This window comes from Leptosomus discolor, chromosome 5, assembly GCF_034619465.1.
Source record: "Leptosomus discolor isolate bLepDis1 chromosome 5, bLepDis1.hap2, whole genome shotgun sequence".
In the NCBI taxonomy this organism is placed as follows: domain Eukaryota; kingdom Metazoa; phylum Chordata; class Aves; order Leptosomiformes; family Leptosomidae; genus Leptosomus; species Leptosomus discolor.
The window spans coordinates 36328583-36472761 of record NC_141395.1 but is presented as its reverse complement, the minus strand read 5'-3'; the positions used below and the strand labels follow the sequence as shown (position 1 = coordinate 36472761).

Below are 144179 nucleotides of genomic sequence, written 5' to 3'. Positions count from 1 at the left end.
GTTAAAAATTGACTGATTACGTCTAAAGAACCAAATATATTAGGGAATACACAAACAGAAATCTTCCAAACAGATTAAGACTTTCCTCCCAAAAATCTTGGATAGCAATTTCAGGTTACTCTGAACCTCTCTCCGTCTTTGACTTCTGAACTTTTACTTTAATCTACTTTTTAATCCAGTTCATGTATAATCCTGCAATCTTATTTTTTCCCCTTTTTGTAATTTGGTGAACAAATACAAGAGCAATCACAGCACTGGACACCTGAATGTTTCCATAAAGTAACCTTCTTCTGCGGAAGTCTTTTAGTCAAAATCTTTTTTTTGATAAAGTTGCTTTAATAATAAGTTTTCACCAGAAAGTCAAAGCACCCTCTGCCCAGAATTCTTCTCCTTAAAAAGACATGGATGGATGATCCCTATGCCTCATAAAGATCCAATGCATTTTACCTCAGGATACCAAACAGCTCTTTTATCTAACAGAGGATGTATCCATGAATGAGAGAACTTTTCTCTAGTAACAATGTCCTGCCCTCAACCGAATCCTTACACATTTGAATTAACAAACTTTAAGCTGTTTAGCTCGTGACACTAAGGATACTGTCAAACCATGAAGTTACTCTGTTACAGCATCCATGCTTAGCTTTCTCTCTACATTCTTGTGAGTTTTAATTTCCGAGCAAGATCGCTAGAAATGGGCAGCAATCTCCAAATCATCCATGAAAACATTATGTCACACAATATGCTGTTTGCTTGAGCTATCTCCCTAAGAAAAGTCAATGCTTAAACAGGCATATACAGGATAACGGGAATAGTTCTGTTCCTAAGAGCTGCCTCCTTTCTATTCCTCCTTATTTCAGACATACCTATCAAAGAGGTCAGCATTCAAGAGCTTTTCTTTCAGTCAGTTCTTTAACCCTCTTTTTCTCATCTCATTATGTTCAGGTAACTATAAATTTAGAGTTATTGGTTGTTCGTTAAACAAAGATGTAAGTTAATCACTTTTATTATCTGCCAGGCTATTAGGTAAACCAAACAGGTTATTCTGTCTAATAAAATCCAGATGTGCTTGACCAGTACATGACAGACACATTTACTTCAGGAAAAAAACAAACCCCCAAAAAAACCCAAAACTTATTTTCCCTGGTCTTCTGGGCATGGTGGACATCACATAGAGCTACTAGAGAAAAGCTCTAAAAATCGAAGCAGCACTAAAAAATAATGGTTGGCCCAGAAACGTTCCTCACTCAGCAAAAGTGTCAGAACAACTAAAAGGAGGTCCAAAATTGTTTAGAAGCTAGACATGTATCCTCCAAAACATTGCACATTGCACTAGGCAAACGGATGGAGTCTACAAAATTATAGCAGCTGCCAACATTAGAGTTAGGTTTGAAAAAACACTTTTCATGATAACGCTCCACACAAAAGTTTGAGACCTGAAATTTTCCAAGCTGGATCTCTCTCTGATCAGAAGTTGAAAATAATTTCCTTCTCCGTTTCAAATGGGAAACTCAAAGAAATAAATTTGCACCATAAAAAAAATGTTTGGAATATTTTAAGAGAAAAATGGACACTTTCACAGGCACATCAAAAGTACATGCATTGACAAGCATTCCCTGTAGTGTTATGGTAATCTTTCTCCACTCCTACCATGGCAATGACTGTAGCGGGCATTTCTTGGCAACTTTCTATAGAAAATAATCCCCTGTAGTCATCAAAATTATCTGCAATCTAATATTTAACAGCCATATTACAATACCTAACTTCACAACAGAGCATTAGACAGGTTCCCACACTGAACTGTCAGACTGAACTGGTAGAGGTCCAGGCAACCCAGCATCAGGAAGCCTCTTAACATCTTGCTAGCTCAGCTCCAGAACCAAGTTTATAAGGTTGCCCTTAGCATCTTTGTGGGACTGTAACACTTGAATGCTGTCCCGTTCCTTCCATTCCCGAGCTGGCTTGCATGAAATGAGTCCTAGCACTTGCACTACTCTTTCCAGAGCTTTTGGCTTCAGTATTAGTTTGCTTCGCACCAGCTTGAATGTCACTGAACCTACCTTAAACCTATGTACATAATATTTAATTATATAAACTTAGTGCCATATTAGCATGTTTGGTGTTTTTAACTTAATTTTGTCTTATTTAAAATTATAAAGTGGATAAAGAATAGGGCCTATACTTGTTTACTTCATATTAGGTAAAATTTCTGCATTCTGTGAATGCTCCCTCATTAGTTTTTCTCTGCTTGCTAGACCTAATTTATTCACTTTAAAAACATAACAAGACTAAATATAAGCCCATAGCTGTGCTGAATGCAATTAAACTGACAGTCAATTAATTAAAAGCAAAATTTACAGTCAACATTCTAAAAGATTAAAACCACACTTTTTTGACACCAAAACTCAGTAAAAAAAACTTAAAGAAAAAAAAATAATTGTCCCCAACAGTACAAGAAATTTCTCATTATGGTATATATGCATTGCACTTTTTTATGCATGTTTGACTTCAGAAACCTCATGTTTTTAATATGACCAGCTACTTTGACCTTAGCAGAAAGAAGTGAAAAAGTAAAAAACTGTTATTACAGTCAGGTACAGAGTACAGTGATACCTGTCAAAGAGAAGTAAATCAGCAGCTACTAAACCCATGACAATACCTGTATCTTACTGCACTGCATTTCAGAAAATGCACTTTATTGGGAAGCAGAGGAAGAGATGAGTGAAATATTGGTAAGACCCAGCACTATTATTTCCAATGCATATCAAACCCAAAATCCTTTATATGTTCCTGCAAAACGGAAACATTAATTAGATTGGCACTTGTCTGATTATTTTTTCCTTCATTGAAAAAAATCTTCATTCTGTTTTTTCATGAAACAAATGACATGTAAGATACAAAATACCCTGTATTCTTTCTACCATCATTTCAACAAACTCACTACAGTTTTCAGTTCAAATATTTTACTTAAGTAAAGAGAAAAATCAGTGAATGTTTAATTTCTGTACAATCATGCACACATAGATTCCATCTCCTTGCTGGAGTTACAGGCCTTAGCATCCCAGCATGATTCCAGTTGATGTGGTTACTATCTATGGATCCCAGTACAAGATCAGCAGAGGAAGTTCTGAAAATGATACTCAAATGGGCAGCGGAAAGGTTTGAGAGAATCCGAGTGGATTAAGAGCTAGGAACCAATTAAAATCTAGCTTCATACAGTGCTACACCACCTTTTGTGTACAGTTCAAATAGCAAACCCAGTTATTTAATAAAATGCAGTCTATCTTCTGGAGCCAGTCTATTAGCGTATTTCACAGGAGAGCGATTAACCACTGCAGGTTTCAGTGAGACCTACCTAGGAAAAGGCTTCAGATTTTGGTTCAATTACACTGTACTTATTCACTGAGTCCAGCAAATAGCATGGCTAAACAGCCAGGTAGTGCAGGATTTCCACACTACACAGAGTCCAAGCACCTAATTCTGTCTATAACATTTGGAGCTGAATGACAATTTCTCTCAGCTCATTAAAAGGACACCAACATTCTCTTGTTTTGCATAGAAGTTGTAGAATCAATATCTACAAATCAAATGTCATATGTATACAAGTATCTGGAAAACACTTTTACGTGCAAGGTATTTTAGCATTTCCAGCATACTTGAAGAAGCTAGTAAGGACATACATTCTTCTTCCCAATTTTCCAATTCTGGAGAACTAGAAAACATCAACAGATAGGAAGAAATTATGTACAGGAGGCATCCTGGACTGTACACCTACCCCCTAATCTGGATAATGACTTTAAAAAGTCATCCATCAAGACTACAAACTGAGTCTTCATATTATTGAGAGTTTTGCCTACTCTAATCCCTCCCAATGCGCACACAACAGCTAGGGGATACAGGAGGTTCAAATAGATGACAGGCTGCCATTTGTTACTCAATTTATTCAGTGAGACTATAGGAGTACCTGTTGCAATTTCACCTTATGTAATTATGTAAGCCTCCTAATTTCTATATCATAAGACAAAATACAAAGTAGGAAGTGAAGTGAACATCGACCATGCCGGTTGATCAGCTGCAGTAGATACACTGTACTGGCCAGGAAAATAAAGTTAGCAATGACCAAGGAGTTACAATATATTCAAAACTTCCAAGGACATCTGAGATAAGTAAATTGTAATTACTGTTACCCGATGATGTAATTTCACCATGACCTCTGGGAAACACCCCTCCTGCAGTATCATGCCATAGAGCTTTTAATGCCTGCAGAAGGCCAAGGCATTACTTCCTGCCTAAAATATGGTACAATCAGAAGCACTCTGCCTTCCAGCGCTCTGCAGAAGCACTGGTTCACTGCTGACTCCTAAGAAGTGCCACCTACTGAGTCACTGACATCTTTGCCAGCAGTATTCTCGGTGTCCCTCACTGACCTTGTATGCAAGTCAGAGCAAGCCTGACCTGCCCTAATTTACAAAGTAGCATAAGGCTGCAATGCCAAATGGTGTCCAGATAATCAGCAAGGAATTACAGCACATTACATTTCTATTCCCTTTAAACCTTAGCGGTAGCACGCATGAAATTAATCACCAATTATGCAAACATTTCTCCCTGAATTTCAAGAGATACTAGAAATTAGTCACTGTAGCTTCTAAACAAAACAGTAAACAACTTTTTATCTACATACAAAATCTCTAATACAGAATTATTTATGTTTAAAAAAGCAAAGCAAAGTGCGGTTCTACAAGGCTTTTATCTCCTCAACATGACAATTTTCTGGGAAAATACATTGCACTTTATGTCATCAGTTAAACAAGAAAATGAGAAAGAAAAATACCTAAAAGCCAAAGCTTTTATATACTCGCATATATATACACATATATAACTTCTCATTGTGTTTAACCATGATCTGCTATTTATTCAATGAATGCTGCTCAGTGTCCATACAAAACTAATTTGCAGGTCATCTTTTGTTATTTTAAACACTCTAAAATGGTGGTTATTCTGGGTAACCAACAAACGTAAACTGCAGGAATTCTACTATGAAATCTAAGCAGTATTAGAATATAGGCACTCTAAATTTTGAATGAGCTTTACTCTGCTTTGCATTTAAGAATGCAGCAGGTAAAAAGTATTTATGGTGATAGTAGCTACACGACATGGTTGACAAAACCTAATGTGAAACAACTGTTGCAGAACTTTATCATGCTTGTCCAGGAAACTTTCAAGATACCTCACTATATAGAGAGAGAATAATACTTTTAATTAAGCACACAAAGCAAGTAATCAATACATTGAATTTCTGGATCATTTACTTGCATATATGGAAAAGCTTCATAACCTTACCCTAAGAAAACAGAACAGATTTATTAATGCAAATGTGGAAGAAATGTATGACCTATGTGCAAATGTATTCCTCATAGCTACAGTCATTCATGTGTTCCACTGCCAGTTTTAGTTTAACTGCTGGTCCAACGTCCTAACTGACCAGTTTGCTGTAAAGGCGTTTTCTTTCTTGTGGTGTTTTGCAAGCTTGTCAGTTAAGCACCTCACATGTGAAATCCCCTCCAGGATTTTGATTGCCTAGAATTATTGCTCACAAATGAGGCCTGCTATTCTGTGACAATCCCATTCTATGACACATCCAATCCCTATTCTATGATACCTCCAATAAAATTACATTTCAGAAGCATTTAAAAATTCATCGATGTAAACATCTACTATATACTGTTGAGTCTATGCCAAAGTCAAAAGTACTTCTTAATCATTATTTAAGTATGAAGATGCACAACATATTTTCATCCCTAAGATTTTGAAAGTAAATAGTCACATATCAATAAGTGGCATCTGCCAAAATTTACTTGCTGTACCTTGGAGACAATTGGAGAAAAATCCCTTATTTGCCTGAATACTTCCACCATCTTATCACTAGAGCTACAAGACATAAAGTAGCAAAGCAGAAACCATTGATATACACAAGATACCATCAAATTTATAAATAGCTCTTGTTAAATGCTTCTTCTCTGCCCCAGCTGCTTTAAAATTACAGTTCAGTTTCCACCAAAATAGTAGTATTCCACTCAAGTATCAATTCTCAAACATAAAATGCATAATTGGTCTATTCAAGTAAAAAGTCATCCAAAGCATTATTACTAGTATAAATTTTTAAGTTATTATGTAGCATTTAAAGAACTAGCTTGCAATCATTATCTATACAAGCTTACACATTATTTGAGTAATACCATACAGGCCAGATTCAACATTCACTGAAGTCAACGACAAAATTACTAAGATAAATCTTGAGCTATGATTATAAAACATTATTTAAGACTCCTTAAATAATGAAGAAACATTCATGACATTTTGGTGTTTTAAATTTCCTGGAAGAGTTTGAGGAAAGGTTGATTATATAGAACTTTGTTATCCAGCTAACACCGTTTATACTTGGCCTTTGTATATTATAAGGCAAGTCTTAAGTAGTGAACGCAGATAATGTCTGTTTGATAGCTCAGCTTTATAAGAGATATTATTCAAGAATGTTCTTGCTATTTTTATTCTATTTGGAGTCTTATACTCAAGACAGGTCTACATCCCATAGTTGTGTTGAGAATCCCTTCACACGTGACTTTTGCACATAAGTAACCTAGACACACACTACAAAATTTATTCCAAATATAATTAGAAAGAAAAATATACGGCCCTGAACTACACTATATGCTTTCTGCTACTTACAGAAATTACTTGTAGAAGATTTGGAGAGAAACGGAATACTTAAGGAAGAAACACTACTCCAATTTTGAAGTTGTACATTGAAAATGTACGTCAATTGTAATGTTGAAGCTTATTTACACATATGCACACTCACATATTTTAATAGAAATAGAGCTACTCACTCTGCCCTTTGAAGGCATATGCATCTTGATTATGTAACTACTGGCGCTTTTCACATACTCAATTAGATGAAGAGGCTTTTTCCTCAGCAGGATATTACAGTCTCACAATCATTCATGTACAATACAGAGTCATTTTTCAAAACTAAATAAAAACATTCACCCCTTAAAAATGCAAATTTTTAATATCTTACTGTCAAATGTTCCATCAGTAAATGAAATACATTAATGTTGTAAACAGTAATCGAGCAAGAACCCACTTAAGTCTAAAAGCAATCCACACTAAAATGCAAAAAGATTAATAGACTTACTGATTATTACTTCTCTAAGACCATTTTATGATCATGATGTTTATGATGTTATGACAATCTACATAATATTAACTGTAATTTTCAATTAGTATTTCTCTTTCAAATCCATAATTTCATGTTGGAGTACAGCATCATTCTTCGAACCAACCAATTTTTTCCTAGCCAAAGTCACGGGAAATTTTTCATTAGATACACTTACTAAATACTAGGCATGAGAGGTATACTGGAGGGGATTTAAGAAGCTAATCTTAGGCCTTAGCAATTAGCCCAAGACAAAGCACACGATCTACTGATCTTAAATAGGTAAATTCAGAGAACCTAACAAAAAGTACCTCCTGTTCATGGGACTGAATGCTGGGAACTGTTTTTCTCCAAAATTTAAATGAGAAATGGAACTGAGCATGGTACAAAACCATGAAACACAAAATAAGTTTACTCTATACAATTGAAGTCAAGGACAGGAAGGTGACCATTCACTAGAAGAACTCATATCTTCTTGGCATCTTTACACTTAACAAGCAAAGGACTAAAGCCCACCCTCACAAGCAACACATAAGACTGTGCAGGTTTCCTAGCAGACCATGGAAAGAGTTGACTAATTTCAAGAAGCAGACTAAAAATTTTTAAGTAGACTTTATGATCTAAGTATGTGTTGCAGTTGGTGATCTCTCACCTCAGACTCTGGGTATTCAGCTCATACACATGCTGCTCCACTGTCTCGCATTTTGTGAGAAGTTTCCACACTCTTACTTTCTGTATTTAAACAACTGTGGCTCCTTATTCAAATGTCATTTTGATTTTAATCTCTTAAGATTAAGTTATGTGCACTTTTACTGACAGAATCATCTGAAAGGATGTATTTCAATTTCTACATATTCAAAAGACTTAGATATGTTCTTAAATAATTTGGGAGACCACGTTTTTTCAATCATCATCTACATGTGAAATTTCCCAGTTTTCATATTTAGTTTGATACAGAATCATTATATCTTCTTATATATTTTTCTAACCATGTTACAATTTCAATTAAGTGGATAAAAATGAAGAAATCAATTTGCAACATGATTAATCCAAGTCTCTTTTAATCATAGAGAGAAGAGTACTATAAAATATGGAGTACCTTCTTGATTAATGATTATGAGTGACAAACAGAATCTAAATAAATTATTTTTTCAAATGCAGTTCAATACTTCTCACTTCTTAAAAGAATTCTTGTTTTCTGGTCTTTAAATTATTTTAATGAACTGACATAATGATTAACTTTTAAGTCATACCTTGTAAAAGTAGGGTCTATTCAAGCAAAATAGAGTTGGCATGCACAGAAAAATAATAAAATATGCTACCACACCATCATTGGCAGAGGAGAATTCGTGCCACCTAGCGCTCCATCCTTCTATCAGTCAACAGGGTCATAGGCAAAAGTAAATTACCATTGTCTGTACACAATATGAGTAGGTCTGAGAAAGCAAGTCAGGTGCACAGGTGTCAGCATCTAGTGCTGTTGCAGTCAAGTCCTGTCTCATGCTCCCTTGCCATTTCAGAGGCACACAGGTGTCCTAAGTTTATGCTAATTCCATGCGGATGTCTTTAATATTCTAAGGCCTCTCAAATGGCTGTAGATAGCCAAGACACCTCATTTTTTCCTCAATTTTTAAACTGTTGCATATTATATTTACCATTTAGTTCCTAGCACATTTTCAACCTGACTGCCTAGTTATGTAAATCCTGAGAATCTTTAGCTTTCTTATTGCTGCTGTTTATAAAGGTTACACTATTTCTGTTGACAGAAGAGGTTTTCAACCTATTTTGCACAAAGATTCACTCAATTTGACAAATGAAGTAAGAATGCAGTTCGAAGTGTGCACTATTGCTAAGTGCTTGGTGACCAAGCTCTATACCGTCAGGACATCTGGGTCTGTCAAAAACAGCTGGAGGCTATATTATTAGCAATACATAATTTTTTCCAACTAACAATGGCCATCTCTAAGAGGACCAGACCTGAACTATTTGCACATCGTTTATTATCTGTAATATGAGCTTTAGAACACGCTCATGAAAAAATGCCTTAGAAAAAGTGATAGTTTTTTAATATTATCTAAGGGATATTTGAATTCAAGACAGTGCTTATTGAAAGTCTGCTCAGGTGTCCTTTGTGGGGGGATCAATGGAAGTTCCTTTGCTGGATCAGCTTTTCACAGCTCATTCTATTCCCACGGAAAGGAACACAAGTTCTGCCACTGACTCTCCTGTGAATATGATGAAGTACCGCATATAAGGGAAAACTGCTATTCTCTCTGTCACATAACCAGTGTCATTTCACCATAAAGGCTGCACAAATAAGAGGTATATAAAAGAGAACACAAAGTGGGATCAGATGTGCTGTGAAATCCACACCTGGACAAGTCCTAGACCATTACAATCTTTCTAACAGAGCTGTTTCTTCTCTGTCACATCACAGAAAGTAGTCAATGTTGCTGATTGATTGCAAACCCCTACAACTTCCCCTGTATTTGGCATCAGTGGTGTTGTAAAAACATTGCAGAGCAAATTGCGATGGGGTGAGCAGTCACTACAGCCCAACTAATGCATAGCCTACCAAAAACTTTAACTGTACAGCATTTGGTATTTGGCCCATGGTTCATAAAATACAGCCATGACTGTTGTCACTGAAGTATTTTAATGTATTTATTTCAAGACTTAAAGAATACAATTGAGTTACTTAAAAGTTTTCCTTTCTAAAGTCACAGAACACAGTTAAATCATTAGCGAAGATACTGCTATATCATCATCATACCTATTCTATTACTCTTTAGTCTTCAAGTCACCCATAACTTAAAAAGTTCTAAACAACAGTAATTAAGAGACAGAGAAGATAGGTGATAGGACCTTTCCGTTTTGATCCAATGAGAACTGTAAGGTTTACTCTAAAGGCTATGAATTATTCTGACTGCCTCCAAATAGACTTCAGAATGATTCATATTGTATATGATATTTCTTAATTAAAGTCAAAGGTAGGGAATATGCTTAAGCTTACAAAAATTTACAATCTCGCATTCGTTTTTGTTAACGTGATTAGTTTACCAAGAATCAACAATAGAAGTCCAAACAGAAATGAAACATACATTTTAATTAACTAAAATCTCATTACTCTCTTAATTGCAATGGGCACAAACTAGCAAAGCCCTCCAATTTCCACTAACTTCACTAAATACCACACCTTAACTCAAATTTACACAGGATAAGATCTTTAAAGAATTCTACAGTATTGACAGTCTAAGACGCAGTTTTTCTTTTGACAATACCCCAAGAAAACTGTGCTCTTTTTTTCCACATCATCTCATGCTACACAAATCACAATGCAACTCCTTCATTCCCACTGGGCATGTGAAATGTTATTATTAGTTACTAAAATTAATCGTTGGACACTATCATGCTCTTTGAAAAAGTTAAAAATACTATATTTGTTGCCCTTTAACTGCAATATTCTGAAGTTCAAAAAATATACAGGAATCAAAGAGCAGCATTAGAGGAAAGGAGAGTAAACAAAAATGTACTATTATTAATGACTGAAAAATTGCTTGATTATGTCAGAAGAATGGTCACTATGAATGGTGTTTACTTTACACTTACAAAATAGATGTGTTAATAGAACTTAGACAAAAAGTGCCTTAGATCAAACCATGCAACATCATATCCTTTGCACAGTTATGCTTGGTGGTTTTTTCTTTTTTTATTCCTATCATTGATTATCCTTCTCCACAATCCTCATTCCACCTCTGACCATCATTCATTGCACATGGTGTTATATTCCATATAAAGTCACCGTAAGGGTGATCAAATTCCAAGTCCTCAATGAAACCAAAGTCTATAATACAAAAGCTTTCTTTAATTACTGTTATAATTTGTCTGCTGTCATTACTCCTACGTCATGGAATCAACTTTGTTTTATTTCAGCTTCTAGTTACTGATTTTTTTTCCTACTGTCTTCCATTGTTCTCCTAAGATTTGTTTTAAAGGTATTTTAGCAAGGCAAGGCATCAAGACTGAGGTTTAACTAAGTCATTATCTGAAAACTAGCTAAAAAAAGAGCAAGACACCCTTTATTCTGTAACCAGCAGCATAGAAGAGAAGTGTATGTGCTTTCCTCACTCCTATCTTTACAGTACCTCTGGTCTTGCCATCAAAATCAATTTGTTCCTTTTGCTCTTTCCCTTGCCATTTTCACCAAAAAGAACAAAAATAAACAAACATCATCAAGGTCAACTTTGCAGTGAGAACTGTAGTGGCAGAAGATGGCTATCTAAGCCTTAAAAATGCTCAAAATCTTAATCCTATACTGATCCTTCCTGAGGACAGGTCCATTCTTTCACATGCAAAATGGCAACCTGAACTGCACTATAAAAATCTTTAATCTCTCTCAAGTGTGCAGCACCCAATCTTTTGCTCTGCATCTATTTTTTCAAGCAAACGTCAAGACTTTATTTTCTAGAAAATAAATGCAAAATAGGAAATAAAGACAGTTGTAGGGAGCAATAAAAGGGCAGAGTCCCCATTCCCCACCGAAGACATTCTCATGATTATGCCTCAACACATTTTTAGTTCATCCTTCCTTGAAAAAATTGTGGAGGCTTCACCAGCATGTGCCATGAACATTATGTGGTAGGTTTTTTTAAAGAACATGCTATATTTTACCATTTATAATTTACCATTTAATTTATAATTTACCATTATTTATAAAATTATTATTATATTATTATCATTATTTATTTATTTATAATTTACCATTTATAATTTACCATTACTGATTTTAAAGGCATGTTCTCTTCCAGCTTCCCCTTTAAATCTATTTTGCACTTTCAGTTTGATTTTGACAAACAAGATGGGTCAAAAGGAAAAAAAAAAAATCAACCCAAAACTTCCAAAATTCAATGTGACCTGTATAGATCACATCCTGTTTTACCAGCTGCTTCATCAACATCTGTGCACCTAAGAGTATGGAAGTCTAAGACACTCTGAAGGACACATCTACTCCTACTTTTCATTCCACCATAGCAAAAATTCATTAAAATGTTAGAGGAAAAAAAGACCAAGGGAAAAAACAGTCTATAAAACTTTGAGTGGTAGTATGATACAGCACATTAATATCTTTAATGTAAAAAATTTAATTTGGGCTAATAAAAGCCTTCTTATATTCCCTCTGTAACACCTCCCCATGACTTGACCATCTGTACATTGATGTTGGAGTAAAAATACATTAATGTGTTGTGCGAAGGGACTTAGAGATTTGTAGTTGCTGACTACATCAGCACCCCGTTGAGTACTCCCCTTGGACATCCTTTAACTGTGCACAAGCAGCCAAAGCTTACTATTTCTTCCTTCAACTGCTTCAGAGTCATGCTGACTTAACTAACCAAACATTAAGTGTATTTTCATAAAACAACTGTTTGATCTAAAAGAAAACGTGAAAAGTAAGCAGTTTGAGGGAAAGATAATTTAGAATGATCTTTCCTCAGTAAAGATGCTACTACATGTCCACTCATGAGCTCAAAATATGCAAACTTGTTAAGCATTTTTCTTTCACCTCTCCAGTTTTTTCTTTGAATAATCTATATGTACTCTTAAGAAAATAAATTGAAGGTTGTGTGTAAGATGTACTAGAAAACAGCACGCTTTTTACACGAAATTTAAAACTCCATATTTTGTCTAAATTTAAATTCCATTTTTAAATATAACATTTCACATCCAGGCTTCCAGCCTTGGAAGTGTGGAACAAGATATCAAACATACTTTGCATTAGCATATGTCAACGGAAATTTGGAAAATAGCATTCCACCTAAGACTTCTATTTATCTACCTTTGTTACAAGTGAGCCTCTAAAAAAATAGATTGCTATGGTCATCAGTGACATAGCCAGAAAGGGAAGCTTATTCCCACAAGCTGAACCCTATGCTGAAGTCTATGCTGCACTCAATTTCACCTCTTGATGGATCGGAAAATTTTTTTTGGTAGGAAAATTGTATGACATTGTCTCCTCAGAACACAAAGAAATTTCAATGGAAAATAGAGATCAAATATGAAAAACAATTTACGAATATTTTAAGTTGTTCTAAACCAGAAACTGTAAGAATTCCTCTTGTTCTAGATTCACAGCAAAATATTTTTACTAGGAAAATGTTTTCTATACAGAATATAGTAAGGACTAGAGACAAGCATGGGCAATTCTTGATATCCATTTGGTTTTGAAGGAGAAAGAAGTGGCCCTTTTACATCTTTGCACAGTAGTCCTGTTTTTACTGGGCCCAAGTTACCCAATGTTGCATAAAATTTCTGACTGGGGCTGAAATTAGAACTGCAAAATTCTGAAAACTAGGGAGGCAATGTGTCCTTAAGAGTAGAAAGAGACTTCAAAAGCTCGTACACTTTGCACCAAATAAAAGGTTTCAAGTACAAGGATCTAACAACATAAGAGTTAATCTATGCTGAAACAAAAAAAATAAAGTGCATCCACAACCCAGGGGTTGGAAATTATTCATTAAAGTAAGAAGTCTCCAGCTCTTGACACTGCTTTGGCTTTCTTCTCTTTTGATCTTAATGTGAAACAATTTATAACATCAAAACGGTGTTATATTTCAGAACTTTTTTTTTTAATTGTAATGCCAGCATTCATAATAATTATAATTTGCTTTTCAAACAATCTTTGAGAAGAAAAGCATATTAAAATTATCATAATAAATCCACTGGAGGATTATTGTTGCACTGGAAAATCAAATAATTTAGGACGCATTGAGGACTTATTGCCATATGAAACACTGAAGTGTTAATTATATTAATCTGAAATTGGGTGTTCTTCCTTTGATTAGATGCTATGCATTAATCTGACAGTCTTAATACTTCCTGGTTAGACAGATAAATTAAATCAATTTCAAGTTACATTACTCAGTATGCTGCTAGTTAATTTAGAAATAAAATTATTTCCTTATAATTTTCAGATGATAAACTATAGATACATAAGCACAATACAACTGCTTCTTTATTTTGCAGTGTGCATTGTACTATGAAACGGATTAAGAAATGTGTGCAACTTCCCCCCAACATGAGAAAATCATGGGAGATATTCCTCTCAGCTGATCTTCCCCCTTCTAAGAAATATTTCATTTCAAAGTAATCAAGGCATTTAATATTTGAATGAGCTTACTGATTTAAGTAACAGTAGTATTCATATGCTTACAGCCAGGCAGATGGAGAACATATACGCCTCACTGACTGAGCATGCAGGACTTGGAAGTCTACCATTATTTTGAAAAAAAAAACAACTTTGAAACATACACCCAAGTGTGCTTTTCAGTACCGATGCAGAAAGATATGTACATTGTTGCTCCATGTTGTCTCAATTAGCAGAGGACGTAATATAAAACATTAGAAGAAAACTCATCAAATCTCTTGCTCACATAGCTAACTTAAGACAGCAGCATTCTGTGTCGTTTAGACCTTGATGACGCTCAAAACTGAATTGTTTACCAGCAGCTTCATCTCACACTTTGTAGCACTCAAGACTGAAACACATCAAGAACAATCACAACTGTTTTCAAAGATGAAGAGTCCTTGTTAATTCTTCATTTATTCTTTCTAAAAAACCTAGCAAACTAAGCTTTATATTGTAAACGATTAAGCAAAAGGAGAGCACAAATTTTCTTAAGAGCTGTATGCAAATAAAACCACTTAATCCATTCCAAATTACTTCATGCATACCAAACCTTGCAAAGCAGGTATGAAAACATTCACACCTAGGCACAAAGTATTTGTATTGAGAAACGCAATCTTTCATTCACACATCGGTATAAGTTAAGACAAATCTTTCAACAGCTTCCTCAGTATTTTTCAGTTTTCAAATATACATTTAAATAACTATCCTTCAAGAATCCACATATACATACACCAGACACATCAATAATAAATGAAAAACTGACTCTCTGAAGGAGACAATTTGATTAATAGGATGCAAAATAATGCAAACAAAACTAAAAGCAATAACTAAAAATAGGCATTCTTTTTTCATCAAAAGCTGGCTACAATCCATCTAAGAAACCAGCATGATCTAGACAGGTTCTATTGGCCTACGTAAGATACAGTGGAAGCCATGACCACTTGCACATGGTATGGGGAGCAGAACTGAGCAAGCATGGGAGGTATCTGTAGCATCTCTTAAGTCATACATAGAACACATGCTGCTCAGAGTGTTTTTGAAGGCAAATACACATTGTCACTGCAAAACCACATTATTTACATTTCCAACAGATGTTTCTACACATGATGTCACGCCATGCAATTTGTAGCAAAACAAAGAAAAGCTAGAATCAGGTGACTTCAGAGAATGCTTGCTGATTTACAAGGTTAATTTACCATATCAGCACCTATGCAGGTTAATGATCTCTGATGCACTTTCCTTTCACTAATGGAACAGAATAACATGCTGACAGAACTGATTGAGAACAGTTATTTCTTTTCCCCTCTATCATAATGATATTTAATGCAACTTTTCTAAGACCCAACTGTGAAATGCAGTATTATGTGAGGCATTATTTCTCTAAATAAACTATATATGACAGGGAGAAGAAAAAAAAAATATAGTTCATAAAGGTTTTTGCCATCAGCCTTTGAAATTCCTATTCAAGAGAGAACTAGTACCATGGAAGGAAAGGAAGCAGGCAGTTACATACTCAAAATTAAATCTGTAAGTAAACAAAGGAGGATCCAAAATTTCATAAATCTTATGACATTCAACTCCCTAACTCAAAAAGCATCAAATTTTCTAAGTCCCTGTGACTGAGGTAAGAAACACCCCAAATACAAAATTGCAATCCTGCCACATTGGTACTGCAGACCCCGTCTGCTACAAAGGCCACACCACAGGGTATTAGATAGAACATGATAACAGCTAATGTTTGCATGCATCCAGGAGTCAACAGGAGATGCCTTCGATCGCTCCCGAGATAATGGACAACACACATTGCTTTGAACAGAATGGCCCGCACGGTATTCTTAACTGTACAAGCAGGCAGCAGCAGAGAACCTGCCTTCCAGTCCTGTGCCACTTTCATTAAGTGATGTCACAGACGAAGGCATTTTTTATGAGACGCCATTCACAACAGTACTTCATATGTAAAATTCCATTGAAATGATTGCATGAAGAATTTGAATAGACTGTAATTACAGTAGAAATTTCCAATTAGAGCAGAAAATCAGACATTTGACAGCACTAAGTGACAAAGTGTTTAAATTATCGTGTATAATATTTACAAGTATTTTTGTAATAGACAAGTTTCACTTGCCCTGCTTCATAGCGCAAAAAAGAAACAATTTGGTAGAGCAACATCTCATAGTATGCCTGCTCAACTCTGCAGCATAATACTAACTACAGAACTTTCTTTTAAAGCTCACTTCATTTTTATTATTATCAGCCTGATATCAGTCATTAACTGCAGCTCATAGAAATCAAAATAAGCTGCCTAAATTAACATTAATATTGCTTTAATGTTCATTTAAAGCAAACAACTCTGAACAACTTCACATACTCCAAATCAATGTTTAAGTGATATCAGCAGATATCACTCTCTGCGATTATGCAGACATAAAACTTGCCTGGATCTCGTTTAGCAGTAATATACTTCTGTAAATTACATACCTCTGGGTATAGATAGGAACTTTTGTATCTAACTGTATTGCCAAGAACTTGTGAGAATTACCATGACTGAAGACCTTCTGCAGCCAAAGTCCGACAGCTTTAGTCCATGAAAAAAGCCAGAGACACAGGGGCAGACTCAACCTAACATGTCTGACTTTCACAGGCTTAACAACTCAACTTAGTCCTGCACCAACAAGAGCTCCTCAACTTCTGGTTCAGATCTGAACTCAAGCCAGCCACCTGGAAGCACCATGGGCAGGGAGAGGTTGCACACAGAAAACAACTTTCAGTATCTACCAGCCTTTCCTAAATTGCCATAAGAAGGTCCAGACACCAAAACAAATTTCTGGGGCTCTGCATAGTTTGGACGCCATTTGCAGCTTTACGCTTCCAGGCAAGTGTAACAGGAGCAGACATCACCTGAAAACAAATTTTGGCTTATATTTTTTAGAAACCACAGTTTTCCCTGTCCTTCCTCAGAAGTTCTTCTATACTCCCTAAATGTCATCAAAAGTGTGAGACACCTGATCTACAGTTTGCTTACCCAGGAGGGCATAATAGATTTTTCCAGATTAACACATTCAAATAGTCTTTGCTGAATACAGTAGGATTTCTGACTACAATTACTCTTTGCTCAAATGAAAAAAGAGAAAATGTTGCAGGTTTAGATATTATTGCAAATTCTGTCTTTTAGGATCTCTGAGGATCAGTTTGCCCAAGAACGTCTAGTCCTTCTTCTGCAGCAACAGTCCCTTGGACTCCCTCTCCCAGTCAGTTTGAATTGGCCATGGTTCATCCTGGAACTAAACACAACCCCTGCTAGCAAAAAAATTAAGACTAAACCAAAACCCACACTTTTCTCTTTCTGCTACTGCCTTCCTCTGAATCTCTTCATTACTCTATGGACATTCCTCTACCAACCTCATTTTCTTTTTCTGTATTAAAGGAAAAAGGGATGGATCTCACCTTCACTCATTTGGAAGACCTTCAGAGCTAATTTCAGTAGAACTCATGATTTATTGTAACCTATTTTATTTAATTCCATGTAAACCCAGAAAAAAAGGAAATGTGGCTATCCCCTCAGTCTCATTTTATAAAACACTATGTAAAATGTCCTCCATTGGAATAAATTTACTGTTAGCCACTGATCTGCCCATTGCACTTTACAAGTGTTAGAATGGGACCAATTTTAGATCTATTTTATTTTTCTGATATTGATGAAACAAGAGTCAGTTACAAAGCTGATTGCTTGAAAATTATTGTTCTTATGATGCCAAGTGAATATAAGAAACAGAATGCAACTTGCTTCAGAAGGTGGTTTCTGGATAACTGGTTACTCTAATTCATGCTCTCAGATAAGCTGGTTCCTACAAATGCTTCAAAATAAAACACATTTTAAATGAGAGTCTAGTGGCTTATTCCAGTGTTTAAATGCATGTATGCATGTCAAAAACTTCTGTTAGCATCAAGTATAAATACATTAAGAGAAAGTGTGCTTATTTGCCTTTATTTTCCAATATAGTTCAGACTATGTATATATACACACACATCTTGTACATATACCTATCAAGTTATAACACACAAAATGCTGTTAAATGGATGGACCTGTAGAAAGGGTACAAAAAGCAGAATGACTAATGCTTTCATCTTAGATCTCTCAAGTCTTATTCTTAAAGCACCCAGTCAACAATAGCATTTGATGACATGGTTCAAGAGTATATCAAAGTATATTCTTTTACTTACTTTTTATACCAGCTACAAAACCATCTAGATTCATTCCAACTAGATGTAATGCTAGAGACTGCAGATTACTCAGTATGAATGTATGTCTACAGTGCGTTACTGGAGGTGCTGCTCATTTTCTTAAATGAGACTGCAGCATTATTGGAATATTTCTAGGGTCAAGCAAACAATTCTCCTTATCTTTCTATGTATAAGAACTCACACTAAACTTGGATTATTAGCATTCATGGATACACTTCAGTTTAAAGATGTTTTTCTTCATTTAAATTTAAAAGAATAATCTTCATTTCTATGAAGATCAGATCTATTTCAGACGCCATTCATGACACTAAAATTCTCAGGACCAAGTCATTCCTGAGTTACACCAGTGTTTGTTGAGCAAATACGGAGCTCTTCCCTTTACAAAAGATACCAAAGAGGACCTGATAAAGCTGTACTTCTAGCACATGCCCAAACACACACAAAACTACGTTTGTTTAAAGGCAGAGAAGGATGGCATAGTCAATACTACATTAGATTATGAGACAAAACATCTTTTGTTGGTGTTGTGTTTGGTTTGGGGGTTTTTTGCCTTCTGGATGACAATGTACAACTACTTCACCTTTCTATACAGCAAGTACCTCTTTGTAGAATAGGGATATCTATGCTGCCACCTTCTGTAAAGCACTAGTGGATCAATTGATACTATCTCAGAAATGCGTCTTACCTAAGAAAGAGTGTTTCCATGCCAAGATTTTCTGAGATGCAGACATTTTGTTATTACAATTTCCTACTCCTGTAGATACTTATTTGGAACTTAACCAAGGTACATGTAGAATACCTGAGGACACTACATATAGTCACAGAAAGAGTGTGTCATATGTCAGTGAGAGAAAGATTCCACAGAGCATTTCAAGAAACATTTAAAGTGTGGCCATGTGTGTATCTGCAAAATCAGTTTTCATTCTGTTACTGGAATCCTTATACTGACTGAACAAAGTAGACAGTAATGGCAGTATCATCTGGCACTAGCTCTGAACCTTTCCACTTACAGAAAAGGCATTTACTGCCATCTTCATGAGTGTCTATTTGGCTTAACCTACAACACATTGTTTTTTACAGTGTGGATAGTCATTACTGAAGGTAAAGGGTATCAAGCGTGCTCTACCAAACGTACAACAAAAACAAAGCTAACTATGCTTTTTTTCTCTCTCCTTGATAACTAGACCTGGGTGAAGGATTTCTGATATAAAAATAAGCTCAAACTTCATGGAATTATACCAAAGATTTGAAGAACTCAAAACATTTGTTTCATTTTTCATTTTAAAATCAATTATACAGACACACTACTATTTCTAATAGAGTCAAAATACAGCAATGTCAGAAACCTCATAAGAGTGAGCATGGACTCTGGTACCATATTTATGACATTTCTTAAGCCAGTCTGGTCTTTAGTACAGTTGAGATTCACTTTTTTTTTTTTTTAAGACAGTAAAACTTTGAATTGATATACACAATAGCAACCTGTTCCACAGAATTTTCTGACAGAAATTTAGCCCACAAACTTGCCCAAAAATTTTTGAATACTTTCATTTTACATATGCAGTATGAAATATTTCTGATGCACTGAAGAAAAACACCATCATTGAAAAGAGCCATTTATGCCATATAGGGTAGAAGGAAAATATTACACAAGACTGCACCACATTTTTTCCCAGTTAGCATTTATACCACACAAGGGTTACGGAGTGCAGAAGGTGCAGAGAAGTGGAGAATGAAGAATCCCTACTGAATTGCAAGCAGCGTAACTTGCAAGAAAATTCAACAGTGTTTTAGTATTTGTCATATCACAGAATCACAGAACAGTAGGGGTTGGAAGGGATCTCTGGAGATCACCTAGTCCAACCCACCTGCCAAAGCAGGTTCACCTCCTTTTAAAACAAACAAAAAAATTGCCACAAGTGACTAAGAAAATAAATCAAAGTAGAGGAAGGATGTCCTATTATATTTTGAATAACTGATAATAAGCTCAAACATAGGAGCTTCCCCAGGTCACAATGTGAGAACAGCAGAATTCTAATTGCTACGGGCAATTATTAATTTATACTGACAGCTAAGTATATACTAATTATAATTATACACTACATTTTATGCATTCCAAATAAACTAATCTCCAGAATTTTGAAACATGTTTATGATTTCTTACTACTTTTTCTGAATGCTTTTAGAAGAAGTTCGGTATCTAATATCAATGTCACCAATATAGGCATCAACAGCACAAGAGTGGGTTACTGCAGCATAAAAAAAATTCAAGGAAACTTGGTTGAACAATAGCAACTAAAGACAATTGCCTGAGCAATGCCATATTGATGCACTCCAGATTTGTGACAGCTCACTTAGGCAGAGCTACAAGAGTCACAACTCTTTACTAATTTCTTGCTATGGCAAGAACTACTGCAAAAAGAGGGCCAGGAACACAGATCCTTGTAATAAAGAAACAGAGTCACTATATTGATTATGGATCAGAGTTGCTGGCTGTGCTTCTCTTATTGGAGCTCATTTCAGGACCCTGACAATCTGTAGGACAAAGTCTGGCACCCAGGCTCACAAGAGATTCTCTGAGCTTTTGGCTAGGAAAAAAAAAAAAAAAATCTATCAGCATGACCTTCTTTACATAACAGGTTATTATAGTTTATTCCTGTCTTGAATCCAAATAACTTGCATATAACTAACATATTCCCAAATTGTATCCAGATTTAACTGGAAAACCATTTACTGCATCTCTACTATAAATTATAGGGCTTTTTTCCCAGATGCAAATTAGTTACAAATACAGACTCTAATTTCCAGCTTTTCCAAAGTAGAGTTCCATTTGTCATCTTATGTTTACATACATGATGTGAAAATAAGTATATAATGCATTCAGTTCCCTTTATTTTTATACACGAAAATAAAAAAAATAGACTCCAACTGTCACCATTGGATACGTGCTTTTCAGAGGGGCACATTTCCTTCATTTCTTGACTGTTCACTGTCCCCTTGATACTCTTCCCATTTTTTCAAAATCCCTTTAGTGATTTGACTATTTAATTGGGATGTCAGTAATACTGGTATCAAACGTCCTCTGTGCTACAACTAAGTTCTCCCCTGTTTATACATTTAGCATCACTTGGGTCGTCTCTGCATGAGTGTCACACCAAATATTCATGTTGGATTTAAGTATTGTTCAGAAAGTAGCTTGCAACCAAAGAAAGCCTCTTTTCATAACAAGTTTTCTCAGCACAGCTCTCTAAATGGTCCAATTACTCTGCGTAACTGCATAATCTTTTTCATTTAACAAGCCATTTATTTTTGTCATCCATAATATTTATCATAAAAATGTTATCATTATTTTCAGTTCAACAATGAAAATACTCAGAGGTCCTCTGCTGGTCTCGGCAGATGATCATGTTTCCCCACAGACACCTACTTCTGTGATCTCTTATTAATCAGTTCTTAATGCATTTAATATGGGATAAAGTACCAAAGTAGTTTCAGCTTTGTAAATTAGGAAATCATGTGTTATTTAGAATTTATGAAAATTTATGAAACAGTTTAACTTTTAAATATCAGATTTTTTTCCCCTAAGTCCATGGTGTTCATTAAAATACCTTCTTTGCAGCATCAAATGCTGCTACTACCTCTAATATTCACTAGCTTATAAAGAGCTTATAAACCTGACACCACTGACACTGGATCACCACAATTTTGAAAGCATTTGACTTTACTGTCTCAAATGACATAGAAGCAGTTGCCTGAAAATAGCTATGCTATCAAGAACCGCAAAACATAGTTTGTAGTATGTGAACCTTAGACAAAAGCATCCACTTAATTCATAAAATTTATTCATATTTTAAACTCTTATTAAAAATGACTCCTTAATTACTTATTCTTTCATGTTTAGGGAATATTATCGTCTAATAGAATTTTGAATTTATAATATACAATTCTGTAGAGATGATAATTTTCTATGATTCTTTGATAGGAACAGTGCAAGCTCTGAGAATCCTAACACAAATTAATACATATAAAGAACACTTAGAATACCACAGCCTTGGTTAGGAAGATGTACAAAATTGAGACATAAAGGTTACAGCACTCTTCCCAGAGCACAAACCTTGGAAAGGCAACATGACCCAGTACGTAATCTCTGATATGATCCAGGCTACAACACAGTTATTCCAGACATGAAGTTGATGTTACTTCAGTGCAAATCCAGAGAAAAAAAGTGCAGCTGCCTCTGGAGACACCTCCCCTCTCCTTCACATCCCTGTATTGGCACTGGTCATGTTTCAGGTACCATACATGTGGTTCCAAGACTATGGCATATGAAAAAAAAACAGGGAATAATGTGCAGGTTTACACCCCCTTGGATCTTCCCCACTAAACCTGCCTCTGAACCTTGCAGTCTTTGAAATGACTTTGTTAAATTCTCACTTCTTATGTTACATAACAAGAAGCTATCCATTGTCATTTCTTTTCTGCCCCTCATTCCTGATCTGAAAAGACTTTTTAAAGCTAAAATTTACTTAAAGGATTCATATATACGTATGACAACAATATGGCTTCTCAGGAACTTGACTTGCAACTTGCGAAGCCTTGTAATTAGCCTGTAAATGACAGCAAAATTTGACTGTACAAACTACACAGTTTTCTGGGCAACTTACTTCAACGTGGGGGAATTCTGACACCTTATGGCTGTGTCTGTGTATGACCTACGGTAAGTCCTGAACAAGCATGGCCCCAGCATTAGCAGAAGCAAAACGACGAGCTTAAATGCTATTTGGATTCCTGTAAGTTAACTTACACTCTCACACACTTTGTACAGAGTTCCCTGATGCTCAAACAAAATTATTTCAGTGTCCTTCTGCTGAAGATTGAAGTTCTATGATCCTTTCTGTCCCCCTTCCTGACACATCCATAACTGTCTTTTTTCACCACTTCTTAACACACTAGCAGCAATGACTATGTGCCTTGCATTAATTAGCATCTGTCTCATCACAGCCATTCCAAATCAAGTCAGCAGGTACAGCAAGTGTACCTTATAGTAGGTGAGAAGTAACCACAGCTCTGTACAAGGCACAAGCAGCATCTCTCACTAGTACTTTAAATAATCATTGAGCATACTTTGCTTATTCTGAAGTCAATTGCTAGCACATGACCAATGTGTATATGTATCAAGTCATGTTCTTTCAAACACCATTTTGCTTAATAATGCAATTAGTATTGATATCATGAGATTACACCTTTATAAAACAAATCCTGATTAACTTCTTCCCCCAGTGATCTAGGTTCAGACTTCACTACATATGTGAAAAGCTATCACAAAACTTTCCAATAAGGAAAATCAGTGAAGAAAACCAGAACTCATTTGATGTGAAGAAAGTACAAACACAATATTTTGGGGAAAATTATAATAATCCTTATTTAAGCACACTTAAATACAGTGCATTTATAGACTTCTCATTTCTAGTGTAGGTTAATGAACAGAACCAGATGACTGCAAACAATAACAAACATAATACTAAATACCTATGTTTATACAAATGCTATGTGTTAGCTATTTGTTGCTTGAGACACTTTAAATGAGCCTATTGCATGTTTCAGATATGAAGTAGAGTATAACAAATGCTATTAATTATAGTGCATCCTAGCCTGGAATGCAGTCTTGACCAAAGTCAAGCTTGTCTATACCCAGCACCATCTTTTTACGGGATTTCATTCCAACCGAAAGAATGCTTCTATTTTATTTCCACCTACAAGATAGCTGAACTATAAAAAAAGACATTGAAGTACTTGAAATGTCATTTATAAAGTGCAACATAACATGGAAGCAATTTGTTTCTATAAAACTATTTTTGATAGATACACTTTTCGGTTATTTGCTATTGCAGTAAAAATAATATTGGTTTAACAATGACGAAGGAAAGGTATTTCAATATGTATGGCTTATTGTAATGGTCCAAAACTTTGGCATAATGTAGACAGAAGCAAGATGGTCTTTTAAGTCCTGACTCCAATTTCTAAAAATTTTGCTTTGGGGAAAATTAAAGAAACCATGTTCTTGTCAAGTAATAGGATTTAAGAACAGGCCTGCAATAAGAGAGACACCAGTTGGTCTCGGCTACCTCTCAGACCTCTAACTCTCACTTCCCTCACACTCTTGTGTAAATGAGTGTCTCCAAACATGTAATTCTACACAAAAGTTGTTATTCGAACATAACAAACAAACATAAGCACAGATTAAAATTACTTGTCTTGAAAAATCAAGTGATCGGTATCTCTGCCTAGGGTTGTTTGTTTTTAGACGCCTAATTGTGCGACACCATAACTAGGCCAGTTCCCCTCTAAGGAGGCAGTGGAGGGGCCTTTTCTGAGGACGCTGGTTCACACACTGCTCCACAGCCTTCCTCTCTGGCCTCAGCTATGTCTCACCCTCACCGGGATTTCAACCTTGATAGCCAGCAATCCTGTGGCAGTAGCCTGGCCCCAGAGAAGACAAAATTTCCTTCTTCCAGGCCGCGTAGGAAATCAAATCCAAGTGAACAGGGACAAAAGCACAGCACAGTGGCACATACACTTACAGGTTCGCCCCAAATAACAGCTTGGCAGCCATGCTGCCTCCTCAGGCTCCGTGCTCCCTCACCAAAAGCAGCTCTTGCTGAGCACAGGCCTTTCTCTACACAACATGTTATTTTAAATTCAGACAAGTCCAACACCCTGGAGGCACAGCAGGATGGCGTTTCACTACGCCTATTCCCTAACCTTGCTAGTGTGCGGCTGGCCCTTTTGCCACACCACCCTCTCATTCTGAGATATTAAAAAACTATTAGCAGCCGTTTGGTTTTTTTCCCTTTCCCTCTTTTTCCTGAAACAGGTGGTTTCCTGAGAGGAACAAGACAGCAGGTGCTTGGGAACCCATTTCAGGATAAATCTCTGACCTTACTGGGAGAAGCAGACAACATTTAAGGGTAAAAAGGTGTAAAGCAGAAAGTTAACAGCTTTAAATGTTTGGTTTGATAGGGGATACAAGTAACTCACCCCCCGGCCGAAGCCCTGTTTGCAGGAGGGGCTCCTCTGGGGCAGGTGTTCCCATCATCATGTCTCCGGGCGTGCAGGGCCTCCTAGGGCCTTCCTTTGCACCACCAGAGCTGCACTGAGCAAGGAGGCTGCTCTGGCTAACTCCTAGCACAAATAGGTGTCACCCCCAAACACACCCAGGAGAGCTGTCACCAGATCAGTGAGATCACAGGAAGATGTCACAATTGCTCCATTATTACCTCACAAACACGGGTAAGCAGTCCCATGTACCTAGCACCTCCATACACACCCCACACAGGCTCAGCTAAGTCCACCCCAAGCACTCCTCAGAATGCCCCATAAGCAAAAAGAGATTATACATAAATTAACACGCAAAATACCATAACAGCACCCACTTCTCACTAAATTTCTGACATAAAATACAAACCACTTACCAGGCCCCCAGGAACACTATATACACCCTGCCTGTCCCTCAGGATATGATCTGATCGATAATGTTATCCAGGTGGCTCTCATCATTGGCCAGACCATCTCTGTCTGACTTAACCAATTAAGTCAGGTTTTATCTTATAAAAACCTCCACTGGAGGCTGGTGTGGCTTGAGGAAAGTTGGGGGGGGGGGGGGGGTGGCGGGGTGGCTTGAACAGGTTTGCTGTTCTTGTTATGTTAGGGGGGGGCTTCTTCAAAGAAAAAACATTTGTGGTATCTTTGTCAGGCTCTTTCTGACAGCTTTAAATCTATTATTAAATTTCAATTAAGTCTAGCAGAAGGATAGAATCCTAACATGATTTTTTAGCACAAATGTTGTAAAAACAGGTAGTTGGGGAGGTAAGGAGAACTAAATGACTGTCTTCACTGGGGGGTGGGAGGTGATTCAAATGCAGAAGAAATACCCAGGAGTGGGAGTTAAAACTCTACAGCTTGGTTCTGACAGAGAAGGCTCTGAAAACTGCTCCTTGTTCCAATCTGGTTGCAAACTGTAGTTCTTTAGCTGTGCTTTTGTAAGTTCATGCTCACTTAATTTTCTCACTTAGCAGAAATACATGGCTAGATTTTTATTTCTGCAGAAATAACAGTACGATGTATTAACTTGGGGTTTTTTTTAATTGTGGAAGATGCAAGCATAACATAGTGAAACATAATAGTGAGGAAAGCACAATGGACTCTTGGACTAGCCATAAAGACCTTAAAGTTAATTATTCATTTGTCATTCATTAAATTTATTCATGAAGTGATTAATGTTAATAAGAATTAGAGTATTGATCTAAATTTTTGAGGTACAGCAAAGGAAGCAGAAAAAAATCAAGAAGCTCAAGTTATGTTAAGCCTGATATTTCTATTGTTATTTAGGATTTTTTTAAATGAAATGTTGTAGATAGTACTGACTTGTATCTGCTAATAATTCTAGCCTCAGCTAGTTCTAAATCTAATGCTGCATGTAAACTAAAACTATGTTGCATAAATTCCTAGAAACTAGAAACAAAATACTGTTCTTTGGGCTTAGATGGGTAAATCTCTTAATTATGTGTTTTATACAGAAGCACAATCTCAACAAAGATTGATTGCTCAGCACTGAAAGATCTGGATATGATTGGTTCCTACAATATATTTTGTTCAGAGCAGTTTTTACTTTTTTTTTCTCACCAATATTTAGTACATAGCAATCTATTTTTTTAACAGTATTTTTCTCAGTCTACCAGCTATCATTGGCAAGAAGTTCCTTCTGCTCTTCACATTTATCTGAAGAACAAGTCAGGCACGTAGGGACCTGCAGTCTCTGCTAAAAAGAAACTCACATCAAAATTTATGGCAGATCTGTATATGTTAGTAAAGAATTGAGCCTTAATGTCTGTTAAGTTTTGTAGGTTTTTTCTTTTGATTCTGAGTCTTGGAACTGGCTTAATTATTTCTTAGCTGAACAAGTGATCATTTGAAATTCATCATGTGAACTTGGAATAATGAAGGACGTGAACTACTTAAATGAATGGTTGAATGTACCCAGACTACAAAGCAGGCTTTTATAATTTATATCAATAAAATATTTATGATCATCTTCATTTCCACTAATTCATTCAGATCACAATGAGGCAACAAAACAGGAATAATTTTTCCTTTAAGTTGAAAGATGCGATAAAATTTGTTGCAAATGCAATACATTTCACAGGACAGGAAAACATTATGGCCTGGCTCCTTGTACAGTAGAATCACAATGACATTAGCAGGAGCTTGACCGACTTCAGGCTGCAAGTTGTCCCAATAGCCCAAACAAAATATGCTCATTTCTAGACTGAATTCCTCCTGTGTTAGGTTCCAACTGTTGTGTGCTGCTACATATTTTCTGATGGCTCAAGAAATCACGTTATTACAAATCTTACCCAATGTAACAAAGTACGCATGTCAATCAATTAGCTTCTTAGACCTTCCATTGCCTCATGCTGCTTTGTGATTCTGATCTTAAAATCTGAAATTGTTCTCCTGTGTTACGCAGACTATGTAGAACCAAAATATTCCATTCTTTTTCAGCATACAACTAGGGACACGTTTAACAAATGGCTGGGACAGTTATTTGGCTAAGAACTCTAAAAATTAAGGTATTTAATTGAACTATTTGGGCTTCTGTGTTGTGGATCTGTGAGTGCTTAAAGTCTTGTAAGAACAGCTTGCTGTTTGCTTACAGAATAGCCTGCCTTACCTCTGGTCCATGAGGTCACTTTAAAAATAGGCCTTGTTACTAAAATATTTTTGGACATAGATTGTACCAAAAACTATTAAACGTGGTGAGGAACAGAATACTTACTGTACAAAGCATGAAACTGCATCATAGCAAGACTTAAGTACCTTATTGAATATGAGAAAGGAAATTTGTGCTATAGTGGCTGAAACAGACAACCTTAAAATCTGTTATCAGCAATTAGTATTTTGATATTGGAATGTTTTTCAGAAATCAAAAGTTGGCAAATCTGGCTAACATATGTCCTCCTATACATTCCACTTTTTTTTCCAAGCATTTTTTCTAGTCATTCTAGATGAAACTGGTACCACTCCCAAACAGCGAACATAGTACCAAAGTTTTGCATTTCTTCCTGTTGCAGAAACTTATCCATGTGTGGGAAGCAGAAAGGCACGAAACGCCTTCTCAAGAAACCAACGTAAATATTACAGCTGTGGCACAGTCAGAGAACATGGATGCAAGCCATAGGATGAGAAAGCAGCAGTGCATGTCAAGGCTGAGAAACTCCATGGGATTTACATACCAGGATCCCACTTAGCATTTGGAGTCAATTTGGGATTGTTTCACCCTTTCTACAGAAAGATTTGTGCCATTCTTGGTGGAAACCGAACCCAACCTTGGCTCTTTGACAGAAAATTAAAGAGGACAAATGGAAAACTTGCCTTCCCTCAGGCAGACTACCTTTGTTTCAGACACTCAAACCTGACCCACTTCTCACAAACTACAGCATACCTCCTGCATGCAGAAAGACTGTTTACAAGGGACGGTTTATCAGCAGAGTTCCCCTGGGCAGTAGGTAGCTAGTGTTCAAACAGCTGAGCTCTTTACAGTACCAAATTCTCTCTCTGTTAATCCCTAGTCAGTCTGTGTCAGTGCACCCAACATAGATTCAGAGTTCAGTTGCTCTAGTTGTGTTTTGGAGGCAGTCTTTAGAGAGAGATGTATTTGTCAAGTCGAACTCAGAGGGGAAAGTTAAGATGATCATGCAAGCTGCTGACTTCAGATATATTTATTACTTGAGTGCTGCAATTGCCTGGAAGAGTCTGTTTTTCTCTCTGACATTTGATTGTCTAGTTTGTAGGTTCCCTAGGATGCTATTTGGTAACTAATCCTAAGGAAATCATTGCTGTTAATAAGCAGCAGTGTCCTGTGTCCTCATACAGCAGCTGCTTTCCCTCCTCTGACAAAGAGACTGCAACAAAAAAATACAGCTACCTACAAGCATGAATACGCTATCACTATTACTCATGCCCACCACCGCCAGACAACAGACAATCCGTCTGGGCCGGCAGTGGTTCAGCACCCAGGCCCTCTATGAGAACAAACTGTGCTGCGGTGGGTGCTGCCCGTTGCCCTACATCCAGTTGCTCCCAAATCCGCTGTCAGGACCTTCACACCTGTCACTTTTCCCCTTTGGCCCCACGAGGGCTGCGCAGGGGCAGGAGTAAGGGTGTCTGACCCTTGTCCCGAGTTTTCCCTTCCACCCCTGCAGGTGACACAAACGTGTACCCAACCGCCATTCTGCATCCGTTCAGGCAGTAATTAAAACTCCTTGCAGCTTTCCGGACTGTTCCCTCGAAGCCTTGGAGCTGGCAGAGGCAAAGCTAGCTGCCTCGGACAGCCGCCGTTTAGCCGGGCTCCGGCTCTCCGTGGCAGCAGGCCCAACACCCCGCTGGCGGGCCGGGCACGGCCACTGGGGGGCGGGGGCGGCAAGCGCACCTCCATCCCGCCACCGCTCCCGCTGGGGAACCAGGGCCTGTCAGACCGCCGGAGGCGGCTTTCCCACCGCGCGGCAGCGATTCGGCCGGGGAAGGCCCTGGGGGGCCGCGATCCCCCCTCCCTCCCCGGCCGGCGAGGCAGGACCACCGCAGAAGACGGGCGGGTCCGCGCCCCTTACAGCCAACGCCCACCAGGCTCCACACCGCCACGGACTCCTCGTAGACCAGGCCTCCTTCGGGCCGGGGCCCACCCCGCCCCCCGTGACGTCACGGGAGCGCCCGCCCACCGCCCCGCCGCGCGCTGCCTGCCGGGAGATCATTGGGCCGTCGCGCTCAGCCCAGCTATCCGCGCGCGGCGCGCCCTGCGCTGCCTTCCCAGCGTGCCCCGCGGCCGCCGGCCTTGCCAGCGGGATCTGTAGCGGCTGCCGGCGGCGGCGGCGCCGTCCTGCCCTGCCCTGTCCTGCCCTGTCCTCTCCTCTCCTCTCCTCTCCTCTCCTCTCCTGTCCTGTCTTGTCCCGTCCCGTCTCGCTCCGCGGCCCGGAGAGCCCCGAGCGAGAGCCGAGGCCGCTCCGCCCTCCCCGCCATGCCCCCCAAGAAGCAGCAGCAGCCGGCGGGGGGCAGCAAGAAGGCGGACCAGAAGAAGAAGGAGAAGATCATCGAGGTGAGGCGAGCAGGGCCGCGCGGGGCCCCGGGGGCCGCGGGCGGGCCGCCCTCCCGCCGCCGCCCTCTCCCTGCCGCTTCCCTTCGGACGCGGGCGGCTCTCTTCATGTGCCCCGCTCTGTTGGCCCCCCGGCTGTGGGGGTGCGGACGCTGCTGCCGGCGGCAGCCGGCCTTCCCGAAAGCCCGCCGTCAGGGCCCGTGGGCAGCCAGGCCCGCAGGCCGCCCCTTCAGCTGCAACGACCAAGGAAATGGTCGTAAAGCCAAAAACTTCGTGTGCGCGGAGGTGTATGCGCACCCACACCTGATCCGATCCGCAGCCCAGCCCAGAAGCGCCGTTCCGGGGGTGCTGGTTTCCTTCGCGGCCCCGGAGCTGCCCGGATCTGTCAAATCACTGACCGTCGCCCTTTAGTTTGTGCTGGTGGCCGTTGCGCTCCTTGGACGGGCGTTTGAGTTTTCAGTCTGGGCGTTTTCAGGCCAGAGCTGCCTTTGGACTGAAAGTGATCTGCCAAGAGTGCTCTTCCTTCTTTTCTTTCTCACCCTTTCCTCACTCCATCTCTGCGTTCTATGTGTTCCTGTATTTTCTGAGTCCAGCTCTCTGAGGTGTAGGTTGGCATGCCTCACTGAGTTTGAAACACGTGTGTGGTTTGGTTTGGGTTTTTTTGATAAAATTTGACCTGTGTGGCCGAGGAGACTTTTCCTGGCATAACAGTTTAGCAAATCTTTCATAGAAGTTGAATGCAAAATAATGTGAAGATTAACCAGTAACTGCTATTCTGTTGAAACTTCTGATGGTCAATTCTATGGTAAAACCAGATTTAAAAAAAAAAAAAATGCCAGAGCGGGGTGTGTGTTAGGTATTACAATAGTTATGCAAATCTTCTGCTACATGGAAGAAAAAGTTATGTTTAGAGCACGAGGAGAGGGCATTTATAGAAAATTAAATGTTTGCCTGCATCTGTTGGCATGAAAGATAGTAGCTGCTCAGCTGGTTGGCAGAATATCGATGTAATGCAAGTGTTCTTTTAAATCTATCCCTGCAGAATATTGTTTCTATGTTCTTTGAAAACTTTAGGTTAGAGTGGTTCTAACATCAGTGTTTCTGATGTTCTTGCTGAATCCAGCTACATAGGAAAGTTCTGCTTTTTATTACAAAAAATGCAGCTGAGAGGGGGAAAACTTGCATTGATTATTAATAATAATTTATTGCATAATTCAAATCCACAGGGATTATATATTCCACGTGGCATTTGCCACGGATATCAAGTGTGTGAATGGTCTATTTTCTTTCCCAACTAGTTATTTTGACAAATTACAGACTTTTCAAATTAGCATAAAGTAACAGAGGAGTAGCTGCTGTTGATAGAGGATTCATTGTAAAGGAAAACAGCTTGAGTCTGGAAATTTGGAACTGTTTTTTCTATAATTCTTTTATAATGTATTTTTGGATTGTTAGGGGTTCCAAAAGTATGTTTGAACAAAGGGGTTGTCACTGGATAAACATCTGTTACTGATTCCTGGAAGGAAAAAATATTGGTATCAAATTAAAGGCAAGGGTAGGTTTTTTTAATGTAGGAATTTCAGTTACAAAAATAATTTCTGTTTCAGATATTTCTGTGAAAGTGAACTATATATATATTTTTCTGATGAGAGCTTACTAGGTTTGGTATAGAAACCTGTCTCTACCAATAAAACTGTTGATGTGGAGGAAGAATTGGTTCAGGCAGTAAACAGAAACTTCTTGCAGTGGAGTTGAAGAAGTACGAACACCTGCCTGGACTTGACATAGGGGAAAGACTTATCTTCAGATTAGCACAGTTAGAAGATGAAAAGATTTAATATACCTGAAAATAAATAGTAGTATGTTATGTGTGGCAGTATTCATCTGCATAACACATACGTAACCTTTATATATGAATACTTGAAGATAAAAGTATTAAGTTATTTCAAGTAGACAGGAAAAAAAAAAAGCTTTTCAGACTTCATATTTTCCTCAGATGTTATTTGGGTAGTCAGCAAAAGCATCATGTCCTTTTATCTCGAGGGGCCTGGAAACACTGTGTGTATATGCTTACAGTGATACTTGGACACAAGTAGGTCTGATGAAAAAAGCAATAGCACGCACAAAAGCAGCGTTTAGTAGGTGCTTTTGAAAAGCAAAATTTAAAGATGATGTGAGGAGTCTAAGTATTGTCCATGCTGTTTCTCGGATTGCTTAGGTTGCTAGAGGAAGTAGTCTGTTTAACTGAAAACCTGAGAGGAGTGGCAGGTCTCTTTTTGGTAACAACTTAAACTCATTTTGGTTAATGTGGCTGTATTTATGTCTTGGTCTAGGACAAAACTTTTGGCCTAAAGAATAAAAAAGGTGCAAAACAACAGAAATTTATCAAGGCTGTGACTCACCAGGTTAAATTTGGTCAGCAGAATCCACGTCAGGTAAGCATTTATTCTGTAATAGTCAAATCACCTTTCACTATACATATAGATTGTCATAAGCTGAGATGTTACTTGCCTAATGTATTGTGACTAGCACAGATTTAACTCTTGTAAAGCTTGTCTACCTGAGAATTATGTACCTGTGTAAAGGTAGTACAGAGTATGGGGATTTGTGGGTTTTTTTTAAAAAAAAAAAAAACAAAGAACACACAAAAAACAACCCCCCCAAACCAAATTCAACTAATAAAGGTGGGGGGTTTGTTCATATAGTATTCTAATAGTAACATAATTAAGTTTAAGGTATGTTTGAAATTAAGTTGTAGAAGCAGGCTATCAGCAAAGTACGGTCGTACATTCTGTCTCTTTTTTTTTTTTTTTTTTTTTGATTCCTATCTAATCTAAGAAATAGTAAACGGTTAAAAATAAAAATAGTTGTTCCTAATACAAAAACTGGAATTGGGGGAAGATATATAAAAGCATAAGCCCATGCGTGCTTGTTGTTCTACTTGTGGAAGTATTTATTATAATTTAAAGTGGAAACAAGTCTGACAAGTCTGTACCTATTGTGTGAACTGGTCAAAGAAACTGAAATTTTGAGCCACTGTCATCTACTCTGCTTATCGTGGGTGGGGTGAAGTAAAACGCAATGTGGTTGAGATACAATGTTTAGACTATGCTTAACTAGAAAGCACAGATTTCATGAAAGTATTACTATAACGGAAGTGGGCCAGGTCTCTTATTCCTGCAGTGCTGGGGAAACTACTTGTTAAGTGTTTACACAGCTTCCTATTCTATGAATAAGCCTGTAGAATAATTACATTTACGTCAGCTAAACTGACCATGTCATAATTTATGTTAAATTCTTTATATAACATAAGGATGAAGTGATAAATGTCAAATACAACTTTAAAAGTGAAGTTGGTATTCAGGTCATTAGATCTAATAATTTCTTGTGGTGGAAGGGACTCCTTGATGTCACTTCAGAAACGTTGGTGTTACTCAAACAGCCCTTCTGAAATTTCTATATGAAATCCCTGAATCTGTAGCATGTATAGGAATACTAGTACGTAAATTAGCCAACCTAAAATAATTTGTTTCTGAAATGTTCATAGCTATTGACTGATGGATGTCAGAAGCTAATTTTTAGGCCTGATTTTGCCTTTCTTACCGTGTAAAGTAGTTGTCAGTTGGGGTTGTCACTGAGAAAGAAAGAACACTTTAAAGCAATTTTTCTTGTGTCCTGAGATAAAAATGGAAATGCTGTCAAGGTTTTACTGGTTTTGTGTTTTGGTTTGTTGTATTTTTTTTTTAAAAAAAAGGCAAGCTTCATTTTCATATGTTTATTAGAGTCCTATGGTGAAACAAAAGCATTCTTAATGTACTACTTTTTGTAGTTGACATACATGGGTCTGCATGTTCCATAAAACAGGACTTGTGAACTTTCCATACAAAAACTGACCAAACTAATCAATCAATCCCCTTTTAAAACAATTTGGTGTGTTTTTTGACAAATTCACCATAACAACAAATCTCCTTGTTTAATATTACACTGTATTTTTACTAATAAGATGCCCCACATATTTGTATAGTGGTATTAGTCTCACTAGGTTCCGTTAAGGATAAGATTCAGATAATCTAATGACGTTTCTCCCATGTCCACTTTCATCTGTCTTCATCCCTCTCTACCACTCTGATATAGATACGGGCCTTTTCTGGCTTATCCAAAAAGGGTAAGGCAGAGTCAGGTTTTTTCTTATGCGCATACTTTTCCTTTCCTAGGTGAGCTTGGTTTTCAGTCCTTGGCCCCTACTAACTATGAAATGAATGTTCTTGTCTTATAAACTATTTGTTATCAAAGAAACACTGATATGTTGATTGATTTAAATTCAGACAAGTCATGTTCTTAAAGCAGTTCCCAGCTTCTAAGGACAGATTCACTGGAACTGCTGCTGGTATACACAAAGAGAAGGAACAAAGCAGCATGTAGGGGGCTAAAGATAGAGAGGCTTTTTGCACAGACTGTGCAGTAACTGCATTGAATAGTTGCACTCCTGATGTATCACAAAAGAGCAACTAACTTTTCCCTTCCTGATCTCAATACTTTTCACTTGATTTCCTAGCCTGTAAAGGTGGAATAGAGGTAACTCTGTCACCTAATGGTACCTTCCAGCCTCTCTGACAAGTTAGGGTTGAAATGTCTTCTGCTTGAAAGGTCAGTACCACTAGATGGCACTGGCCATTCATGAAAGGGCAGGAATTCTGAGACATTCAGAAATCAGGTTCTTTCCCTCCTCCCCTTAAACTAATTTAGAATGATTTGCTATTTTAATGTACAGCTCATGTGAAGTGAGTAATGTTTTTCTGATTTTATATTAATAACTTCAATTTTGGGGTCATTACAGGCTGCTCAAACAGAAAGTGAGAAGAAATTAAAAAAAGAAGATAAGAAAAAAGAATTACAAGAATTAAATGAACTGTTCAAGCCTGTGGTTGCTGCACAGAAAATTAGCAAAGGTATGGGTAACTGAGTTATTTTCATTTATGTTCTCTTATTCATATGTGTGCTTTGGGTAAAATAACCCTTTAAAAATTCAGTTTCATTTTTTTATAAAGTAGATATGTCTGTTTCATTCTCTGTCTAGTGTACCAAGTAGTTTGTCAGTAACAATTAGACTTTCTTTTTAGGAATTTATGTTGGTATAGTAGATCATTAGACTATCAAAAACTACATTGACAGGGCAGGTGCAGATACTTTGCTGTATTCAGCTTCATTAATTAGATGCTTCTGGTTGAGTGGCATGATTTTTTTGTGTGTGTGTCTTTGATGGTATTTGTTTAAAGCAGCCTGTCTCCCCAGGGAAATGTGAACATCCAGGTATTACAAGGAATATAATGTGATAGCTGTTGTCTTCACAGAACACTTGTATTCAAATCAGAACAGTAAAAATTTTCCAATTCCTTCTGTCCCACCTTACAATTGACAGTAGGACTTGGTTTCACAAGTGTGGTTTTACTCAAAGTCAGTTATTGAACAAACTAGTTTTGTGATGAAATGTGAGTTTAAGAGTGTCTGATACTTCTAGGAAACTCTACAATTTGCTGCCATGTGAGGGGAAAAAAAATACTTTTAGGTATGAACACAATGTCAACTCTTTGCTTTATTAATCTTCTGGAACTAATGATGTTACACAAAATGATTTTTGACTAAACAAGTGTGGCTTCCATATATGTCTTCAGAGTAAACCTGGTATTTGTCTGTTGTGGCACTTTGTAGCAACAAAGGACAGTTTTCTGTTTGTGATCTGCAGTGGTCAGCTTTCTCCCGATGAAGTAGCTCTTGACTTAAAGTTATTTCACAAGACTAATATTGTCCTAATTAAAGCTTTGGCTTTCCATTGAGATTACCAACAAGGAGAGCTATATTACCTGAAGTTCTTTTAGGGATCCACTTAGTGTTTAAAACCTGGATTTGTAGTTAGGATTTTCAGCAGGTGTTGCTGTACATACTCCAGTCACTAGTGACTTGCACCAAGCATAAAATCAGTAGTTTAAAAACTCAAGCTGAAAATCTTACATAAGCGCATCATGAATTCTACAAGTGAACTGTTTCTGATTTAGTTGTGCTTCATAAATGAGTTTATACCTGCTTTTATTTCTTTGCTTGCCTCCTAATGGTCAAATAATGCCTTCAGTGGGATGATATTTACTTAAACTGTAGTTAGGTTGATTGAATAGTTCATACTATTGCATATACAGTTGCTTATTTTGGGGACTATGAGCAGCCATCTTATTTCTATTACTATAGAAAGTGATCTGAATGAGTGCAAGTTAGATTATTATCATTTATTCTAGTGTGGTGTTGATCTGTTAAGGAAAGGCTGACATCCAGAAGATGCTTTACTGTGTTAGAGGCAAAAATAGCTTATTGTATAGGGAAGAAGTTGCATAGAGTGGTATCTCATATGTATTGTATTATATGAATAATTCGCCTGCTATCCATATTTCTTTAAATAGTCAAGTGCCCGCTTTGATACTTAATGAAAATATCATGCTATGCAAAGTAAATACGACACTTTCAGGACGTGAAGTATTTACTTGTGATGAACATAAAAATAATTTTCATTTTTCAAAACCTGTTTTCTCTGCAGATCCTAAAGATGGTATGATCCTAGACATTTTTCTCAGAACTTTTAATGTACAGCTTTTGCTTAAAAATAGTATTAAAATATAAAAACTTTCTTCACTCAGGTGCTGACCCCAAATCTGTAGTTTGTGCCTTCTTCAAGCAAGGACAGTGCACTAAAGGAGACAAGTGCAAGTTTTCTCATGATTTGTCTTTGGAAAGGAAGTGCGAAAAACGAAGTGTCTACATTGATGCACGAGATGAAGACCTTGAAAAAGGTATAATACTTCCAGAAAACTACTGCTAAACTATTCCGATTCTGAAACTGGATTTCTAAGATTAAGGGTAGTCTTGTGTTGTGGTTATGGTCCTGAAGAGCCTAGTCAATGGCTTGGGCAACCCATAGCGCTGCATTCAAAGTCATGGACAACAGTTAAACTTGCTCTAAAAAGCATGCTTACGAGTATTCTTTAGACCTTATTTAGAAAAAGAAGTATGACCTAGCAATACTGGGTGGTGGGTTTTAAATTCTGCTGTGTAACCTATTATGTCATACAAGTAGCATGTTGTACAGTATTTGGTCTGTCTTACAGTTGCTGGTTACTTCTAAGTTTTATAATAAAACAGAAGTGCAAGAGGAGGAAGTGTAATGAGCAACCGTAGTAGCCTTCCAGAACTATTACTAGTGTTTGCCCACATGTGCCCAGTTCTAGAGTTCAGGATACTTTGGAATTTTTTCTGTGACTTTATCTCCTTCCCCAAATCACTTGTTGGCCAAGTACTCTGGATTTTACTTTTACTTAGCAGGGGTTAGAAATTTTATAGTCAAAATAATATCTTTTGGTTTTCCACGATTCATTGTGTCTCAGTCTTTATTTGAATTTTAGCCTCTGTCATTCTAAATGATTATGACAGGATTCCATATATTCACTACTACTGTTACCATTGGTGATCTTCTTTTGATGGAACCTTCTTTTAACTTTAACATGGAAAATTTGGCATGATCTCTTTCAATCCTCGTTGTATTACCTGTGTTTCTGGACATTAGCCGCCAACCTTTTCTTTTATTCAGTCCACTTCCTTTTCTTCTTTTTCCTTGTGCACACTTGATAGTGTGGAGATGGCATGGCACATTTTTTTAGTCTTTAACTGAAATACACTTTATGCATGTCAAAATATAAATTTCTAAGGCTTTTGAGGAAATTGTCTCGTGAGCAGCATAGGAGAGTTTGAAAATTTTATTACAAAAGCCTGAATTTATTTTCCATTCTATGAACTCACTAGAATATAAGAATTGCATATTAAAACTGTTACTAGTGAGAAAAGCAACTTGACAGCTTTGTGGTTAGTATTTGGAATTTTTGTGAAGCTGTCTGTGGTCTTTTTCTAGATACAATGGATAACTGGGATGAGAAGAAGCTGGAAGAAGTGGTGAACAAGAAGCATGGTGAGGCGGAAAAGAAAAAACCCAAAACTCAAATAGTATGTCTCTTTTTTTTTTTTTTTAATTGAGCTGTAGTAGAGAGAATTTAATTGCAGACTGGTATTAGATATGTTTATCGTTATCTAAAGATTTTGAATGGAATATTATAACAATATTCTGAGTATACAGTTGGACTTATAGGATTACTATTAATATATTTAAAAAAACCCTGACAAACCAAAACAAAAAATCCCACCCCAAAGCTCTTTCAGTCATCATAAGATATTTTCTCATGTAAAATACAAACAGATAGTAGATGAAGTGCTTTGAAAATAGAAATGCTAAAGGAATCAGTAATATATCTGATGCATCCTACTTGCTTAGAAGGTTCAAGTATTGCCATTAGTTAGGTCTGTCATCTCATCCAAGTGACTGCCATATAGATTTGCTGCTTTATGTACTGGGTGACATAGATGCAGATAAGTTTAAATTTTCTCCTGTAAGCTGAAATTTCCTAATTGAGAGTCATTTGTAGTTCCTGACCTCTAACTTCAAGAATATTCTTTGGTTTGTACACTAAGTGATAGAGTATCTTAATCCCTTTTTTTATTCTTAAGTACTATTTGACATTGTTTTCAGTACCAAATAATTAAATATTCTATTGATGCTGCCAAACTGTGATAAGGCGAAGTGTGAACTGTGACTTGCTTGTTGAAAGTTGCAGAATGGCATCTTTACCTCAGGATCATGAGCTGGAAGGTTTAACATCTGAGAGAGGTTCAGTTGATTTTGATTAAAAGTACACTGATGTTGGTGAGCAGGAAGAGAGAGAGTGTCAGCATGCTTTTACGCATGCTGCTGGGTTTACAGTAGTACAAGTTGCTCTTCTGAGTCATCCGGTCTTTTTAAATTGGGATGATGTTAAGGGGAAAAAGCTGTTGACTATATGAGTTTTAGATAATCAGTTGCACTACTTTTGTGTACTTTCTTAGTAGCAATACGTTTCTCCTGGTTTGAGCTAAACCAGAACTAATTCTGTTCAGTGATTTTACTTTTTAGCTCAGCCTGTTCTAAGCAACTGCACTTTCTGAAATCAACAGCATGTGACAACATTTCACATTTCTTCTGTTTTGAGCACAACTGGCTCTGAATGACTGTACTTCTGGCATGTAGTACCTATACGTGGAGTGTAAATTGCTGGGGCTGCAAAGTGAATGCGGTGCTAACAGCTGCTGTTTTATACAGGTCTGCAAATATTTCCTTGATGCTATTGAAAACAACAAATATGGATGGTTTTGGGTCTGTCCAGGCGGAGGAGACAACTGTATGTATCGCCATGCTCTCCCTCCGGGTTTTGTGTTAAAAAAAGACAAAAAGAAGGAGGAGAAGCAAGATGAAATTTCTTTGGAAGATCTAATAGAAAAAGAGGTACAGTTGTCAGACAGATACCTTTTCGTGGTATTTGATTTCATTGCTCCAAAGAGATAGTTGTAAAGAACTTCCTAATTTCTAATTAAAAAGTGTAACATGTTTTTGTAGCTGTATGAGCTAGGGTGAAGGTTGTGTGGTTGTTGATTAATTTTTGTTCAGAAACTGTTACCTAGTGAAAAAACTGTAGCTGCATACTTGGTGCAGGTGTTGCTAACCTTTTTTTAGGAGGCTGCTATTTCTTACTGCTGTTTTTCCCTTGCCTATTACAACTGCTTCTCATCCCCAGTCACTGCCTCCTTAGTTCTTGTGTGACGCTGTAATGAGGAAGCAACACCAAGGGCCTTCTGAAGGCGTTGTTTGCTGCTCTGCTTGTTTCTGTCACCGTTGCCTGGCAGTGCCAATTGGAGGAGAGCCTGAGCTATCATCATTGGTTTCTTTCCTCCTCTACTTCTCACGTTCTCTTGCATGTTGGCTCATCTCACTAACAGGAAAATGGTGTCTTGAGTCAAGCTTTAAGCTGATGGTGCATGCTTACCAGTGGTGAGAGGGAAGAAAGAATTGGAAAGAAATGTTTTTAGTTAGTTTCTGGAAAAGTGTCATTAAATCTCTAATCTGTTATAGCTTTAATTTTTAGCATTAATCAGTCTCTTTTACTTGACAGCGTGCTGCCTTAGGACCAAACGTTACCAAAATTACTCTAGAGTGTTTTATCGCATGGAAGAGAAGAAAACGACAAGAAAAAATTGATAAGGCCGAGCAAGATATGGAGAGGAGGAAAGCAGATTTTAAAGCCGGCAAAGCATTGGTGGTATGTTCTACAGTCCAATTCTTAGTGTAAGAAGAAAGAGTAACTAAGTTTTTGTAGTAAGGTAGCTGGGTAGCTGGCCTGAGATTGCTTTTCTTATTCTTTTCTTTTTGGTTTTTTTTTTTTTTTTTACAGCAGTATAAATTCTATGGAGTGATAAATTAAGATTTCTTTTTCTGTGAATAGATTAGTGGACGTGAAGTATTTGAGTTCCGACCAGAGTTGGTTGATGCAGATGATGAAGAAGCAGATGACACCCATTATATTCAAGGAACAGGAGAAGATGATGAGGTAAAGAACTCTAACTTGAATAATATCTCAAGCTACGTTCAAGTTTGAAAACTTTTAATTTGAGAGCTCTTACAGTGTAATTAATAAGCTTGGGTCTTAATTTAACACTGCTACAGAGCATATTTTGTCAAAATTTTGGTGTCAAAAGGGAGGTTAGAAAAATGTTTTAAAATCCTGCGGCAATGAGTAATTCATGCAGAGCATCTTGGTTTATTTTTCAGATGGAGGACCCAGTGTGCATAAATGAGGTAGATTTGAACCTGTATGTGCCAAAGGCTGTAGATGAGACTGGTATCACTGTGGCTAGTCCTGAGCGATTCAGCACGTACAGTTCGATAGAAAAAGATGGTAAGTTCATTATTTAGGCATCGCTAATATGAGATTGAATTAAGAGCTTCCCAAAAGGTAGATAGAAATGAATTACTGATCTGCTGAAAAGAAGTATTTGTTTGAAAAGAACAGGGGAGTGAAATTACTAGCAGTGACAGGTGTAGTTACTAAAGAAAAAGCTTATAGTAAATGCTGTGCACTTGCTCTTTTCTTAAATGCAAGTTTAAATAAAAGGTAGCTTTTATGGCCACTTCAAGTAAGTCCTTAAGATGATTTTTTTAGCAGTTTCCCTTTGTTTTCAGATCGAATAAATGATTGAATGAATAATATCGACAAAAATCCAAGCTTTTCTTCATATTTTCTAGGTAGCTTGTGTCAGCTTGTAATTTCTTAGAGCGAAGTCTTGATCTTGGTGCACTTGTGGAGTGCATACCCTGATCTTTAAGACCCTGAGTCCTTTAAGTGCAGGCATTGAGTAGGAGTGGCTCATTAAGTTTAACCCGGTTATGGAAGCAGGAGTTTGAGGAGTTGGGGGGTTGAGTTTTTTCAACCTGTTTTAATAATTGATGATCCAAGTATTAATTGATATGTCAGATATTAATTGGGTACATGCAATTTAACCCGTATAAGTCTACAGAAATTTCAAATAAAGTAACCTTATGGTTTCAAAACTTTAAAGCCTGCTTAGTAGGATTGTGAATTAGTGATTAAGAAACTCGTGACACTGGAATGTGTAAGAATTATTTTTATTTTCAGATAATAAATTAAGTGAAGCTTCTGGAGGCGATATAAACAGCAGTGAGCAAAACAATTTAGAGGAAGATAATGATGGAGATGGGGAATTGGAAAATGGAGTAATTGATGCAGTTCCAGTTGATGAAAATCTTTTTACTGGAGAGGACTTGGATGAACTAGAAGAAGAACTAAACACTCTCGATCTAGAAGAATGAATTAAAAAGCTCAAGTGAGGAGTTAAATCTATGTGACAAAGTGAAAACTGACTACATTTTTTCTCCTTTTTGAATAGAATTCTTAAACAGGATGTTTGTGGCTACCCAGCTGATTCTGATGGGCACGTCATATACCAGGAATATTTTCCTTCAGTCTCATCTACTGCAATCTTGACTATGCTCACAGTAAACTATTCAGAGTAGTTCAGAATTACCTGGCAGCTGAATGTGCAGAAAATGAGATTATAACTTTCAACTAAAAGTAGGAAGTGTAACTGCTTTGCCAGTTGCAATTTGATACCAGGTACAGTATAAAAATCGAAGTATTCATTCTTCACCAGAACTGCATTTTTGTTAGTGATTGTGGATTTAGAAACTGCCTGAAGTGTTTTTAGGCAGTCTACTCTAATGGAGCTGATGCAGGTTATGCTTCTTTAAGTGATGATTAGCTTTATTTGAACAGCTGGATACTGAAGATTGTGAACTGATACATCATTGGATACAATATGGTGCCCTCTGTTTAAAATGTTTTAAATTTTCCCACCGCCTTTTGCCAACAAAACTGTAAATAAAATCTATCAACTTTAAAATACCTGCATTGATTTTTCTCTGTTAAGTTAGGATATCATACCAAACTGTTAATAACTTAATTTCTCTAATACAGCGACAAACATTTTTCTCTCCAGTCCTGATACAGAAGTGATCATGTTGGCTTCAGTTAAATTAGGGCTAACTGCAATTATTTACATTTCCTTTTTTCCTACACTTCATGCAGTGTAAAATTCAGCGGCTGACTTTTTTTACCCTACTGGTCTTACCTCCTACCCATCCATTACCTGATTTAATAGATCACTCATTCCTGTTTGAGTCTCGTTCATTCCCTACCTGTGTTTTGTGTATTAGCAAAGACTTGAGGCTGTGCAGAGCAGGGATGTCATGGTCTGAAAACTGCCTGTCATATCTTCGGGTTCTATAAATAACGTGGAGTTAGGCCATAGTAAGATGCCTCAAAGCGGAGCAGCGTTCTGCCCGGCATTGTGTACCCTGCAGGCAGCACTTGCCATCGGGCTGCGTCCTTTGAAAATCCACTGAATCCCTGCTGTGAGAATTTCTCAGTAGTGGTGCTTTTTCAAGGGGTCTGTAGGTTAGGCCTCCTTGCCGTACTACTAACACTATCTGCAACAGTATTGCTGTACTAATGATACTGTTTGTATCTTTTTTTTTTTTTTCTAAAGCTTTTAAATGACTACTTAAAGAACATTAAGATTCGTGGCATTGTTAGTGAGCTTTCTCAAACTGCTTTTGGGCGGTAATACTAGCTTTAATGGTTATTTCTGACACTGCTACATTGACTCTGGTATCTCGAATGTGATTTCTAAAATAGCTGACAAACTTTTTTTTTTTCCCTTTTTGGGATCTTTGTGGAATTACTCTCCTATAGGAACAAGAAGCAGTGTTTGGGAAAGAGGCCTACTGAAATTGATTTCTAAATGTAAGTGTTGGAGGAAAAGATGCAATACCAGATATAAATATTTATGGAGATTTTTCTCCGATGGCTGTAAATAAACAGTGTGGACAGACTACTGTATTAGACTGGCCAGCAATAGGATACCTGGGTATCAGGACATTTAAGAATGCAATTCGTGTTTGAATGTATGATGCATAATTTTTCAAAGTTGTATATTTTAAATGGGAATAAAAGTAATTTAATCATTATCAGGGGTGAAAATGGCTTTCTATGTCTTGTGTCTTAGAGGCTGGTAGTACTGATTTCTATAATACTGTTGTGTTTGAATGATTAAATAGGTTAAATCTTTGCCACAGTTGGGGTGATGTTAATTATTTGCATTTCACATGGAAGGAATGACAGGGTAACTCATGCTGATTTCAACAAATAAAACACTGAGGTAGATGGGCCGAGAACATGTGCGTGCTCTGTTGGGCCTAAAGGGCTCAGTTGTGGCGCAGAGCTCTTTTGTGCATGTGTCATTTGAACATTAGGACAGTCGCCTTGCGTAGTATTTAAATATGTTGAGTATCTGTAAGCTAGTTGAAGAAAAAGTTATTCTTATAGGCAGTACTTATTGAGAAATTATTTCATGTGGTCAGGAGACAATTGTTCGCTCTTCCTTTTCGGTTTTGATCCTTTCAACCTATTTTGGCACTTGTGACTGGATTTGTTCTAGCCTCTTGGCTTGGTTGCTCTGTCTAGATTTCTGCCTGTGAAAGCAGGATGACTGCTTTTAAGGAAGTCTGTGTCAGTGTAGCATTCAGGTATGGTGACAATATGCTGCTACTTGTTCCTTCTGCGTGAAGATAGGCTTGAATATAAAAGGCCTTCCTTAGGGTAGAGGAATTATTAGTATTTAGGAAACGAGCACTGTGGTAGTGGAGTCCACCTGAATGTGGCCTACCACTGAGTAGTTCCTCTTGATGCAACTTTTCAGAAATTAATCTGATACAAAGTAAATGAGTCACTTGTGGAAAAATGAGGTATAATCTGAATCCTAAAACAGCAGTATTCACTTCAGTCACTGTCCAGTTTGTATGGGTCAAAACCAGTATTTCACTGTTTGTGTGAATGTACAGGAGCAGAAAGTCTTGGTCTGAGACACTTATTGGGTCAAGGTCAGGCTGTAAGGGACCATAAGCCAGGGCAGAAACGCCTTTGTAATAAACTTCATTCTTATCCCTTGCAGCCTGCACTGCTCTTTGCATCATCTTGTTTTTCTCATAACTTCAATGAGCACTGTGTGAGAAGTGTAACATAGCTGTGGCTTTGATGCTTCTGGAGGAAGCAGGCTAGTGTAGCTCTACCTTCACAGCACCTTTGTTACTGGACACCTCTGGACAAAACCAATTTAAAAAGTGCTGCAGAAAAGCCATGCCTGTCCTTCCTGGTGTTTGCTGTTGCAGCAGCAGAGCATTTGTTGTCTTTCAATGTTGATGTAAGTTAAAATCCCATTTCTGTCACGCACAGAAACTGCTTGAACTGCTTCCACTGGCTAGCTTTAAATTCTGATAGGATTTTTTTTGAGACCTGCGTAATTGAATTTTATGCTTGACACTGCTTTGTTACTCAGAGCTCCCTAATTGTTTTATAATAAACAGTCTTGATAAAGGCCTGCAAAAAATTTGGAGAAAAATTAACTGTAAAGACTGGCCTTAAATACTACATTATCTATTAGTTGTTTGTAGCAGAAATGTTGCCATTTCTTGGTGGACAACGTTGACCAACTGCTCTTTATCAAGGAGGTTTTACTATTGATAAACTTTGAATGAAGCAGTGGTATTCTTGGGAATTTGGTGTTGTCATAATAGATTGTGTTTATTTAGCAAATACATTGTAAAGAAAGAACTCGAACATACAAATTAGGATTATCTTATGAATATTTTCTTTCACGGTTCTTTACTCAGATGTGAGGAATAACAAGTGTCAAAAAGTAGGTCTTGGGCATTCCAAATGCTGATTTCTACTTACTTTGTGATGTTTATGCCCCTTTTTAAAAATTAATTGAATTTAGTAAGCAACACAGGCTTGAATATTTTGTAAGCTTATATATCTTGCCAATACCATACTTGGAAGTTTCATAAACAGTGTTTGTTATTCTTGTTCCACATGCTGCTGTTTAACAACTTACTGAAACTGTAGACTGGTTAAGTGACTTAACTGAAAATCGTACAAGGTTAGATCTTTGTTTCCCCTCGCAGTGAAATTATTGCAGCCCTAAACTGAGAGAATGGGGTTGCTGTCATATGCAGGTATCTGTCTCATATTCAGGAGAAGTATCTTGGGAAAAAGACCCCCTGAATAATATCAAGAAGAACAGAAAGAGAATTGGAAAAATGAGATTTGGAAAGGCCACAGGAACTGCTAGAAAAACCTGTAACAGCAGCCGCACTGTGTCAGACCAAGAGACCATTTGTCACAGTCCAGAAACCAGACACGTGGGGAAGAAAGAGGTAAGAAAAGGACAAGCCCACGTACTTCTCAGGAGAGCATTGTTTCTTCCTTCAATCCCTGTACATTTTTAGAATCTTTTGGAAACCAAACAGTTCCCCAGCTCTGTGACATCTTGTTTTGAACATGACTCCTCCTAGCTTGTATTGTTAGATCTCTAGGGAAGAATACTTAGAGGAAGTGATACCCTATGCCTTCCTTTGCTTTGACTTGATGCCAAGTAGAGAAAGTGGATATAAAAAAAAGTCGATACATCTTTTTTTTTTTTTTTCCCACAAAATTAGAAACTTTATCTCTCAAAGTGCTTGATTCTTTGTTACAATTGGGCCTTAATCAGCAGGATCTTTAATGATGCAAATAGGCTTTGTTCCTGGTTATGTACTGGATGTATTTTGTGTAGCTATGGTCACCTTAAGTGCTTTTACAGTGGTATCTGCGAATCACCCTTCTCTCTTTCCCTCACACTAGTATTAGAGGCTTAGAAGTGACCTTGGCTTAGTCTGTCACTTTTAGTTCTTCTGTTTCAATAGACACTGTCTCTTTACAGAGAGGGGCTGTTGCTGGTATTAGCAATAAGGCCAAGATGTTTTATTCATTTATGATGTTATGGCCCCAATATGTGACACAATAGGCTTCTTCATAGCACATTATTGAAATGAATGGCAAAAATAATCAGTTCTTTTGATCACAGAATAGCAGCATTTCATTTGTGTTTAGTGAGAGAGACCTCAGAGGTAATATTTTTATTTTATATTTGTGATTGAAAATGGTTATAGAGTGTTGTAATATCTTTGGACACAAACTCGAGCAAGTCTGGCTTAAAGCTGAAGAGATGTTCCCGAAGTATACCAAATCAGACTTGGAAAATGAAATGGACTTCTAAATTAAAGCAAGATACAATTGAAAAGAAAGCATCACAGCTTTCTTTTAAAAACAAACTTTTTTTTTGAATGAATTTGTCTTGTCAGCCTATAGTATGGGTATAGTACATCTTTTGTAGTTGTAGGAAATTAGCTAAAACCTTACAATTCTCAGGCCTCTAATAAATTTTAATAGGCTTGCTATTCTAGCAGACGTTTTGTCCCAGTCATGTTTTGTCTCCATTCCTGTTTTATTCCTTGGTTTACCTTCTGAGGCTGTTAGTCTTCTCATCTGAACACTGCATCTAAAGATTGGATCAAAGACCTCACGGTAGTTTGATCTCTGTACAGTAACATGAATCCATTGCAAGCTCTCAGTCAATGTTTTCTACCAAACTGAGTAACATCTGACATGTCAAGTAGTTTAGTTGTCGTGGTTTGGGAACAGTAGACTACTTAAGAAAAAGATTAATTGACCTCCACTTATAAATTCTATAGCTGCAGCTTAATGCCTCCTTAAGATCAGACAACAGCAAAGTTTCTAGTCAAGAAACCTTTAACCTTGACTCTCCTGTTGTCTGTCTTCTCTGTCTTCCAAGTATAAACACCACGTAAGGGAGGCTTTTCTGACTGACCTCTCTAATCCATATCGACTAGCTGAGCTACTGTGTAACCCCGCTGGCTGCATTCTGCCTTTGGGCTCCCTCCGCAGGCACGGCACACAGCACCGGCGTGCCCGGCAGCGTGCTCACTTCATGTGACTCTAGGGCTTTGTTTATAAAATGGGGAGAAGAAGGATTAGGGACGTTGGTCAGAAAGGACATAGCAAAGAGCTCTTCAAATGTCTGTCAGACTAGAGTCAAACTAAGAGGGGATAAACTGTAAGGGATCGAAAGGAGTTTGCTGCCATCTCAGCTTGGTGAACTCCTTCCTTGACTAAGAACCTAGGAGGTGTCAGAACTACACGTCATGTCGGTAGTATCAGCCTTACACCACAAGCTTTTCAGTCTTGTCCGTACAAAAAGCCTGTATGCTATAAATAGCGATTCTAAATTTTGTCCCCCACGCAGAGTCTTCAACACAGAAATATCCAGTTACAGCACTACAGAATACTTGCTATACAGAAATAATTACCCTTTCTTTGTATGTATGAGGAGGCAGGGAGAAATGGAATGAGGAATCTTCCTTTGAGACAGCAAGGAGAGAAAAGCTTTTAAACATGCTCTTTATGCAAAGCACAGCAGTGTTGGCAATTTTGTTCACTGTTAACTGTTGTCAGCATTAACTGGCAGACTTCTTTTTGATAGATGCAAAAAATGGTTCTTTCACCAGCAGCACCCAACTGGGAGTCTATTGGAACAACCTCCTGGCAGTTGCAGGTTGATGTCTTAGAAGCAAACAATAAAAACTTGTAAAACAAAACAAACACCACCCAGCTGCCCCCCTGGCCAAACACTCTGTTACAGTGGTTAGACCTGATTCTGTATTGATCCATTTTCTTTGGCTTTATTCCTTGACATACGCATTTTTTCTTTAACTCAGCAAAGATGTAGTCACCAGTGAAATGTTTAGCAGATAATTACATGCTTTGGTTTAATATTAATGCCAGACAGGACAGTATTCCTTGGATACAGAGGATGAAAATGGAATGGCTCACAAAGTGAGGGTGAGTTGGGGTTCTTTGGGGCATTTTGCGTGGGGAAGAGGAAGAAAGTTTGAACTCTCTGGGGCATTCTGTAAGATGGTAACATGTCTTATGAAGTCAAGAGGCCAGAGAGCTGGCTTACCAAGGCCCGGGGTGCCTGGGCTCAAACGCTTTTCGAGAGAGGGGGGGAGAGAAATAACTTTTTTCCATGTCAGTTTGTCTCACTGCAATCTTTTAGTGCTTTTGTATCTGAGTGTAAAAGCATATTCAGAGCATCGGCTAGAAAGGAGCTTGGCTCTACTTTACTCCCTTGCCTTTCAATCCTACTTGCTCTGCATCCTGTTGTTTTGCCACATAATTCTTCAACATGTTAAAAGTGCGAAATCATTACGAAGCATAGAGCAGTCTGAAGGAGTCTCGTTCCAAATCCTTTAGCAGGAGCGTAGAAGTGTTACTGTAATATAGGAGCACTGGAGGACAGATGCTTCAAGGAAAGATGTGGCATTATGTTTCTGGAAGAGTAAATTAAAAAGCAAAGATGACTGCTCTTTGAGACTGAGCTTTATTAGGTTGCTTTGAAAATGCATAATGAAGGAAATCATAGGAAAAAAAAGTGAAAAATTCTCAAAAACTAGGGCTTACAAAAAAAGTTGTACACAACTGTTGCACTTCCACTAAAGACAGGAATGGCAGTATCTCTGTGACAGGAAGCAGTGATCTCTGATGTTTCTGTATAACCAGAAGCAGGCGAAAGGGTAAGAAAACTAGAAAATGCCTAGTCTTCTGGAAATTCTCCATAAATGGAACTCTAATAGAAAGTGACCGCTGTCTTCTGTGCCTGCAGATCCTGGTTGCAGGGAAGTGCTCTGCTGCTCTTCCCTCCTGGCAGAATGCCATTTCACAAATATTTCTGCCAGGCATAGTCACTTCCACTTTCTAAATAAAAACTGTGTGTGTGTTCTGGTAACATGTTCTGTGTGCACTTGCTGTGGCTGATGGTCTCATCAGAAAGGACAGTACTTAAAATTGTATGAAAACAGTGACAGGCAAAAGACTGGAAAAGTTCTTAGGAGAGAAATTAGATGCAGCTAAGAGTAAGACAATGGATAAATAATGATTTCTTCACCTTCGGGGAACTGTAAAAGCAGTGTGTTCTTTAGGACCTTTTGTGAGAGGAAAAAGGTAAGACTTAAATTCATGGCATACAGCAAGCAATTTCCTTTCTCTGGAAAGGAAGAAGGAGGTGCAGGAGAGAGAGATGAAGGGATAGTAGGGATGATTCCTTATTTAATCAAGCGTAACATTAGCATTCTTGTATTAATTGTGCCTGCTGCAGATTTACTAGCTCTGCAGGATGAAAACAGAAGGGTGAATCAGGAAGAAGCGCAGGTCTGAGCACAGTTCTGACTGATGGAATCGGCCTAAAGAGCTGCTACTGCAGCAGTAACTAGCACAGGGAGCTGGAGCTCTTTCACCTGGTGGGATACACATATGCTATGCAAGGTCAGCCGTTTCAGTAGGGTACCTACTACCTTCAGGGTAGGAGAAGCAGAAATACAGAAACCCCTTCCGTACATGATACACAGATCCCATGCAAGATGAAAGAGCAAAGGAAGTCTGATTTTGTTGTTTCCTCTCATCTGTTTTCTTTTCCTACTCTGAAGCAGAAAGCCTGTTCCATTACACTCTGTAGATCAGCAAATTCTCCCCATCCCCTTCTGGAAAGCTCTGCTGAGACCTTTCCCATCAGAAGACCCAAGACCCCCATCCCTCCTTGCCTGTCCCCTGAAAGCTCCTTGACCATGGTTAGCTGAGGGCGCCGTGCTGATTCTGGAGGCGGGTGTGGTGACTTCCCAGGCTGTCCCCTCTGGGCTGGTAGGTTCCCACACCCCAGCCCTTAATGGAATAGGGTGGTATTTAACTTTTTGCCCCTCTATTACAGCTCGTATATGTATGGATATTATGGAAATTATGAAATATTTTTTATTGAGATTGTGTAGAGAATATTAAAGTTGGTTTTTTTCCTGACCTGTTTCTCCTTTATTATAGTATTTCCTGTCAATCCTTTTCTCTAAAGTAAAAATACTGTTTAAAAATAACTTTTGAAAATATTGAAGTGTTTGGGGGTGTTACTGAGCAATGTCTGGATACATTTGTTTGTTAAATCTGCAGAAGTGCTTTGTGAAGCCAAAACTGAGACACACATGTGACTTAAAAAGACTAGTTTTGTCAAAAGAAATATGAATACTTTAGTAAATCAAGGAGAGCTGTCCCTGAATTGGATACTATGAAATCCTAATGTAAAAAAAAAGGCCTAGTGAGTAATGAGCATTCTATAAAACACAACGAGAGGATGGTGGAAAGCCACTGACTAATAGTGAAGTACAGCTGAATACAGCTGTCAGTACTGAACAAACCTGAAAAAAGTCCTGGAATGACTCACTTCCTTTTGAAAGGGAAGATTTTGAACTCTGTCAATGCTGAGAGTTGTTCACCAGCTAGAAGCTGATTTTAAAAACACTGTCATACCCTACTTGCCCTAAAGAAAACATTGCCCAGAGGCTTGGACTACGGACAGCTGAATGAGTTTTTGCTGATGTGGCGAATGACTTGTAGGAGCAATAATGCAAATCAAGCTTACAACATTGCTGCAGTGGTTTCCTTGTGTTTCTCACCCAGTAATGCTTCCGTAGTTGTTAGATTTAATGGTTTGAGGTTTTTTTTTCCCAATAAAATTAACATTAAAGATTAATATTAAACAAAATAGAAATAAAAGGCATCAACTGATCAAACAAATATAATACATAAAGTCCATCTTTTTCGTCAAGTTAGGTTTGCTTTCTTCTGCCTTGTTAGAAACAGTTATTTCTTTGAAGATCTGTCCAGGGCAGCTAAGCCTCTTCACAAGTCTAGGTGTCTGGATGGCACAAGAGCAAAAGATGTACTAAAACTCATGTCAATAAAGGCTTTTCTGGGAGACTGACAGCAGTATCGGTGAACAAATCGGTGCTAATCCTTTCTTTGCTCTAGATACTGCTGCTGCTGACACTGTAAAGCACAGGATCCTCTAAGAGGCTGAAGCTTATCGCTTACATACAGGACATCTTGCTGAGCCTTCTAAGTAGGACCATGGTGGCTGGCACACTTGCAATTTCTACCAAATGATAGGACTTTATTTCTTGACGATGAGCCTAATGTCATGATGAGAAGACATAATTGCAAAGGAAAAATATTCTGAAGTACTGTAGCCATGTTACAAGCTCGAGACTCAGGAACAGCAAAAAAACAGAGTACCTATCTACCAAAAGTGCTTCGCATCTTGCAGAGTCTTATTCAGCTGTGTTAATAACTAGTTGTACGAGTAAAAACTAACTAGACTAACAACTTCTAACAGGAAACTAGTTTTACCTATTGAAAAATGGAAAGCAGTTCTTTAGACTTCAAGGAAATTGAAAATAATTTTACTCAATTATAGAGACAACAATTTCAGTGTCTTGTTGAAAGGAATCTCAGTCCTTCTGCCCCCTTCTTCATGGTTAATTTTTATCACTGAATATCTTAGTCAGTAGCTTGTAAACTGAAAACTAGAGATAACAGGAGAGTAAGTATAGAAACCTGTAATTCATTTGTTTACATTCTGTAATAGCATCCCAGTAGCTGTTGTTTATCTACTTGTTAGTCATGCTGAGAACTAAGGAAGCTAGTAAAGAACAATTGCATCTTGACTGGAAGGGTGTTCCTGCTTTACTTTAACAGCACAGTCAGGTTTAGGCTTTCATTCCTCTGGCCATGCTTCTGTCCAACATAGCAGCCCAGTGCAAGCAATGAAATCAATCACTTGCTCTGTTCTGCAATAGAAAATACTTTCCTTCATTCACAGTGAGACTGGCTTTGAGCAGAAGTAGAATCCCAAGCCTGTACACTTGATTATTTTTTTTCCCACATTGTGGCTGAGGGCGTATAATACCATATAGGGAGATGTGGCTACGCTTTCAGTCTGTCTAGACTGGTTGACTGTGATTGTGTTCTGAATTAAGGCCAGATAGCAGCGATGCCACTGCTTCCGCTTGCAGCTGGTGACTAAACTTGGTGGGAGTGGAGCAGGACGCTCAGTGCTGAGTCAGGAAAATAACAGGCTGCTTCACCTTTCTCGGCCCAAATGATGGGAGAAAGCAGGCAGGCACACAAGGGCTGCTGAAAAAGCAATCGTGTTCTCGGAGAGAGGAAACGGTTTGAGAAAAAGGCTCCCTAGGGATGAGTAACCCCTGACTCTGTGTAAAGCCTGAGTTATTCTTCTGGCCTGTCTTTCAGCAATTCGCTCACAAGCAGCAGCAGTGCTGCACAACCAACCCTTAGGAAGCCAAAATCTATCATTTGGTTAAACAATTCTAATATCTTAAGAATAACTTGCCCTCTGTTTTTTGTGTAATGTTGTGTAGTTATACAATCAAGCAGAGAAAATAAATCCTCCTTTTCCCTACACTACTGACTTACTGATCAAAGTACTCATAAACCACTCTTTTAGTTTATTGCCTTATTTCTTGGAATTTGGGAACTCATTAACTCATCTGCAGTTTTTGCTTTGGTCAGGTCTGTGGTACAACAGCTGTGAGAGGTCAGTAAATAACAATAAAGGGTAATCCTTAATAATGATTTTTTTTTTTTTTACCTGTGAAGAGGCATCACAGTTGGGAAAATTTATCAAATCTAGGTATAGGAACTCTCCTCCTCTTGAAGGAATTTTTGAGTTGGCTTCCTCAAGGAATTATTATCACTTGATAGCACGAACAAGTGACAGGAACATGGGATCACCTGGTTCTTCTTTCTGTCTCTGCCATGGATTCACTGGAACAAACCACTTCTCTGCTGTTTGTCAGGCTGTGACATACTTTACTGCAGACAGGGAAGCTGTGAGAATGAATAAACAGAAATGTTGGGGGGGGCTCTTGCTTGGGATACCATAAGCTTGCTGGAAAATCTACATTTATAATATACTTTTCTGAAGTATAAAAACTAAAAATATGTATTATTTACTGCTTACAGTGGAGCAACAGTGCTGCAGGGTTGCGCAAGTGTCAAAGGTGACTCGTGTATTTCTAGATGGGAGGAAATAGTTCGGATGTAAAACATTCTTAAAATGGAAAACTCTGAACTTGCAGCCCCTTTTCAATTAAAACAATTTATTGTGAAATTCTCTCTCATTTTCTATCCATGTTTTCTTTTTCCCCTCCTATTGGTAATTTTTCCAAATGAACTTATAAAAAACCAAATGTTAACAGTAGGTAAGTAGCAGTGGGCTTGCAAGAATCCATGGGGTACAATACAGCTCGCATATCTTACATCCAGCTTTTAAAAGGCTGCCATCGCTCAGCTTCTTTCCCTTAGGCTATTGTATTTTCTGTTGGCTTCATGACTACTAAATTTAGCTTCCATGATAACGTAAAATCTGACTGTATTAAGATAAAACAAGATTGAAGTCTTTAATTTAAAGCAACTTTCTTCATTTAGTGAGAAATTGAAGTGATTGACCAACATCAGTGTTCAGCTCTTCCCCTTGGAACCCTTTATACTTGTCACTTTTTTCCTGTAAGCCTGAACACCACGGTATCAGTGAATGTAGGCGGACTGGACTTAACAAAACAAAACGAAAACTCAGCGACTGTAAATTTGCACTCCAAGGGAAAACAGGAAACCAATACCAATTCTGACATGTGATTCATCGGTCAGTAATGAAGAAAGCACTTAGGTTTTTTTTGTGAAAGGTCCTTGGGTTCTTTGAATGAATAATTCATTAAAAGAAAAGGACAGGCAATGTTAAATGGACCTAGGTCAAAGTTTTGATATACTACTTTCTTTGCAGTGAATCAAGCGAATTGCATCGAAACTTCAGGAATACTTAATGGTTATTAAATCACCTCTCTCTTCAGTAGGGTAACTAGCAGGTCTTTTACAAACATTATGCTTCTGACTGTATTGAGTAAGTTGCCTACCCATATTCCTGGTCATTTTAGTTATTTTCTGCCATCATGATTGCTCTCCACTGAAAACATTCTCAGTAAGCAGCTTCTAATGTTGCTCACTCTGAATCTTGTTAGCTCTACCTGAAGCACCTGGTTATCTTAGAACTGAGGCTGTTTAAGTCCACTTACAGTCAATTTAACAGACTTCAAGGTAAAAGGATCTCTTGTAGAACCTAAGTCCAAAATTTCACCAGTGGTTCCCATAACCAGTTCAAAAGTTTGTGGGGGAGTTACACCAGTATTTTAGAAAGACTGATGAAATTTCCATTCTTTAAATTAAATGAACCCTTTGAGGTAAGACTTTCAACTTCTTATTGCAGCTATTGTGCTAGAATTCATCACTTCTGTTAAAGAGGCTTCAGCATAATCTGTCCACAACATGATGTGTTTTCTGAGGCTTTGTTTTGTATAGCTGTGTGGGTTTTCATTTGGTTATTTTATAAATTATTTTCTTTCAGCATTCTTCTTAACTCTGAATCTGTGCCCTGGTAAACATGTACAGGATATTTTAAACTTGTATTTAGGGCTTGAAACATCATTATTTGTTCCTTTCACTTTTTATCATGATCAATGAGAAAAGCCAAGCTACAAATTTAGGCTTTTGGCAGCAATAGTGTGAAACTGATTACATGGTAGCATTATTGACTTTTAAGAATTAATATTCTTAATATGAATTAATTCCTCTTTATAGATGTTTGAGAATGTTTTCCTGAAACACAGCTGTACTGAGCAGATGTTGAACTCTGCTGTAGGATGAGGCGGGCAAGGCTACAAGGGGTTTGATAGCAGCCTACAACTGCCTGAGCTACCACCACGATAGGGCTAAAATCTTCTTATTAGTGACAGATGATACAAGGGCCACAAACTGTGACTGAAGAGGTTCAAGCCAGCCACCAGACTGTGATGGGTTATGCAGCAGTAAAGCTGGAGGTGAGATCTCTGTCAGGGAGGTTTTACAGCCCCCCACCTGCTGCTTGGCATCCCTGTCGCTGGTGGAAGTGCTGCAGGGCTCTGCTGGGACCCTGGGGTTTTAAATCGCTTCATTTTAACTTCCTGTTAGATCGAAAATCTTTGGTGTTTCCCTCCATGGATGGGTCCACGTCGGCAGTTACTTCACTCTTTGCTTGTGTTAACAGCTTTCCTCAAAGAGATTGTCTCCAGGACTTGTTACCGACAAAGTCTTGCCAAGGACTGACTCTGCAAGACAAGGTATGGATAGGTCCCCCTCTATGTCTACTGCTTCTCAGCAGCACTCGACCTCTTCAAGCTTTCTGGTCCAGCAGACACTGCTTTAGGACTCGGGTGCCTCAACCAAAGGTAGATCACAGCGCAAGTACTTCTTCCCCCTCCTCCCTAGCCGAAATTCAACCGCCCTGGAGCTTCAGCCCCGCCGGAGCGGGCAAGGCCTGCCCGCCGCGGGCGGAAAGGAGAGGTGGGCGAGGAGCGGCGCGGCGGGCCCGGCCGGGCCCGGTGCGGACCAGGGCCCGCCTCCGGCACCACATGATGCCGCTTCTCCTTCCTGCCGGCCCCGTCCCGAGGAGAAAGGGGAACTGGGCGCAGGGCGGGAGGAAGTGATTCCGCTCCCCGCCCCGCCGCGGGAAACGCGCGGTCCCTCCCGCCGGGCCGGGCCCTCCCAGGGCAGAGCTGCGCGGCCGGCGGAGGCAGTGCAGGGCCGGGCCATGGCGTGGCTGTGGCTGCTGGCGCTGCTGGGCGGCGCGCTGGCCCCGGGCAGCGCCTTCAACCTGGACGCGGAGCGCCCGGCCATCTACTCGGGACCGGAGGGCAGCTACTTCGGTTTCGCCGTGGACTTCTTCGCTCCCAACCCATCCTCGTAAGTGCCGCTCCCCGGGTGGCCGGGGATGCCGCTGCCCGGGGCGGGGGGCCCGTCCTGGTGGTCCCTTGCTCGGCCCCGCTTGTGGTGCGTTGGCGGTGGGGCTGCGGCCGAGGGCGGCGTTGCCCCGGCCGGCCCGGAGGAGGGCGAAGCCCCCCTTGTTGGCAGCCGAGTTGCTACCGCTAGCTCACAGGGCGGGCTGGGGGGAGAGCCGGCGGCGGGGCGGCTCTCGCGACTGATGGGTGGGCGCCGTTTGCTGCGGCCCGGGGGCGTGGGTGGGGAGTGCTGTGGTGGAGCCGTGCCGTGCCGGGCTGGTGGGGCCGGTGCACGGTGGCGGGCACCCAGACCTGGCTGCGTGTGACCCCCACCCTCCTGGTGTGGCTCTGGGTGTCGAGACCCTCTCGCCGGGAAGCACAGCTTGGTGTCGTGCGGCCGGTTGGCTCTGACGCGGCGTAGACGCTGCGCTACTGGGTCTTCTGAACAGCCTTACTCCTCTGCGGCTTATGCGAGTAAGGGTTGTAATAAGTACAGTGTGGAAAGGTGGAGGTGTGCTGTTCTGCTTCACTGCGTCTTATACCTGAGGTTTTGTCCCGTGAAATTTCGGAAGTTCTGCCGTTCTTCTTTTGACTGCCCTTTGCAGAAGTGCTGTGTTTGAGTCGTGCTGTATCTGTGCGGGTCGCAAAGCTGCTGATGAGTCTAGAGAAGAAAAAGTTCCATGTAAAAACCCTCCACATCTGCTTCCTGAATGTGTTCTCGTTTCGTGCTGAACGAAAATTAGGCAATATACAGTAGCTGGCGTGTTTCAGACTTTTGAATAGTTGTTTCACTAACTTCAAAGTCATGGTGTTGCCATAACGAATTTGTATTTCTCAAATGCAGGCTACATTAAGGTGTAGCTTTTGCCACATTTTCCCCCTTCGTTCCTATCTTAAGACAGGGCTGTAAAGCTGGAAAAGCTGCTGGCTTCTGTCATGCCAAGGGGATTTTCTCTCTCTCTCACTCTCACTCTCACTCTCTCTCTCTCTTGGTCTTTAGCTCATAAAACTTTATAAACAAATTCTATAGCTATTGAGCAAGGCTTTTTGCAGTACATCAGCTAGCTTTGTTTGCATTTCTTGAGTGCCTACAAATATTACAAGTCATCCTGTCTTAACTTGCATGTATTACATCTTTCTGTGCTACCATAATCCTGTAAGTCTTAGTACTAAAAGAAAAAAGGTTCTATTTGTGTCCCTCCCTTTATTTTTAAGTCAGCATGTGTGGCTGCAAAGCTCTCAGGAGACTGGTAAATGCAAGTAGTAAACTTTCTTACTTGCTTTCTGATAGGGAATTATGTGACCCAGCTCTTGTTGAAATCACTACTTGTAATCTTTCCATTATTATTGTAACAACTATTGACTTCAAAGTGCAGGGCTGTAAAAGAAAACAAGTGTGGGTTTTTTTTTTGGTTTTTTTTTTTTTAACTTTGAACACTAGTGGTTTTCAGACAGCATAGGAGACTCCTTCATATTTTTAAGGGCATTTTTCCTCAGTTTTTTATCATGATGAGAAGTTCGTTTTCTAGTCTGTATCTGCTCAGCTAATCCCTAGTACTGCACTTTATCTTGAATTTAAGCTCATAATTGAAACAAAGTAGCTATGCAACTTTTACAGGAGCAGGCTCTAATGGTGTTAAATTTTGAGTTTATACCTATGGAGACCGATATTTTGCCTCCTGAAATAGCCAGAAATACCTGTATGCAGTGTTTTCCAGACATGGGCCGGTGTCTTCCCCATCATTCAAGAAGGATCAACACATGCACAATAGAGACTGAAATACCTGCAGGTTCCCTCAAGCTGCTGGAGGGGAAAGAAGGGTAGTGATGACCAGCGAGCTCAGCCATGTCTGCAGTTAAATGTGAGGTAGAAAACTGAGTGAGCTGTTCTGCAGCGTCATTAGCAAAAGGTGTTTAGTAAAATAAGCCTTGTTACATGGTTTCTATTGAGTGTCGTGTGTGTCACTTGGTTCCTACACCTTTGTTGTTGCTTTGGTGAATTTTTATTTATCACCTGTTCTTTATGTGAGTACTAGAGATCATGTAAATTTAGACAAGCTAAAGCTATTTGGATTGACTAGCCTGACAACTAGGGAGTGTTATTAGTTCTTGAATGCTCAATCTGCTCTTTCATAGTCTATTTTGACCTGCTAGATACCAAAATAAAGCATATTTAGAAGTCCAGTGTGAAAGACGTATTCTAGGAGTCAAAGCAGTAGTCTTGTCTCAGGGTGCTATGTGGTGCCTGACAGAGGGCATAACTAGAGTACGGAGTGACTGAACATAACTTCATAAACCCTGAAAAAAGTTTCTCATAGATGCTGTGTTTTAAGAGAATTGCATTTGGTAGTCTGCTTTCCAGTATATAAGTACATGGAAATACCAGTTTCTCTTTATGGGCCTGTGGCAAAGCATTGGCAGGTGATTATTCCTGTAAGTCCACCTGCCGAAGGGGAACTGCTGAGGATGTCAACATGTTCCCAGTGTTGTCCACAGCATTGTGTTGGGGCAGATGGTTGCATCACGTAGGAGGTACACCAGCTGTGCTTTGATATACCGGCTATTCCCATAGAAATAACGATTTTCCCTCTATTCCCTCTTTCTCGAACTATGTGGACTAGAGACTTCTTTGTATTTATGTAATTTGTATATCATTATAAGACCTATGACAAAATCTGCCTGCTTGGTCTATGATGGTAAAAATGCCTTTTTTTTGTTGTTTTTTTTGCTTTGGGAAAAGAGGTGACTACACTTTTGTGGAGTCCTGTAATGATTCCTTTATTGGTCATCTTGTTAATAAACTTCATCATAAAGGTTATCTTAAGAAAGATTTAAAATATGTGATTAGAATGGGATCTATTTTTTTTTTTTTAAAGCAAGTATTTAATTTGAGGGGCTTCTCAATACAAGAGTAAATTGGGAGGCAAGCTACCACTTGTTTAATAGATTGTGATTACAATTAGTTAATGTGTTTCTTTACTTGGCATTATGATGTTTATTTTTAAGCATTTCTGTTATGCCTAGAGAGAACATTTGAAGTTGATTAAAGCATTTCAAATTCTTGTTCTTGGAATCTAGAGCCTTTATGAATGGCAACTAAGGAAAACAAATGGATTGCCAGCTAGCCTGGATTTTCTATCAGGGTCTACAGCAGGAAATTTTTAAGGTTCTAAAAGTTCACACAGGTTGAAAACTGGTAGCTCATTTTGGTATTCATATGAATTGAACTTTGATGAGGTGCTACGTGTTTATACTCTGTATTTACATGTTAAGAAATACAAACTTGGCTCTGTACTAAAGTAAAGTCTGGAAGATGACTGTGAAAACCAGAGCAAGTTTGATAAGTCTGGATCTGCCTACCTCTAGACATTCTTTCCAACCAGTCTAGTGGCTTGTTCAGCTAACCCAGTTTCAAAACTAAATAGCTATAATGCCTGATACAGGATGATAAAACTTGTTCTTGCAAGCTATACTCTCTCTTAAACAGTCTAAACGGAAGCAACAGAGCAGATTGTGATGAAAGGAAGCATTTAGTTTTACGTCTTCTATATGTCTTTGTCAATACTTCAGATTGACTTCCTCAGGAAAGCGCTGATGAGTGAAGTGTGTCTCAGAGGTGTTGGAGTTCCTGGAAGGTGTTTAATAATCTTGTTGGAAGACACCAAGAACCTTGTTTGATCTAGCTTTTTATTCAGTATGTTTCTTACTTGGCAACTTCTGAATTTTGCCACCTGCACAGGCATAATCTCATAGCAGTTCCTGCTTTGGGTGCCCTTAACATGTTCATATAAGCAGAGACTTATAAAAGCACAATGGATCTTTATAAGAAAATGATTACTATGTAAAGAATTTCAGTAAAGATTCATTAACGTACAAACCTGTGGTGGACAGTCACTTGGGTACTTGGAGGTTCTTTTAAAAAGAGCGTTTGCTAATCCTAGGCTGACTCACCACTTAGTACCTTCTGAGCTCAGCAGCACTACTGTTTTGTTTACATGTTGTTTCCATTTTTGAGTGACTTCCTTGAATTACTCTTACATACAAAATTAACTAGAAATTATGCCAGCTGATGACTTTAAGTTACAAAAGTACACGATTTCCTGTTCTGCTGCATACATACATATTTTTGAAAGGAGAAAAGAATATAAAAGGTGTTCATCTCATTTTAAGTAGGACAGAATACTTTAATTTTCTCTTATCTCCTTTTTGGTAATTTTTTTTTTTTCTTTTGCTTGCAGAATGGAGGGACCAAAGACCTAAAACTGAATAGGAATTTCTCTGAAACTCAAAAGTAGTTCTAGTCAGATTTAGATTTGAATGGGCAAGGCTTTTGCTTTAGTAACTCTTCAGATATCATAAAGTAGTGATGTCTGTGCCTTAGATGTCAAAACCTTTGTTTTATTTCTTCTTTTTACTGCAGGATATTTCTTCTGGTGGGAGCTCCAAAAGCGAACACTACCCAGCACAACATCGTAGAAGGAGGCCAGGTGCTTAAATGTAACTGGAATTCAAACAGGAACTGCCAGCCAATTATATTTGACTCCACAGGTAACATGTGAGGGGAGACAGAGCGTTTCTGCTCTAATCCTGGTGTGAGAGAGCAGAAGGGATTCAGATTCATGTGGGGTTTCTTGATGGTCGGTGTGAATGCAGCTGGTTTTGGACTGACAACTGGTCGAGGCCTATTTGGGTTTTTTTCGTGGTGTGTTTTTTTTTTGGTTTTGTGCCTCTTTCAGAACTCTGTTGTCCTTGGTATGTGCTGAAAGCCTGAGTGAGCATACATTATTCTCCTTTTGTTTTAAGCTATTTATATTTCTCCTTTGGACTTTCTAATCCTAAAATATTTAGCAATATGATTCCCAGTAAACCCCAAGGGGTTTATTGCCTGTTAAGAACATGGCATGTGAGGAAAGATACTTTTTAATATAAGCGAAGATGGCATAGGCAGAAACACTTGGAAGTTTAATTTGAAACTGGGAGTATAAACATCAAATGGTGGAAAAAAATTCCTTTTTTATTTTTCCCCTCAGATGTAGCTTCATAGTATTTGTGACATTTACGATAGCAGCACTCAGGGTGCCTCAGGTCAGAGGCATTACTTACCCATTTCTGAAGTATACTAAAGCTCAGCAGCATCAATGCTGACACTGAACATTTCACTCAGTCTTCATGCTCTGGTACACACTGATTTCCACAAGCTGTGGCAGGTCATGTGAGAATGCACTGTATCTGCTTTTCTGCTTGAGCCATTCGGTGTTGAATCCTGTTTTCCACCGCATGTTTCAGGCCAGCGGAAAAACCTTTCCATGTCATGGGAGTGGATGAGCAAGGCTCATGTGGCAGGGCAGAGGAAACACTTGTGCTGTTGGGGTCTAGTTAGTTATAATTTATTCTTGCTTCTGCTGGTATTTTGACTTGTCAGTCTAAAGGCTATTAGATTAATGCAGCCTCTGTAATTCATGTCCAGTATAGTGGAGAAGCTCTTCTTCCAATTCCATTGTCAAGGTATACCACAGAATGTTGCCGGTGTTCACGTTTCTGAAATCTCCACATGTTTTTCTGAAAACTATTATGTTACCAGTTCTCTAAGAAGTAGTACATACTGGTAGACACAAACCCCAAGTCATTATCAGTCTCTCTACTTCACTCTACAGGAACCTTTCTGCCAGATCATCTAAGATCTCTAGTAAGCTGCAAGGTGCGACATTTTGTCTGCATCAGTGTAAGACAGCAAAAATAGTTTTTAATTCTTTTTTTATTTGGGCTTATAGTGTACTAGAATACGACTGTATTGGTTGGTTTGGGTTTTTTGGAAGAAAGAATCTAGATGTCCCTAATTAATAATCACTACTAATACAATAGCCAAAAAACTTCTGGTAGGGAAAGATGAGCCATCTGGTTAGGTTCTGGATGCATCTTCCAATGGGAGTTGCAGTGCATTTATCTGTTTATACTGTGAACATTAGCAATAGGCTTTTCCATAAGCCAGGCAAAGTAAATAAATACAGAGGCCACACTGCTTTGCTGTGTGTCTGTGCTTAAGGTTTACGCTACTGGGCAAACAAACAGTGTTTTGTTTATAATTTCCCTTTAAGTAATGGGCAGGTTAATTGCTTGAAATTTAACAGTAAAAATAGCAGGTCACAATGACTTAAGAGGATTTGTTTCATGCACATTTTAACTCATTCCAGCTTTGTGGCAATGAATTGGGAAATAATGCATTTGTCAATTATTCCCTGGGTGAAAAGGGGCATTGTATTTCAGCATAATAAAATAAGAAATGCACTGAGAGAAAATAAAATGTCTTTTTCTTTGTGCATAATACAATGGTTGATTCCCTATGTTATGATGACAATGTCTTGTGCCAACACAGTGTAAACCCCCACCCCTGCCTGCCCCTACTCATAAGGTAATGGGTTAGAGAAGACCTGTGATTCAGGTTGCTGGAAATAGGAAGCAGAAGATTTGACCACTGATTTTCTTCTTATTGAACATTACTTGTTTTCAGTTAAGTTTTCCTCCAGCTTTGTTGGTCCTTTTCCCCAGCTGTACAAAGGCCACACTGAGCTCAGCTGCACAGCAGTGACTGCACAGAGTTGGGTTTTATTTTCTAATCCTTGCTTTTGGCTTAAACGTTGTGTTCATGCAGAAGCGTGGTCATTTACACGAGACATGCAACAGCTATTAGGTAGTCCAAGAGAGAAGGTACTAGGTGCTTTATGTTAATCTTTGGAGGAGTTGTTGTTCAAGCCCTTACCTTACACCAGCATTGCTTGTTACTTGCATTTACCCTCACCCCAGCTCCTCTGGAGGAAAGCAATAAACCATTAAGCTGATAGTTCCTGGTAATACCAAATTTACTACTTTGTTTCTTCCTTCCTATATGTAACAACTCAGCTTTTTCAGGCGGGGAGCTGGGCAAGAAGAGTTGCCTCATGGAACTCCCATAGCTCTCATGCAGAAAATATGTTATTTCTCTCCCATTCACACCCTCCCCACCAGCCTGTAACATAAACCCCCTCATTAAAGCATATATTACAATTTTTAAACTGTTGACCATAAAAAGATGTTCTTTCACTGTTCCTACACACCGTATTTTCATATTTAAAACATAAATATATTTGGGAAGGGGGATCTCCCTTGTCCTAGATCTCCCAGAACAATGGTTACACTCATGTATAAATGCACTAGAGAATGTTCTGTGTATATGTCTGCGTGTGTGTGTTTCTGTGCATATTACACTAATTGCATTTGATGTTCTGGTATACATGGTGGTTTGGAAGGCAAAATATTTATATCACACATTAACACTTCCCAAATGTAAAGATGCTTCGCTGTGGGGCTTCTAAGCATTTTAACATTGACATCAGTTGGCTTTGATTTAACATAGTTATGACTATGTGAAAATTGCATAACAAACATGTGTGGTAGAAAATGCCCTTGAATTCAGGGGTGCTTATAGCTGTGCTGCATGTGCCTGTGTGTACATGGCCAGAAAGTCAGAGTAAATGTTTTCGGAAAGGCTTTCAAGGATCATTTCAAGGTATGTGTTTTGGGCTGGATTTTGCTCTAAGAAGCACATAAAGTTAAAAAAGAACCAACCACCAGAGCAAGCTTCCTCACATGCATGCTTTTGCTGATACTGTTGCAAAACTGAAATATGAAGCAGTGCTTTTGTCTGTTACTGTTATCTGTTCTCCTGCAAATCTGAATAGAAAAAAATCTCATTAAAAAGTGCTATAGAAGTGCTGAATGTTTTTTGCTTTATTCCAGTTTACCTTGTTACTTCAGAAGCTAAATGTGCCACTGTCCAAAAACTAGTTTCTGGTATTTGTGTTCTTGTGTATCTTGACTTCTTACTACAATTGCCACAGCGTTACCACAATTTCAATTGAATCGTTACATAAAATACTTGGGATTTTTCCCTCTCTGTCTCAGTTAACTTTGAGAGTTTCAGAATGTGTAGGAGACTACTTCTTCAGGACAAGCAGCGGGGGGAAATTTACATTCTCAAGATAGTAGATTCTTCAAAATTGTCGTAAGCATAAACAATATCAGTAAATCCTTTCCTTTGCAAGGTGTTTTTTCACATTCAAATTACCAAAACCCACAAGTTATAGGTCAAGGTGGATAAGTATTTGTCTTCAGTCTTAACCCTTCTCCACACCAGATAATTTTGTGACTGAAAATTTAGTTTATTTTTTGGTTTAATGCATAGCAATAGGGGAATGATCTGAATCTTAGAAAGAAGAAGGAATCTGGAAATGCAAACTGTGGGGAAACTGCTGTTACAGCTTGCCGAGCCCTAGTACTGCTCTTCCTACAAGACTGACGGGAGAGGTGGTTCCTGTCTCAGAGAGCTTAACTGTTGGCTTCATCTGCCAGCTGCTTAGCAGCTTTTTCCAGGAAAAGCGTATTTCTTGTGGGTAAACTGTGAAAGGAATGAGCTTAATATAGCAGGCCATTTTGTGTTTCTGATCAGTTTTGAAACAAAGGTCCAAAACCATTTGCTTTGAAGACACTTGTATTCTCCCTCCCCTCTTCTCCTTCCACAGCCTTCAGGGACTAGCACAGCAAAGCTTGCACAGATAGTACCAAATATTACTGAAAGTATTTCCATAGTCTTGCTCAGGAAAAAGATTCTTGAAAAGTTAAAGGTTTTTCTGCCAGCTAATTTATTTTGTTTAGTTGTCTATTTCATGTATATAAAATTAAACATCTTTTTTTCTGTGCAAGAGGAGGATCAAAAGCTCACTGAGCCAGACAAGAAAACAAGTGAGCAGAGAGGTGGCCCAATGTGCTTTATAAGGAAATCAACAAGTCATCTTTATGTTTTTATTTGTGTTTTACAGTTTGGCATACATGGAATAGCGAGTGGATGCACATAGGTAATTGTCTGAGATCTAGATAAATACCTCCGTTATTTGGCCATGGAATTTTAGAAAGCAGGATCACTCTGAATTTTCATTCTGACGAACAAAGAAAGAAGTCTTGAGAGACCCATGTAACCAGTTGGAGTTAATCAGACTGTACACATGTGAGCAATATGTAGGAAATTAATGTAATCCAAATGAGTTTCCTGTGTGCTTGTATTCCAAAAAGAGACAGTCTTCATATTATTTTACTTTTCATCTTTGGGGTCCGTCAGTCAAGAACAGTGGGAATTGGGTTGGTAGAGATGGCGTTTCTTCATGCTACCATGGCTTTTCATAAAGATGTCACAAAACAGTTTTGTGATGCTTAAGTTTCTCTTGCAAAAACCTGCCATTTTTTTTAAAGGAAACTTTAATTGAGAAACGTACTTGCTCCATTACAGGGTGCTGGAAAGCACAGCTCTTTCCTTCACATCAAAAAGTGCAGTACTGAGACTGTTTCAAGAGCTTCTGCATTTAGAGTAATCTGATGAAATGCAGACAGGTCTATGAACTGTTACAAAGGAAAATAGGCTCATAAACCAACTTTGAATTTCAATGCTAATGGATTGCAGATTTCGTTTTTAGCACAGAAAGATCTGCTTGCTCAGCCCATGTATTGTTTTGCTTTCCTGAGACACATAGCGTAACAGATCGATGCACTGCTACATTGTCATTCCTTCTTTTGGTACAAGCTGGCCCTACTGCTTTCATTCTCTGTATCAGATCTCAAATTCAAGACTGAGGAAATTGAGGGAACCTACAGAAGCCATTGAATACTAAACAGTAGGAGCATCTCAAATGTATTCAGCTCTGGTTGGTGTGCGTTTATTGCTTTGGGAAAGAATTCAATATAGCCCCTGGCTGCATGAAGTTTTATCACTTTAACAGTTGTACTGTCCCTGCTTTTCCCTGCTTCCCATGTGTTTTGATGCACCAGAGTAATTTTAGATAAATGGTTTATTCTTAAATATTTTTGGATTAACTTCTTTTAAGATTGGTTATTTTCATATATGCTAGAAGAGGAGAAAGAAGCTTTTGAAAAGGAAAATTCTCATAAAAAACTTCCTGATTCCTCCTTATGTTTCCACATTTGTGGTTGGTGGTTTTTTTTTTTTTTTTTTTCTGTCCCCAAGTGGGTGATTCTAGACAATAAGAGTCTTTGTTTGGAAGCCTAAACCACCAGTTTGGCATGGCTGTATCTATTTGTGACCTATTTAGTTTGAAGTGAGTATTTTAACTGCCTTGTGGAGCGTCGTGCTGTAGTGTCATACAGCGTAAGATCTGCTGATGTTGCGAAGTGACAACCAGAGTGGGTGTCATGAGCTTCTGTTTGCCTTTTGGAGATTTTGATAATTGTGCAAACGAGTCAGTTGTTCATAACTCCATAATAATAACTCATAACTATGTTCGTAACTCCACTTAGGGAATAAGGAGATGGATAAGGAAGTGTGAGGTAGGTTGGTATTTTGTGCTTAGAGTGCTTTAACAAAGTGCTGTTTTATTTTTAGCTGATTGTTTTATTGCTATTAGGGTGCAATCTGTGTAGGGATTTCAGTCTGAAAGGCTATGAATTTAGTCAACAATAAAGCAATAAATCTTGTGAAGACCATTCATTCATTTGTAGTAAAATGGATTGATTTTTATCTGGCTAAATCTATCATTACCTCAGCCCCACTGAAGTTTGGTTGCTATCCTTACCCTGTGTGCTAGTATCACTGAAGCCTGTGTTAGGCTCTGGGTACTGCTCTGAATACAAAAGAGGGCCGTGGGATGTGTAAAACCTCCTCCGCATGTTGTTATAGCTGACAGTGGAAAAATGCTCATGCTTTTGTGATTAGGTAGACTCCTGCATGAATACTGTTGGATCTGTGTGTGTGTTAGCTGGATCTCAACTGTGTGACTAGTTGGAAAAAAAAGTGTGTGTCTTCTATTAGGCAAAGGGAAAAGATGCTTTTGTTCCAGCACCGCCTGGGGAAAGAAGCAGGATTCATACTTCAAAAGAGGGAAGGGGAATAGTGGGAAGCTCTGTATTCCCATCTCCCTGAGTCATTAACAAAACACTGTGGTTAAACCAAGGTTGCTAAACCCTCAGCTGCCTCACAGCACGGGGAGTTTCAAGTAAAGATAAGCTTGTTCTCACTTGCTCTTGCCTCACTAACTAAGGATGAAATCATGGAGATTCTGGATGGAAGATAGCTAGCTTTACACCATTTAAAGCTCTCATATTATGAAAACACTGCTCTTGTATATTTTGTAAGTTTGCCTTTCTTTTGGCTAGCTGTGCAAAGCTTGCTTTTTCCTAGAAGGGGCAACATAATTTACTTTGAATTGGCATAGTTACACAAGGAGGTTTACTTTAGTGGAAATTTAGTGAATTGGGTGACTATTTACATTTTACAACTTCTTAACAATTCGTGGTATGATGACACTGAACCAGGCTTCATCAGTTCACTGCTTCTTGACTCATGATTATCTCAGTTAAGGCTGGTATTCAAGATCAGGGGTAAATGTTTTCAGTTTTCTCATTACCATGCAAAGAGGCAGGCTGCAAGTTACAACTGGATCCACTTACTCAACAGCAGTCACTTTGTAGTAGCACTATTGTTTCTGTAACTGATAACATTTACATTGGAGAAAGAAGGTACCAACTATGCAAAGCTGATAGCCAAAAGAAATCCAGTAAGATTTCTTTTGATCTTTTTATTATACTTGGATGATGACTTAGACTATTGTTTTTTCCTTTTTGTGCAATTTGTACTCAGCATCTCTCAACATTAGTTTCCATTTATAAATTTAAATCCTATGTAATGCAGTAAAGTGGCAATATTCCATTGGTCGAGCAGCAACCATGCACCTATGTAATGGATTTTTAAAGCGATTCTGTTCCTGCCTTGAAAACCCCATCACCTTACTTGTGTACTTGTTGTGGGCTTGGCACGTCAGCCCTTTTTCTCTAATGAAAGAGTTACATAAAATCATCATGTGATGTCTAGTACAATGAGAAGGAGCAAAGGAAAAGCCACAGCATAAGCTGCCTTTACAGATACAAAGTGATATCCTAAGGTCAAATGATACAATCTTGGAATGAATGACCCATCAAGTGGAAGTCCCCATAGTGGCTGCATTTTAGTCTGACAAATAGCAGTGTGTAAAAAGTCTGAATGTTTTATTGAATAAATCTATTCAGAACCTAGTTTGTATTGCCTAGATATATTTGTTTGAATGCCTGTTTAAAATGTATATCATTGGTTTAAAGACATTTCTAAAGTATTTTTGAGACACTCTAAATGAATTTCAAAAATGGCATTTTAGTTTTTGATATGCCAGCTTCTGACTATATCTCAAAGCCTAGATTTTTACCTATTAAAATAAAATTGGGCAGAAGTTTCTAATATTATCCTCTATTTACAGCTGAATCAGGGCTTTTTCAGTACTGTAGGAAAAAAACCAAAATTGTCCCCTAAAGACTGAGGGAGAGAGAAGTTTTTGTAGCTGCTGTCGGGGATGTTGGCTCTTCCTTCAGTTGGGGCAGCACCTGCAGCTCAAGAACGCACAGAGAAAAGGCAGCAAGTGACTGTTTTGGCAGCATGTGCTGGCTGAACCACTGGTCCCCCTCTTCTCCAGTGCAATTGACATAGACATGGGTAGATGGCACCAGTAACTGTACTATTGTCTTTTTTTTTAATTGCTTTATGCTGCTTCAGCTGAAAACTGAGGGCACTAAGTAACACCTGTGATAAAATCAGATTGCTGATAATGCTGAATGGCTGCTTACCTGCTATTGCAACAAGACCATTCCTTCTACTTGCTGCCTATTGTTTTAAACTTCAGTGGGAAGTTTACATCCTAGACACTTTTATGGTACCTAGCACAATAGGATTTTGCTTTACACGTAAAACTGTTATACTACCTTTCATTTTAGTCATAGATATATAGCATTGTATAAGTATCCAACAGTAGAGAAGCTATAAAATGCTGTGCTGTAACTATTCTCAATTTTATGTTGTTTAAAGCTTTGTTTGGCAAGTGAAGCTGAGAGATTTCTTTGTATTTGAGAGCAGTAGAAGCCAAGTCTGTCTTTCTAGGCTGTGTCACCTTGGGTGTGGTTACAAGCAGAATAAATTAATTTTAAGCCCTGATGCTGCCAAAAAAGATACAGTTCCCAGCCATATGTTTCTGTCTTCTCCCCAGCGGGTTAGTGCTACTTCCCTCCCCATGCAGTCAGCTGGCTTGGCCCCTGATCCAGTTGAATGTGGTTTTTTTTTGTTTTTTTTTTTTAGTAGGTGGTTCATGTTGTGACTAAGTAACCAGAAGGTAGCAGTGCCAAGACAGAAACTGGCAGCAGAAACGTATGGATGGGAGCAAAGGGGAACTGCTACCCCTTTTGGTGGCAGCTTCATCTGAAACTTAGTCATGCAGGTGCATCCTTTGAGCAAAAATGTCCTTGGGTGGATTTTCATCGATTAAAGGCAAGGAAGGGAAAAGATGATGATAAAACAGGGATTTTATAAGTGTGCTAAAGACAATGCCCTATTTGGAAAACATCTTGATCTGGTTTTGGTTTTCTATACCATAGGAAGGTGACAGGCAGGTCTCCAAAATACATTTCTGTCTGTGCAAGGGTGACATTATAATGTTCAAGGGTACGTAAAACTGAGTGATGTGCTCATCATCAGGCCCTCCATGTCTCTAGCACCTGCTCAATAAGAGAGTGGAGGAGGTGGTGACAGAAGGAAGTGGGTTTTTTTGGTTATCTTTGATGAAATTAGAAAAAAACCCTAATAGTTCTCTGTGATGTGCTTGGGATTGAACTCTATGTAGTTCTAATCCAAGAGCAAAAGTAGTCCAGGTAGTTGCCTGTTTTGGCTGACTGCAGATTAGAATCACTTTTGTTGTCATTTTCATGGGATTTTCCTAATGGAAGTAACACAGTCTCTGGAGACAGTATTCTCTCCAAGGTGTAAGACAAGCCAGGAAGTTTTGATTCAAGTGGTCGCAGGTCTCTGATTCGTAGTGGGGTTGGGTTTGGGGATTCCCCTCAGCAGTCTGTGGAAGTGATGTATGGCTGTTGACCTCACTGACTCCTTTAGCTGTAGGCACTGGAAACCAGCGATTTAGGTGACTTTTTTTCAAAAGATATGTTTTCAAGAGTGTTAAAATCCATTTCCTCATTAGGCTGGCAAAGTTTCCATTGTTGTTCCAAAGAAAGTACATAAGAAACATTAAATGATTTAACGACTTCTAACATTCTCGCTTGCAGAAATACCACTCATTAAGTGGCTTCTACCAACCTTCATCACCAAACAGTTGACCTACAGACACCAGTGCAAATTATCCCTTATTTAACTTACTCTTCTGTATGGAAAACTCTCTAACATTTTTATTACTGAATACCCTTTCACTTTACTCATAGCCTGTAAGCATGCTAGTTGCTATGCTTTGTATAGTGCAGTGACATTCAGAATAGAGATGTTAACACTTGTTAGAATAGTAGAAGAGTTTCTGTCCCAATTCTAGCCAAAGGCAAAACTCGCATAATTTAATCAGGGCAATATATCTTCTAGAAGCATTAGTCCTAACATGGCTTTGGCACTGATTCTTCAGCAGTGCTGTAATCTGACTTGAAAGTGAAATATCTCAAGTACGAGGTATTTATGTGTTGCTGTCAAAGATGCTATAAACTTTGTGCTCTTAGAACAAATCAGTATTGTACTAACACTTCCTATGTAAGAAGAGCTTCATTTGGCCCTAGATGTAAAAATGAATAATAAATCCTTTTTAAAGCCTGTTTCCATGAAAGTGTGATATCCTCCAATGTTACTGTTTTCTGCTTTTCTCTATATGCGTCAAAACCAATGACTTAACTTTTTTTGTTGTTCTTACTGTACAGGTTCCTGTGAAATTATGCTTCTTTTTCATTTTTTTTTGTAGGCAACAGAGATTTTGCTCCTGATGATCCACTGGAATTTAAGTCTCACCAGTGGTTTGGAGCTTCTGTGAGATCCAAAAAGGATAAAATTCTGGTAGGTTTTTGATGCCCTTCAAATGATTCAGTACTGGGATATTGTGGTGGAAAAAAATGTCAAACGATCCGAGTAACTCAGAATTTCAACAAAATCCCAATAATCAGCATGTCTTTTTTTCAGAATTTATTGGATAGTCTTTTCCTAACTCTTTATAAGCAAAAGTCATAGCATTTTTGTCTGGCCTTGAGTGAAGTAGTAGAATTAATTTGCTGAAGTTAGAATGTGTTATAAATTATTGATGAACTTTATCACTGTTGCTTGAAGAAAATATTATTTCTAAAATTCTTGCAATAAATCAGCTGTTTCTAAAAATATACACTGGTGATACTTCTGCCCCAGCACTGGTAGTATAAATTTCCTCTAGTAACACATGGTACATCTGCCAATGGTTTTTTTTTTTTGTTGCTGTTCTGTAGAAAATTGGAATTCCATTGTATTATTCTGTACCCCCTAGCATTTTGAAGAGGTTTTTTTTCTCACTGCCGTTTTTTTCCTTAGGCCTGTGCCCCGTTGTACCACTGGAGGACTGAAACAAAACAAGAGAGAGAACCTGTAGGAACTTGTTACCTGCTTGATGGATCTAAATCTGTGGAATATGCACCCTGCAGGTCAAGTAAGTGTAGAGCACTTGGTTTCTTTTCTGTTTGGAATTTCTCTTGTGTTATATTTAGTGTATATTAGGAGTGGGATGTTTTACGTATATTTCCCCCTTCCTTGTAGCAATTAGAAAAAAATCTAAGCTAGATTCAGACATCTGAATTCTCTTCCAGTTGATGTTAAAGATACAGACTTCTTTTTCTCTACTGTAGGCCAGAGGAAAACCTTAGATCCAAGTATCATTGGAACTGAGGACTTGAGTCTTTGAAAGGACCACTTCTGTAGTTATTACTTGAGCAAAACTATATAGCAAGTGCTTTTTCAAAGACCAACTCTAGGATTTTCTGAAGCTTAATTATTGTTATTCAAGTAATTTAAAGACAAAGCTCATTTTAGAAGATGAGGTTTTGCACAAGTAGGTTCTGATTTCCATGTATGCATGCATATGTAGCAATGCATTAACTATATTCATTGCTGACCATCTTGAGTCTTAATTTTCCAAATGCTTTGCATCCGTATCATGTAGTTGAGTTGGTAGATTATTCAGATGCTTATAACCTTTTTTAAAGTATAGAAGTCTAAAACTTTAAAGTTCAAGCTAGGATTTTTTTTTTTATTTGCTGAAAGTCATTGGTGAACAGCAGGAATGAAATCCAGTGTGGTCCAACATAAGAAGTAGTTAAATAAACAAATACTACTAAATCATAACAGTTAAGCAGTCATGCTTCCAGATAAGGGGGTCTCAACATTTCTACTCTGGAGCTGTATAATCATAAGATTAACTCAGCCATAACAATTGTTGTTGGATGAGTCTCAGTATGTAGAGATATTTTCAGCCAGGTATGCTTTTTTTGTTATTTTAAGCCAATACTTGAAAAAACTTAGTTATGTATGTACTTTTCAGATTTTTATTCCATACCACAAGAAAGACTTATTCCCTATTTTCCAGATACTTTATTTCCTGAATAAAAATAGCAAATATTTTTCCCCAAAACTTTTGAAGAAGATTAAATACAAAGAAATATGGAGTTGCTATTTACTTGGACTGTGTTACGCTAGAACATATGTTAATGTTATATGTGTGTTAGGCCAGCACTAAAATTGTTAGAGCATTTGGTAGTGAACTGTCGCTAAAGAGAAAATACTGATTTAGGAGAAAAAGAATTCTGAGGCTGAAGTTCAGCAGTGCAAGGTTACTTAGGAAGGTGCACTGGAAAATATCCCCAGAATAATCTGATCTAGTTCTGATAATACTGATTTTATTTATTTTTCTCTCTCTCTTTCTTTACTATCAATTCTTTTTTGTAGCCACTATTGATGCAGATGGACAGGGGTTTTGTCAAGGTGGATTTAGTATCGACTTTACCAAGGTACGTGATTATTTCTCAATTCCCACGAGTCCGCAGACAGTTGCAAGTTAACAATAACCCTGATAGAGACTGCATATAAGCAGAGCTATTATGAAACTAAAGGTAAACTACTATTCCTGTGTGGAAAAAAACACAACCAAGCATATCCCTGTAACTAAACAAAAATAACTTCAAATCACTCGGGTATTATAAATCTGTTTCTCCCTACTTCTTCACAGCAGTGTGCTTTCACCTCTCGTAGGAATCATGTCCTGAACAAATAATCTGCTTTTCCAGCCTTGTGCCATAGACCTCTGCTGCAGCTAGTCCTCAAGTGAAATAAACTGTAATAGTCAGGTATTTAGAGACATTTATTTTGAAGGGATCTGTGCATAGCTAGTGTTACTTCTTGAGGAAAAATAACTTACTGTTTAAGGGAACTGGTAAATATTCTTGTGAATTATGTTTCATTTACTCATCAGCTAGCTAAAGTACTTTTTTGGTTTTTTCCATCTGTCTTTTGTTTCTTCTACTTTTATGTTCTCCCTGCCTTATATAGTTCCTCTTTGTTTTTTAGTTCACATTAATTTAATTTTTAAATCCGAGCACAATAAAACTCTGCACATACTGAGAACTAACTATGGCTTTTTATATTGTACAGTTAAATTGTTTAGCATAGTCTGGGCATGTTATGATTGTGAAAGTCCTATTTGTGACGTGGCAGTTTTTTGGGTTGGTCATATTCCTTCAGTCTTTGCCTGAGGACACTCTTGTTTTTCCTTTAGACAAAACTCTGCAAAGTGCAGTATAGGACTGTAAATGCCTGAGTTATTTTGCATGCACCCCTCGGTCTTACTGTGCAGACTCCAGCCCCAGTTAAAACCAACCTTGAGCTCTAATCCAAAAGCCTAGCTGAGTGGGCAAGCCTGGGTTTAAGGTATCTGCAAATCTCTGACCTAGATTTTTCTGAGTGGTGAATATGGGAGTTTTTAAGATTAAAACCTGACTAAGTGGCTTAGTTACGCAGCAAAGCCTATGGCTCAATTCAGTACTTAGAAAGCAGATTCCAAGCACTGGAATAGCTCATGTGGTTAAAGTTTCATAAAATTGTTTTTTGGATTGTAGTTGTACCAAAGGAATACAGAGTGGGAGAATTACATCACAGCTTTTCTGAATTTAACTTTTCTAAAGATAAGTTACAGAAAGTGGCAGGGATAGAAGATGGAACTAGTTTTGTGTACTGACCTAAAAGCATGTTATGGGTGCCCTGTAGCAGTCTTAAAGTTTTCTCCTAATTGTATTTCTGTTGTCTTAGATTTATGTGGGTAGAAGGGTCTATTACAATAAAAGCAGAACTCTGCCTAGAATTTTAAATGTGTGAAATAGAGAAGCAAGTCACGGAAGGCATATTGTTTATCTCAGCATTTTATGAGCTGCATTTTTAATTAGCCTTTTCCTGCAAAAAATAAAATGTATTTGGGTCAGTGAAGCTACAGTGATAAACATGCATGGGATTACTTCCCATAAACATAGGACATTCTCTTATCTTTAGATATGCTTAATGTGTTTTTCTTTCCCCCACCCCCCCCCCCCACCCCCCCCTTCCCCCCTCCAAGGGAGATAGAGTGCTGCTTGGAGGACCTGGAAGTTTTTACTGGCAAGGTGAGATACATCATTTAAGTCACAGGGACATTGACCTCTTTGATTTTTGTCTTTATCCTCTTAGTCATGTGTATCCACACTCCTCCAACCACTTGCAAAAGTCTTTGTCAGTAAGAAAGCTAACAGAAATAATTTTCTTCATTCTTCAAAATATTTCCTGTATAATCAAGGCAACTACAGATTAAAGCTGAAGTAATAATAGTAATAATTTTTTAGATGTGCCTTTTGGCTTTTAAATAACTCTATGATCATTTTAAATGCATTTTCCCAGGAATGTGGAATTTGTTTCCACCAGCAGGATAAGTTTCCTTTAGGTTATTTTGCTTGTTTCAAAATCGACATGTTTTGTAATTTCTGACACACATATGAAGCATGTATTTTCAATGAGAAATGTACCTTGCAAAGAGAACTAACATTATTTTCCTTTGGCAGCAAAGATGTATTGTGTTTATTTATATTGATCTGTTTGTGCCATGGCACACATTTAACTTCTAATTGTGCTCTTTACACAGAACATACCTATGTATTTTGCTAATGTGGGCTTCAGTCTGTATTTGTGCATAGGATCATTGAGCATTTAGCTGTAGCTCTCTGTTCAAAAGATGGTGCTGCTTGTTTGATGGAAATTGGGACGTCACTGACAAACTCTGCTGCTTGTTTTTTAATGTGAATACTAATATTTATGAAAGATTTTCTGTATCATGCCAGCCTACATGTAGACGCATCAGTGCAGGAGGCTTGTTTCCAGTCCTATGTTTAAATTCTGAACAAAATGGATTGAAACTGAACTGCAGATACACTATAATATAGGTTATGTTTGTGTATTCATTTTATTGCTTTTTGGCAAAAGTGACATCTCATCTGCTGAAACAACCTTGTTCTCTTCTACTACTAACAAAAAACCTCTTCTACTACTAACAAAAAAAAACAAGAACGAATCTCAGCTCTGAATAGAAGACAATAGTATACTTCTAAAAACTAGATTTTTCACCCCAAGTTTTTATCCCACATTCTGAGATGCTGGGGTAGTTTTCCCTATACTTCGTACATGTATGAATATGTATGTGAAGTGCTCTTCTGAAAAAAAAATTGTGATTCAAGATTTAGTTTAAATGGAAAGAAAAAAATGTCCTGACATCCCCACCTAGTGGCTAGTGAGGTGAAAGCAAGGAAGGCAGTAATGAGGTGTGCTCATCCTGTGGGCTTGTCTGCCACACCAAGTTCTCGTGTTATGGTACTTAGACAGGGAACGATGACTCAGTTCTGCAATACCATAAGCATATGCTTACTGTTACCTGAGCAGCCCCATTTAAGTCCTGGCTTACATGTAGGAGCAGCTTCCATTTTCAGTGAGAACTCTTGGTGTGCTTTTGACTCGGGAAGTGCATAAATCCTTGCTGAAGTAGGATCTGAATTTTCACTTACCCTTTCTGGTGCTGCTGCTGTTGGCTATTTTCTGGTTGGTATTGTGGAAAAGCCGTTGCTTTAGAAGCAAGCATTCTGTAAATGAGGCTTGTTGCTTATTGAATGAGTGCACACATATTTTATTTGTGGTTTTAAGCGGTTTTCTTTCCCTTTAGGCCAACTTATTTCTGATCGAGTGACAGAGATTGTGGCTAAATATGACTCCAGAGTCTACAGTACAAAGTATGATGACCAGTTAGCAACCAGATCTGCCAGTGCTGCTTTTGATGACAGCTACTTGGGTATGTAGTTTGAAGAAGAAAATGCAGCTGTACTCGAAGAACTCCCTTGTGCTATTTATATTTAAGTTGAAGTCACACTACTATTAATTCAGTATTTGACAGATAACTAAAGAGCTACATACCTGTAAATGCAGTATGACAGAAGCTTAGTTTATCTTGCCATAGGCTTGATTCAAAAAGCACCCGAGGACAAAATAATTGGAAATATTCCCATGAATTTTTGTGCTCTGTGATTCAGGCTGAATATGGGAATGGCCGAGGTACAATTTTTATGTGAGAAGTTAGTCACATACCTGTTTTTTTAGAAAAGCAGCTGTTTCTAAATAATCTACCAAAACAAAATAATAATCTGTAAGAATCACGTTTGGGAAGAAAAATAATGAAGAGAGTCTCTTAGAGGAGTAGGAAATCATCATTTAGCTTCATATATGTTTAACCGGGTTCAGGAAAAAACCCAGGATAGACCAGAAAAGTTCCCAGGATGATAATTTATAAAACTTTCACCTTCTGATCTCAAATTAAAGGATGCTGGTGAAGTACAGTCTACTCATGTAGCTGTTCACAGTCTAAGCTACTTGGAGGCAATATTTATTCCATTGTGCTGTAAGGTGAAGTGAGAGGACGGTGCATAGACACCTATGAAGAGTGTAGAGAGATGAAAGGTTTAGTAAAGTTTTTCAAGTGATTTACTAATTTTGTCTGTTGATCAGGTTATTCAGTGGCTGTTGGAGACTTCAGTGGTGATGGCATAGAAGGTAAGACCCTTGCTTCCGTAAAAAAAAATCATGCTAATAGCCTGGGCTGGTCTTTCAAATCAATGGTATAGAACAAACAATACAGCACACAGGAAAATGCATAAACGAGCTACTCTGTTCAAGCAAAGTCATTGTGCTTTGGGACCTGAATGTTATCTGGGTGTCTTGCTTTATATTTCAGACTTTGTATCAGGAGTCCCAAGAGCAGCAAGAACTCTGGGCATGGTAGGAAATTTGAAACATTAAACTTTACAAAAAATAAAGAAGATGAATATTGTTGGTGTGCTGTAATGTGTATTTCTTCATGTGCAGGTGTCCATCTACAATGGGAAAAACATGTCTTCCATGTACAACTTCACTGGAGAGCAGGTATGTAGCTTTACTCAGTGTGGTCGATGACCAGGAGGCTATCACTATAGAAAGAGGACATGTTGAGACAGTATTCAGGATACTAGAACATGTCATATTCTGTATGTTATTAGCTTATGTGCCAAAGAAAAAATAGCCTGTAGTAACCCTAAAAATACATGTTCTGTGAGTTCCCATTTTGTACTACTACTTAGAAAACCAGTCTTGTTTAAATGAAGGAAATGCTGCCTATTTTGAGAATTGGGAAGGAGGACTGGATCATGGAAGGGGGAATGAGGAAGGTAACAGTTTACTTTCTAACAGAGTAAGGAAGAGAACGGAAAATATAAGGAGAAGGGAGACGAAAAATGTTGTGGGGATACATTACCATCTCCCTAACATCTTTTCTATACAGCTTTGTATAAACTTGTTTGTGTGTTTATATCACTACAACTTACAAGTTGGGTTTGAATTTTGTTTTCCAGATGGCTGCCTATTTTGGGTATTCAGTGGCTGCCACAGATATCAATGGGGACAAGTAAGTTCCCTCTTCTCCCCACTGCCAGTCAGCTTGCTTCTGGAAAGGAAAACATGGAGCTTTTATTGAAAAGTCTTTCTAACAATATAGATTTTTGTCTTCATTACTAGTTTAACATGTATCTGCACAAGACACTTTCTCACTAAAACTCAACATTTGTTTTAACAATTTATATTTGGGTTTTTATTTATTTACATAAATATTCATGTGTGTATTCACATGCTTTAAATGCATTAAATTCTGGTATATTTGTGCTTACTTTGTCAATAAATATTTGCCCTCAGTTGCAATTTAAAGATAGGTAACTTTCATCTTAATATTTAGTTCAGTGCTGAGTTAGTCCTACTAACAGATGCTTAAGAGAATGAAACTGAATTTTCATGCTGTTACTGAAGAACCTTATCCTTCTTTGGTCCAGTTATACAGATTTGTTTATTGGAGCCCCTCTTTTTATGGATCGAGGTTCTGATGGGAAACTTCAAGAGGTTGGCCAAGTTTCCATTTGCCTTCAACGAGCCTCTGGAGGGTTTCAGATCACAAAGCTGAATGGTTTTGAGATATTTGCAAGATTCAGCAGTTCTATTGCACCTCTGGGAGATCTAGATCAGGATGGCTTCAATGGTAGGACTTCATTTATTGATCAGTATTGTCCATTCGTAGATGGAATCTAGACAGCACACTGAATGTGGATTCTGCACGCAAACATTAGGCATTCTAACCATGCCTGAATGTTGGACACTAAGGTCTAGACTCCTTTCGATGCTTGTATGCTACTCCCAAGAATGCTAAGAGGAGTTACATGTATGCATCGAGCAGAGACTATACCATTGAAACTACAGCATGGATTATTTTAGCTATTACACTGATCAGTTTATTACTTTCAAAGTGATAAGTACAGTAGAAGCTTCGATGAAATATCTGACTCTCCACTGTGACTTGTTAGGACATCTTCAATATAATTTTCCTGTTTCCATTGCTTAAAGTCAATTTTCCTCTCCAGAAACACAATGATGACTGAAAAGAAGGTTTTGTTTCAGACAGTTGGTTAAAAACGTTCTGATAGAAGAAATTTTCCTGAGAAAAGTCTAGATTTTTTTTTTTATTTCAAAATGGAAGAGTCTGGTGGGAAATATCCCATAACAATTACAGCCAACTGTACCAAGAGATGGGTGTCTTGAGCATATATTTGGATAAGAAGTCTGAGTCTGATACAACTGAAGCTGTGGACTCTCAAACCTGTTGCCAGTGCCTTTTGCTACTTTCACGTACGAATGGAAAGCAATGAAACAGACAAGAATCATATAGTTTAGGGGCAAAGACTTCCAGGAATCCTAGACAGTTAATTAAAATGTTTTCCATCACAGTATGGTGCAAGATTGGAATTTCTACTGGTTTTGTAAAGTTTGTAAAGATGAGTCAAAAATACCAAATGGGAGACTGTTGAGTCCTTGTTCTTTTCATGAAACTTTCTCAAATTTAAGGAAAGAGGAGGGAGTAATGTAATTATTCTGTATAGTGTTTCATGTTTGGTCTTTGAACCGACTGCTGAAATGTGAATTTAGATCATATGTACACTGCTATAGCTGTTCTTACAGATAGTCCAATTAGCATTTTGTTTATTACTGTTCATTAGTCATTGATAATGAGTACTCTCAAATTTATTGAGCTTTAAGAGATGGCATAATTGCACTAACTGAAAGTCCATCATAAAACATATTGCCAAGCCATGATCAGAACAGACTGGAATTTGATATTTACCATTGGTTTAGGTTGACTTCAATTTTCCAGAATTATTAAAATGTCACACCCTTTGGAGGGGAGCATGAGTGTGTTAATGCAATGGGCAGATAGCCCCAGTTTTGTGATTTGGCACCAGCTAATTCTGTGTGTTTAATATTCTCAAAAGCATCTCAAAACCCTAAAATTTGGCTGTAAGTGCAGAAGCATTTGCAGAACTATTCCTTTCCCTCCTCCCCTCCCCATACAAGTCTATGATATGTGTTCTTGTTAAACATTTGTACTTTCTAGAAAAAACAGCATCCAATTAAAAAAAAAAAAGGTTGTTGATGAGCATTTTGAAGGTCAGCTGCATTTCCTCCCTACTGACACAAACTGAAACTGTAATATCAGAAATTATTGACCGATGTAAGCACAAATATCTTCTCCTAGTCTGTGTCTGGATATGTTGACAATTGTTCTTTTGGTTTACAGACATTGCAGTTGCTGCACCATATGGTGGAGAGGACAAGAGAGGACTTGTCTATATCTACAATGGAAGAGCAAATGGTTTGAACGCAGTCCCATCTCAAATTCTTGAAGGGCAGTGGGCCGCTCGCACTATGCCACCCAGTTTTGGGTACGCGCTGAAAGGAGCCACAGATGTGGATGAAAATGGATATCCAGGTCCTTTGCTCTAAATGTCACTTTAGAATAACTTAATAGTAGCCATACCTCTGACTAACAGTGTATTTTAAAAAATAAATTGTAATGTGTGATATTTCTCCTTTCTTTCTAGACTTGATTGTTGGAGCCTTTGGTGTTGACACAGCTGTTTTGTATAGGTAAGTATCCCTCTATGCGTTTACGTAAGTGCAAGCAGAATGAAAGCTTAGCAGTGTTCTTGAGTTACAAAAGAAAGCAGGATCAGGGCAGTTTGAAATTCTGCTACTCCACCTTCCAAACTGCTGGAGGAAAAAAAGGGTTATACTACTGTTTTCACTGAGTAAATCTACAGTCTGCTATCAATTACTTGTCTTTCTCAATCATCTATAGTTATGAGAAAATATAAATAATCTGTCTTCAAGGCTTTCTGAGTGACAGTTTTTTAAATTCTGATACATACAGAGTACTGCTAGCTATTACACTGCAATCCCAATATTCTCATCCAAACTTGCTCATTTTGGGAGAATACCTTATTTGCCTGTGCTAGAACTAGACAGGACTTCTGATACAATTTATCCATGTTCTGACTCTGATGGTAATGAAAGGGCATAGAAGAACTTCCTGCTTTTCCCTAATCTACTCAATGATTAGTTGTTATTCTTGCAGTTTCACTGAATATTGTCTTAAGTGTTTATATGTATATTTCACACTTTAATGGGGAGGGTCTTGTCTAACATGGTGTTGAATGCTCTTCAAAAGGATGTTTTCTTTGCAGGGCTAGACCTGTTATTAGAGTAAATGCTGCCCTGGAAGTTAATCCAACCATTCTAAACCCAGAAAACAAAGCCTGTTCACTGTCAGATGTAGAAGTTTCTTGGTAAGCAGTGTATCGTTGTGTTCCTTTGAGGGGAGGGAATTTTTTGGTTTTTATTTTCCTAAGCTTTCAGTTTTGAAAGGATTCAGGAAGGCAGGTCAGCTAATTAAGAAAAGGCAATAAAATACAGATTTTTCTGTAATAACAGACAATACAAAATAAAAACTGTTTGACCACAGTGGAGGGACCAATGTTGTCTTCAATATATGCTAGACTGACTCCTAAGTTACGTTCTACCTGCAGAGATTGCCAGTTGTCTGTGTGGAGCAGAGTAAGATCTTCCCAAGGTGGCAATGGATCACACAGCTTTTGCAATGATTTTAGCCATTAACTTAATATTTAGGTAGGCTTATGGAAAACACTTGGGAAATGATCTGTTCTGCAAACTGGTTTTGGTTCTTGTTCCTGGACTATTACCCAAAGCCGCTTTTCCTTTCTAATGCTAACTTCCCTTTTCAACTAAGTATATCAGTTCCTTCTAGCTTTAAAATAAATGAGAGCCACATTTGATTTCAGGAATAAACATGATGCTTCACCAGTGACTATTTCTACAATAACCAAGACTCCAAAGCTTTGCGTTGCTTGCGTTGCCATCTACTTATTAATAGGTTATAGTTTCTCCCCCACCAGTACAAAATAGCTTTTCGGAGTGAGCTGGAGTCTCAAAAGAGAGTAATTTTGAACTGAGAAAAAACAGTAAAGGATTTTAGAAGAAAATGAGAGAGTAAGTGTGTGAAATTAATATTTTCTTTTCCTCCAAAACAGCTTCAAAGTCAAGTTCTGCTTAAAAGCAGATGGCAAAGGAAAGCTCCCTAATTCACTCAGTAAGTTCTGCTAGTTTAAAAACATTAGTCTTTTTAGATATATATAAATACGTTATATATATATGCAGACATGAGCACTGGTCATTGTTTTTTTTTCATTATTGAAACAGTTGGCTACCCTTTACTGTACAATCCTACCAGTTCAGTAACCATGTACATGTATATGACTGTGTTCAGTAGGTTTTTTGCTGACGTTGTGTTGAAGTCAGTGGGATTTGAGCATCCTTGGGGCTTCAAGCATATGTTTAACCAGTTGGTGGAACTAGTCTTGGCAAGTCCTTTGTGTTGTACAGAATTGAGATCAGCTCTTGTTGAGGGGAGTTTTAGAGAGGAATATTAAAGTATGTGCCTTGTTAGGGCTGAAAAATATAGAGAAGCCACAAGGGAACTTCCTACACTTCTGTTGAAATCAGGGCCTTCTGATTCATATCACTGACTTTTAAAATCAGATTCTTTGTATCAGAATCAGGAAAACATTTTTTCAAACAGGTTTTTAAGTTGTCTTTAAAAAGATTTTGTAGTGTGGCAGACAGCCTGCTGCAGTTAGGTTTTGTCTACTGATATAAAAGCTTTTCCTTATTTTCTGTATGTATGTATAGAGGTGGTATGATCTGGGAAAATGCACATAAATAGCTGTTACATATTTTAATTATTAATTATCTATATCAAATATTTGAAGTAATTAGATTAGCAATACAGTTAAATAAGCATTGAGAGAAAGATTGCTTTACAAGTTTTTTGGGGAAAAATTTAACTTATTCTTGCAGTTCTACAGCAATAAATTATAAATGTATTGGTGCTCTTATATGTTTCCAGTTTCTAAGGAAAAAAAGCAGAGTCCAATTTAGGACAACAAGAGGGCTTGTAGGTTACTATCTTGAGAACTAATGTAGTAAGAGATTTTATAATGAAAGAACTGGAATTTTTAAAAGTTCAGTTTTATTGTAACTGAAATCACCATTCAGCTCCCTTTCTGATGGGAATTTGCACTATGTTTAATTGAATGAAATATCCCTAACCTAAATGCTTTGGATTGGACAGATTTCCAAGTGGAGCTGCTGTTGGATAAACTTAAGCAGAAAGGAGCCATAAGGAGAGCTCTCTTTCTGCACAGCAAACAGCCTAGCCACTCGAAGAACATGACTATTACAAAGGGGGGCAAAATGAATTGTGAAGAACTTGATGCCTTTTTGAGGGTAAGTAGCCACTTATGTTTTAGGCAAATAATTTTTGGTGCATTGTCTATTAAAAGATCCTTGTGTTAGGTGTTTAAAAAAAAAAAAAAAAAAAAAGAAAACCAACAGAAAAAAAGAAATGCTAGAGAAACTTCATGCCCCATGTATGGACCTAAACATATGTCTGTCCTGGGTTATCACGGCTGTCAGAGGACAAACGATGGATATTATTGTGACTAAGGTCCTAGTCACTAAACAGATTGGAAATTCAATTCTGAACTTTGTTATGGACAAATCTTGGACTAGTCACCTAGGTGCAAAATTAGTTATAATTTCCAAGGAACAGGAAAGTCAATAAGCAGAGGTTGTGCTTCTACATTGGAGGTAAAAGAATAAAGAAAAACACGGCTCTACAACTAAAAAGCGAAGATCAGCAAATAGCAGAGGAGACAAAAGAAGGCTGAAATACTAACTTTGCTTTTTCTCAGTCTTTTTTGTTTTAGTCTCCACAAATGCGGACAGATGCTAACAAAATTAAAAAGTGTAACACAGTAGAAGAAACACTGGCTGAAATAAAGACAGACGTGAAAGTGCAGCTATGCGAGTTTTAGATTTATCTCTGAGCACTTACAAATGAAACACAAACAATACTTACTACCCTCTCAAAAAAAACCCAAACCCAACCCAATAAAAATATTAGTAATCATTAATGATTCATGGAGGATAGGTAATACCTTTCTTTTCCTGGCCTTGTGAGTGGGATGGGTATGGAAATAGACATCCCAGATCTCAGTGTTAGTAAAGCTTTAACACTTTTCCACGTGACATTCTCACAAAGAAAGTAGTGACACATAACCTATATGAAATTACTTCAAATTGGATGCAAAACCAGTTGAAAACTCTAAGTTACCGATAGGTAGAATAGCCCATAGAAGATAGCTTCTGAAGTAAGATCCCATAACGAGCTCTTCCAGATTCAGTAATTTTCTTTATTCTCAGAAATGAGAATAATGAAGCAGAGTTTACACTGATAAAATCTGTGGCTAACATGAAGCGAAGAGATGGTTTGTACATACTCTGAAAGGCAGGATCAACATTCGATAAATAGAATGATTTGAAATTAACAATATGCAAGTCAGCAACTCTGAGTGCAAAGTAACAATTTTAGGAAGGAAAAATCACAAGTCCAAAGTTGAGTATCTATGAGGGATCTTAGAAGCATACTGAATTTTGTCTGATAGGAAAGAGTGGAATTGTGTAGCTCTTTAGGCTACTCGCTATTATAGTTCTATAACTTAATACTTCTGTATGCTCGTTTTCCATTTGTAAAACAGGCATGTTACTACTAAAATTGTTCGTCTTCAAAGTTTATGCTGCAGGTTTTCTGACAAGAAATCTTCTAGTCTGAAAAGAACTCAGAAGTTTTAATGTTGTTTTGGCTTCCTCATTCCTACTGCAACATGAACAATACATAAAAATGCTGCTTGGTATTGCTATTGGGATGACTTTTGCTTATAGAGACTTTTGAAGGATATTGTTGTTGTTTTCTTTGTTTTAATACTAATTCAAAACTTTGGTTTCCACAGGATGAATCTGAATTTAGAGACAAACTAACTCCCATTACTATTTTTATGGAATATCGTCTGGATTACAGAACAGCTGCAGATGCGACAGGATTGCACCCTATCCTCAACCAGTTCACTCCTGCTAACATGAGCAGACAGGTATACTTCTTACACAATGTGTGATGAGAGAACCCAGAACATATTTTCAGCTTTCAGTACTTACTTCATTTCAGACTTCTGAAAAATTAAGATACCAAAATATAGACCTAGGCTTTAGTCTTTGAATTATGAAAATATTGATGGTTATTGTACATTTGTTTTCTTTTTTTTTTTTTCCTTCTCTGTATGTCAAATTTCTGTTTTGACCTGTTATTCCTTAGTGTTGGACTCCCTTTTCATGCACAGTATTATTGAAGGTGTTACTCTTGAAAGACTGGAGTGTTTCATCTATTGCTCGTTCCATGCTGCTTTGGGTATATGATGTTTATCCCTATAGTTCTCTTAGATAAACTATGTTTATTACCTTATTCCTGCCCTTTATACAAATTTTATACTTGTTTGTAAGGAGGATAGTGGAGGTGCAACTCAAGATGAACAGATTATTCGAAGTATGGAAAAAGGATTAAGATACGTAGACATCAGTTCTAGAATTGCAGTGTGGCAGGATGAGGCACAGTGCCCCCCATATATAAAAACTCATCTATTCTCCTCTGAAACTGAGATGAAGATATCTCATCAGCAGCTATTTAGAAAACATTTTATTTGACAGTGAAACAGTATTATTGGAAATGTACGTTAGAACAAATGCAGGAATTATTACAACAATATGCATTTGACTTTTGCATAGGCACATATTCTGCTGGATTGTGGTGAAGATAATGTCTGCAAACCAAAGCTGGAGGTTTCAGTAGAAAGGTAAATATATGAGAAAAATACTACAGGGAAAACTAACTTCCCTACTTGAGTTCTAAACTTCAAGAGCTTGTAATACTTTTGTTAAAAGGATGCGTTGAAGTGAGTAGGACTCCTCAATGTATACAATCTAAACTCCAGCTTATTTGTTCTAAAGAAAACCCATTTTCTGCTTTGTAACCTAATGTCTTTAGCATGTAATACAGGGAAAGCACACACCGTCTGCACCCCAGCTCCCACTATTAAGTACAAAGTATTTATTTGTATATTTGCTAAGCTGGACATGCATAGCAAGCATAAACCAGTGTTGGCTTCAATTGTACCACTGTTCTGTTATTTAATACTAGACAGACACATGAAGATGTGAACAGGAATGATTTTATCCAGCAAAAGGTGGAGTAGGGCTCTGTTGTCACACGTATGAAAAACATTGTTAGTATTGGTAATACTTTTTATTAAAGCTAGAAAAAAGAAATGGGTTTTAACTCATAATTCTTTCATGATTCTGGGCTTTTTGTGCTTTGTATGGCCGAAAGCCATTTTCTCTACTCATAAATGTAATCTGTTTGGGTGGTTTTTTTATGCCCTTAATGCAGAGCTACAGCGTATGCACATGTATGTAGGTAGTACAGTTCACAAGCATATTAATTCATGCAAATGCCTCAAACATTTTACATCAGTGCAGGTACAGTTAGGTTCCCTTGTAGCTGGTGAAATGAAAATTCATTGTTTGGAAAGATATTCTTTTTGCATCTGGAACAAATGTATTACAAGGGTTTTGGCTGTATTCTGTAGTTCAGCCTTCCATCAGGTTTTGTTATAAATGAATGCTTGTACCTCTGCTAAGTAGGCATGTAATTCCAAATGTACATAGTGATTTAGCTGTTCATAATAGTTTGCTCTTTGTTAAAAAAAGGTGTCAGTAGCTTTGTGGTTTGTTCTAAACCTCATAAAAAAAGATTCTTACAAACCAGCATGTAATATTTGCTCCGTTTTTTGTGATTATAGACGTGTTTTTGTTTTAAACATAGCGTAGAGCTCTCCTGATATTCCCGAAGCACGGGTACTGCCTCCAGATTTCTCTAATGTCTTTGTACAATTTCAGAATGTCTCTAGAAGTTCAACCAGTTTGATACACTTGAAAACCTGAATGCAGAGCTCAATGTTACACTTGTTTTTTGTAGTGATCAGAAGCAGATCTATATTGGTGATGACAATCCCTTGACACTAATTGTCAGCACTCAGAATCAAGGGGAAGGAGCCTATGAAGCAGAACTCTTTGTCATTGTTCCACCTCAAGCAGATTTCATTGGTGTTGTTCGTAACAACGAGGTAAAACTCCTAGTATCTTTCTTCTTTGAGTAGTGGTATTTCAGGTGCTGCTGTGGAAGTCTGTGGGAGAGGGTGCATTGGTGGTGTTTTTATGCTTCAATCTTAAAGCAAAGCACCGAAAAAATGATGAGGTTCCTCTAAGCTCCAAGGCTATAAAACTAGAACCAGCCAGCCAGGTGTTAGTCTGCTGCTAGTAACAAAGGAGCATCATCTGTGTGATGGCCCTTGACACACAGAGTTTATCTGCTACAAGTCTTAAGTTGAACAGTGCTTTTGTTAATTTATTTAAATTTAGGCTTAGCCTGTCATATGCTAGGTAGAGCTGGCACCTGTGAGGCAAAAAGTGATGCTGGGTATTACTATTCTCTTCCACCCAAGTATGTAGAAAGTCTTGGGTGTCAGTTATCCTGACTACACAGAATATTAAAATTTATTTCCTGGCTTTCCCTTGTATTATAAAATGCATGTATAACTTTGAAGACATGTGGGTGTACTCCAAATTCTGTTTTGGCCCCTTATAGCTATATATAAGTAATATACTTTCAGATTTTCTTCATCCTTGTTTTTACTCAGTATAATCTATGATCAATCAATATATCTCTAAAGTTGCAGAATGTTAAGGGGAAAACTATTTTTGTCCTGTATCAAAGGATTCCAACTTTGATACCACATCCTTCATGTATGTTGGACCATACCTTGGTTTGGTTCTCCAGTTTGCCTCTGCTAGTCTAGAGCTTTGTGATGTGGCTTTATCCAAAATCGGATAGCTCCTCTAAGACCTCTTTTTGAGTAAGCTACTAAGTATTCATGTTATTTTGCTTTCCAATCTTTATTTTCCTATGGAGAGTTTGCCCAATTGCCAGTTTCTTCACATAGGTTTTAAAGAATCACATGGAGAAATGCATTAGGTCACAAAAATCATCAGTGCTACCCAATATAGGCGTATTGAATTTGTCTTTTTATAACCTTGGAAAGAGCATCTATCTCATACCAAAAATGTCTCCGTGGAGACATTCATACTCAGATTTTATTTAATTTCAGTGCTTGACTGTGTTAGGACTGAGAAATTGTATTAAAATTAATGCAGCATATCTAGAACTTTTCTCCAGACATTCACCCAGGTGTCCAGGTGCGAAGAATGACATTCCTTAATACTTCCTTCTGGTTTATTGCAGGCTTTAGCAAGACTGTCATGTGCATTTAAAACAGAGAACCAAACTCGCATGGTAGTTTGTGACCTGGGAAATCCCATGAAGGCAGGAACTAAGGTAAGGTTTGGTCCAACAGGTGTCTGATAGCTCAAACAGGAGTGCAGTTGGCATTTTTCTTAATCACAGTAGATTTTGGGCTGGATGTTTACTCACACGAATTTAAGATTAGATCTAGCTGACATTTAGCTGCCCCCATGTTTGGTTAGTTCTGTGGTACTTGGCTTCAACTTGTCAGCTAAAATAAAGGCTGAAAGGAGTGTTCTTGAGTGTTATGATGCAACTGAAAAGGAGTAGTTCATTAAACAATGGAATTAATGAACTCTGGTCCCTTATGAGTTTGTCTTTAGATTCATCTGATACATATTTTTAGTATACAATAGAGCTAGATCACGACACACCTTTCTTTTAGTGGAAACCTAAGAGTGCTTCTCTCTTCCGCCTACTTTTGTGATGTCAGAGTTTTGTGTAGTTGAGACATCTGCAAATCCTCCAAATGTAGCTGAAATTGGAAGAATTAAAGAACTATTAGTGGGACCTGGTGAATATTAAGATGATATGACATAATAAGTCTTATTTTCTGAGGAAATAAAGTGAAAGTCAGTCACAGTTTGGTGCTTTTCTTCCAAGAAACATTTTGTATAGAAGAATAAATGCTATTTCGAAGTCTTTCAAAGTATATCAAGCTGAACTGTACAGCTGTTGAAGCAACTATCATGCACTGACTTAGAGCAAACCTTGGGAACTGCATTTAGAATCATTGAAGCGTGCCCTGTTCTTTTGACTGAAGTACTTTTCACAACACATAGGGAGGCTCAGTTATGTGTAAAAATGGCTGAAGCAAGGGGGGTGAGCATGATGTAAACTACATTTCTATTTTGTAGCAGTAATGCATCGGCTGAAATCTACAGAGAGTACGGTACACTTCTAGTCTTGATGAACTGGACAAGTTTTATTTGCCAGTTCTCCGTGTGTGTTCCCTTATGCCCACAAGCCTCAAGCAATTTTGTTGTAGTATAATAGTATTAAGAAGCTTTTATTGCATATTTTGTTGTGCTTCCACTGAACCACAGTGATTCTTTTCTAAAGCTATTAGCTGGCCTGCGTTTCAGCGTGCACCAGCAGTCTGAAATGGATACCTCTGTGAAGTTTGACTTGCAGATCCGAAGGTATGGAAATCTATGATTATGTACCTCACCTGGCACATAATATGCTAAGTAGCATATGAACTAAGCAGTTAGTTTCACTCTGAACTAATTCTCTGGTCTTTGCCTTGTTTAAAAAATAAACTCACCTTTTTAATGAATTGTGTTTTCTAAAATAGAGAAAAAAAGTAAGAAAATGCAGTTTTCTGTTCGAATGCAGTTTCTTTTGCTTACAGCTTTTAAACAGGCTGTGGCGTGAGTGAAATACTAATAATGTGGAACAAAACCATTTAAAGTGTTTCAAGAAAAACTTTATAATTTCGTATCTGTGTACCATTGTGATCTAATGAGACTTGTGTAGTGCCAGAGAATGACTTGTGTCTTTGGGTTTCTAGCCCTGTTTTAAAACTGATGTTTGAACTCTGAATTCCTTCTGATGTAAAGCCAGAATTTCAAATTTAATGTATTTTGAGCATGAGGGGTATAAGCCTTTAAGAAAAGGCAATGCATGTGATGGTTTGAGCAGAAGCAATGTGCAGGGAACCATTTTAAGTGTTTTACAGTAACCAGCGTAAGACAGTCTAAAAATGAAATAGAACAAACCAGTAATGTTAATTATAAGATGAGCACGCTGCTTTCATATAAATATGATATATAAATCTGAATGTATACCTACTGGAGTTGATACTTAAGATTTGGAGATGTGGTCAATAGGAATCTCTTTACCTAATACAGTTTTATGTTGCTTAATGGACAGTATGAACACAGCTGCTCTTTTTTCCCCATGGTGGACCAAAAGCGCTTTTTTTTTTTGCCATTTAAGAGCTTCATTTTTTTTTCATGTAGTGAATAAATTTTTCTCATCCACATATGCATTTTTTGTCTACAAGAGTTAAATAAATTTAAACCTCATTCTATTTTAATAGTACAGTGGTTTGCAAACTGATCAAAGGCCTTGGCAGCATTAAATATCTCTTTGATGTTGCATTACTGTCTGCTCAATTTTTTCCCCTCTTCTCAATCAGCTGGTAAGCTGTGCCAGTGGCATGTGACTCCAATTCTTTGCAGAAAGTGATCTTCCCTGGGGTGTCTGTCATCTTCTTTAGGCTAACAGCGGTCACTAACTACCTTTCGCTGGGAGAAAAAACAGTCAGTGAGTTTGCTTAAGTCATGCTTCTCTTCTGATGGAAGAGAAAGGAAGTTCCTGTAACACTTTCACCTTTTATGGAAGGAATTTTCTTACATGACTTACAAATGCAAGAAGAGTGATGCAATCAAACATGGGAATCACGGTTCCTAGTGACAGGCATTATCAAGGTGTTATCTTGAAGAGGTTTTAAAGATCACATTAGTTGTCTTAAACTCACAAAGCTAGATTTCCGAAGCTGGCACAATTACTAGCAGAGTAACTCTAGTCTCTGAAAGAATGAGGTATTTACAGATCAGGAAGAAAATACTGTTGCATGTATTTTTTCTTGCAGAAGCAGTGAAGAATAATTGGAGGATTTAAGATCTTTCTAACAGAAATTGTTTGGTTAGGTAGATAGAAAAATCAGGTGTGTCTAAGGAGATCAGGATTCTGTTTCCCAGCTCCACTTTGAGGGGAATAGGAGTGTTCTCTGTATTTCTTGGTTTACGAAGGAAGTCCAAAGCAATTTTATGTACGAATGACTCTACATGCCTTAATATCTGTTCATCTCTTGGTGTATCTGAAGTGTAGGGATTGGACGTTAACTGTATTTATTTACTGGTTTAAACACTGTGAAGAGAGGTAGGCAGAAGTATTCCTAGCATACTTTTCTGCCCTGGGACTAGTTAACAAGTCCCTGAGCAAAACAGATGTCCTGAAGTGGAACTTAAGGCTCTGCTAGTGATATAGTTGATGTTATCCCACAGCACCGGCATTTGAATTTTCTTACATGCGGCAGCTAAGGAACACAGTGAGCATTAGCTTTGTGTCCTTTATCGAATTCTCCCTGCTGAAGGACCTCCAAACCGCACTGAGGGTGGGACTGTCATGCATTTATGTGAGAACTTGCTGGAATCTGCTCCTTAGATTTTAGTAAAGGTGCTTTCCTACAGGGGCTCAGGAGTCATGTTATGATGTTACATACATTATTTTAAGGTTTTCGGGTTTTTTAAATACTTAGCTTATTTCATCTAAGAAATTAACTTTATTTTCTCTGCAGTTCCAACCTGTATGACAATCTAAGTCCAGTAGCATTCTATCAGGCTGACCTTGCTATTTCAGCAGCTGTTGAAATTAGAGGGTAAGCACTGATATTATTTTAATAAATATCTTTCTCAAATCAGCTTTGTGTGTTTGCTTCTTTATATTCAATGAACTTTCTTTCAGGTTTGCATAAGTTTTCAGGAAGCCTTAGGAAATTTTTAATCACAAAGAAAATATCACAGAATGGCAGGGGTTGGAAGGGACCTCTGGAGATCATCTAGTCCAACGCCCCTGCTAAAGCAGGTGCACCTACAGAAGGTCACACAGGACCACATTCAGGCAGGTGTTGAATATCTCCAGAGAAGGAGACTCCACAACCTCCTTGCGCAGCCTGTTCTAGTGCTCTGTCATTTTTAATGTAAATGTCACTGTTTGAGGCTGGGCCGGCCACTAACGAATGACAGACGCTCTCTACTAACCCCTCTCCCCTCCCAAAAGGGAAAAGGAAAGAGAACAAGCGAGAGAGACTTTACAGTTTGGAAAAGAAAACTAAAGCAGCTTTAATGAAACAGTAACAATAAAAGAAAAGATAATAATAAGAATAAGGAAATAATGAAATATATACAGTATGTACAAATATATACAAAACCAATACTGAACCAAACTACCCCCACTCTGGTGACAATACGTCACCACCACACCGCAGGGCTGACACTGGGGCAGTCCCAGGCTGGACTCAACAGCAGGCAGGGACGGGATGCAGGAGCTGGACTCAGGCACTGGATTCAGAGATGCACGGGTCGGGATTGATGACAGAAGAACAGACAGAGTCCTCCTCAGATGTCGGCCATCGAAGAAGAGACGAAGAGAGCGAGACCCTCGCGATCCCTCAGCTTTATACTGAATATGACGTATATGGGATGGAATACTCTGTTGGTCAGGTTTGGGTCACCTGTCCAGTTCACTCCTCCCTGTAGGTGCGACCCTTTTGACTCCCAGCACCCCAACATGGAGTACAAGATTTAGCAGTGACCTTGGTCGCTATAAGAACAAGTATAAGCAAGGGCCTCTGCATACCATTCCTTGGTACGAACTATAAACACCAGGCCTTATCACTGCTAGGAGCAGTCACTGTCTGGAAAAACAGGCTGCTGTTTCAGAAAATGCCGTTAGAGGAGACTTAACTGAAAAGTAAAAAAACAGAATTAGTTCTGATTTAGCCCAAACCAGTACAGTAAAGAAGTTTTTTTTCTCACGTTCAGGTTAAACTTGCTGTGCCCCAGTTTGTGCCCATGGCCTCTTGTCCTGTCGCTGGGCACCATTGAGAAGAGCCTGGCCCCAGCCCCTTGACACCCGCCCTTTAGATATTTATAAGCATTTATAAGGTCCCCTCTCAGCCTTCTCTTCTCTGTGCTAAATATGGTTCTCTCTAGCCACCCCTTGGACTTTCAGATCTTAAATAACTGAATAATTATGAAATTAATTCCAAAAAGGAATGTTGTGCCTCTGTTACTGTAATTTTTTTAAGATTAAAGACAAAAAAATAAATGGCTACTCATTTTTACAGTTGCACACGTTTCTCCAGGTCACTTTCCTCCTCCACAAACTGACTGGGTTTTCATGCAAAAGCCCGTGAAACCTTTTATAAAACCAAAGCTGAAAATCCTATTGAAGATAAGTTTGCAATGTCCTCACCTTCTTCAGTCTTAAGCATAGTATTAATATTGTAATGACTCCATTACTTCCATTACTTCTGCTTACCAGAAATCTATACAAGCTGTACAGTCCTCTTGCTTAGCCAGTTAACTCTGATTCCCAACTCACAATTTTTTAAAATTTCCACTACATTCATTATCGTGATCTAATTTTGTTCATATCTGAGAGGTGGGGGAATGGCACAACTGAAAAGCATTATTGCTAGCTTCACTCTTCTGAGTGCATGCTGAATGATTCTTATGACTGTACTGATAAGTCTTTCTACATCAATAATTCTCATTATTGAAGTATTTCACACTTTGTATTTTTTGGATGACATGTATGTATCTTAATTCTATTAATGGTTTATTGGATGTTGCAGGATGAATCCAGTTTAGGACAGGAAAATAATGTTTCTAATTATAGGATTCCTCTTTTCATGTAGAGAAGAAAACTGAATATTTACTATACAAGCCACTCAACCTCTATTCCTTCTGTTTTTATATACCGAGGATGAAAAATTGGAGATTGTATTTTAAGCATGTTGATTTTTTTTGAGATGTTTTAGAGAATTACATTTACTGTTTCATACTTTATAATACAGACTTGTTTGCTCCACTGTTTAGTGTGTCGTCCCCTGATCACATATTCCTTCCTATTGCAAACTGGCAGCCGAAGGAGAATCCAGAAACAGAAGATGATATTGGGCCTCTAGTTCAGCATATCTATGAGGTATGCAACTACTACTAATTTCAGTTGCACAGTTCTGTGATGAATGAAAAGAAATCATGTGGTGTAGCTTTTCTCTGGAGTAAATGATGATTTTTTTTTTCTTAATTTTGTTCTTGCATGGAAACAAAGATTTATTTTATTTTTTAATGCTGGGTCAATAATTGGTATCTGCAAAAAGGGTTAGAATGCCTGCAATTAGAGTAACAGGAGTGGCTAAATAAAAAAGGCTATTTTTTTACAGTGTTACACATGTTTTATTTTCTAACACTTTGAAATCTAGATAAAACATTTGAAGTAACTTGAACTCGGAAAATGACTCATGGCTGTACATTATTCAGTATCCTCCTTTGTATTCCAACTGTTCTGAATCATTATTGTTAAGTCTTCTGCCTTGACAAACTTCTAAGTATTTAAAATTTCCTTAAAAGAATGATCACAGCTTTAATCTAGACTGTTTGATTAAACAATTAAATTACTGAGAAAGCTATGTGAATAAAAATAGTTAAAAGTTGTTCTAGAACTTAAGAGACTATTTATCTAACGGAACTCATGGGTGGATATATCTGTGCTCAGAGTGTCTTGGCTGAGACATGTAGAGTGGCTGTGATTGATGCAATAGACTACAAAAAAACCCCCATTTTTTAAAGGAAAAAAATTGCGTATCTTCAAGGCAAAACCCCTAATGCCATATAGCTTTTCTTCAAAGTAATTTTTATCAAACTACAGAAGTAATTTTAAGTTTTGCCTGTTGGGGGACTGAAGTTTAGCTACCATCTAGGTGAAGTTGTGGATGCTATTGCCGTAAGTGGTGGTGGGTAGGGGTAGTGGCAGTATCATTCATAGCTCAACTATAAAGTAACAACTATATGCACGTTAACAAAGAAGGTCGCATTGGGGTTTTTTTACATCTGTTAACTCTACTTTCATAATCAGCTGAGAAACAACGGTCCAAGTGCATTCAGCAAAGTGATGATGACTTTGCAGTGGCCTTACAAATATAAAAACTACACGCTGTTGTATATTGTTCAGTATGAAATCGATGGTCCCATGAACTGCACTTCTGATATGGAAATCAATCCATTGAAAATTAAGGTAAGCAGGACTTTCCTTATAGTTTGAGCGGTATGAAGTATGTTTGTTTCTTTTGGAAAAACACTCAAAATACCAGATCCCTGAGAATATCTAACACTGAGGTAAGTTTTCATCTGTTGCTTGAGGAACAACACTGCACTGTTTGATAGTACTTGTCAATGTATATAACAGATGGGATAAAAGTTAGACAATAGATTGTCAAACCAGAGATAAATTTGTCTTGTTTCTATTCTTTTGTGTGTGTGTTTTTTCCTTTTTTTCTTCTTTTTTTTGAAGACTGCACTGTGTTAAGTCCAAAGCAATGAATTATATTCAATGTGGTCATGAACAAAAACATTCCAGATGCTTCTGGGCTGTTCATGTACGTTTTCTGGGTCTTATTTCTTGGAAGAAAATGGCAATATTTTTCCTATTACTAGCTTATTTACCTAGGCCCTCATCCAAATGCCACAAAGATCAATAGGGTTTTTTCGGTGGAGCTTAGGAGTATGCTATCACTGTCAGCAAAACATGCAGTTTGCAGAGCACAGAGCAGAATAAACTCCTTTTTCCTAGGCTGGACAAGACAAAGAAACACCAGATAAAAACCAGCAAGTTTGAGAGTAGAGAGCTGAATTCTAAGACAATTTAGAACAAGTAGTAAAAATCAGTATATTCTAGAAGAATCTAAGCAAACACATGTATAAAAAGACTAAGGAAAGATATTCAGTGTATAGAACAACAAAGAATACTCGCATATCTTTGATAATCAGAAAGCAACATTAATGAATATATCAATAAAAATTTCCTGTGCTTTAGCTATACCCTTTGTAAGAATGTATATTTTACAACTCTCTTGTAAGTTTTCTCACATAAATTTGTTATATAGAGGACAAGTAGCATGCGTCTGCCTAGTCCCATATGTCAATTTGCAATTTTACATTGGGAATTTCTAAGAGATTAATGAAATAATTTATTAAACCTACTGTATACTTTTTCAAGCCCTTCCTAAAGAAGTTTTTGTGTATGTCTGGGCATGTGTACACATGTACTGTGGTATATGGTACATCACTTCCATACTAGTGCTATTTTTTCAGAGTTAAAAACTGAAATTTTGAGAAAAAAACTTTAATAAAAGATTGCAAAATTGAATTATTTGTTGCAGTCTTAAGAGTATTTTTTTCGATACATGAAAAAGTTTTGAGTTGAAGAAGAATTAAGATACTCAAGAATCTGCATTAGTTCTTATTAGAAATTTGCATCAGTGATGTAGAAAAGGCAGGAGTAACACTTTAAGTACAGATGTAGGTAAAGCTAGGTTCTGAAGAATAGCTAGGATAGAGAGAAACCTGATCAGTTATATATTTTCTTAACCTTAACTTTGAAGTCTGCAAATAACTAAATGTAAGAATTATTTATTATTTCGGTTTCTTGGGTGTATCCTAGATTTCTGCTTCTAAAGATGATGATAAGAATGAAACACTTAGCAGGGAAGATAATCACGATCATCATATCAGTCGAAGGGATATAACTGCCATTGAAGGAGATGTGCATACTTTGGTAAGCTATCAGCATTGATATATTAATATTTTTTTGCATTTTTTTAAATGGAGATGAAGATGAAAGCTCCATGAGATGAAGAATTGTTTCAGAAAATCCATGTTCTGTATTTAAACAGTTAACAGACAAAAAAGTCAGATGCTCTGGAGCTGGTTTTTCTGGTTGGTTGGTTTTTTTTTGGTTTGTTGTGGTTTGGGGTTTTTGGTGTGTGTTGGGGTTTTTTTGTTTTGTAGTGTGTTGGTTTGGTTTTTTTCTTTTTCCAATACGCATCACTTTTCCTCAGGGTAGTCAGCCAGTGAGGCATAAGCCTACAGTTTTGAGCTGTCATGTTTTAAGTCCTTAAAAGTAAAGGTCAAGTTGGGCATTTCATTCAGTGTCAGTCTTCTATATTGTGCTGGTTTCTGAATCTGAAAATCAGTACTTCATACAAGGAAGGCTGGTAAAATAGGATAACTGAGAGGAAGCAGGTGAGTGCTGTAGTCATCATCTTTGTTACAAATTACAGTCCATGTCACACGTGTTTCTGAGCTGATCAGTGGATGTTCTGCAATCAGACACATGGAGGACCTGTCCTTTCTAAACAAGATTGGAAATAATCTGTAGTATGAAGAAAATGCATTACCTTATCACTGTCTCTCTAACTGCGCTTGCAGACATGAACCTATCCCTGCTTTGGGCAAGGCAGGACAGGCAGGCGGCAAAGAGAAAGGCTTGGGAGTTCAGGCTGGACCAATGGGACTAAGAGAGTACAACCCTGATTCCAGAAATGTTTAGGCTTTGGAGAGGACAAAAAAAGGGCTAAGCAAAGAAAGTGGAAATAGGAATTAAGTTCTTATTATATGGTGAGAAAAGTTTGGTGTTTTTTTTTTTTAGATATAAACTCAAAATATTATTTAGTATTTATAAATGCAGTTCGGAAGTTTTGCTTTGGTTTTTTTTAAGGGCTTGGGTTTTGCCAGATCTTCCCAATGCCTTTGTAGGCACTAATATCCAGTATTCATAATAATTTCACTGAGTTGTTCTTACACTGGCAGATGCACCTACACTGTACAGTGCTTTTATCTATAGTACAGCTGAAATCACAATTGTAAAATGAAGCCTTATTTTTGCTTTGCCTCCTCCAGAAATACTGGTGGTTCAGCACCAATATTATCTGATGGATTTTAATGGGAATGTGGTTGAGAAAGGCCAGTTGAACTTCTGTAGTCCTAAATATGACTTATAGATTAGGTCAGTCAGTCAAGTTTGAAGCCTTCGGTTGAACGCAACAAAGCGTATTTTGTTGGCACCAAGTGCAGTTAATTGCCATGAGTTTTCCTATCAAAAAACGTGTGGAGGATGGTCATATGAATTGACCAGAAACCGCCCACCCACCCTCCGATATTTTTTCCTACGTATGTAGATGAAGTACATACCTTAGAGCTACTGCCAGCTGTTTCACCTTTGGGATCCAAGCGGCTCACATAGTATTTTTCTTAATGCAAACTTAGAGGACACTATAAGTAATTATTCAATATTGGGGGTTATTTAATATATTTGAATATGGTGCTTTGCCAGGAAAAGAGGACAATAAAGTATGTATATGGGTAAAGTAATGCCATTAATGACTTTTCAAATATTTTCATATTTGGAATATCCTTCCTATTTTCATATGCAGGGCTGTGGAAATGCTGATTGTTTAAAGATAGTCTGTCAAGTTGGCCACCTGGACAGGGGAAAGAGTGCGATTTTGTATTTAAAATCACGCCTTTGGACCCAAACTTTCATGAATGTGAGTGACTGTGAATATTCTGTCCCTGCTTCTGAAAAACAAAAAGTGATTTTTTTGTATCCCTATGCAATACTAATTTTATTTTTTCTTACACAGAAAGAAAATCAGAATCACTCCTATTCTCTCAAATCATCTGCTGCTTTCAATGTTATAGAGTTCCCTTATAAGAACCTTTCCTTTGAAGATATTCACAATTCTACAGTTGTAAGTCATTTATATCCAGCTTGAGTTACCATAAATAATTACTTCAAAAAATATGAAACCAATGATTTTTGAGTAGCTTTTTTGTGGCTTGATATAATTGTAATTTTATCAAATATTTGATTCATATTTTGGTTATACATGTACAATCGAGGGTAAAACAAAAATTTATGTCTTAAAGCTAGAGTTAACAATATTTGTAGCTTTAAAAGCTTAACTGAAAAATACTAAAATGGTGGTGAGCAGTCCTAAAGTTCTTGTTAATGCCATTATTGTTAGAGAAATATTTTACTTGAAAATTATCTTCTACTGTAGTAGCACTTAAGAGTTTGAATAATGGAACTTTGTTATATTTTATGAAGTACTATGTGAATGTGGAACAAAAAGACCATCTGTGCCCTAGAGGGCTTCAGAGAGAAAGGAGACAGGGTGCAAACAGAAAGGAAGATATAGGCCATTTGTTTGGGCAGCCAAATGAAAAGGTTTTGGTAGGCACTGTAGTATAGAAGATCTTAAGAAAGGGGTTGAAAAAGCTTGTGATTGATTCTAATGCCTATTATTAACTGTTTTTTCTCTTGTAAGCCTTGTGGAGTTGATTTTAGTTTCAAGAAATACTGCCTTTTAAGAAAAAAAAAAAAAAAAGGAAAGCACTTAATTATTTTTCTTTAATTCCCAAATATTTTGAGACTTCTACAGTTTTACTGAAAATCATTAAGCATTACAGAATACGTGTTGTCATGGTATCACTGACTGCAAAAAAACAAGCCCAAACCCAAAATAACCCTGAAACCCATTTGTATTTAATTTTAAAATCCTATTAAATTTGGGTCAGTGAAGTCTTTATGTCACTATTAATCTATAGCTGTTTACTCACACTGGAGAGAAAAAGTAATTTATGCTGGGTTATTTTTAAACACTATAGAATAAAGACATACAAGACTTAAACTGCATGAATGAACTCGGCATGTCACTGCTGTGCAAAGTGTGATTTATTGTGGTTTTTCTCCTAGGTTACTACAAATATTACATGGGGCATTCAACCACAGCCTATGCCTGTGCCAGTGTGGGTTATAATTTTGGCTGTCCTAGCAGGATTATTGCTCTTGGCTGTTCTAGTGTTTGTTATGTACAGAGTAAGTACTGTAATGGTGTGGGGGTTTTTTGGGTTTTTTTGGTTTTTTTCCCCTACTAGTGATGTATTACTTCAAATAGTACCAGCAGCTTGCAGAATACCTTGGTCCTCTAATCATCTGAATCAGTTAGGTTTTTGGATATCTTTACTTTTCAGCTTTGTCAGGAAGAAGTTCAATAAAAGAGGATGTCTGTGATTGTGCTGAATTACTCAGTTTAATTTTTCAGCTGATACTTATTGGCTTTGGAGGTCAAAAATAAGGAAAAAGTTTTGAGTTGAAGGGGAAAAAAAAATCTAACAACTAGTAAGATCTGATGAAGAAGGAAGGAGAAAGAGAAAGGATGTATGTTTTGAAAATCATGATGCAATTTCTTTATTGTTCTCTGAATCACAGATGGGCTTTTTCAAACGTGTGAGACCACCTCAGGAAGAGCAAGAAAGAGAACAGCTGCAACCGCATGAGAATGGAGAAGGCACATCAGAAACTTAAGCAGAGTTTTATCTTTAAGACATTCTGAAATTTGAAAATGCCTACATCTTGGTTACAAATATTGGTTTCCCCATTAAGGAAAAACACTTGTGACTGCAAAGCTGCTGGTCTGAGAAGTTATCAGCATGTACAAATAAGAGCAATATATTTAAATCCTCCTTTTGATATTAATTATGTTCATACATGTGACTAACACATTTGCACTGATTTGTGTGTGAAAAAAAAGTAATGTGTAGTGCTATGATTTTGCTTATTGGGATGTAGGAGGCATATTTTTTGATTCATGGACTGACCAACTTTACATGAATTGCTACACAGATTCTGTGTTTGCTCTTGAAGCCAACAGCTTCCATAAATACTTGCTGGATTACATGTTTAGTTTCGATTCATTCTTTGTTAGAGTACACTACATTTTATTTCCGAGCACAAAAAATACTTAACAAAAGTGAAGAAAATTGTTTGACCCATTAATTCTGCTGATGATTTTCCTCCTGCTCAAAAAGAGATTATTCAGTGGAATCATCCAAATCTGATACCTATTCTGCATGCCTGTTACCCTTCCTACTCAGTCATCTGCCTTGTGGTTTCCCTCTAGACTGTTCCCCAGGTCCTAGGGCTCTTACTGTAGGGATTGAGCCTACAGAAACAGAAGTGAGTGGTAGAAAGCTGGAGATGATGTGCTTTCTATGGGACCTAGCAAAAAGATTCAGGGCAAGACCCGAAGACTCTGCTGTATATTTCCATGGAGCAGGATCCAGGTGTTCCACAGAATTCCTGGCAGCATGGATCCATTCAGGTACTGCCAGGGATAAGATGTTGGACATGCCAACAGACATGTCTGATGAGAAAACCCATAGCCTTTATGTTCACAGGTCAAACCTGCACAGGGTTTGCAGATAAGTCTGTATATTCCTCGGGTTGAATTTCAGTTTCTGGCAAAACAATGGAGGGAATACTTCCTGACACGTTACCTGATGCACTGTAAGAGAGCTGTTAATGCTCACATTCTGTGGCTGACCATGTCCAAGTGCAGCTTGGAGTATTATCGGGACTGTTTAGACTATCTGCCAGGCAAATATATATAGATTACATCAGTACTTTAGCCACACTCATGCCTGCCTCGCCACCTGCCCTGAGAGAACAGTGGGCTTGTCAAATGAAGCAGAGTATAACTGACAATGTGAAAGGGTTGGAAAAGAAAAGGTTGATTTGGCTAGTTTCATTTCATTCGTTCATTGTTTCATTCGTCATACATTTCATTGCACAAGACATTTCATTATGTTCGATACATTTCATTACCAGAAAGGACACTAAATATTTTGGTTTAGTGTTGTTTTTTAAACATACCAAAAGTTCAGTGGTTTATAGCCATGGGTTTATGTCATTCCTAGCTTACTTCCTTCAGCACTGGTGTGGTAAAATGAAGCTTCTTACACTTAAGAAAGAACACAAGAACATTGTCTACGTGCATTTCAGTAGACAAGTAACTGCAAATTAGGAGGTTGTTTGGCTTGCAACCACATGTACCTGTGTTGCATAAATCTTAGAGTGGACATACTTTAAAAAAAGTACATTAAAAAGGTGTCTTATATGAGATTCGTTTATTCTTTGTTCCGAAAAGTGGGTAAGTTACATTATAAACTCCCTGTATGCAGCCACATACAGAAAGGAAGACTTCTACTGTAATTATACCAGTGAGATTTCTAAGTAGACAAGCTCTTAAAAGGACCAAAACTCAGGTTTGCTTTGGTTTTGTACCTTGGGTTTTTTTTTTTTTTTTCAAAGCTGCATCTCCCCCCTAAATACTGCAATGCCCAGTAAACCCAGAGTTATCTGAAATGAACAGTTTGATTCAACTCTCATTTCTGCATCCCTTCTGAGATTTAAAATCCACAAATGGCATTTGTTGTTAAGTCCGTTCTTACTCACTGAACCATGGTAGCATTTGAGTCATTAAGAGAGACAGCACAAAGTCTGCCGGGGCCAACGTGTATATCAGATATAGGCTTGCATAGGTAGCCATTTAAATGTGTTTGTTTTAGACAAGTTGTTTAGATATAATTAGTTTATATGAGAGGGTATAGGGCATAAGTCCGCTTTCACTGAATTTTCAAGGTCTTCAGTGTGGCCAATGTTTTATTTTTGTCTTTACTTCTAGTATTGTTACAAGTAGCATAATAAAGAATCAGGAGTCAGGCTTTGATCCTGGCCTCAAAATGTGACTTTTATAAAACACAATTTCAGTTACTTACACAGGCTTCTAGTTCGCACACTTTGTCAACTGATTATCTGTATGTAAGGAGATTGGTTTTACCCAGTCTTAATCTTAGTAGCTTAAGAGGTTTAAGAGACTGTCAGACAGATTATAGCTCTAATTCTTACATATGTGCTTTCATTACATGTACATGCCATGTCGACTTGAAATTTATTAGATTGCTTGCATGTCTAGGCGTTACAAGGAGATGAAAATAAAAAAAAAAGGTATGATCAAGATCTCTTCAGCTCACACGGAAGGGATACCGTAGCGTTATTAGTGCTAATGGCATCTTAATTTTTGTGTGGCAACGGGAAGCTCATTTTGCTGATTTTCAGGATAAAAAGGTACATTTTAGTGATACAGCTACTGTAGCTATGGAAGGTTTCTTCCATTTATTGAAGTTACGTAAAGCAAGACTTATTTAAGTAATTCTTATTTTCTTGCATTCTACTGGAGAATAAAAGCAAATAGTTGCTTCCCCATGTCCATGAATTTCCAGTTTGGTTAAAAAAACCCAACCCAGTAGCATATGTAAATGGAGTATCCAGGTTACTTAGTGAACATAGATATAACACCCCAAATTCAGTTTAAAGTAACATTTATGTTTCAGGAAGATGCTGAACAGAATGCTTTCCTGAATAGGGGTGCAGGAAACATTTGATATCACATTCTAGGTTCAGCAATAAGATTACAGACTATATATGTACTCATGTCAGTATAAATGTCATAGTGACTTAAGTCATTGATGTATTCTTATAGCAAATATTGTAGAATGATGTTAAAACTTTTAAAGAAACTTGAAAAAATATATCTAGGAATGAAAGTAATGCCCTTCAGTAAAACTTCATGTGCATAAGATGCATACTGGAAGCATTACAAAAATACAAGTACAGTAACAGAGAATTAGTCCTCTTTTGAGAGTTATGTTTCAGAAGGATATTTTTTATGAATACAAAATCAACAGCTATGTAATTATTTAGACAATGAAAACATTTTAAAAGAGCTCTATCTGTTATAATGATAGATGAAATTCTGTAAGTACTCCAGTTTGCAGTTATTGCAGCATTTTATGGTCAGTATTAAAAAGTGATTTATATTAAAAAATGCATATTATCTACTACTAGATTTCACAATATTTAGCAAGGAACCTAATTTATAGGTTTACATCTCTTTCAAGAAGCTACCAAATTGCAGAGATAGCTTTTGTTTAAGCATGACTGCGAAGTCAAATATGGGATATATGTTATCGATATACGTTGAAGTCTTTGAGGAAATGTTTGCAGATATCAGTTATCACGTTCATAATTTTATTTGTCCCATTTTTCTATTATAAATTTTGATTTACATGTTGACCTTTGATTCATATAATGCTTGTGCAAATTTTAAGAAGGTTTATTATTTACGCTCTTTCTCTGTAAAACATTTATTCCAATCAAAGGTCTTTAATATTTAGTTGTTTCTAAACTTGTGTCCCTGCTTAAATAGTTTTTAAGGTCAACTCTCATGGGTATTTTGAAAATATTTCCGCTATAACCAGCATGTTCTTGGTGATTAGAAGGATTCAAGTTGCACTTAAGATTTTTTGCAACATCCTGGTTTGCCGTTGGTTGCCCTGGCATAGGCCCTGCAGTATTTTTTCCTACACCCTCACAAATAGTCACAGAGCAGCATTACCCTGGTGAAAATCTAGTCAGTTCTTGCCTTTGGTCCAGACTAAGACCTATTCCACAGTCTAATGAAGTCACAGAAAATCTGACATTCCTTGCAATTGGCTTTGAATGTGACTCTGTGTTCAATGCTGCTGGCTGTTAATGAGGAAAAAAAAATAAATAGGATTTTATAAAAGGAAAATGGAAATCCAAAAAGTAAAAAAGTGGTGGCAGACCACAGATGAGCTTTACAGCAAAGAGATGATTTTTTTTTTGTTTGTCTGTTTCTGAGATGGGAAGAACCCATCAGTTCTCTGTTGGCAGTGGCCTCCTATCACAAACAAATCCCACAGTTTGGATCATGATTATATGCTGAGCTCTAATAACTCTTACTGACTTGAGTGGGATCTGGACTCTCTTGTACTGAATCTCTAGCGTCTGATTCCTAAGTGCAATATAACATGATCAGATCTACTTCACTGCCCATTTCTCTGTTTATTTTTGTTTGCCTAAGAAGGGATGTAGTTTGTTGACTTGCAGTGGTCAGTATTTTTAAGGACATTAACAAAAGCAGTGTGAGGTGATAAATGAATGGTATAGAAAGTTTTTGATTACCCACATTGGGTGAAACATGATTTATATTCTAAAGTGTATCCATTACTAACTCTTGAGTTATTGAGAATTGGTACAATATTTTTTTAAATCCATTCTGGAAAAATTGACTAGAGACTATACAATAATACAATATACTATACAATGTCTGTAGTGCTACTACTGTTTCGTGTGATTATGGTATTCAGTACTTCAGTCTATTCTTTTGCAGTGTGTATATTTTTTATATAACACAGGAAATCTAACCTTTCATGCAATGACGTTCTCCAAATATGCTGCATTAAGGTTGAATAACTTGACCCTTGGCTTTTGTAAAGTAAATGAAGATTTAATGTAGCATTTGAATCTACAAAAAAAAAAAAAAAACTTTTACAGGTTTAGGTGGCTTTTTCTAGTCCATGAAGGAAACCTGTATTTGATAGGATACAAGTATGTTGAAAATGTAACACTTTTTTATTTCTTTGTAATAGAAATTTTATGCCTTTGTTGTTTTTGCTCATGCATTAAATCAGTACAGCATTGTTTGTACAAGCAGAAAATTAACATACTAATGAGAGTGCTGCATTTTGGGTTTCTTAGTCATGTAGTAAATAGTTGTAACATAAATGGGAATATTTTCAGTAACTATGAACTTGTTTCAAAAGTCTTTGGTACATTTAAGGAGAACAATATACATTTGAATTCGCCTTATTTTTATTAAATTATGAATTTTGCAAAACAGTGTAGGTATTGTGGCACAGTAATTCTGTACTGATATCAAATATATAGCTATTAAGCTATGGTTTTCTTTTCAACACATTCTTTTCATCCTAATTCAAATTTGATTGAATTTATTAGGTTGTATTTTTCTATATATATATACAACTTCAAAATATTATGATTGGATGAACTGAAAAATTTAAGTATTTAGTTGATTCTGATACTTAGAATTTTGCAATAAATTACCTCCTAATTAAGAAGAATTGTTTGTTCGTTTGTTTTTTAATCCTAGGCATATTTTTTAATGTTTAATTTACCTGAAAATATTTCATAGTATATGTTTGTAACCCACAGTTATCTACTAAATACGAAAAGGTCGCATTTACACAACTTTTACATTCTCAGCTAAAGCAGCACATATTAACCTTGAGTCAAAAAATTTTGTAATGACAAGTAAGAAAGAGGTCCTAGTCACAAATTATATTCTCTCACCAGAAAACTGATTTCCTACAAAAATTTTTGTATACCAAAAAATAAATATTTCAGATTTTATATCTGCCATGTCACTGTAGAAAATGGCAAATTCTTGTCCTTTTTTTAGGAAAATTCTCAGAGAGGTGGTGTTTCTTTTTGTGTTGTATTATTAGACTCATTTTGTCTTTCTGATTAACAAACATACTCATCTTTGTGAGTGGGGTGACAGTAAATATTTTGTGTCACAATAAAGGCATACACGTTTATTTTGCATTGCTAGAACACTTATTTAGAAATAAATGTTGGTGCTTGTTGAACCCTTTAGAAAAACTCCCTGGATTGATAGTAGAGAATTTGTTAACTTAAAGAAAACAATAAAAAAGGACACTGAAAAGATAAAAACCTGATAAATTTGTGGTTTAATTAACAGCTTCCAGTGACATCACAGTAGCTACACCTAATGTGCATAAGAAACATCACAGCAGTAGTCAAAACATGCCTCTTGCCATTTTTTCAGTACACACTGCAGCCAGCACAGGCCTAGCTTTTGTTAAACTGATACCTTCAGTTAGTTATCAGCACAGTGATCACTACATCTGTTCGGCGGTTCCAAATTAATGCATTATTGATAAATTAGTGACAATGGCTATCTCCTTACAGCAACAAGGCAACAGAGTGGTTTTTCAAATTCTCATGTTAGGCCATAACCACCTTAAAAAAAAATGATAGTCCATGTCTTGAGTTATTTACATCAACACAACTCCACTGCCTCCACTTGAGTTACATTGCTTTCACATTGCCTAGATTTGTTTGTGACTCTTTGCATACATGGATGATATTTTGAATGCTTTTATCATTACTGGGTTTGTAAATTAATTAGTGATATGTTCTTTATTACATATTAGTACATTAATGTATTTTTAAATCGGCAGTTCAAGTAATTTTAAGAACATGGTGAAATTGAAAATAACTTTTTAAAAAAGTATTTGTATTAATATCTCATCAATATATTTTCTCATAAAGCATTAGGGTTAGTGCTGTCAGCAGCACATCTTCTAACAAAGTATTTCACAATCAATCTGTTTTACTGCATCTTTCTGATAAACCTTCTAAAAGTTTGGTGCTGAATCATTACCTCTCTTGACAGACATACAGGACATGCTAAGACTAACCTTGCAGGACACAACACAGACCTTCCAAATGTGAGAAGCAATGACAAATGACAGTAAAATACCACATTACTACTCTGTACAATTTCACGTGTGGACCATGTCTGTATTTTTTTTTCAGAGAGTTTTGCAGAATCCATCTACGCTTACATTTCTGTGTCATTTGTGTACACACTTTTCAGTCCGTGACAAAGTGTAAGATGCCATGTTGCATCCCTTCAGTGGTCAATGACCATGGTTGTAATTTGTTTGAAGTTTGAAGAATGTGTGAGCAACCTCTAAGGACTGCAAGAGTTACAGCTGGACATATTTCCTCAAGTAAATACTCAGGTAGTTGAAGTAAATTACTTATTATCAGCTTTCATCTCTTTTCAAATAAAATTTGGTTAAGAAAACATAATTCTGATTATGTTTTTTTTTTCTCAAATGGGCACTGTGTACTCTACTCCCTTCTCAGTCATTCATCTCAGTGCAGTACAAAATTAATTTCCACACCCGTTATTCTGCTTTTTGAGCCATTTTCAATAAAGCTTTCATCACACATTTAACAGATTTGCTTCAGAACTTTATAAATGAATAATTGTGCATATTCACATCATGAACATTAACTTAAAATGTTGCAGCTGCCACCTTGGTTCAACTATTCCTCCTGAAATAAACTTAATTTGTATCTTTCTAAAAGCCTGTCTACAAACACTTGGAAATGAACATGTATGTGATCCATACTTTCTCCATATCACATACTCATTCTTCAAAGTCATTAACAAAGGAAGGAAATTGCTCAAAGCATTAGCTAGCTTTCTCTAGACCCCTTTCTTCCACCTGAGAACATGCAATGTTGCAGGGATTCCAAAATTAATTCAACTCTAACAGAGGCTGTGCCGAAGCAGCCTCTCTTTTTTTGCAGTGCCCAGACAAAAGGTTGAAATAGGAAGCTGGGTGAGAGGATGTTAACTAGGCCAGGAGGCACTGAACAAATATTTTCTAAACAAAAGAGAGAATCTCTCCTCATGATGAGCTGCTGGGAAAGAGTTCCACATCAAGTTAATGATTGTTTTATTTGGGTTTTGTGGTCTTTTGCTTACTTAAAAGAAAGGTCCCGTGAAATCAAATACAGTTTTCATGGCATGGGGTTTTTTGGTGCTGATGAAAAGGGAGACTCATTTACACAAACAGTTCTAAAGAATATATTGAGAAGTACCTGCTGAGGAGGGTGTATGTTTGCCACTGCAGCACCACTCTGCAGGAAAGGATCGTTCACGATGCATGAGTGGGTGAAGCCAGTCCATTCTTCGGCAGTCCCAAAAGGTGCCAACAAACTATCAGCAACTGCAATAAAAGTAAATTGTATTTTCTGTGCCAACCCCAAATCTATTTGAAGTTATTTTTAATGGCAATGACTTAATTACGTTGTACTGTATAGAATGGCATTAAAACATAAGGAAAAATATATTTTCTTTAGATTTTTTTAAGAGATCTGTGAAAATATGCACTATAACCTGGTAGTTCCTCATTTCAGATGGGAAAATTTCTGTTCCTCTATAGTTTGTAACTCTATTCCCCTTCTTTTTCCTCTGCATTGAAGAAATTTTCTGAGATCTGAAGACTATAGAATTTGGCTTAATAAGTCATTATATCTAAAATAAATATTTTTATTTGGCTATTCTTTATTCTATTAAAAGGAAAATAAAATTATTTTATACTTTCCAAATAAATTTATCTTCACTACTCAAAGATACATTGAAAATGTACTATCATCCAGTTGTGAAAGCCCTTTCAGTGAGCTGTTTGCCTCACTGAAGTCATGGCATGGGCACGCTCATCACCGCTAGTGTGAACTTCCCAGCAAGGTGGTCCCAGTGTGCGTTCAGCTCTTAACCACGCAGCCGGCTGCGCGCTGCAGGCGAGTGTGACTTGTCCAGACGCGCTGCCATTGCTCAGGTGCAGCAGTCCTACTTGCTGTGAACAACTTCAGTAATTTTTCCATGATCCCACCCTAGGTTGTATCTATGCATGCCTCCCGATTTTACCTGTTAATGTGTATCAATTCCAAAAAGTGTCTAATGTTGGATTTTGGGACCGTTAATGTGAAAATAAGGCAAAGACATGCCTGTGTGTAGAATGGAAGCTTCAGGAGATGCTGCTAATGCAGTTATGATGACTGCCACAATGACTGCCACTTACCAGCGCCTGAGGGAAGGTTTTTTTTCAGGGTGACAAGCCCAATCCTCACGTGCCCGCCTCTGACGTGACGTGCTGCACGGAGGTTGCCAAGCGCGCTTGAATACTCTCAGCAACAAGTGTCAGAATTGATGTGAGCGCTGCCACTTCGAGGGCTGAAAGAAAGCGCGGACGGCGTGGTTTAATTTCACTTTCCTCGACAACTCAGCCGAAGGCCGCAGCACCAGCCGGCCCTTCGCCTCCCCTTCCCCTCGCCTCGCCTCGCCTTCCCCTCCCCTCCCCTCCCCTCCCCTCCCCTTCCCTCCCCCTCCCCTCCCCTCCCCTCCCCTCCCCTCCCCTCCCCTCCCCTCCCCTCCCCTCCCCTCCCCTCCCCTCCCCTCCCCTCCCCTCCCCTCCCCCTCCCCTCCCCTTCCCCTCCCCTCCCCCTCCCCCTCCCCCTCCCCCCCTCCCCTCCCCCTCCCCCCCTCCCCTCCCTCTCCCCTCCCCTCCCCTCCCTCTCCCCTCCCCTCCCCTCCCCTTCCCTCCCCTCCCCTCCCCTTCCCCTCCCCTCCCCTTCCCCTCCCCTCCCCCTCCCCTCCCCTCCCCCTCCCCTCCCCTCCCCTCCCCTCCCCTCCCCTCCCCTCCCCTCCCCCTCCCCTCCCCTCCCCTCCCCTCCCCTCCCCTCCCCTCCCCTCCCCTCCCCTCCCCTCCCCTCCCCTCCCCTCCCCTCCCCTCCCCTCCCCTCCGCCGGCCGCGGGGCGCGCAGCACACTCTCACCGTCGGACAGTAACAGCCAGGCGCCTCTCCACTGGGACTTGGGCCCGGACCGCAGCCAGCGGCAGCCCGCCAGGACGCCCGCTCGCCGCCGTCCCGCCACCGCTCCCGGCCCGGCCCGCGCCTCGGCCGCACCGCGGCCCCGCCCGGCGCGGAGGCTCCGCCCCGTCACGTGCGGGGGGCGGGGCGCGCGCTCGCCTGCTCGGCCGGCTGCTCGCCGCGGCAGTCACGCTACCGCTGCCGGAGCCGCTGGTCCCGGCTTCCCGCCCTCGTCTTCGCCCGCAATATGCCTCCGCTGCCCTCGGGCTGCTCGCCATGCCGGGCACCTGTGGGCGCCTCTCCTCCCTGCTCCTGGGGCTGGCGGCCGCGACGCTGCTGATGGGGTGGCCGCCTCCCGTCGACGCCGCAGCCGCCGCCACCCGCCCGCAGCAGCAGCAGCAACAGCGGGCGGCGCTGCCGGGGGGTGCCCCCGCCGCCGCGGCGGCCTCAGGTACCAACTCTCCCTTCGTTTTCCGCCGCCGGGTGGACACCTCTATTTCCCGCCTTCCCTGTGGAGATTTCTCCTTTCACTCCCCTGGGGCCGCGCCGTCGGGGCTCCTCAGCCCCACCGCGTTCCTCCGCCCGGAGCGAGGAGGGGCGGTCGGCGGCCTCGGCTGCTCCCGCCGCGCTGCGGAGGGGCGCGTCGGCAGAACCCCGTGAGGTGTTTGTGGGTGCGAGTCTGGGAGGGCCCGGGCGGCGGAAAAGAAACCTCTACGTTGTTCGTGAGGCGGGTAGCGGAGCCGTGGCGGCTGCTACGGGGCGAGCGGGCTCCATCTTTAGCATCCCCGGAGCGGTATGCGGCTGCTGTAGCGTGTCACTGGCGGGCTGGAAAACCGAGGGCGGTGATGCTGCAGCCCGTTCCTGACCCAGCGGGAGAGGCTCCACCGGTGCCGAGCACACGACCGCGGGGGAGCGTGGCCCTAGGAATGCCTGTTTTTTGGCGGGAGTCACCGGAGTGAGATAGGCGTGCGTGTATAAAATACAAAAAAAGACATTAAATAGACGTGTATTTACTCCTCTATACATTTGTATCAATATAAAAATAAATAATAAACCAACTGATAACATGCAAGTGTCTTAAGCCTATCAAATGAGTGATGGGGCTGGTGAGCTCGTTAGTTTTTGCATTTCCTCTGTAGAAGGAGGAAATACATTGTTCATCCAACAGCTGAGAGCATGAAAATTATGTGCTTATTTCAGTATTAGGTCTTGGTATTGCGGTCAGATGTGTGAGGTTACCCCATTGCAGAACGGGGGTAGGTGATAAGGTGTTTGTTCTGTCGTCTAGTTTAAAAAATATGTGTATATTCTGAAGTCTTAGTGGCTTAAATTATGGTAAACCCCGTATTTTTCTTGACATACTGCCTTTCACTGAAAAATTTCAAAATGGTTTCAAACGTGAATTATTTAAGACCTTTTAGCACCAAGGCTCCGTTTGGGCATATCTCTAGAGCATTTGTTCATTTTTAACATATAGACATATTTCTATTTCCAGTTGACTTCAAGAAGGTATAAAATGCTGTTAGTTTCAGGCATATGGTTAATATTTAGCTGAAGTGAAGCCAATTTACAAAGCTGCCAAAGTATGTATTGGGAAATACAAGCAAAAATCTTTAATTATGGTCTTTACTTGTAACTTCTTAAACATGTAGAACAAGAAACGAGATCTGAAAGAATATGAATGCATTCTTAAATTCTCCTGATACACTCTTAAAATTCCTTGATTTGTTCTTTGGTTTCTTTCTGCTGTGGGTTTGGTTTGTTCGTTTGCTTTCTTTTCCAAATGTTTAAACTATAGGACTTTAAAGAAATATACTTCAACAGCTTGGTTCTTGGTTTTCTTTTTGAACTGATGATTTTTCATTATTTTGTTTCTTGTCGTGCTTTTAGAGGAACATACCATTAATCACCAGCAAACCTCACTTAAAGGGCATTGGCAGCATTTCCAACTTGTGCAGTGAACATTTTAGTCATTAAAAATTGAGTAGCTAAAAAAAGGCGGGGGGGGGGGGGGGAGGCAGTTTTTGTAATTCAATGATCCTTTGGTTTCAGGTATTGATTTCTTTTCAGGAAGCTCTGTTACCATATTGCCTCCAGCCCTGGCCAAAATCTCTTTGTACCAAACAATTTGATGCCGATGGTACTGGTTTGCTGTCGTTGCTGTTGCAGACCCACGTGCCTAGTTGTTGCTTTCTTTTATTTGCTTATTATGCTTCATAGGTTTTGAGGTAGGAGTGTCCTGAAAATGTCTTACAGTACACAGCTTCCATGATCAATCTCACTTTATGAATGTTGAAAATTACCATTTGAGCTGATCCTTAGTGTTTGTTATATTTAAACACAGTTAAAGCTTTATTTCACTTGTTGTCTGGCTTTCTAAACGATTTTGATTAATTTTTATGTTCATCAAAAATTGAAAGAAGCCAGTAGTCATTAATCTTCTAAAAAGACAAGCTAATCACAGCTATGAAACTTCGATTATTCTAAAGAAGCTGCTAAGCACCTTTGCTTTCTGTGTGGTATTTTCTTTCAGTAAAGCATGTAAGGAATTTTTGCTCTATTGACTTTTTTTAAATTTTAAAAAAGAGCCTGTGTCCAGATATATATTTATCTGATACTAATGTCTTATTCCATGAAATTATCTTTTGATGGTTTCCAGCCGAAAGGTAGGTAACATAAGTGGATGTTGCCTTTCCAGCAAAAGACTGGCAGCGGAGTATTCCCTAAGGGGGACGCTCTGAAGAGGCCACTCCTGCAGCAGCTGCAGGCCCTGTGCGGGGAACTGCCAGGCAGGCCGTGGCTTCTGGAAGCAAGGAGGAGTCTGGCTGAATTTGGATTTATGCTGTGTTTGTGACCCCAGCGTTGCTAGAGCGAAGGAACCTTATCCTCCTAAAATAGGGAAGGTGCAGAGAAAGGGTTGGAGTTCTCAACCTTCTCTCATTTGACATTCCTGTATCGATGTCCCTGTTCTGTCGAAGCTAATTGTACCGTTTTATGGATCAATTCCCTCGTGGATTAACAGACTTCTGCCAGTGTAATTACTGCGCTGTCTGAGAAGAGATGCTAAAGTCAGCATCTCCCAAGTACAAAGGTTTGGGGTGCGGACTCTGCTGCTGACATGTAAATGTAGCAGTGAGAAGGTAGTTGCACATCATGACTGAGTATGGAGTTTTTTGTTCATTCCTTCTTTCTTCTCCCTTAAAAAATACCTTACCACTGCCAAAAGAAATAAGTAAATTCTAAAGATGAGGCAGAGAAGATGTGCACAAGAGAGACTCAGTTCATGGAGTTACTCTACCTCATGTTCTCTAATGGATGTAGCTATTCTTCCAAATTTTAGGGGGAAAAAAAAAAAAGTTGGGGAGAGGGGGACTGGCCTCTAGTTAGTGTGATGATTGCTAAAGTGGAGAACCTGTCTTGGCTCCTTGTCATTCTTAGTGAGTTTTTCCATTTTCTGTGTGGCAGTTTAGACTCGGGTGTGTGGAAGCAATTGAAGAGAAGTCACTGGGAGCTTCGAATACTCTGCATTGAGGTCAGCGGACTTGAGCACAGAATTCAGTGAATTATAGCCCTGGCTTTAATCCAGGCAAACCTGGTTTTGTTTTCCATGTTCCCTTCTGTTTATCTTTATTGAGATGCATTTTTACAGGAGGTGTGGCTTGTATTCTTTAATGTTCACGATGCTTGGGATATTCTGGATGTGGTGCGTTGTTGTTATTCTCTTTATAATGCAGATGTTGGGCAATAAACAGAGCAGAGACCACTGATTGAATAAGTGATACTTAACTGCATCAGCTCTGTGGCAGATCTGACCTATACTGAATGGACAAGGTTCTGCTGGAAAAAGCAGCAGTTGTGTAAACAGAAGCTGTCACATTATGTATAGACATCTTAATTTTGGAATTCTTTTCCACGTTGAGACCTTAAATTAGACTTGAAGTATGTTTTAAAGTAGGTATTTTTTCTTCAGGTTTCTGTCACGTAACTTCATATTCTATGCTGTGAGTCCTCTCTGTACCTTTTGTAATCCCAGCATAAGCAAAAAAAGGCTTGCTATCGTATTTATTATAGATTGTTCCCAATCTGCCTCACATTCCAGAATTTGGGGTGGGGGGAAATTATGTTGCTTTTTTTTTTAGGCTGGTGGTTTTGTGTGCAATGGTAAGATTAGCTTGTTTTTGGTAGGGGGAAATTAAAAAGCAGTAAGAGCTAATAATGGTCATGAACAAAGGAGAGGAGAGAATTGGAATTGCTGTGTGTATTTATGCGGTTAGTTCTGTTTGGTGAGACTGAGATAAATATGTGATTGTTGGCAAACCTGGAAGAAAATGAGAGATTACTTTTGCACCTGTTGGAGACAAATACGCTGTCTGGATGCTGCCTGTGGAATTTGATTCTGTGCCCATTTCGCAGTACTATCTGCTTAGGTGTTTAGAGGAGCATTTGGTTCTGATAACTTGTTCTGTTAATCTGGGTTTGAATTTGAGTGATAATACATAATGATCCACTTTATAAAAAAATAAAATAAAGTGCTGTGTGACTGGCTTGTTTGTCGCTTGATGGAACAACCTTTATGGTTTACTGTCTCTGTAGTCACTGCATAGGGGATTAGTACAGCAGCAATAAATCCAGTTCTGTTTTCGAGCTTCTGTCACAGTCAGGTACAGACCCCAAGAAAATGAGTGAGGAGTTAAAAGCTGTACAGAAGATTCTGTAGCATTCCTATAAAGAAGGAAATTCAGTAATTTTCATGACTGAGTGATTAGATAGGGTACAGTTCCTGCTCAAGAAGTCAGGGCTGTCTAACTAGGGACTTCTGATCAGCGCTGGGGTTAATTGTTTTATACAACCAGCAACACAACCTTCTTATCCAGTAGGTATTGGAATAAATCTCTGTCAAGGAAAAGGTTTATTTTTAAGTTGTCAAAGCTTATGGGTTAAACTGTAGTAATTGTTTTCCACTGGGACATGGAGGAGATGGTTTGCAGTGTTTACAACTTCTGGTTTTTTTTTTTTTTTTTAATATACTGGATGTAAACATTTGCTGGGAATCTGTGTTGGTTACGAAGAACCTTAATGAAGCTTTGGAAAGCTGATTTTTTGATCTGGTGAAAAATAATTTTTTTGTTATGAAATAGAATTCTAAAAGTATTACATGCATACCCCAGCAAAATGGTTTAATGCAAGCAATGAACTCCACTTATGGAAGTAAGCTCAGAAAATGTCTTTTGACTTGCTATACAGTTTTCTCAGCGTTCTCAGCCTCTGGGATTTGCCATAATAGTTTCTCAGCTAGGCGAGAAAGTAGAGAAAGAATGTAAGACTTAGACTTGTCCTGATTTATTGGAGCTGATGTTTTTAAGTGACTTAGCTTTTCTGTGATGATCTAAGGCTTAGCAGTGCAACAAAATATCAGGAAGGGCATTAGGACACTGAGAGGTGATAAAGCATTCACAGTTTGAGACAGAAATTAATAATGAAAAATAAATAATCACAGATAATTTCATTTATTTGTCCATGTGTTCCATGATTTAGGTCACTCAGATACTAATACAAGAAAAAGAGGAGTTTGGGGTTTTGTATGGTAGAGCACAAATAAAAATACATTTTTATTTTTCAGGAAAAGAATCAATATGAACAAAAAGTTACTGAGGAGTTCTGAAGAGGTAGGCAGCTCTCCTGAGTTGAAAGTTTACTTTTATTGGTGCTTGTAATACATTATACAGCGTCATGCCCTATACTTGAGAATTAGAGAACTTGATTGCAGGAAGCTTGCATTGATAGTAGCTTTTGTTATGAAGAATTGCGAGAGATGAGGACAGAAATGTGTGTTAGCATTCGCTGAACCGGGACCCACAGTTACACTGTGAGGAGAAGTGGCAGGAAGCAAGAGTGATCAGCAAGGCAGGAAGCTACGTATTGCAAGGTGGTAGTTTTTGCAGTTCTTATTTGTTTTGTTAAAGTTTCATTACTTCTTGTCAATCTGTCGGCACAGGATACATCATCAAAGGCCAATTGATATGTAAAAGCATTCACAGAATTGCTGTCACGCTGAGAAGAAGGCAGTTTCAGGATCTGGAGTGCAACTGCTATCTGGGTCACTGGGGATGCTTTCTCTGTGAACTAGCTCAGTAGATGAAGTCTTTGAAGACAGAGGCAAAGATCTGAGACAAAAGCTTACCCAAAATAAATTTAAATTTTGGCATGTCAAACTTAGAAAAATAGCAAAGGTTATTTTGTCATCTTGAAAGTTGCATGGTTTTGTATTTGCTATATCCTTCTGTAATGAATGGGGATTTGAGGCACAATGTGACAAAGTAGATGAGTCCTCTGTATTACTCCTGGTACTGTGTTAAATTCGTAATTCATAGATCTAGCAATGTGGTTTGCTGTAGGAGCACCCAGATCCTGTGATAAAGAATATCTGTTGCATGGTAGGAGTTGGTGTACTCTTGAGTAATGCTTCTGTGTTCGGTAGGATGAAACTGCCAGATCTAACTCCTCCTACCTAATCCTAGCTTGGCAGAGGTGTTCCAGCACACTTCAGGTGTGCTCCTAAACTGTCATCTTCCACACATGTCTACAAGAAGTTGTATTTATCAGGCTCCGAAGTAGCTATTGGGTTTCTTGCTTTGCTTTCCTAGCACTAGTTGTTGTAGAGAAAACATGAGATTTGAAAGCAATTTTCATGCTGGCACATGCTTGATCGGAGGATGTGAGTGTGCACAGCTTTACAGTCAGCCATATGAAAAGTATATTTGCTCAAAGAACCTTTGCAAGGTAACTTAAGGTTTGAAAGCTCAAGAAAATGAATTAGTCTTTAGGAGTGCCCTCTGCCCCTAAGCCAGGTGTTTAGTAGGGGAGGTTTCACTCAAGCTGTAACTCATCTTTTCAGCTGGAATAGGCACTCCAGATCCATCCAACAGCTGGGTCCTTGGGAAAGGGCAGTCCTGCGGCCTCAGACACAGTTTGGAAGCACAGACAGACCATATGCTTGTACAGCCCCACCACATCTCTGTTTCACATCTACAGAAGAGACAGTCAGTACAGAGGATCACCTTCGGTGAATGTATTACCTTCTCATTTTGGGAGGGATGTAGATTGGGGAGGGATGATGCTTAGACCTTCCATATGAGAGAGCACAGATACACTGTAGTGTGAGCAGGTTCTTGTGACTAGGAGATATACTGGACTATGCCTGTTGATGTTTGTGTGCAGGACCCTCCAAAAGCACTGGTTACCTTAAATGTGGCTTCTCAGTAAGAACATAGGAGTAACGTGTGGCACTAGCAGTACTGTCAAGTAAAAAACTGTGTTGTATGCTATGAATTTCATGAGCAGTTCTCAACTTTCTGTAGATGATGTGAAGAAAATGTCCTGTCTCAGCTGGACCAGCTGCTGTAACTTTCCAAATGATTCTGCATGCCCTCTGACTTTAAGTATATTGTACGTTCTTGTAAACAAAATACTGACGGGTCTGCAGTTTATGGTACATGCATGGCATGACCCTGGTGATGTGTCTTCTTTTCTGATGTAGCTCCTGGGAGCCATCCTATGTGAACTGCTGGACTTGACAGGGCTGGGAAGTGATGTTCTTTCCTGTCTCTGCATGCATAACTCCCTAAGGCTCACCAAGTGCAGGCATGAATCCTGTCAGGTTCCCATGCTATCCTTACTCTTTTCCCCCTCAATTTCTTGTCCTTCTTTCTCTTCCCTGAAGTTGTGATTATGCTTCATCATGGGGACTTGAAGAGTGTCTCTACTGACTGAAAGACCTAAGTTGGACTTCAGGGCACAATTGTTACCCTTTACAATGTGGAAATGAGAGTTGAAGGAGATGGATTACGTGGTCAGATCCTTCTGCTGGGCTTTCCACATGACCCTTCTGGCTTAAGCATTCTGCATTTACTGTTGATAGTGCCAGGTACAGAAGACAGCGCAGTCCTACCAGTGGAAGAGACAAGACGTGACTTCTCATTGAGATTACATGGAAATAAATTGTGTCTCTTGATGGGTTAGAGAGGAAAAAAATTCTTGGCTCTCTACCTTCTGGTTTTCCTTGTCCAATTTTGCCAAATCTGGTGTTTTTCGTGTGGATCTTATCTGAACTACTGGCAGCTGTAGCAGGTTAACCTGCAAATGGTGGCCAAATAGCTGTGGTGGGAGTGGTTTTTTTGTGTTGAATATGATGCAGTGGTTTTAAGTATGACTGCAAGGCATGTATTGAGCCATGTGCATTAGGAGGTCATGAAGCAGCAAAGTACAGAGTATCTCAGAACCGCTTCAACATGTTCTCAGCATACTCTTGTTGAAATGCATTATTGACATGACCATTGCACCTCAAAAGCGCCTCAAGGTCTCTAGAGCATCATTTGATTGATGAGTGCTTTAGCCTGTACGACTGGCTGTTTGCTTGAGTACTTTTACTAAACACAGTATAGTTATAGCCAGATAAATTGGAGCACTGACCCATTATCATGCAATTCATTTTGGAGGAAAGAGTTGAATTTAGGCTTTCTTTTTTTATTTTATTTTCTAGATGGTCCTTAATAGGTCTTCTGCCTCTTCTGAAATGTTTTCTTCTGGTCGACGTACTTTTATTTCTTTATTTCTCATCAATCTTTTGCCGGTATTCAACAATTGAGCTTTCCCACTGGAGTACGCACGTAGCTTTCAGGTTTTGTGTTCTAGATTATTTTAGTTGCAGGTCCATGCAACCTTTTCGTTAATCAAACTGATTTTACTTTCAGAATCATCAGTGTTTCTGTTTTCATTGACTGCAAGTGTTACCGAGTAAGGCCATGCAGGAGAAAGTATTTATTTTCATCCCATTTTCTTAATAAAGCATGGAATTTGCATCAGGTTGAGAGCCCTTGATTATCACCTTTTAAAAAGTCCAGCCAGATTTTCCAAGTGTATTAAAATTAGCAGCTGAAATAAACCATGATTAAGTGAAGATGGTATTTGTTCTTCATGTGGTGGTTTGTTCTTTTTTTTTTCAGTGTGTTCTGTGATTTAAAAGTAACTATGAGGATCTGGAATTGTGGAGGTATTCAGGCTGGAGGGGATATCAGGAACACTGAAGTGCAGCCTGCTTAAAGCAGGATTGACACTGAATTTGGACCTGGGAGCTCTTTCTGTCGGTCCATGAAAGCCTCCAAGAAGGGAGACCTCTTTGGACAACCTATTCCCATGACTGTTTATCCTCAGAGAGAAAAAAATTTTCCTTACGTCCAGTCAGAACTTTCGCTGCAATTTGTGACTGTTGCATTTCGTTATCCTGCCACGCATATCGACAGAGAACTTGGCTCTGTCTTCTTGTTAAATTCAGGGGTATTGGAAGGCTGTTGTTTAGGTTCCCCAAAGCCTTTCCTTTGCAAGGTTAAACAAGGCATATATCTTTCTGTGGGTCCAAAACTGAGTGCAGTTACCAGATGCAGTCTAGTGTGTGCTAAGTGAGAGGGATTAATTACTTCTCTTGCTCCATTTGCTATGCTTCTGTTGATGCAGTGTGGTGTGCTGTTAGTCTTCATCGCTTCCAGGGTGCCCTCCTGGCATGTTTAGCTTACTGCTTACCGGGACTCCCTGATGTTTTCAGCAGAGCTACTGCCCTGCCAGTCAATCTCTTGCAAGTACTCTTGGAAGAGATCAGATGCATCATTTTGTATTTGTCTCGTGAATTTCGTGAGGTTCTTGTTGGCCCATATCTCTGTCTAGGTGCCTTGGAGCATACTGAGTGCATCCTCAGCTAGTTACCATCTGCAGACTTTCAGGGTACATTTTGTCGCCTCCTCAAATCACTGGCTTGGACTTGTACATGACTGTGGGGTGTGTCAGCTGCTAATGTTTCTCTTGTAACTTCTGCATTTCTTTTTGGGTAAACCATTTTCCTCTAATGCATTAGAGGAAATTAGAAGAAAGTGGAATTAGATCTTCTGCTGAGCATTTGCGGCTGTTTTATAAGTATGATGTATACAGTTGGCTCAGTCTGAAATAGCTACTAGTGTGTAGCATGGGCTTTTGGTTATGAAATTTGGCAAGTCACCAAATTTATTTATTATTAATGACTTTATATGGGCAAGGCTCCCAAATGAAACTGTTTGGAACATTCTTATGTAAGTTATTTTCTATGAGGTAGCAAATCTGGTTCATAATTTGTCTGTGCTAATGTGAGCTAAACTAGAGTAAAGGTCAATGATGTCAAGATACTTGAAAATATAGGCCATTCTGCAGCAATGAGTAAGGAGGTGTTTGCTCCCTCCCAACTATTACAGACATTAACGAAATTATAAATTTTTTTCAGGTCATTGTGGAAAATACTTTTCCTCTGTTCTGAACCCTTTCATTAAGTGACTGAACAGGAGAAATACTTAGTTTTGTATTGGATAAATGCAGGACATCAGAGGGATGTGTGTGTGTAACCATAGAAGCTGTTCATAACATGATTTATGCCTTGTGATGGATATCACAGGAGCTTATTTCATTATTTTTAAGAGCAGAGGAGAAAACTTAGTCGGTGGACTGAAGGAGAGATTTATTTTTTTTTGGATTACGGACCATTGATGTTGAGAAAACCCTCTAAGTTGACTGGAATGGAGACCCAGTAAAACATTTGTGAGATACTGCATAGTTCTGGTGTGGTGTTGGGCAAAAGAATCTGTGACGGCTGTTTGCCTCTTCATTAGTTGTCAGGTTCCTTTTCCTTTTCCCCTTTGGTGGTGGTGTGTTTTTGTTGTGTTTTTTTGGGATTTGTTTTTTTTTTTTTTCTCTAAGCACAATGTAGAAAACCTGTCCCCTTGCAATTCTGTCTCTTGGATTCTTCAGTGTTTCGTGGAACAGATTGTCTCAGAAATACTGAAGTGAATGTTTCCCTCAGTCCGGTTGGCATGGTGTCAGAGGTGCCGAATAAATCTGAGTATTTTTTTGGGGAAAAAAGTGTTTACTGTATCATTTTTTTTTTTAGTCTTGGTGTCAATAAAATATTTCTGTCATCCTAGAAAGGTTTCCATGGTGCTAAGTTGTTTCCCATTTATTCCCTACATGAACTTGGCCACTTGCTGCAAAGGGGGAGCTTGTGTGTCTGTGTTAGTTGTGTTTGTGTTGGAGACACAGTTGGTGGGCAGCATGTTGGTCTCTTAACAACTGTCCTTTAGCTGGATCCTGGAGCACTTTATCCTGTGCTGAGCTGTAGAGAGGCAATAATTCAAAGTGGCAATGGCTGGATCATCAGTATATTCAGTATTGCCACTTACCTCAAGACATCCGTGTACGCAGAAGGGTTATGTTATTGTGGGGGCAGTCTTGATTCAGTTGTTTTACTTTATCCTGTCATCTGATTTGACAGATCCTTCTCTCTCTTAAACTCTTTTTATGGCATCTGTGGAATTTTACTTAATGAAAAATTAGTAGGAATCTGCAATCATTTTAATGTGCAATAATTTTTCTAAAAATTAATGTCATATTTATTATTTTGTGATTTTTAATAATTCACTTTATAAAACTCAATTTTAATAAATTATATGTGAAAGAGGTAGTAGCTTGTTGGGTATTCTTTTGTTGCTGCAATATGGATTTCCTAACTAATGCCTTAAAAAATTCCTGTCCTGCATGTACAGGACTACAGTTAGGAAATGTTGGTCTGCAAACTTTCAATTGTGTTTTTTTCCATGTATGTCTTTACACACTGGCCTTCTTCCAAGGGGTTAGAGGATCTTTTCCTATGAGTGAAAGATAAACATTACTTGAACATAGCAAATATCTTTCTTTAAGCAGTAGTATGAGATTTTGCAGCTTTTGGGGAAGAAAAGTATTTTCAGTGAAGAGTAGTCACCAGCATGTTGTTGAACAATGTCACTGAATGCCTCAGTAGTTTTCCTGTGTGATTAGGGAGTAACATGCACTGACGTTTGAACTGCTAGTTTGTAGGTTATGTTATGCCACAGTGAGTTTATACAGGCATATCTTTAAAATCTTCAGGGCATTAAATGTCATGTTTGAAGACAGTACTGCTTTGTTTTCCTGTGACTTTTTTTTTTTTCACTCTGCCAAATTAAGGGGATACTTGAACTTGCACGATTTTAATTTTTTTTTTTAGCTAATTCTGCTCACTAGACACCACTAAGAATTACAAGACAAATCCTGTACCTAACCCGTTAGGTTAAGAAAAGATGATTCATGCTACAGGGTTACTGGAATACTCTTTCTCTGTCAAAGTATATTGACTGTTAAAGGGTAGATTTCACAAATCATTAGAAATTCTCTCTTAGAAATGGTCTCATTTTGTCAAGGAGATGATGCTGAATGATTCATTTTTTTCTGATTACTTAATGAAGGTTTGACTGTAAAGTTCATGAGTGGGAAATGCATGTTGTTTGCTTATCATCTAATAGGCACTTGCCCATTTTTCATGATGGTATTTAATATAATGTGGGTGTTTCAGGTAGCATATTTAAAATAGTGTTATGCAGATTTTGATGTTTTCCTTCTGTACTTTTTCCCCAGTATTCTATAACAAAGTGTGAATTTTTAATAATAACTTTTTCATTCCCTCAACTCTGCAAGCTAGAATGATACAGGCAGTCACAAAAAAAAAAGAGCAACATTACAGGTGTAGTATTAAGTAAGTGAGATGAAAATGATCTTATAATGGCCCCTGAAATGCCTGGGCAAAGGTGTTCTACTTTATAGGCTTCAGGAGCTCTATTACTAGTATTTACTTGCTCATTTAAATCTTTCACTTGCAAATTTATCTTTATTTGATGTACGTTTTATTTAAGATTTCTGGTGTTGTATTAATCGTTTATCTTATCTAAGATTACAGAAGATGGTATTTAAAATAAATGAATCCTAAGTAAGTGGAGCTCTGCAGACCACAGCATTTTGTCTTGTCTGCTACATATTTCCCTTGTCCCAGGAAGGTGAATTTCTGAGCTTCCATCTTCCATAGTAACCAGAACTTTGAGAACCAGGCTGGCTGATGCAATAGAATAGCAGCATATAAAAATGGAGAGTTGCTATGGTAATTGTAATTGTCATAGCTTTGCTAGCAGGTGTCAGTTTTGCATTTTATTGGTATTCTTATCTAAGCTGATATACCAGTACAGCAAGAAATGTCAAATAAAGTTCTGCTTTATTGTATACTAGTGAGTTTTCATGTTCTGTCTTGGATGGTTAAACATTCTAATTTTAATATGTAAGTTGAATGAAGAAAGCATCTAATGGTGAAAAAATGTCATGCAACTACTTACCAAATGAGTGCCTTACAGCAGTAAACTGTATACTTCTATATAAATGAATATTAAAAATATTCTAGTGAATTTTTTTAATGACACATGTATATTATGCAGAGTTAAAGGAATAAGGGGAAAAGAATCCCATCTAAATTTCATAGCTGCTTTCATATCTAAATTTCATAGCTCTTCCTTAGGTAGCTCATGAATATTTAAAGGAGAATGCTTGTTTTCTTTCTGTTTTACATGTCTTACTAGGTGCACTTGAAAGTGTTTGGGGGTATGGTCCCACTGGACAGTTGTTGTGAGCAGCTGTATAGATTAGCCTGATGACATCCTTAGGTAGTTCTTACAAGCATGATCATTCCAGGAAGGTGTTTATCGATTATACAGTAGTAATCACAAAGGATACAGCCTATAATGATCTGTTTTATTTTACTGGTTTTGCAGGACTGCAGTTTTGTCAATATTTGGTTCATGTTAATATTTGTGGAATGAATATCATGCTTACTCAGTTTCTTTATGAATCTGGTCTGAGATCTTGGTTGGAAGTGTAACCATGTACAATGATATTACTCAGCTGTTGGTTATAGAAGAGGGTTGTTTTGTCTGTTTTTATTTATTTAAATCAGTCCATTCTTCTGTATAACAGATCTTAAAATTGAAAAAGCTGGAATGTTAATTTACCTATGCAGTAGTACAGACTTTGAACACTAAGGCTGTCCAGATCATAAAATAATCCAAATCCAATAAAATAATTTCAAGCACTAAAAGTTTGCATGTTTGTCAAGTGTGGTGGTATTTATTTTTATTTTTTTTCAAATATGAACTCAAGGTAGTGCTGCAGCCTGTAGCTGTACAAGTGTGTAGTGGAAGTAGACAGCTGGAATGGTATGTAACATCTGTTTGAAAAATACTAGGAGTTTCTAAACTTTCACTTCTCTGAAGAATTAGCTCATGCTAGGCAAGTATATCCTCTATCAAAATGTGATAGCTAAAATTTGCCAGTGTTGAATGTTGGCCATATATAGTCTGATTAAATTTAATTTTTAAGTTGCTTCTGAATTTGGAGGAACTGATTTTGAAAGTTCTGGGGAAGTCAGTCTGTTGATTTACACTGACCTAGTGACTGTTCACTGCTTTGGAAATTATTTAAGTGCCTAAGTACTAATAAGGCATACATTTTAAACTAAAATTTGAAGGCAAGATTTCTATGAGAATGTTTTGTAATTTTCTTTACTCCTTCAAAAAACGAACAAATCCTTTCCTCTTGCATGCTTAAGATTTGTGTTTACATATGCACATGCATACATGCAAAATATAAACCCCTGAAATATGCTGGTATAAAAGGAAAATAATTATTCTGTTGTAAACAAATGAATTCAATTAACAACTTTTTGCTAAAAGCATTATTAAAAATGTGCTGTTAATTCTATGTAAAGAAATGGAGCTAAGTCTATAAATATTTTCACTGGGAAAAAACCTAGAATGTATGACTGTGAAAATCAGTCTATTTCTAAAGTAGTGTGATTTTTTAAATTTTTTTAATTTACTTCTCTCTGCTACCAAAATCACTTTTAGAAGGGAAAGAGGCTTTATTCTTATCTCTAAAATCTATACACTTTTTCTGGTATTTTAGTAGATGGTCAGCTTCTCCATACTGTCTGATACGGTTTTATAATGACATGAAACTGGATTTTGGGTCTGTTTTTTTGACCTATTAATTTACTTAGAACCTTGAAGTTTGTTCTGGATCATGTGCTAATTTGCCACAGGCCATCCCCTGTAGTTTTTCAGTCTGCTAGATTTGAAGTCTTCATTTAAAGTGCTCATCCTGCTGGGCTTGATTCTATAAATTTAATTTTATGTCATACATTGATAACACTTTTTAGTTTATGAAACTGGCAAAAAACCTTATCTTTAGAAAAATGCTGATCTTTCTCCATGGTCAGTGATTTTATGGGCTAAAATAGGGGGAGTCGTCATCGCAGAGATTATTCCAGGACAGTATGAAAGGCATGGAGAAATAGGAACTGGGAAAGATAGTTTTCAGAAAGCAGTGAATGAGCAGTGGGAACAAGGATGAGATGTTTTTATCTGAGATTACAGTAGGTTGTTGAGTTTACATCTCTCCTACATTGCTGTTTTGTTCAGCTCTTAAAAGCAAACTTACCCAGTTGTTTCAAGAGATGTAGCCTGGTCTTGATTTGGAACTGGCGAATCAGGATAGAGTGTGAAATGTTTCCTGAAGTGTTATTTTTGGGTTTTGCCAGTAAGGGGGGAAGGAGGGCCAGCTGAAGACTGTAGTGGGTGCTGGAATAATCCATGTATTGGCATGAATGAGCTTCTAGTAATAGTTTCCTTGTTTTTCTTACTAGTGTACGGATGCTTAAGGACTCTGGCACAGTGGTCTGCGTGTGCCTATCACAGCATATGCCATTCAAGTAAGGCGGTGTTTCTCTGTATCTGAAGTAATGCTTTATTTGAAGGAAATGTAAAAAAAACCCAAACAAACAAACAACAAAAAAAAAAGTTTGAAAAGGTCTCAGCGTTAGAATCTATTTTTTTTTTTCCCCAGCAAAAGCTCACCGGAGACTGTGACGGCCTTTCTTTGTGGAAAATGTACTGCTTGCCCACCTAAGGATCTAGCCTTAGCTCCTTCATAATTGGGAATTTGATGAAGGCTTCTGTGGAAATCGGTTGACCAGAAATAGGGCAGTGGGAATACTGTGGTGTCCTACTTTTACAGACCCCATTTTGCTGCTTTGTCCCTGAAAGTTGGTAATGTATTCTGCACTGTTGCAGAAATTTTTGCCAAAGCTGACCTTTCAGACATACATCTTAATGTTCAATTTTGCATTAAAATATTTTAAGGGACTGCTAAGCTACAGAACTGTACCGTATAGATTATGTGGTGGTATTACCTCCACAGGATTGGCTTTTCATATACAAATGGAGCAAATGTTGATTAGATCTAGGCTCCAATTTATTTAATATTTAATTTTTTATGATGTCTTTGCATTGCCTAAAAGCAGTTCTCTAAGTCTCAATAGTTGAACAATATTGAACAGCACCCCTGATGTATGGCAGTAAAATGTCAGTACGTTTTTTTTCCAAAGTGCATTTCAAGGAGCAGTCCATACTTGCTTTAACATTTAACTTAAGTGCAAGAATGAACCTAAGTCACCTAGTTGTCAACTTTCTGGTGTTTTCTCTTTTCAGCCAGGTAGAATGACCATATTTGTTACCCTGCGTGTGTCTTGTTCTTACCTAAATCTGACATTCTCTTTTTCCACAGGAATTGATTTTTACAGCTGCTTCGGTATTTGTTTGCTGAATTTCTTCAGACCTTTTGTGAACTGTGTGAGGTTCTTTGCTTCTCAGTTCAATTATAATGTGTTGAAAATTAAATGTGTGGATTGTATTTGTAATTAATGAATAAAGACAAAGTTAAAATTGCACAGGGCAAAACATTTGCAGTGTGTTTTGTATTTTAGTAGTATTCCTGTGTCATTTTAGGGAGGAGAAATAATTTGCTGCATTTATTTTATGCTATTATTTTAAATGGAAGGAGCAGCATATAAATAGCATGTAAAGATCTTAATAAAGAAACACATAATTAGTTTTCAAATGAGAGATTCTCTTACCAGTTTGGAATAGAAAGAATTACTTGTGTAGAATTAGAAGTGTCATTATACATGTACATGCCCATCTGTATGTAGGGTCTATAAATGACTGCGTGGAGTAGCACAGCATGAAAGAACAGTGATAGCTAGCAAGTGAAGACTGCTAGGATGTGTAGGGGTTATTAATGAGATCTGCAGGTTATTTGATAGCTATGAGAAGCATAACTGAAAATTGGTCAGAGAGCTTATCCTAGTATCTGACAATAACTGTCAGAATATAGCCATACAAGAGCTACTGGAGTTTAGAGATTACCTGTTAGGTCATTTTAATGCACTATGCAAGGCAGAAAAGTCTGTACTGTGTCAATGCATCGTACCTTAATAAAGAAGAAAAGGTAACCGCAGACCGATGGTGCGCTGTGTGTGAGGGATTTCTTCAGCATTAAATCATTCCTGTGTCAGTTAGTTGTGGCCACAGCTCACCTTCATGTACATGGGTTTTTAATGAGCTTTAAAGCTATAACAGGCTTTTACTTTTTATAGATGTGTATTTGTAGTTTGTCACTGGCATTACTGTAGTTTTAAGGACATTTTAAGCAGTAAAGGTTGTTTTTTGTGGGCAGGAGGATTTCTTTTGTATGACCTTTTTTTACTAAAGCCAGATGTGTATTGACTGTGTACATCATGTACTTCATTGATTTTATTTTTTTCCCCCAGTGATGAGATCCATTGCAATATGGCATGTGTAGTAAAACCTGGTATTCTTAGAACATGTGATTTCTTCTTTACAGATCAGTGCACCTTTCATATCCCTAATGATATTAAGCCAAAAAATATGGTGTTGCGTGAATGTAGAAGATGGAAAAATGATTGTTCAGTCAGCTAAGACCAGGCAAATTGCACAGCACACGTTTTATTTGTCTGGTTAGTTGTGAGCATGGTAATACAGTGTAGGCAGTTTCCATAAAATGCATGTAAGCTTGTGCCTTTTCTGGCATGGGTTTAAACATCTCTAGGCAAGGATGAGAAAAGTCTTCTCTGAAGGAAGAAACTAATGAATAATTTAATCGTAGTTACTGTTCCTTCCACTCCATAAGGTAATTGCTTAGTTGGGTAGTTGTCTGTGTGTTTGAGAAAAGTAACTGCCTCCTTCGAGGTGTAGAACCTCTTTTGCTGTAGGACCTTGGTGGTAAATAGAAAAAGGGACTTATGACTGGGTTGCAGAGTGTGTAGGAGTACTTCCCAGGCAGTGACCTGCATGTGTGCATGTTCTCTGCTGTATCTCAGTTAATGATATGTATAGCTTGGAATGTACTGGTGCCTGTAAGGTCTCTGGCCTTGACCATGTTAATTAAATCTCAGATAAATATGGTAACCAGATGACATGCTTATCTGCAGGTGCAGAATTAAGAACAAATTATGTAGGGGTATTATAAAGAGAGATTTTTTTGCACTGTTACGTTTTGTACCTGGATTGCAATTCCAAGCAGTTCTTTGACATAATTCTGTGATATAATTTCTGAGTTAGGACAGTGATGTGAAGCCAAATTCCAGACATTAGATGTTGTTGCTGGAAGAAGCGAGGTGTCATTTTTACTGGCTGTGACATTTCTGAAGTAGCTAAATGTGGTAGAAGGCCTTATTTCCCTTTGTCTAAATAACTGCTGCATTTGTATGAACATTTATCAGCAAACGTTTAAATGTCATAGAAACTGGCATTTCCAGTGGACTTGCCAAGAGACTAATCTCCCTTCCTCCGAGGCAGCACAAATCAAATTAGCTAAGACTGAGTTCTTTCTTCTAATTGTGGGAGTTCTGTCAAATCTGTTTAATATTGAGATACAGCTGACCCACTTGTGTTTGGCAAGTGTTAGTGACCAGAAAAAAGCACAAGTTTGATCTAGTGTTTAATTTATCAGCTTTACTTTTGAAAACAGTTGACCAACAGTTAATTTTTTATCTGAAATGTTTTTTTCAGTATGTTTTATTGTGATGAAAAAATGCTACTGCATTCTCCTTCATATTTGAGACTTAAAAGTGTCCTTAAGGACTTGTGCGTTAAGATCTTTATGAAAAGCAGGGTTTTCTTTGCAGTGTGGATGTCATGAGTATTAATATGACATTGTTAATAACTCAAAGCCATTAAATGTCTGATAAATTTGCACATTAAATGCATGCAAGGCATGTGAGGGTGTTGATTTGAGGAGGGAGTAGGATGCTCTTGTACACTCTTTTATACAAAACAATAGTGAAATGAGGTTTTGGGAGAGGAACATTGTTGTTACTGTTGGATTCTGGCTTTAACAGGGATTATTTTTTTATGTATTGTCATTTCACTATCATTTGGATACCGAGGCATAATATTGCGTGCTTGTGTCTTCTGCACTGTTACTGTCGAGGAATGGAAAGTGGTTTTTTTTAAAAATAAAAAAAGTCTTTCCAAAATCGTTGCGTGAAAACTTCAAGTGACTTGTTGGCAGAGCATATTCCAGTCAATGTTAGAAAATCTAAATGATCTGTTCATATTTATTACTTGCAGGGAGGAAACTACTCCCAGCTGATGGGCATACTTTCTTTTGTCAAGGAGACTCTTGTGTTAGCACAAAACATAAGGCCAAATGCAAGGAGAGCTAGGGATCGAGTCTCCTTTAATCTTTGTCTCAATATTAGTGGGTGTGAAGTGAGCATTTTTCAGTTCAGTAGCTACTACTTAGATATGACAGTAACATGGAGGTAATTACTCTTTCAGAGCTTGCATTGTGTAAGACTATGTCTGTTTTCACATGGGAGACCTTTGCCTCAGTAAAACCCCCAGAATTTGAGTCTGCTTTTACAACTGCGCTTCTGCTTCTTCTCAAAGCCTTTTCAGGCAGAGGATCAGTTCTGAAAAATGCTGTGGCAATTTCTGAACCCATAGGAGAAAGAAGTAATGAAAGTTGAGCGTGGCTAAAAGCAGCCGGTGATATTTGTCAGTTCACTGTGAGAAAGAGTGAACATAGTATCGCTTTCTACATTTTTGCAGTTTATTTTTTTTTCAACCAAAACCTTCTAAAAAAGTGAGTTTTAATATGACTAACTGAAGGAGATAAGAGGAAGAAATGTTTTTTGCACCAAGTAACCTTTGAATTTACTAACAGCTGGAGGAGGAGTGTAGCAATTCCCTCATGCCTCTGTTTTCATTAGGGTTTTTGTTAGCAGGAAGTGGAAAAATACACATTAATAGTGTGAAATCATTGAGAGAAAGTGTCTTTCTGCGTACTTGCTAGGTTTTTGTAATACTAGGCTCTTTTTCTCCTGGCTTGATTCCAGCTGTTAAAACACTAGTTTATACCAGGCATTTCTGGTATTGGTTCCTACTGGCATGAGCTTGGAGTTTTTTACTACTGAATTTCTAATTTTTTTTAAATACCATTTCACAAGATAAGATACTCCTGGCTTCCAAGCGATTACAAGATCAGGATATTGTACACAGTCTGTTTTTCCTATTTAGTAGCCTTTTAAGTAGTCATTGGCCAAAGGCAAATGTCCTGTCTGCCGAGTTTCGGAAACCACTGGAATCATCCTGGTATATGTGTAACTGGATCAGTGACTGGAAGATCTGTTTAGTAGCCATAATTTGCTTACATGGCAGAAATTTTTTTTAATCATTATGTGATTTAAAACCCCTCTAGCCACAGCAATTTAAAAGTAATTTTATTCTTGAAATATCATGCACAAGGAAAAAAAGAGATGGCATTGTTCTAAAACTATTGTGCATTTTCTGTTTAATTCAGTCAAATGTGTTCAAGTATCACTGGGATCTTTTTTCTTTTTTTTTTTTTTGAAAGTATGTATTAATTTGCATAAGGAGATGTAGATTTTTCTGTAATAGTGTAGAGAATCAAACTGGCATGTCTGGTTAAGTTTTTGCTGTGTAGCCAATAAACAGTAATAAATTGAGGCCAATGTAGCTTCTGTTGCATGCAGGTCATTTTTCGCTTGAATATATGATATGGTCCATGCATACAGTAGATCTAAATAAATACTTACTTCAGAGAGGCCTAACTAGAATGTCTTCACTATGTACTGGGTTTTTTTTTGATGGATTGTGCTTGACTTCTCAAGGCCTTTTCATTTAAATCAAGGTCAGTGGTAGTAATCTCTTGGTGCAATGTCAATCTCAATTACAGAGCAGATAACATAACGAAATTGAACTGCGATTCTATGTAGAAAAATTTCAAACAAACTTAGCCTGCCATTTGACCTAAATAGAAATGTATTTTCATAATTAATGTATTTGAAAATATTTAGGTATAAAGTAGTGCAATGGTGTTGAATAGTGGTATGTCTGTAGCAAAAATACTGGAAAATTCATGTTATTTGAAATACTTTTAATAGTGGTCTATAGTTACTTCAATTTTTGATAACAACTTTATTTCACACTGGAAATAACATGGAATTCTGTCCATTTTCATGTACCTGCTGTCTATGAAATGACTCCTTCGTAGTTTATTTACGATCAAGGTGGGAGGGAAATTTAATGTAATTCGGAGCACCTTGAGACTGTTGTTCAAGTGAACTTACTATTTTCAACATACTGCGCAGTCACTGTAAGATCTCTGCAAGACACCAGGTATCATAAAGGAATGTCAGATCTTCTAATTAACAGCAGAAAAATACTATTTGAAGTTGCAATACAGAAGGATGAAAACTAGATCAGAAGTGTAAATCTAGTGGGAAATAATAGATAAAAACAGTCGAAGTGTCTGGATGCTTTTGGTTACTTAATAATAGTTTTCATATGTAAAAATAAGTGCGTTATCCCACAGTCTACAGACATTAGGTTCTCTTTTTTTTTTTTTTTTTTTTTTAGAAACTTGGGGAGACTCTTTAAATGTGTGACCCAAGCCAAGGGTTACGCTTTGATAACAAGACCATCTGTATTATCAGTGTGATATTGCAGAGCACTTGCAAGGCACATTGAGTCTCACGTTGTCACAGATGCATTGTTCAAGCTTAAATGAAAGGGGGAAGAGTTGCTTTGTAATTTTGTGGGTTTTTTTGGTGTTCTTAACTGGTTAGGTATTACATTTGCTGAGTCTGGTAAAAGCCTTTTGGCATCTTTGCGCCCCCATCTCAAGGTTTTTTGCTTCCTTCTCTGAGGTATATAATTACCCTTTCCTTTGGCCAGCGCTTACCCTCTGCTGAGACAGAGATCCACTGTATGGTGGAGGAATAGCTAAGGAATAAACTCTAGGACTTCTTTACAAATTTAAGTTAATGGTCCTTAGTTATGATGTATTATGACCTCCTGTTTTTTCTTTCTATTAATAGGATCTGGTTTTACGCTAAAAGTTCAAATAAATGACATCATCAGTCATCAGTACCTGCCACAAGCGGTTGTAGAAGTGTTTGTTAACTACACGAAGACAAATTCTACTTTTACTGGAAACAATGGAGCAGTATTAATAAAAGTTCCCTACAAATTAGGATTAAGTTTAACTATCGTGTCGTACAAAGATGGCTACATGTTAACACCTTTGCCTTGGAAGACTGGGAGAATGCCAAGTACGTAAGCGTCTTACAGTCCTATTATTAAACTGTATCTGTCAATAATTAAATTTCTGTCTTCCTCAGCAGTCTGGGTAGTTACTGTCAACTGAAAATGACTGAATGAAGTCAGTCAAGGGAGGTGGTGCCTGTCACTGCAGATGTAAGGGTGAATGATCTGTTAGACTTGTCAAAATTCTTATTACTGTGAAACAGAAAATAGCCCTTTTTTACTCTTAAGTAGGTTATATTGTGATGTCATGAGTGTATTCTGAGGAGTTGTTTACCTGGACTTAGCAAAGGGCTGGTAATGTGTTTTGACAAAAATCATGTTGTCTTTAGAGATTCCTGGAGTGCCAATGCTTTGAGTCCTGTATAACAAGTATAACCTGTTGTTACAGCTTCCTTTCCACAGTGCTTCCTTACGAGTTTTCCTGTTTAATTATTGCATGCTCTTAAACAAGTTGTATGACTTTGTTTAAAAAGGGATAGACTCGTAAGAATTCTAGCCACTTGTTTATCCATGGAAGGCATAAGACAATAGCAAAGATACAACAGAGGTTTCCCTGCCTAATCACTAAAATTCTGCTCTGGACAAAAGTAGTAATTTATTTATCCAATCATCATATACTCTCTTTAATTGCTCTATTCACTATTCCTTCAGGATCTGAGATCTTGCAGGATTTTTTTCAGTTGCACAGTCTAACAGCTGTTATCACTTTCCACAGTATACTCGTCTGTCACGCTTTCATTATTCCCACAAAGTCAAGCTAATATATGGCTGTTCGAAGATACCGTCTTAATTACTGGAAAACTGTCTGGTAAGTTCAGTGTATGTGGACCATAATGTAAACACTGTGATAAAAAAAAAGCATGTTCATATTCTCATGTAATACCTATGTACTCAAAGCCAGGTTTTCAGTTAATTGTGTAGCTGTATGCGTGGCTCTCAAAAGTGCTAGACTAGAAATACACAAATGGTGGAGAAAATGGGTGAAAACAGGTTGTTATGCTAAATGGATTTCTGAGCAGTAATTAAAACAACGTTCATGTGTTTTACCGTTGCTAAGAAAAAATATTACTCTTTTACAGATGCCAAATCTCAACCAAGTGTTCAGTTTCCAAAATTCCTAATCAAGCTTCCAACAAATCACCACATAACAAATGTTACAGCCTATCTGACAGTGCCAGAGCAATTTTTGAAAGTGGACAGCTCCCTTTATGCAACAGGAATTCTTCTAAATAAATCAGGTTTGTAAATATGTTGTTTAAGAATTTTTTTGACAGAAGAAATCATCAAATTATAGTGCATATGTGTGCACAGTGTTTCAGAAAAACATATGCTTAAATTAAAAAGTCCTGAACCTGCTTCCATTGCATTAAATCACAAAGCTTTGTTCTATAGGAGTAAGCTATAAATATATCAGGTAAGTAATTGATGTAACTCTTTATCTTGTCTCGTGTAGTATGAGAAAATAGCATGTCTTACTAGACTGAAATACTTCAGAATCTGCTTTACATGTACATGTGTGTGCATATATGTGTACGTTCAGGATTTCATGAAACTGTGCAACTAGTTTAGTAAACACATTAAAAATACGGTTTTTATTTTATAGTCAGGAGTGTAGACTAGGTGACCCTAAAGAAATCAGTGAACTGCAGCAGTTGACTTCAGCTGTGGGGTTTTCTGCGTTTTGACTAGAATGATTGTCTCAGGGAGCTTTACACCTAGTGTAAAGATTGCATGGAAGCTCTAGTTTGGCTTACAGACAGTTAATCTACATAAGGCTGTTTGAAGCCAAGTAGTCACTATGTATACAGCACAATTGTAATAATGTTTTTCTGTACATCTTTTTCACTGGAGAAGCATTAAGTGGTTTCATGAGTCGTCATACCTTTGCTCATAGGTAATTGGATCTTTTAGTATTTGTCACTTTATCAGAGTTTTTTATTTGCATAAATACAGTAGTCACTGGTAGATTGTACTGTGTGCAGTTCCATCTTTTGTTCTTTTCTTTCTGTTCCCAGTGGATCTGAAGCCATGAGGCTCTTGCATTCATTGCAGTGCATGAGGAGGCCACTATATGGCTTATTTGAACTTATCATGCTCTCTTCTTTAATTTTCATTGAATTAAAATCATCATATATTTTGATGTCTTGATTTAAATATTTCAAAACCTTTTTTATCTGTATCTCACCTCTTTAAATGTAAAGCATAAGAGAATAAGCAGTGTTTCTCCCCTTCAGGTTTTCCTTTCGATCTGTCTGACATGTGTTTTAAATTATTTATATGCTCCTAAAGGAATAGGCTTCCTTTTAGGGCAGGTGGAAGCTAATTGATATCTGATGCACCAGGAGTTTTTTCACAAGCAGCTTCTAACAGCTTGCATAGATTTAACATTATTCTGGTACTTAGTAATTCTGCTTCAGCTTCTTTCACTATCCTGTCATATTGTGCATTCTGAAGTATTTGCAAATTAGTGTAAGGAAAACAAAAGAAACAAACTTTCAAGCTTCATTGTAAAGCTTTGTATATGCAATATCTCCTCTGAATGCTTAGACAAGCCTTGTGATTAATTGTTCAGTTCATTATAACTGCCAAATTAGGAAGTTAATCCTTACAGGAAAGTTTAAGAGGACTGTTCAACTAAGGAGAAATACAGCAGTCCTATGTTTGCATGTGTTTTCAGTTTGGTTCAATGTTCTGTATATTGCAGTTATGCAAAAATTCTTAGGTTAACCTGTATTTCGCATACGTTAGCTATTTTGTAATCAAATTGTCTGAGGGGAAAACCCCTTCTTCCCTCATCCCCAAACCAAGTTTTGCCTAATCATTGTTTCTACAGTCAGCATTGAACCTGTATGTCAAAAATCTGGTTCTCTTTTACGGATTTGATATAGAAATGACTAGTTTTTATTTTAATCACAAGATTTTAAAAGTCTAGAGGAGAATTGTAAAATCATAGAATGGTTTGGGCTGGAAGGGACCTCAAAGACCACCTAGTTCCAACCCCCCCTGCCATGGGCAGGGACACCTTCCACCAGACCAGGTTACTCCAAGCGCCATCCAACCTGGCCTTGAACACTGCCAGGGAGGGGGCAGGAACAGCTTCTCTGGGCAACCTGTGCCAGTGTCTCACCACCCTCACAGTGAAGAATTTCTTCCTAAGATCTCATCTAAATCTCCCCTCTTGCAGTTTGAAACTGTTACCCCTCGTCCTGTCACTACCCTCCCTGATCATGAGTCCCTGCCCACTTTTCCTGCAGGCCCCCTTAAGCACTGGAAGGCCACTCTAAGGTCTCCCTGGAGCCTTTTCTTCTCCAGGCTGAACAACCCCAACTTTCTCAGCCTGTCCTCACAGGGGAGGTGCTCCAGCCCCCTGAGAAGAAATGATTTTTATTTGACCAAGTTGTGACAGCTGACTGTGTAGCTCGATGTGAATGGGGGCTTGCTTTTAGTTATAATGAGGTAGATGCTTAATTCTAAATATTTTTTTTTTAAAAAAACCACTATGAATGTAGAATTACAGACAAGATGTTTCTCACATTCAGGTTTTAAAAGCATGGAACTAGCTCCTCTTGCTGCAATATGTGTAAACGTTCTTTTGACTGGAAAGGAACTGAAAGTAAACGGTCCCGTTCAGATTACACTCCCTCTTCCCACAAGTACTGTAAAATCTGGAGATGCTATACCTGCATGGACATTTGATATGAAAACTGGTAAGTGGGCTAAGTTGTTTGTTATTCTGCATTTTAGCACATGTATATGGTTTTGGGCACATGACACTGTATGTCATGGAACAGTGGTGGCACTATATATGAGGTAGTGGGAAATAATCACAAATGTTATTAGGGGTTCTGTGCTGGTTTTTGATTGATTAGCTTGAATTGTTCAAAGGAATTTCCCTGCTTTCTTTAGTTCAAAAAGCTTTGGCAAAATTTATTAGCATTCCTATTGAACAAATTTTTAAGGTAGTTGATTTTTATTTTCATGGGAGGCTAAGGATTCAGGGAACATATGTTTTAGGTGGTGATAAATTTTAAAACTGGTAATTTTGTGAATGCTTTCTTCAAAGAAAACAGGTCTGAATTGAAGATTTGGATGCTTTGTTTCCTAGAGTATAGCTCTAAAAACCCTTTGACACTAAAACTGGAATAGATATTCCTTCAGTTAAGAAAAGCAATTCATAAAGTGAAATGAAGGCAAAATAAGTTATCGAAGGAAACAACATAGTTCTTACAGTATGCATGGGAAGAGGAGGCTGGGGATTAGACATTCTAAACCTTTTGTGATCCCTTCATGTCTATTTTTAGTCAAGAGAGAGTAATGAGCTACATGCACTTTTATCCCATTTAGATGTCCTGTATTAGGTGTGTGTGCATTAGTGCACTGATTGTCTTACATTGTACCCTTATACTTTCCATCGCACTTCATCTTGAAATATGCAAGTGAGTGAAGAGTTAAGTATCTTACTCCTTATTAAGGCAAAAGCTGTTGTTCAGCTGTTGGAAGTAGTTGTTTACATGTTAAAGAAAGAAACTGATCGTCTTAATGAAGAACAACCGAAGAACATTGATTTGAATTAGGAACGTGCTAATAAAAAATTGGCCAAGTTGTCTTTTGGGAAAAGTCAGTAGCATAAGTTTTGGCATAGAAGATTAAGTCTGACTATACACCTAGAGTACTTCAGAGGAACAAGTGTTGATGAGAGAGTGTTCTTATCAAAGAAGGGGGCTTAATGTGATGTAGTAAAATAGCACAAGTGGGTTCAATTTCTTGCTGCTGCACCCACTTTTGCCAGCTCCTGTACTTATCTGTACCTATGCTGAGCTATTTTAACTCACTGAACAGAAAATTAGGTCAACAATGTTATTAAAACCAAAGGTTGACAGAGTTAGAGCAGCTTGACACAGGGTAAGGTTAGAATGTAAACCAGTGTAAGGTGTGTATGTGGGTCTTGAGGGGCCTACTCAAAATGCCGACTTAGGGATGTTGGCCTTGGGGTTGAGCAGGAGTGTGGCATGCTGACCCAGTTAAAACAGTTGGGGTGTTTTCCTATCAGGGTGTACTCTGATAGAGGTTCTGTAAGGGTAAGTTGCTTGTGATGGGTGCTCACTGAGGTGTAGTGTTTGCATGGACCATTCACTGCTGCTTGCTGTGGAGAGGACAAGGAGGACTGTGGACAAGGAGACTTTTTGGGCATAACTCTTAACTTCCACTTTTTCTTCCACTTCCTCATCTCTGCTCTACATGAACATATGCAACTGTATTTACTGTTCTGCATGTTTATTATTATGTAATGTTTATTTTTACCTTTGATCTGACATGTGCGAAATGACTTTTTTTCTAAGGTAACTGAGTAATAGCAAGGTATTCCTTAGTCAAGGTTTTAGTGATTGAGGACAGCTGAACACCTCAGCTTTCCAGCAAGCATTCAAGAGTGTCCATAAGTAGCAGCAGGCCCTCATCTAAGCTGAATGGAGAGATACCACTGCACTGAACAATGAGGCTCTGGCATACAAGATCTTGCGTGTGGGATGTCCCCAGCAAGACACTGGTCCACAGTTTTAAACTGACGTCCTTGGGTAATGTGCCGTAGTGGTAATCAGCACTTCCATGTCAGTATTGATAGTGGTAAGGGAACAGGTCTGTGCAGGCTGATGGTATGCACCAGAAAAAAAGGTAGAAACTGCTTTCACATGTCTGCCTGTGCAGTGTTCTCTGGGGTTACACAAAGCATAATAGTACTGAGACTGTTCCTGGAAAATTAGCTTTTGTAATTACAGTCCAGCTGATGTAAATGCAAATGCAGAATTTGTTGATGTATATTGAATGTGGTTTCCTTCTTACTTTGCCTCACTAGTACCAAAAGTACTTTGTGGATTTTAATATAATTACAAAAAAAAGAAAGCTTGCATTGCAACATTAAATTGAGAATGATATCTTTCCGTTTGTGTGGCAGTAAATCATAGAGAATATGTGCTTACTTATAAATCACATCTTAATGTTTTCCTTAATACATACTATTTTTTATGGAGTATACTGGGGGGGGAGATACAATTTACTGAAGAGCACAACAAAGATTATGTAGCTTCTTATAGGTTTGTTCAGTCTGGAGACCTAGAGGTTTTTTTGCCTTTTATGTGGTGTTTTGTGTTGTTGTTTTTTTTTTTTTATCTGCTTCTAAGCAGCCAGGACAGAGAATTTGAGGATCTGTTGTTGTTGCCTCCATATGAGAGTTAGGGATGGAAGACTCTTCCAGCTGATCTTGCTCCTGAGTCTGGACAAGAGGTTTTCTAGATAACTGAGAAACCACCTCTTTCAGGGCTCTAGGTGGCTGCTGCTGCTATTCCCCTCTGCCAGCCATAGCAAGCACCAGGAGAAGGCTGCAAGTTTTACTTATGAATGATAGTGTGTCTGTGTGTGTCTGTGCGTGCGCATGTATGTGGCACGTGTCAGTTCTCATCTTTACCTCCTGTCTGGTAGATACTTCCTTTTGCTTTGCTGAAAGAAGGATTCTGGAGGAAAATTGAAATTATAGGGTTTATATGAATTAGACTTTTTGCATGCTTTGGTTATTGTTGCTTTAAAGCTGGTGGTTCTCTCTCCCTCTCAGTATTTGCAGTTTGAAAATGTAAAGTTGTTTACATGAAGTTGTTTTCTGTCCTTAGAATTTCACAGATGGCCCACAATAACTGTGTTCAAGTGCGTTCAATATAATTCTGTCTCTTCTACTGCATGCTTTATTAATTGTAGAAGCTGGGATCCCATAATACGTGTCCTTTGCATTGCCAAACAGATGGTGTGGAATCTGCATCCTAACAAGAGACCTTCCTAGGGCTAACTGAACTGTTACTGCCTTGGGGAAGGGAGGATGAGAGAAACATTCAAGACAAATATTGTTTATCCTGTTGTAGCTTTAGATTAAAATACTTCCCACTAAGTGCTGCTAGCTAATGTTAAAGTCTTATTCATAGGCTTAAATTACCTACTCCTTCATTTTTTTTTAGTCTTGGCCTTCATACATGCTTAAGCTCATATAACAGAATTTTTCAGATGATTTGTGTACATATCTGTGAAAGACAATTGTTCATAGAAAATGAATTATATTAAAGAATTCTGTTAAGTGATGTTGATGCTTTGTTTCAAAGTAAAAGTCCATACAGGGATATTTGCCATGAAATTGTCAAGAGAGAAAGTTTGCATGATTAGCTAAAGCTGTGTAGCAAATAGTGTACAGGTCAGAAGTTTCAGTTTTTCTTGTGACTTTGTGTATTTTTCGTAATAGCTTAATTGCTAGTGGTTTGAAGTATGGAAGAATCCTGCATGGCATATGCAATATTTTGTCTTTTTTTGTTTGTTTTTCCAGGTGCTTGGGTAAGCCGTGGGCTAGGAATGGTGAAGGAAGCAGATGGTCAGTTAGTATGGACATACACTGCTCAACACTTAGGCTACTGGATAGTAGCTCCACTGCCTGGAGCAAGAGGTATTGCAACAACTGGCAAAGAAATTACTGAGTAACCCCAGTAACAATGCATCCTAAAGCTGTCGGATTGGCTGCTTTATTTAACAACAGAAAGAGAAAAACGGCATGCAATTTCAATGGTTGGATAACTTCTGTTTGAATCCTGATAGTGTGCCTTTGTGCATATAACCATTTCCTAGAGCTTCAAATGCTATAGGGGGAAAAGTCTGGACTGTATTTGAACTTGCATGTTTATACTAGTGCCATCTTTTGGAAGAAACCTGCAAGGGAACTGTGACTATGGAGATGTAAAAATCAGCAGGACTGTATCACTTAGTGTTGAGCATCATGTATGACAGGAGGAAATACAACAAGAAAATTAGTCTTTGAGTGAAATGATCCCAGTGGATTCTGGTTTATATGGATTTGTTGCGTGTTTTGCAGAATTATATGAAGGGGTTCTTTTCGGAGAAATACAATGTCAAAATTTAAAACCAGATAGCACGTTCTGACAAGCACTACATAAAAAATGTAGACCATGTTTCTAAGTCAATTTGGACAACTAATACAAATGTAATGTGGCTGGAACTGAGTAGATGTCATGATAAGGCTTCGGTAATTGAGATGAACCTTGAAGATCCATTATGTTGTAACCACTGCATATTTTTCTAGTTTGCTGAGATGGTAAGGTGAAAAGGGAAGGATGAACATAGTGCCATAGGAACACAAAATCACTGGGAAGAGAGCAGTTTAATTTATTGGCTACAGCTCTGCATATCAAGTGGAATTACTTGTTTTTGAGAACTAATTCTTGTCTGATTTTGTTTGACAATCTAGAATCCATTATAAGTGCGGTTTCCAAGGACATAACAGCCTATCACACAGTGTTCCTTACGGCCATATTGGGAGGTACCGTTGTCATTATCATTGGATTTTTTGCCGTTCTTGTTTGTTACTGCAGGTAAGCAGAAAGACAGGCTCTAATAAGCTCAGCATGAATGGGATTTAAGGTTGATAAAATAGTCTTGAAGCTGAGACTTTTTTCCTTAGCTAAACTATAATGTGTAGCCTAATATTCATTCCTTCAAAAATTACAGTTATTACAGAAGTTAATTTTAGATTTGTGATGTCACATTACACTAACTTCCTAACCAAAATCTAATCTTCAGCTCTGATAGACAACAGTCTAGTATTGCCTAGTATGCTTTACAGTCACCTTGCATCTCTTTTGCGTAGGGATAAATGTGGTCGGACACAAAAGAAGGAGAAAAATACAACTAAGCTGGAGGTCATAAAAAAAGACCAGACAACATCAACAACTCCTGTAAACCACATCAATGCTGTCAAAGGCTCTTTGAAGTTGGAGGATAAGTCACAGTCGTATACACTGAAGATTTCTTCATACAGCCCTCAAAAAAGCATGTCCATAGACATGGAAGATAGAAAATCACGAGACAATTTTAAAATCTACACAGAGGATGCTTCTTATCAGTCATTCTGTCAGACTGATCAGTCAAGAAATTCAGGCCATTCATTGGAGCCTAATGCTGGAGTTAGGCATTTACAGCAGCCAAAGCATAGTAACATTACTATTTCCCAGGCTTCTAGGGACATTCAAGACCAAAACAGATACCTTTCACTGAAAGAGGAGATGTATGGGCTTTCCCATATCCCAGAACATCTAATGCATATTTACAATCAACCTATTGCTATTCTTCAAACCTCTGACCTTTTCCATTCCCCAGAACAATTGCATGCTGCTAAATCAGCAACTTTGCCAAGAAAAGGGCAGTTAGTCTATAGCCCCATGATAGAACCCATGAATCGTGACAGTTACGTGCAAACATTACCAAAAATGCCAGTGCACTGTCTTCCACAGCCTTCTGTCTGCAGAGATGAAAACAGTACATTAGATGGTGAAGAGGGCTTGCCTTCTCAAACATCAAACTGGGGCCGGTACACTAATAGCTTACTGGAATCTGTCTCTGTTCCTGGGACATTGAATGAAGCAGTTGTAATGACTCCGTTCTCATCTGAACTTCAAGGTATTTCAGAACAAACATTATTGGAACTCTCTAAAGGAAAACCATCTCCACACCCTCGAGCATGGTTTGTGTCCCTGGATGGAAAGCCAATTGCTCAAGTGAGGCATTCTTTCATAGATCTGAAAAAAGGCAGAAAAACAGAGAGTAATGATACCAGTCTGGACTCTGGGGTGGATATGAATGAGCATCATCCTGGTAGGAAATTGGAGAGAGAGAAAACTTTCATTAAAAATATGCCACATTCTAAGATCCTTTACTTGGAAGATCTGGATCTGAGTAGCAGTGAACGTGGGACCACTGTTTGCACGCCAGAGGACCAGGCTGTGAGGCCCATTCTGGAAGGAGGGAATGGGCCAGTCATAGAACAGCATTATGAAGAAGGTCTAAGAAGAAAAACTGTGTCAGGAAGTCATGAATCTGGTATCCCTTCTGCTAAAAAAAGGGATAGACTGTCTATCATGAAAAGAGATAGCAAAACCAATATCTGGAAGAAAAGAGAGGAGAGGCCGCTTATTCCTATAAATTAAAACACAATGTGCTTTGTGTTGTTGCTCTCCCTGCTGGTTGTTGACCTCTTGGCTGCTTCTGTAATTCTGCAGTGTTGGGTTTACAAGGGAAATGTTGTTTTCTAGTATCAAGAACAGTTACTTTTTTTTTAATACACAGGTTGAGTTACTAAACTTCAACTGGGCAATCGATATTCAATGTGAACTGAAAACAGGGAAATGCTACTGTTAAAACTTTCCAGTTCCTAATTTTGCTGGCAGTATAGGGAAGGCTCACATTTTAATTAGCCTGTCATTCTTGGATGCACCTTTGGGAATGCACAGTGAGAAAGGTAGGCACGTGTTAGTTTTTTTTGTACTTGTTGCTAGTGCATTGGTAGACTCGTTAAAGCCATTCCTCAGCCTTGTTCCTCATCAATGTGACCATCTGTACAGTATTTTTTTATGTGAACTTTTCTAGGGATCTGTTACTACTTCTTTGTATAATGTAAAATGTTTTGTCAGTTAGTTGCACGACACCAGCAGATGAGCTCTGTTGGATTTATCAACAGAGCTCTATAGCCCTCCCTGTGTGCCCATCCATGTGCAAAAGGTTGCCATTCCATAGAGCAGTGGCAGAAAGGGGAAGCGTCTGTGACTGCTGCACTTCCTGGTCCCCGCTGTCTTAAGATGTTGCCCATCTGCTTTGTTGTGAACTGTGGACTTTGAAGACTGACATCTGCTATGAATTGTCCACAACCAGCAGCAAAGGACTGGTTCTGGTAGTGTTCGAAGCTCCTGCTGCTACTGATCCCAGTGTCTTGTTTTGGCTTCCTTGTCAGTTAAGATCTTCTCTTCTGCATGCTGTTGGGCGAGTTGTGCTCCACAACGTAGTCTTGAATCCC

The 144179-nt window shown here is 38.2% G+C and overlaps 3 protein-coding genes across 3 annotated transcripts; all 3 read left to right on the top strand.

Annotated features, from left to right (window-relative positions):
• The first annotated feature begins 30649 nt into the window (after positions 1-30649).
• On the top strand, positions 30650-43387 carry ZC3H15 (zinc finger CCCH-type containing 15). Its single transcript, XM_086465418.1, has 10 exons — positions 30650-30786; positions 33117-33218; positions 35621-35732; positions 37467-37619; positions 38732-38823; positions 40010-40192; positions 40857-41003; positions 41187-41291; positions 41513-41639; positions 42378-43387. Exons 1-10 carry the CDS (start codon positions 30709-30711, stop codon positions 42569-42571), a joined length of 1293 nt encoding a protein of 430 aa, XP_086321544.1. The 5' UTR covers positions 30650-30708; the 3' UTR covers positions 42572-43387.
• Positions 43388-56736: 13349 nt separating this feature from the next.
• ITGAV (integrin subunit alpha V) lies at positions 56737-101061 on the top strand. Its single transcript, XM_086465037.1, has 30 exons — positions 56737-56888; positions 61344-61471; positions 71770-71861; positions 72363-72477; positions 73770-73831; positions 75427-75472; positions 77053-77178; positions 77889-77933; positions 78115-78158; positions 78246-78302; positions 78767-78819; positions 79238-79440; positions 81031-81222; positions 81335-81380; positions 81977-82078; positions 82841-82899; positions 83941-84095; positions 85661-85798; positions 86487-86554; positions 87736-87883; positions 89059-89151; positions 90181-90260; positions 92426-92506; positions 94731-94836; positions 95770-95928; positions 97354-97467; positions 99125-99238; positions 99335-99442; positions 100450-100572; positions 100966-101061. Exons 1-30 carry the CDS (start codon positions 56737-56739, stop codon positions 101059-101061), a joined length of 3105 nt encoding a protein of 1034 aa, XP_086321163.1.
• A 10109-nt stretch (positions 101062-111170) lies between these two features.
• FAM171B (family with sequence similarity 171 member B) lies at positions 111171-143316 on the top strand. Its single transcript, XM_086465987.1, has 8 exons — positions 111171-111276; positions 133063-133296; positions 134007-134099; positions 134371-134529; positions 136831-136998; positions 140649-140765; positions 141582-141705; positions 141981-143316. The coding sequence occupies exons 1-8, from the start codon at positions 111171-111173 to the stop codon at positions 143314-143316; spliced, it is 2337 nt and encodes a 778-aa protein (XP_086322113.1).
• The last annotated feature ends 863 nt before the right edge of the window (positions 143317-144179 follow it).

What these genes read in the sequence shown, in the direction of transcription:
- FAM171B (XM_086465987.1), top strand. Translation starts at nt 111,171, where the DNA reads ATGCCGGGCACCTGTGGGCGCCTCTCCTCCCTGCTCCTGGGGCTGGCG. An exon ending in CGCCGCAGCCGCCGCCACCC is followed by an intron (nt 111,277 to 133,062) that starts GCCCGCAGCAGC and finishes TTCTATTAATAG; the next exon opens with GATCTGGTTTTACGCTAAAA. An exon ending in AATTACTGGAAAACTGTCTG is followed by an intron (nt 134,100 to 134,370) that starts GTAAGTTCAGTG and finishes ACTCTTTTACAG; the next exon opens with ATGCCAAATCTCAACCAAGT.
- ZC3H15 (XM_086465418.1), top strand. Translation starts at nt 30,709, where the DNA reads ATGCCCCCCAAGAAGCAGCAGCAGCCGGCGGGGGGCAGCAAGAAGGCG. An exon ending in AGAAGGAGAAGATCATCGAG is followed by an intron (nt 30,787 to 33,116) that starts GTGAGGCGAGCA and finishes GTCTTGGTCTAG; the next exon opens with GACAAAACTTTTGGCCTAAA. An exon ending in AAGATCTAATAGAAAAAGAG is followed by an intron (nt 40,193 to 40,856) that starts GTACAGTTGTCA and finishes TTTACTTGACAG; the next exon opens with CGTGCTGCCTTAGGACCAAA.
- ITGAV (XM_086465037.1), top strand. Translation starts at nt 56,737, where the DNA reads ATGGCGTGGCTGTGGCTGCTGGCGCTGCTGGGCGGCGCGCTGGCCCCG. An exon ending in GCAGCTGTTGAAATTAGAGG is followed by an intron (nt 92,507 to 94,730) that starts GTAAGCACTGAT and finishes TCCACTGTTTAG; the next exon opens with TGTGTCGTCCCCTGATCACA. An exon ending in TAGTGTTTGTTATGTACAGA is followed by an intron (nt 100,573 to 100,965) that starts GTAAGTACTGTA and finishes TCTGAATCACAG; the next exon opens with ATGGGCTTTTTCAAACGTGT.